Source organism: Mustelus asterias, chromosome 3, assembly GCF_964213995.1.
Source record: "Mustelus asterias chromosome 3, sMusAst1.hap1.1, whole genome shotgun sequence".
NCBI classification, from domain to species: domain Eukaryota; kingdom Metazoa; phylum Chordata; class Chondrichthyes; order Carcharhiniformes; family Triakidae; genus Mustelus; species Mustelus asterias.
The window spans coordinates 61092855-61237033 of NC_135803.1; the positions used below are offsets into that span (position 1 = coordinate 61092855).

At 43.6% G+C, this 144179-nt stretch overlaps 2 protein-coding genes across 2 annotated transcripts; both read right to left on the bottom strand.

Annotated features, from left to right (window-relative positions):
* Positions 1 to 40425: 40425 nt before the first annotated feature.
* zbbx (zinc finger, B-box domain containing) lies at positions 40426 to 77335 on the bottom strand. The gene is made up of 9 exons (XM_078202648.1): positions 77228 to 77335; positions 70347 to 70470; positions 67584 to 67697; positions 60936 to 61032; positions 57996 to 58044; positions 57811 to 57914; positions 52488 to 52583; positions 44515 to 44655; positions 40426 to 40880 (listed from the first exon to the last, which is right to left on the bottom strand). Exons 2-9 carry the CDS (start codon positions 70412 to 70414, stop codon positions 40638 to 40640), a joined length of 912 nt encoding a protein of 303 aa, XP_078058774.1. The 5' UTR covers positions 70415 to 70470; positions 77228 to 77335; the 3' UTR covers positions 40426 to 40637.
* A 2078-nt stretch (positions 77336 to 79413) lies between these two features.
* On the bottom strand, positions 79414 to 106614 carry serpini1 (serpin peptidase inhibitor, clade I (neuroserpin), member 1). The gene is made up of 9 exons (XM_078210111.1): positions 106512 to 106614; positions 101997 to 102257; positions 101592 to 101822; positions 93649 to 93843; positions 90610 to 90802; positions 84174 to 84271; positions 82947 to 83033; positions 82204 to 82287; positions 79414 to 79490 (listed from the first exon to the last, which is right to left on the bottom strand). The coding sequence occupies exons 1-9, from the start codon at positions 106612 to 106614 to the stop codon at positions 79414 to 79416; spliced, it is 1329 nt and encodes a 442-aa protein (XP_078066237.1).
* Between the last annotated feature and the right edge of the window lie 37565 nt (positions 106615 to 144179).

Sequence of the window (144179 nt, forward strand, 5' to 3'; positions counted from 1 at the left end):
AGTACACAAAAAGTAGGACAAATCCAACACAGCCAATCACTGCCCCACCATGCTACTCTCAATCACCAGTAAAGTGATCACTGACAATCAGGATGGGTTCTGCCATTCAGCTCCTGATTTCAATACAGCCTTTGTTCAAACATGGGCAAAAAAACTGAATGCCAGAGGTGAGGCAAGAGTGACTGCCCTTGACATCAAGGCTGCATTTGAGTGAGTGTGGCATCAAGGAGCTCTAATAAAATTGGAGTCAATGGGAATCGGGGACAACAACACTGGTTGGAGTCATACCTAGCACAAAGAAAGATTGTTTTAATTGTTGGAGGTCAGTCATCTCAGCTCCAGGACATCCTAGCAAGAGTTCCTTGGAGGGGGTGGGGGTGGTGCCCTAGGCCCAACCATCTTCAGTTGGTTCATCAATGGCCTTCCTTCCATTATAAGATTAGAAGTGGGGATTGCACAATGTTCAGCACCATTTGTGATTTCTCAGGTACTGAAGCACTCCATGCCCAAATGCAACATGATCTGGATAAAATCCAGGCTTAGGTTAACAAGCGGCAAGTAACATTTGTGCCACACAAGTGCCAGGCAATGACCATCTCCAACAAGAGAGAATCTAACTATCGTCTTTAACATTCAATGGCATTACTATCACTGACTCCTCAACTATCAACATACTGGGGGTTACCATTGACCAGAAAGTCAATACTGTGGCTACAAGAGCAGATCAGAAGCTGTGAATCCTGTAGTGAGTATCCCACTTTCTGACTCTCCAAAGTCTCTCCACCATCTACAAGGCAGACTCTCTGCTTGCCTGGATAGATGCAGCTCCAACAACACTCAAGAAGCTTGACCTCTCCAGGACAAAGCAGCCCACTTGAATGGCACAGTGGCAGCAGTGTGCACCATCTACAAGATTCACTGCAGGAACTAATAAAGGTTCCTTCAACAGCATCTTCCAAACTCATGGCCATATGGAAGAACAAGAGCAGCAGATATATGGAATACCACCATTTGGATGGTATCCTCCAAGCCACTCACCATCCTGACTTATAAATATATTGCCATTCCCTCACTGTCATTGGGTCAAAATCCTGGAGCTCCCTCCTTGTCAGCACTGTAACTGTACTACACCACATGGATTGCAGTGGTTCAAGAAGGCAGCTCACCACCACCTTCTCAAGGTACTTAGGGATGGACAATGAATGCTGGTCTAGCCAGCGAAGCCCACATCCCTTAAATGAATCAAAATAAATAAATAGGTCCTGCTTGACTTGGAAATAAAATGATCAACAGATATTGAAATCAAACGTTGTACTAATTAAAGCATGTTGTCAATTGCATTTACACCCACATTCAATCGAATCAGTACAAAATTGGCATCTTGTTCATCACTATTAATGGATGATACTTATGTTTCAATTGTGTTGAATGGACAACCATTGACAACCTCTTGCTGTGGGAGTTCAACTAGGATTGATGATCGCTTTTCCCTGGAAAAGATTTAAACTGATGGAAGAGTGGAAGGCAAAGGAATGAGGTCGATAAGGGACAGGATTTTGAGGGCTGATATTCCATCAATAGGAAATAAAGATCAGTATGCAGTCACTAAGCTTCTAGTCTTCCTGAGAATGAAAACCTGTAAAAGCAACAAGTTCGAGAACTGAGATCCCATTGCTTTACTTACGGTTCAGCAGTAATCCATTTATAACTGATACTAGGAAGTTCCTCCAAATAAACTTTTTAATTAGGTGGTAATAGTTTGGAACTAAACGGTCAAAATTTAAGATGGGAGCACAATTCTGATATGGTTCATTATTAAATTGTACATTCAACTTGATTGATCAACCGCTTCTCAAAGCAAGAGATGGAAATTCCTCTATATCACCCTAATGTCCAAGAAACTTTTGCAAAGTTGAATTTAGTCTCCTGAAGGAGAGAAAATGTAGTTTGAGTATTCCAAGGGATTACAGCTTGACATCAAGATGTAATAGAAGCCATTAGGTTTCTCAGTACTCTTCCTCTACAACTAATATGAATTGAAAGGTTGAGGCATACATTTTGAATTGCTGTGTAGCATGATTCTTTTTGAATATTATTCATGCAAGGAGGTTTCATCAAAGGCATATTTCTGAATCTGCTGTACAGAGAGATTTCTTCAGGTTTGTTCTAACTTCCTAACTAGAATATTCAATCTATTCAGGAAACCATGGGCAGAATTCTCTGAAAAAAATTCATATGCCATAACAGAGAGAATAATAGAGTGATCTGCGCTGGTCTCCCCGGCGCGCTGCACTGCAATCCTCACGTACTCGGTCACTTTTTTGTAGAGTTCGGAGCTTAGCACCAATACTGGTGGGGGTGGGGGGGTGGCGGGGGGGAGGAGGAGGAGGTAGGAGGATTTCAAGGAGGAGGAGGTAGGGCCGAAACACGCTGGTGAACCCAACTTCTGAGCGCTCGGGTGCCATTTTTGCAAGTGTGCCCCAGTGCACTGGGAGACCCCTCCCTTACCCCACGGACATCGGGATCTGTCCCAACCCGCGCCCTCATCAGCGGCATGTTCCTCCACCTCCTCCATGACTCAGGTTGCCAATATTGGGGTCCTCCTGATGGGTTCTCCCTCCTGACCCTTAACATGTCCCCTGCCCACCCCAGACATGTCACCCCATCAGGACCTCAACTTACCCGTTAAGACAGCCTTCACGATCCAACCCTGAACTACCCCACTTGTCAGATCCCCTGCATAGACGCTGTCATGGCCCCCACCCCCTTGGCACTGCCCTGGCGCACTGCCAGTGCCCAACTGGCACTTCTGGGCTGTCTGGTGGCCACTGACGGGCACTACCTATGTGCTAGGCTGGCCCCACAAGGTGGACACTGCCCAACATGCACCATCCGGGGGCTTCAGCAGCCTCCGAGCCCCCCACATGTCCATCGTGCCAGGTCTCCTCTCGTGGTGACCAGTAGTGATTCTCGCCGTTATTGCGCTGTGCCTGGAAGCCGGTGAACTCTGTGTGCTGGGATTTGAATGGGCTATGCATATTTAAATGCTACTTTAAATATGCTCATTGGATTCGCATAAACTGGTTCATGCAATTAGAAAGGGGGCAGGAAGATTTGACAGCAGGCATGAAACAGATCTTTAGGCTTGCATGCCTCCATGACCAGTGCGATCTACTAACGCTCGGCAGGGTCAAAGAATCACCCCCCTCCCCCCCCCCCATGGGTGTGAAATTCAATGTTGTGGTGACATATCTATGGGTGCAATTGTTCCACTGTGAGAGAGCCATTATAAGACGTTGTTTCACCATCCCAACATGAACCGGGCATTCTTCATTATCACATCTATTTCAGACTCCTCATCACAATGCCCGCTAGGCCAACATCCAACAATAAAAGCCACCAACAAAAACCTTCATATAACATTGTTATCCAATAAATCATCCAGTTGTACACCATGTGCATTATCTTATGGGTGCTTTTGCCTGACCGATTGCTCCAACCAAGAGCTATCCCTCTGGTTGCATCAAGGCTTTTGGAAGACTGCTGGGTTTCAAAAGGTGAATCTGCAGATGGCTTTTCAAGATACTTCAAGCAGCCTAAGGCCTTGAGGACCAAGCTTTGGATTGCTCCATCGTGGCATGTGCAGCGGCAGCCTGGCTAGCTGGCTATGGCACTTGCAGGAGCATGAATGCTTTCATCCTGAAATAGGGCAGTCAATTTGTGCTCAGTGGTGTCACTCTCTCTAGACAGCATCTTTACAATTCCACTAGTCTGTAGAAGGAAAGATGGCTGGGCTGTCTTGAGAGACTGCATGTCCCTTTGAGCATTGAGATTTGTCACCACAATGACAGTAAACTGAGCTGCAAACCTACAAACAAGGGTCCCATGATCTTGATCTGAGTTTTCACTGTAGCACTGAGATGTTGGGTGGCCTCTGGCTGTGCTGCAGCAGAAGCTGAGGCAGTGACCATTAGAAAATCTGTCATAATTGGTCCACCAGTGCTGTCATGAAGCTGCTCACCACTTCCACTCAGGAGTTCTCAGGTCTGCACAATGCCTTCTACCACATGAAGCCAGATTCCAAGCTCCTCGACAGTGACAGGAGGTTATCTGCGAGGTCAGGCAATACACTAAGCATCTCAATATGCATCATCATCATTCTTTCCTGTATATTGTCTTATCAAAGCCTCCATTGGAGTCTCCTACAGTAGGTAGCTGCAACTCACCCTCTGAAGAGCTGGTAAAAGTAATCCTTTCTTTCTATATCCTTCAAGCCTGACCGTTATCCATACATGTCCAGTAACACACTGCATGCAGGTTCCAACTTTATACTGGCCTCTAAAGTTCCAATATCAAGAGCTAGTGGTTGGGAAGCGGCAGAGAAAGAGCAGTGCCTCCTCATCGCTGGTGTGGAGCTGCTCTTCCTCCTGGCCATGTTGAAGCTGCCCTGACACTAGTTCTTAGGTAGATTAAAGCATAAAAACAGAAGGAACGGGTTGGGTGAGAGTTGTGAGGGGATTCTACAGGATGCTGTCACAATGATGTGGCGCACCATCTCCTTGATGGGGCTCAAGGGATGGATTGGTAACCGCCCTCTGACAGTTCTATGGGTCTGGTGTAATGGGCCAGCTTCTCTTGCAAGACTGAGGGAAGAATGTCAGTGATTGGTAACATGCTTTGGTCATTTCCCCAAGACACACACCGAGAGAGAGAGACACACACTGAGAGAGACACACACCGAGAGAGAGAGAGAGAGACACACCGAGAGAGTGAGAGAGAGACACACCGAGAGAGTGAGAGAGAGACACACACCGGGAGAGAGACACACCGAGAGAGAGAGACACACACCGAGAGAGAGAGAGAGAGACACACACACCGAGAGAGAGAGAGAGAGAGAGACCCAAGACACCAAAGCTGCACACAATACTCCAGGTGTGGCCTCATCAATGCCCTATATAATTGCAGCACAACATCCCTATCCTTATACTCAAATCCCCAACTAAATAGCTGGAGAGGTGAGTGTGAGGCTTGTAGCATTGGTAGGCTTGTGTGACTGAAATGGAGTTTCTGAACATTACGCATGAGTTTTGAGAACCAATGAGACATGCTGGGTGAGTGCAGTGCATTGCGTAGTGTGAGAGGGTGGTGTGTAATGAGGATGAGATGCAATGTGAAGATGCATTCACTCACTTTGACCACATATTTGAAGCCTGTAAGCCTTTCTTAGCATTGTTCTCATGTCCTCAGGGCCAGAATCAGGCACTCACCTCTCCGGCAACATGCTCCCGGACTAAAGGCACTTCTAGAGGGACTCCTGCCACTAACCACCCCCACCCACCCCACCTCCACACAGAAACATGGCCTCTTGTCCAGACTCCAGTGTGACAGGTGCCTCCAAAATAGCTCACTGAATCTGGCAGCCCTTTCCCTTGCCTGATGCGGCATATCCCCGCAGCTTCAGTGCTACAAAATAGTACCAACAAATCATTTAACAAGAGCCTTCAGTTTTTTCAAACTGAAAAATCAGAGGACATATGTGAATTTCTGGTTAGTAAAGAGAAACTATAAATGATTTGAAACTTTTGCTGATTTACAACAATAATCTGTTCGTGGCAATGGATGAAAATGAACGCAGCACAATAAGTTGTTAAATGAAATGCATGACTGCTCCATGATTCCATGTTCAAGAACAGCCATAAGATAAAGTGTTCATTTTAACATGGTATTTGTAAGTGATCCATATACTTAGTGGTGGCAGTTGTAGCACTCCTCAGGAACATTGTCGACAGAGTGATCAACTGACTTTATCTGGGAAACATATCAATGACTGGGACCCAATTTTACAGCTTTTAAAAAGTCATTTAAAAAAATGAACATCTAATTGGAACAAATGGATTGGTAGATGGTTTTTTATTAACATTTCAAAAGAGGTTAAGTGGAACCCTGTAAAAGAATAATACTGGCCTTGCTGGACTAATACATACCCAAACTGAACAAGCTATGAGGTAAACTAACAATAAATGGATTAACAAATTAAAAATGAAACAGAGAGGAAACATTAGCTCTAGAAATTCTACAAGGGGAAAGGCACACGAAAGGATGTCTGCAAAATCACAGATACAAGTCAATCAGGGGTATGAGAAGAAACTGAAAATATAAAACCCACTCATTTAAACATTGTTGAAAAATACATTTTGTCAAAGTTTATCATCTTGTTCTCATCAGGATAATATGCCACACTGCGAGCCCAACAGACAATCTAAACTTGGTTGTCAGTGTAATTTTTAGCACACAGGATTACTCAGCAAATGTTGCCTAATTGTGAAATCACATCCAGTATTGAACACTGTGTTTTGCATGCATGAGCTGGTTGGGTATGGTCTGTACTTTCCCAATTGTGAAGAGCAGAAGGGACATGTTGTTTGAAACGATCCACCAGTCTTTGGGATGTTATGGCATACATACCTAGCATCACACTGACACTGAAATTCAAAGACCACATTACTGTTTTATGTGATAGGCAGAACATATTTTGGCTTGATAGCAGCATCCTGTAAGTGGTGAATATCACTTGTGTTGTTACTACATGATAGCAGTGTGAAACAGCTAGCTTCACCTGCTGCTCACATTTTTGAGATATTATGCCCTCCAGGGTAATCTGAGATGGATGGGACGCTTTTCAGGGAAAGTGACAGCGTTAGGCCCATTCGTGAGCATATGTGAAATACAGCACAAAATTATCTGTTAGGGTTGCCGTTATGCCACAGGATGTCTTTGATGCACCCGATTTCAACACCAAGCTTGCATAGTGAGCAAATGGCTTGGGCCCAATTTTTGAAACCTCCCAAATAGGGCCAGAACATTTGCTCAATACGATCACTCAGCTCCTGACCTCATTGCAACTGTAGTTCAACCATGGACAAAAGAGCTGAATTTAAAAGGTGAGGTGAGAGTGACTGCCTCTAACATCAAAGCAGCATTTGACTGAATGTGGCATCTCAAAGCACTGGCAAAATTGGAAATCAGGGGGGAAACCCTTCAGTTGGTTGGAGTCATACCAAACACAAAGGAAGATGGTGTGGTTGTTGAACACCAATAATCTCAGTCCCAGGGCTGAGCTGCAAGAGCTCCTTAGGGTAGTGTTTTAGCCCCGCCCATCTTTCAGCTGCTGTAGCACTGTCCTTCTTCCCATCATACAATCAGAATTGGGGGACATTTGATGTTGATTGCACCATGTTCAGTGGCATTCATAACTCCTCAAATAACGAAGCAGTCCATGCTCCCCTGTAGCAAGACCTGAACAACATTCAGGTTTAGGCTAATAGATGGCAAGCAACATTTGTGCCACACAAGTGCCAGGCAAAGATTATCTCCAACATGAGAGAGATATTAGCCATCTCCCCATGACATTCAAATGCATTACCTTAGCTGAATCCCCCACCATCAACATCCTGGGAGTTACCACTGGCAAGAAATTGAACAGGATTAGCAAAATAAATACTGTGGCTACAAGAGCAAATCAGAGGCTGGGAATTTTGTCGTGAGTAACTCAACTCCTGCCTCCCCAAAACCTATCCACCATCTACAACAGCAATTTCTAGATGTCTGCATTCAAGCAAGGGAAAGTTTCCTCCATGTGATATGTGTAACAAATTATAAAACCATTCATAAAAAATGGGTTTATGACTTAATCATATCTAACATGTAACCTTTTGTTTCCTCCAACTTCACCCACTTGTATGCACCACAGCCTAAATACAAGTCAAAACTCTCTTCATACTGCCGAAACAATATGCTTTCATAATTTCAGAAGGATATCCCTAAATATTGGTGTGATATTCACTTTTATGAACTCCATGGGGTAGATTTTTGTCTTTACTATCTAGATATTAAGGAGCATCTCAGTGGAACACAAAGGAAATCTGAAGGTGGAAGATTTCAAGCTCTTTACAGAACCTGTCAAATTTTCCTCCCATTAATATTAATTGAAAGGAATTCTCGCTGATTTTGTTAATACATAGCATCCCCCTGTTAGATTTTCCTCTCCAGGCAGTAGAGATGAAAATCTACCCGATTAATGGAGTTCAATCCTGATAAATGCGAAGATGGAGTTCAATCCTGATAAATGCGAAGATGGAGTTCAATCCTGATAAATGCGAAGTGATGCATTTTGGTGGGAATAATGTAGGGAGGAGCTACACGATAAATGGAAGAACCATAAAGGGTGTAGAGACGCAGAGGGACCTGGGTGTGCAAGTCCACAGATCTTTGAAGGTGACGTCACAGGTGGAGAAGGTGGTGAAGAAGGCATATGGCATGCTTGCCTTTATAGGACGGGGCATAGAGTATAAAAGTTGGGGTCTGATGTTGCAGATGTATAGAACGTTGGTTCGGCCGCATTTGGAATACTGCGTCCAGTTCTGGTCGCCACACTACCAGAAGGACGTGGAGGCTTTGGAGAGAGTACAGAGGAGGTTTACCAGGATGTTGCCTGGTATGGAGGGGCTTGGTTATGAGGAGAGATTGGGGAAACTGGGGTTGTTCTCCTTGGAAAGACGGAGGATGAGGGGAGACTTAATAGAGGTGTATAAAATTATGAAAGGCATAGATAGGGTGAACGGTGGGAAGCTTTTCCCCGGGTCGGTGGTGACGTTCACGAGGGGTCATAGGTTCAAGGTGAAGGGGGGGAGGTTTAACACAGATATCAGAAGGACATATTTCACACAGAGGGTCGTGGGGGCCTGGAATGTGTTGCCGGGCAAGGTGGTGGAGGCGGACACACTGGGAACGTTTAAGACTTATCTAGACAGCTATATGAACGGAGTGGGAATGGAGGGATACAAAAGAGTGATCTAGTTTGGACCAGGGAGCGGCGCGGGCTAATTGTTCCTGGTTTCTCGTTTCAAGGCTTCATTCTACGATCATCTTGCTGGTGCCAGTACAGAGTGAGACTGCGGATAGTTGGGAACCTGTCTCGGGGGCAGGGGATTCATATGGTGTTCGTGGAAGTGGAAATGACTAGGGTTGGGAAGCATTTTCCGATCGGGGCCATTGTGATCTCCTGGACTCGTTTCGATCGCCTCAGGGGGTCGGAGAGGAATTTCCCAGATTTTTTTTTCCCCATATTGGCCCTGGGGTTTTTCACTCTGGGTTTTCGCCTCTCCCTGGAGATCACATGGTCTGGAATGGGGGGGTGGGGGTAAGTTAATAGGTTGTAATGAACAAAGCATCGTAGCTGTGAGGGACAGCTCGGTGGATAGGATATTGGTATGTAGATAGGCTGGAAAATTGGGCGGGGATCCTGGATTCAGGATTCAATCCTGGACCGGGGAGCGGCGCGGGCTTGGAGGGCCGAAGGGCCTGTTCCTGTGCTGTATTGTTCTTTGTTTGTTTGTTAATCCCTAAATAAAATTGACAATTACTGCTGAATTATTGATAGTTAGATCCAGGCAGCTTTGGATCTAAATTTAGATAATTGAGACACTTCCATGTTGGCATTTAACAATCCCCACTTTCTTTCAATCAAACTTGGCTGAGTTCAAAACCAATTCAAGAAGACAGTATTCTGACCAACTGTGTCACTGTATTTACTGTCCACATTTCCTGAAAGATTTTAACATGCAGTGGAAAAATTGAATTCTATTTTAGTTACAACTGACTTTCAGATACTGTACATTCACTGAAATAACTGGTAATTACAGCCAAGCTGAATCCTGCCTGATTTTATATAAATATAGGATGTCGTACCTATGAGAAGCATTTCTGATGTGTGTTGTACATCATTGATCACTCGTTTTGCAAAGGGTTCTACAGCAATTTGATCAGGATCCATTTGCAAGGTGAAGAAACCTTTCAAACCCAGGTACTGGTTAGGATCAATATCTTGACAATGAGCGATCTCGTGCAATTCCTATAAAGATTGAAACAAATTATTTCAAAAACATTTGCGTTGCCTTATAAAAATGAAGAAGTTACAGAACAAAAATTCACTTGGCCCATCATATCAGTACCAGCGCACGTTCTTTAACTAAAGGAATCTAGTTACCATTTACCTGCAATTATCAACAATTGCTATACATTTCCATTTACTTTTCATCACGCACTGGTTATTTACTCATAATGGTTCTTCATCAGTTTTAAAAAGTTAAATGTACATAAGTCATAAAAAGAATTATTATCTATTGGCAATTATCTGTCTCCACTATAACATAGTAAATTAATATGTTTTAAGAAAGGACTTGCATTTATAGAAGTCTATGGACCACCTACCTGTGGGAAAGTTGTACAGAAACAAACTTGGAAGGAAATTACAGAGAAGTGCAATAATTATAGTGAAGTTATAATGATGCTCTTTAATTATCTGGATATAGATTGGGATAGTAGTAGTGTAAAGATCAGAGAGGGGCAACAATTCCAGGAGAATTCTAGACAGTAGTATGTTTCCAGTCCAAGGAAGTATGTTTGGGAGTGAGTTGGTCCATGTGTCAATGGGGGAACATTTATGGAACACTGATCATTGCAACATAAGGCTTAGGTAAGTTGTGGAAAAGAGGACAGACAATCCAGAGTAAGAATAATTAACTGAGGAAAAACCATCTTCAATGGGTTAAGAATAAATCTGACCCCAGATAAATTAAAATCAAAGGTTGGCCAGTAAAACTAAACAGTGGATTGCCTTTAAATAAATAATTTGAGCAGAGTCAAGGCATATTCCCACTAACGGGAAAAGCACGGCAAATAAATCCAGAGCTCTCTGGAAGACAGGAGAGATAGAGATAATGATAAATCAAGAAAATATATTTATGATGGATGTCAGGTGGATAATACAAACATGAACCAAACTGAATATATAAATATTCATAGTGGAAATGAAAAAGCAAAAAGGGAAGCAAAGAGAAAGCATGCGAAGAAACTGACAGCTAACATAAAAGTGAATTCAAAAGTCTTCTGTAGGTGTATAAGAGTGATAGGAAGAGAAGGGCCATTTAGGGACCAAAAAGAGATTTATGTATGGAGACAGGGGGCATGGAAAAAGATGCTGTCCGAGTCATGGTAAAAGAGATACTTCAGATACTTGAAGGGTTTAAAATTGATAAGGAGGAGATATTTGATATCTGTACTTAACGTTGATAAGACACCAGGACTGGATGAGATTTATCCAAGGAAAGGGAGGAAATGAGAGTGGAAATTGTGGAGGAATTGGCCATAATTTTCCAATCTTCCTTAGAGATGGTAGCAGAGGATTGAAAATTTTCAAATGTTACACCCTTGTACAAAGAAGTGTGTAAAGTCTAAAAATCACAGGAGGTCAGTGGGGAAGCTGCTTTTAGAAATTATAATTTGAGACAAAATCAGTAGTCACCTGCAAATGCTTGTTAAGTAAGGAAAATCAGCAAAGATTTGATATGGGTGAATCATGTTTAACCAATGTGCTTGTGCTTTTTGAAGTGGTAACAGAGAGGGTTGATGTGGGTAATGTTGTTGATGTGGTGTGCTTCCAAATTTCATACAATAGCTGCATAGACGGTTGGAACAAAAGGGACAGTGGCAACACAAACATAAAATGACACAGAGTGGGCTGTTTTCTGAACTGGAAGGTGTTGGTGTTAGGACTCCTGCTCTTCCAGATATATACTAATGACCTAGACAAGGCACAAATTTCAAAATTAGCAGACAATACAAAACTTGGAAGTATTGTGAACCATGTGGAGGATGGTATAAGAACTTAGGCAGGGTAGTTGAATGGGCTGACGAGCGGCAGATGAAATTTAATATAGAGAAGTGTGAAGTGATTCATTTTTGTAAGGACAACACGGAGAAACATTGTAAAATAAAGGGTACAGTTCTAAAGGAAGTGCAGGAACAGAGGAATCTGAGTATATATGTGCATAAATCACTGAGGACAGGGCAGGTTGAGAGATCAGTTAATGAAGTATATAGTGTCCTGGGCATTATCAACAGGGGCATAGAGTGCAAAAGCAAGTAAGTTTATGTTAACCGATATAAAACACTGAGTCAGCCTCAATTGAAGTACTACACCTAGTTCTGGGCACTTTAATTTAGGAAGAATGTGAAGGCATCAGGAAGAGTGCTGAATAGATTCACGACAATAGTTCCAGGGATGAGGAACGTCAGTTACTTAGATTAATTGGAGAAGTTGGTCTATTCTCCTCGAAGCAAAGAGGGTTGAGAGGAGACTTGACAGAAGTATTCAAAACTATAAGGAGTCTGGACAGAATAGATAGGGAGAAATTCCTAAGAATTGAGAACCTGAGGGCAGATTTAAAGTAACTGGTAAAAGACAGAGAAAGAGAGACTATGCATATGAGCACAGGAGACTTATTTGAGAAGGATTCTGATCACTGCTCTGCAGAACCACACACTTTGTCTTTTTCTATTTTGAGCAAGTTATTTGCATAAGTAGGTTGTCATCTTACTTGGTCATAGTGCAGTCTAAGTCGATCACCTGGGTACACAAAAGGACACATCCACCCACCGAATAAAATATATATTTAAAATACAAAGATTGCTTGTATAATAGTTACATAATGAAAGGAATAATTCTTTGAATTTATGGGGACAAGATTAGAAGATAGCAGCATATATTTTTAATCAAATGGAACAGATCAACAAGTTTAGGAAGGAACTAGCACTGCTCTATTTCTAGCTTTAAAAAGTTAGCGAAAGTGATATAACAACACATTTAACCATTGCTCTGGCACGGGTCCTTCAAATGGTGCTATTTCCTCTAGTCCAATTTTTCATACTTCCCTTGATGTTTTGTCACCTTCCTATTCAAAAAATTATTCCGTTTCATTACAAGTTGTTACACGTTCATGTTAATAAACATTGTGGTAAAGTGTACCATGGTCTAATAACACTTTATTCTAACTTCCACTCCCTCATTATTCAAATGATAATCCTGAATATGTGTTCCCTTGTTACTCGTTCACCAACTAACAGGAACAATCTTGCACTATTTTTCCTGATAAATCTTTTGCAAAATTTTTCTTTGTTTTTCTTCTTTGTTTCAGCAAAAAAGCCTCAATTTTTCAACTGTTTATTTCTAACTGTAGCCTCTCATTCCTGGTGTTATTCTAATAATTTGTTTGCATCATATTCATATCTCTAAAATACTTGCTACAAATACGGTGACCAGAAATGCATGCACACTTTTCCAACTTCACATTCTTACTTTTATATTCCTATCACATTTATAAATCCCAGAATTCTATTTTAGTTGTTTCGGGTCTGTGTATAAACTGAGCTTTTAGAATTCTTACATTGTAACTGAGCACTGTGTTCTTTTTCTAAAATATATGTCACATCTGTCTCCATCAAATTATGGTCCACGATCTATCACCCGACTGTGGGAAAAAGTCCCATCATGACCACTAAATCTTATGTAAAAGCCAAAAATGTGCACTGATGAGATCTCAAAATGAGATCTTCCCCATCCCCTGCCAGTGATGTAATCAGGTAGACACCCGAGAAGGGTGCGTGAATCAACGTTACAGCAGCGGGCTTCATGCTACTACTTCCGCCCTCATCATAACCACCTAGCCGGCGAAACTTCAAATTTGCATGAATCACTACAGGCTTTCAAAAATGATAAACAGTCCGGGGGCGGGGGGGCGTGTATAGATAAGTATGGCCTCCAGGCAGTTGCCCTTCTCCATGGGGTGTCTCAATGTCCGAGGAGGGGAGGGGGGGGTTTCCCTGTCAATGTGGGGACGGCCTTTTATTTAAATCGCCCTTTATCTATGGTACCTCAATCTTGGGATTCCTAGCATTGCCGGCTCCAGCTGACGGTGTAAATCTCACCTCCCCTTTGAAATTTCACAGAGGGTTGTTCAATATGGCTGAGAAAAGTCAGCTGTGAGCTTCACACTGGTTTACTGACCTGAGCCAACACTCTCCATTTTGGGAAGATTCCTATTACTATCTGTGTGCACACTCCGCGGAAGCCTGTACATCCTCCTTCAAGGTTTGTCATGTTTCCTAATTTGGTATCAAAGTTTGATACCACTTCCTTTGTGCTTAGTCACAGTTGATGTAAATAAATGGAAATCAAGAGAGGTCTCAGCACAGATCACTGGAACACAGCAATAACATCCTCTCAATCTGAAAAACATCCACTGAGACTTGCTATTACTTTCTGTTATCTTGCAATGCCTTTGTGCAAGTTAATATGCTTTAATATCATGTATCACTTGGCACTTATTATATGCTCTGAATCATTCCTCGAGCTTGCAATAATGGAACAGTAATCTATTTTGAACATCTGAGTAGTATCATAACATTAACCAAATCACTGAGTCTAAAAAATAGGAGACCAGCCTGTCTATATAACATTCCCGAGAGACACAGCACTGTGCGAGTTTAGCTACTTTAACAACAAAATATGGAAAATTGATACTAGGACTTAATTTATTATAAGATCCTCTTTTTCAAATCTTACATTAGATGGTTTGGAAGTGAGGCCAATGTTCTTTCTGTCTTTTGAACTGTCTACCCGCAGCTTATGGTTGAATTCTTCTGAAATTTGCAATGTAGAAGCAGGGTCTTCAAGTGCAACATTTGAAAACACTGAAATCCTCTGAGATGGCAATATAGAAGTAACAGTGTCTGTTCTATCAGGGATTTGGTTTACAAATCCGTGTCTGCTGGATGAACGACTGTCACAATCGGGAAAGACTGTATTCAGCCTTCCACCACATTGGTTTCCTTTCATTTGTTCATTCTGAGGCAGAGAGTTTGAAACTGAAGCATTCCTGTCAGTTGTTGAGGAATCTGTAAAGTTTGGAGAAAAACAATTATATATTGTAGAGATATATAAGAGTTCTAGAACTAATTTAAAAACATAAAGGCATTAAACCAACAATATTATGTACCAATAAGCCACATTTCTAATATTTGAGACAATTAAACAGCACCAAATTAGTACAGCAATAATTATAATAGTCAATTACTGTTAAAACTGGGTTCCAATGAAAGGTCATCAATCTGAAATACTAAATCTGTTCCTCTCTCTGCAGATCCCTGACCTGTGGAGTATTTTCAGCATTTTGTGTTTTTATTTCAGTTTTCCAGCATCTGTAGTATTTTGCTTTTCTTTAAAATAAGCTGTTCGTGCAACATTGTTACACAATTTGATATTAGCTTACTTAAAAAATTAAAACAATTTTGCATAACTTGAGTATGAATTACAAGGTGAATGATCCAGGAAAACTATTACTAAGCCAAGGGTGAAACCAAAATGAGAATCAGGACAGGCATTTGGAAAAAAAATGTTTTAAAGCTGTTTGTGGAATTGGCTACAAACAAGCTGGAAGAAAAGGCCAAGACCAAGCATTAAAAAATATTTTGAGGATTACAATAGGTGTATATTTCACTGACACAAATGAAATACATTATCACTATTTGAAAATAAGGCTGAGGATTTTTTTGTCCGGTCTAGGCAGGAGACATTGTGCACTTAATTTACTTAAATAATGTTTTATATCCTGTTCTTTGCATATGTTCTCATGGCAATACCTGTTGGTAGTAGTTAACTTTCAGTTCAGGTCTGGAATACACAAATCCTTTGGATAGGAAACATTATGATTATTCTATGTTAGCTAACACAAGCAGCTAATATTGAAGATATGTTGGCCTGCATTTTGCAGTTATGATGGTGAAACTGTCAGTGTTCACTATCAGCATTCTGTAAAACTGACACAACATCTGGCAATCACAATGCGGAGTTAAAAGTGGAAATCCAGAAGTTGCGGCCAGTGATTCCGTCTACCAACATAGGATGCGTTGAAGTCCTTGTAGAGGATAGTCCATTAGAAATCACTGAATTGACACGAATCTCCACTTTTTTTTGTTACTATTCTCTCTGCAAAAGCCTTTGAAAAAGTCACATCATGCAGAATAAGCTGAAAATGGGATTTTAAAAGCTTACTAAATTCTTAATTACTGCAGAACAATCTCTCTAACTCTAAAAACTAATACATTTGTAGAATAGGAAATTTCTCCATTCGATGATTAAAAATTGCATACATTTTTAAAATAATAAATTTAAAGTATGTTTACAATTTGCTTCTCCCTATGTATCTATATTTCACTTCCTGTAAAATTATAAAATAGATTGCTGTCAATGAGAATTCTTCAATGGGATCAGCTGCTTTAGTCTGCTGCATTGCATCAATGTTGTTGGATGCCAGAGATCTCCTAAAGCTAGCACCAGAAGGACATAAATATCAGAGCTTGTGAGATCTATGTTGGGCAGTTTTCTTTGAAATCAGCAGTGAGTGCCATCACTTTTTTGATTATAGTAAAACTGTCGGGCATATATAGGGTTAAAGTGGAACTGACACATAATGATTAAGCGAAGACATAAGTTGCACCGAGGGATTGCACTGTTGGGACAGAGTCTTGTGCACAAACTGCTAGCTTGAACCCTTTACTGTATATATTCATAATTCTTGTCGTTAATAAATACATTCAGGTAACCTACTTTAAACTACAAAGACTTCATTAAAACCCATACAACAGTATCCAACACCCAACAACACGATGGTAGCTCTTGGAAAAACCCAGAACCTCTGAAAAGCTGCAGCACAAATTCAAAAGCTGGGAAATTAAAGGAGCAGCCTTGTGATTTGAATGAAAGCATGTGAAGTAAAAACACAGAGGGAGATCGCTGAGAAAAGCTCCATTGCAGAATTGGAAGAAGGGGGCAGAAGATAGAACTCTACTGTGTAGCTGAGGACTCCATTGAGTGTGTGAATATGCACAGATTGCAGTGTCAAAGGGGTAAGCTAAAATTTATAAATTCCAGGATAAAGCAAGTCTTGAATACCTTTTAAATAGATCAGTGGTCAGAAATTGCTGTTTGAAAACTGTCGAAAAACATGAATAACCAATTCCAGCTCGTTCCAAAAAGCAAAATTATAAATAAATGAATTTAAGAGGGAAGACAGTTGTATAGTGGCAGTGTTGCTGGATTAGTAATCCAGAGACCTAGGTGAATGTCTGGGACAGGGGTTCAAACATCACCATGGCAGCTGAATTAAAAATCAGTTAATAAATCTGGAATTGAAAGCTAGTCTCGGTAATATGACAACAACACTTACGCATGACCTACAGCTTCATTGGGAGATAGGGATTACTATCTACATTTTTGATCAGTAGGGCTAGGGAAAAATTTTGATTTTCTATACCTTTATGATTGTGCTGCTTTTCCATTAAATCTCCATTTGTGTCATGAAGAGATAGGTGTTGATTTTCCTTTTCTACTGTGTAGGTGTGTTTGGAGGCTGATGAATCAATTCTATCTGAAGCTTCAAATAAATAAGCATCAATATTTCCTGATGTTGTGATATTTTCTTGTTGCAATGATGAGTTAATTGTGTTGGATAAACTTCCATAAATTCTGGGATAAAACAGAGAAGCAGTGACTGTGATATATATTCATATAAACCATATTAAAAATCTTGAGCATGCATGCTATTCTCACCAACCTTTTCCACTGGCATCAGCAGAGAGGTGTAACTACAGTTTGCAAAATTTACACTGGAAGCTTTAATTATAAATGTGGCACGATAATTTCTAATAGATACATAAAGATAAGCACAAAATGTATGACTTTATAATGGTGACTGAATTACATCTGTCCACTTGCATCCAATTATTCCCCACCCTCTACCTTTACTTAACAGTACACTGCACTTATGACTCCCTCAGCTGAATTTTCAGCTCCGGTGGGGAGTACATAATATCCTTCTCACCATTTATCTGCCTGCCCCTAAGCCATGCCAGAAGCCTGGCAGCACTGGCTGCGTGGGATAGTATCAGGAAAGGGTGAGGGGAGAACATCCTTTGCAAGGCATTGAAAGCATACCCTCTCCCAAAGTTCATCCCCCCCAACCCCCCCATTAACTCTCCCCTAGAACTCTTGACTCTGGCCCTCCATGCCTTTACCAAGAGTCCTGACCCTGAGCGTACTTGGGCTCCTTGGCATGGTGGGACTGCTTGTACTCTCACCAGTTGCCAATTCCCACAGATACTGGTGGGTCCACAGGGCTACTGGCCAATCTGCCTAGCCAGCAAAACACTAAGGCATGACTCTTCCTGTAAAGCGGGATGATGTCCCACCCTAAAGCAATTAATGCTACATCCAGGGTTACATTGCTACAGAGCAGCCATTGATTGTGGGTTACTGAATAATAAAAAAGGCCATTGTTTTATTATTTAAGATTATACAATTGGCTTTGCCCCACACTGATGTTAAGTTTTAGGTGATAATGATGATGATAATAATCTCCAGAATAACAATCACTAAATTGGCATCACATAACCTCTGAATGCGCCCCGAAATAATAATGTAAATGTCGAACAGAGACAGAAAATCTGGATGCAATATCGTGGTAACAGGTGGAAAGAAGACCAAGGAAATTTCACTGGAAAGCAGGGTAACAAAGAAGAAAAAGTACTGTTTGGAATCACAGCTGGAACAGATGACAATTGGGAAAATTAACAGCTGGAAAGTCCGAGAACAAGCAGGATTCAAAGCTTGGGAAAGGGAGAACGGTAAAAAGAAGGAAGATTTGCGGCTACCAGATTGTACAATGGGAATCTAAAATGTGGCAAATAGCCAAGTGGCATTATCCTGATTTTCCCCTCTGTTCCTCTTTCCTTCCTTTTCAACCTCCAAGGCTGTGAGCTCGCGGCCATGCCAGCTTTGGGTGCAAAGAGGGCCAGCGAGATCCTGGTTTGAGATCATCCCGGCTCTCTGCCAGTGACGTGGTCAGGTTCACACCCAGAAATGGCGGGAACCTGATTTCCACATACGCCAACAAATTAACATGTACTTACTGGTCTTGACGTTAGAAGGTCCACCCACACCTTGTCTTCCTACGCAGTTGGCATAATGTGACACCGGTATGAATTACGACTGGTTTTAAAAAACAAAAACCAGTAATGATGACCACTCCAGGGGCATGGAGGTATGTATAGCCACCCAGTGGTGACGGACATGGCTGGGCACCTTGACAGTGCCAACCTGTGCCAGACTGGATCCAATCTCACTTTTCCTTCTAAAATACGCAGAGTTGTTCAATACACCGAGAAAAGCCAGCCGTGCAGCCTGCAAGCTTCATACCAGTTTCCTCAGCTGAGCCAATAGGTAGTTACAAAATGGAGCACAATGATGTCAGCAGGGCGTCTCGATGTCATCATGCCTCTTTGCGATATTTGTGTTGTCTGCATTTCCCAATGATGCCCCCACATTCGTGTCCAAGTTGTTAATATAAAACATTAACACTAAGGGTCCTAACACTGATCCCTGTGGAACACCACTTGAAACAACTTTCCATTTGCAAGGGTATCCATCGGCCCTTTGTTTCCTGTTACTAAACCAACTTCTTATCCAGTTTGCCACATTACCCTGTATCCCATGGACCAATCTGCATGTGGGACATTGTCAAATGCCTTGCTAAAATCCATGTACACAACATCCACTGCACCACCCTCATCAACCCTTCTTGTCACTTCCTCAAATGATTCAATCAAATTTGTGAGGCAAGACCTTCCTTTAACAAATTCATGCTGACCAACATAGAATCCCTACAGTGCAGAAGAGCTCATTCGGCCCCTTGAGTCTGCACCAACTCTACAACGAAGCATCTTACCCAAACTCTCTCTCCTGCCCAATCCCCTTAACACAGATTTCCCATGGTTAATCCAGCTAACACACACATCTTGGGATACTAACTGGTGATTTACCATGGCCAATCCACCTAACCTGCACATCTTTGGACAATGGGCAGAAACCGGAGCACATGAGAGAAACCCACGCAGACCCAAGGAGAAAGTGCAAACTCCATACAGTCATCCTCTGTCGGAATTGAACCCGGGACCCTGGAGCTGTGAGGCAGTACTGCTAACAATTGTGCCACCATGCCACCACCTGGCTAGTCAGTCCATGACTTTCCACGTGACAGTTAATCCGATCTCTCAGGATTGACTCTACGAATTTGTCGTCCACCATCAATGTAAGACTAACTGGCCTATAATTGACATTTCCTTTGATTTCTTTTTAAACAATGAGGCATAATCTTACCAAAAATATGACGGGGACTAATGAAAGCACACTGGTTACAAAGATTGGCTGAATGGTGGATAGCACAGAGGATAGCTATAATCTCCAAAATGATATAGATGGTTTGGTGGAGCGGGTGGTAAAGTGGCAGATGGATTTGAACATAGAGAAGTGTGAGGTAATGCACTGAGGGAGATCAATCAGTTATAGGGAACACACAATAAATGGGAAAATACTGGGCCTGATTTTATCTTCGTGTTGCACCTGCAAAAACTTGGTAAAATCGGGCGTGAGGCGAGTAGCACGATCCGCGCCTGCCTTCGCACCGGTTCCCCTTTCACCAAGGCCCGAAAATGGACGCGATCAGGACCGCACCCAAAACAGGCATGACGGCCATTTAAATGCACTTGAATGCATTTAAATTGAATTAATGGGCTGCACGCCCAACTTTACCAGCACTCCTCCCTCTATCACCGCGTAATCCGGAATCTGTGCGAAACAGACATGCTCCATAAAAGTCCGATTCGGGTGCTCCATCAGTGAGGGTTAGTGAGGAGGTAAGTGCATAGCGTCCAACGGCTCTCTACTGCTCATGGGTGTCCTTTTGTTGCTGCGGCCATTTTCTTTCTCAGGTCGGAGGCGGCTCTGCGAATGTGTAGGGGATGGGGGGGCTGTTGCTCAGCAGGGTCTCTGATGTTCGACTTGCAGCACTGACCCGGGTCTCAGCACTGACCTCGGGTCTTGTGGTGCTGGTGGGTCCTAACGCACTCAGCACACTTCCAGCTGAAGGATGTGCACAAAGCCCTTGTAAATTGCACTGCTGCAGCCTCTCAACTTTTCAAGGAGCTGTGATTGTGGGGAGGATGTGGGTGAGGGAATGGGGGGGGGGGGTCTGTGATTGTGGGGAGCATGTGGCTGAGGGAATTGGGGGGGGGCTGTGATAGTGGGGAGCATGTGGCTAGGGGAATTAGGGGGAGGGGTTGACTGTTGATGTGCTGGGGGCAAGCAGCGTTCCTTAATCTCTACATGTGTTCCTCTCCATCTGCCCCGCGCCTCCCCCCTTCAGAGTGACGAGATGGCTTTTGCGATGCAACCAGTCGATCTTGTTGTTCTTTTGGTTGCTGCTGGAGCTGAGGAGGAGGAGCTGGAGGAAAAATTGTGGGCACAGGGGGCCTGGGCCTTACTACTTGACCACCAGAGGCAGGAGGTGGCTGCCATTTACCCAGAGCGGGGGTGGCGCAGGAGAAGGAGGGAGCAGAGACCCCGGCAGTTCCGTGCACGAGTGTCAATTGAACAGATGTTTGACACTGTGTGCCGTTGACATCTTCGTCTCCGAAAGGAGACAGTGCAACACCTGTGTAACCTGTTGCAGAACCTGGCACCTAGAGGTGGGGGGTGGGGACACCCACTCTCGGTGGCTGTCAAATTGACGGCCGCTCTGAAAATTTATACAACTGACTCCTTCCAGACTCCTAGAGGAGATTCTGTGGCATCTCCCAGTCAGCCGTGCACACCTGTGTCAAGCAGGTCACAGAAGCCCTGTGTGCCCCGGCTGGGCAGTACATCAAATTTAACCTGGACCAGGCCCATCAGGCTGCAGGGTTCACAGCCATTGCGGGGATGCCTAACGTACAGGGGGCCAACGACTGCACACACGTCACCCTCAAGGCCCCCCTACAGAATCCGCAGAGATTCATCAACAGAAAGGGGTTGCACTCCCTGAATGTTCAACTCGTGTGTAACCATAACATGAACATTATTCATGTCTGTACAAGACATCCAGGTAGTGTACACGACAGCTTCATTGTCAGGAGCACGGACATCCTGGAGGCATTTGAGTAGGAGCCCAGGCTGCGTGGGTTACCCACTTCGGACATGGCTGATGATGTCTGTGCAGAGGCCTGTGACTGAGGAGGAGACCGCTATAATGAGGCCCATGTAGTCACCCGCGCGATAGTGGAGAGGTGCATTGCGCTCCTCAAAATGCGATTCCAGTGCCTGGGCCAATCTGGCTGGAACGAAAATACAACCCGGTGATCTTTTCCCTCATAGTAGTCGTGCGCTGTGCCTTGCACAATCTGGCTTCACAGAGAGGTGACGTATTGGAGAAGGAGGAGGATATGGAGACTGACCAGCCGGGCGTCACCGGGGAGGATGACCACCAGGAGGAGGAGGAAGTGGTGGAGGAGGAAGAGGAGGAAGAGCATGCCGAGGAACACCAACCAGGCGCTGGAGGGCTGGCAGCCCAAATGAGGCATGCAAGGGCTGCAAGGGAGGCCCTGATCACCAGGCGGTTCAGTCACTAGGGGTTTGTGTCTGTGGGTCCCACCCGCCCCCCCGCAACCCCAGGGGGAGGCATTATCCATCCTGGGAGCAATACGGTAGGGGAGCCACATTCTATCATTTTTTTTTGCGCATGGGCAGTTGGAGACGCCAATCAGAGTTCAGCCATGTTAAGCCCCACCCATTGGTTTGTTCAGTACAATTTGGACTCGCTGATATTTTTGCAGGCACAGTGTGTTTGGAAGCTCCGGGGAACGAGTCTAAAAGTCGGATCTGAAACACTCCCAGATTCAAGTCCGTCCAGCACTTAGAATCAAAATGGTAAAATAGGGCCCACTAAGAGGGGAAGATGAAATGAGAGATCTTGCCGGACAAGTACACCACAGTGATAGAGAAAATATTTTAAAATGATACTTTTGTCACATATTCACAAATATTGCAATATTGTGTTACCTTGGTATATTGTCTTGTTCATTGCAATCAGCTTCTTCAACCAGGTAATTGGAAGTTTCTTCAAATATTTCATCATCAGTCTGGTGAAAAGACAATTTGATTTACTGCATGTTTTAACAATAATATGGACCCAGTTCATAAGTCTGCCTCTACTGCATTATAATGCGATCCAAAATGTTGCATTTCGCACATTTCTAAAATGATTTGCCTATTTTCTCTGGCCTTCCATAGGTTCTTCACAAATGTTGGCCCTGGCCACGACCAGCAAAGAATCACCACCGTCTCATGCTTTTGGATCAAGTCTGAATAAACTGTGTAATTTTTTTTAACTGCAAATCAACAGAAAGTAAAATTGTACACCAATAACATAAAACCTTTATTACGGAACAAAAGTATTCAATGTGATTTAGGTTATACTGATATCAGTTTGCAACTTCTCAGAATGTGAATTCTCAAATCCTCGCAGCTGCTACAAAAGTAATACAGGGTCTACATTCTTTAGGAGATGTAGATTGTAGTACTCTTCCAACATGAAAGCAAAGCATTGTGATATTTATTGCTCAGTTCAGAAAGATTTAATTTGATGTTAAGAGTTCCACTTGCACAATCTTTGCTGCACAGCTATGGCTGGAGTCCCAAAGCTATTGCATAAGTTCAACGAGATTTCGAACGGCTTAGAAAGACAAATCTGACCTTCACACTTGGAGGTCTTAACACTGGAAAATTCCAAGTTTATTTGCTTCTGTCCTTGCAATCCCAGATATTTAATTTACTTGGTATACACATACTTACCTCTTCTAATTCCATAATTCTCAAAACTGGCTGCACTTTCTCTGTATCCTGAGGGTATTCATCTACTTTAAAAAGAGCAACACAGTTTTCATGGTCCTCAATCTCTTCAGCTGCCAAAAAGAAAGACGGTATGTGTGATGGTGCCTTAAAAATTGCTTTAAAACTTACAATGTTTTAAAAACTTTTCCAAGCCAGCATTGTCAATGTGCCTCTCTCACTGTCACCAAGTTTCCTTCCTTCTCTTTGATATCTTTATCAGACTAACCTGGCTTAAAAGTGGAGGAAGGGGTAGATTACGAACATATAAATTAGGGGCAGGAGCAAGCCATTCAGCCCCTTGAGCCAGTGCTGCCATTTGATAAGATTATGGCTGATATGATTGTGGTCCTTGTGGAGTGAACTTCACTTTCCTGCCCACCCCTGATACCCTTTGACTCTCTTGTTGGCCAAGAATCCATCTACCAATGCCTTAAAAATATTTAATAACTCCGCCTCCACCGCTCTCTGGGGAAGAGAGTTCCACAGACTCAAGGTTTCGGGGAAAAATATTAAATTTAAATGAGAGAGCCCTTATTTTTAAACTGTTTCCCCAGTTCTAGTCTCTCTCAGAAGGGGAAACATCCTTTCTGTGTCCACTCTGACACGTCCCCTCAAGATCTTATACGTCTCATTAAAAATTATCTCTTATTCTTCTGAACTCATCTGGGTAAAGCCCAACCTTTATAAGACAACTATCAGTTATCAGTGGAGTCAACCTTCTCTGAACTGCTTCCAATGCAATTATGTCCTTTATTAAATAAGGAGACCAAAACTATACACAGTACTGTAGATGTGGTCTCACTAATGCCCTATGCAAGTGCAGCAAAACATCCCTACTTTCATTTTCCATTCCCCTTGAAATGGACAACAACAATTCATTTGCCTTTGAAACTGTCTCTTTGAGTCTGTCCAGACTCTGCAGTACTTTAGCCAAGCCCAAATAATTATAGTAAGACTTACATACTCCAACCCCATTGTAATAAAGGATAAGATACTATTTGTTTTTTCAATTGCTTCCTGGACCTGCATGGTAATTTTCTGTGATACATGCACAAGGACACCTCAGTCCTTCCAGATATCAATAGATCCCATTCTCTCACTGTGCGAAAAAAATTCTGCTTTTCTACTTTTCCTAACAGTGTGGATAACTTCACATTTCTCCACATGCTTGTCCATTCATTTACCCTATTTAAGTCTCTTTGTGGCTTCTCCGCATCTTCTTCACTGCTTGCTTTCCCATCTAACTTTGTATTATCAGTCAATTGGGATACATTACACTTAGCTTCCTCATTGATGTCATTGATATAGATTGTAAACAGCTGAAGCACCGATCCTTGACTCCACTAGTTACAGCCTGCCAACTGGAAAATGACCCGTTTGTTCCTACTGACGTTTAACCAATCCTCTATCCATGCTAAGACATTACCCCTAATCCCATGAGTGCTAATTTTGTATAATAACCACTCATGTGCCACATTAATCAATTGCCTTTTGAAAATCGAAACACACTCCATTCACTAGTTAGCCCTTATCTAACCTTACAAACTCAAAACACGATTTCCCTTTTGCAAATCTGCTTTGATGTGGTAGCAAGGCACTTAATTAGGTATAGTCAAAGCCACAGGGAAATTTGTATGAATACATATATTCTCTACAACTACCTCCATTAAAATCTTACATACTTACCAAAAAGATGATCACAAAATTAAATACTGATGCAGGAACCATACATTTATCAAAATCAGCAGAGAAGTGTAAAAATAATACAATAAAATACATAGAATGATCTGCAGTACAAATGGTGCAGGAACCCTGAGGCACTTATAAAATGCAACACAAATGACAGCTGACAGTGCAATGGGGAAACAACAAAGTACATATAACAGACCTCAAGTGTGGGGAAGCCTCAACAATTTTCAGAGAAAAACTGCAAGAATTGACACTTTATGAAACATGACACCAACAAGATCAAGGATAAAACCCATACCCCGAATCAAATGAGAAAATCTCAAAGCAAGACAAACAGTAAATATATATTTCAGATATTTACATGCTTTTGATTTACTATTTAATAAATTTGTTTAAACAGTATTTAGCGTTGTGCCTTCAAGAAGCGGGTAGGTAGTGGTTATGTCATAGGACAAGTAATAAAAATGCCCAGAAGACATGGGTTCAAATCCCACCACAACAGCTGGTGGAATTTAAATTCAATTAATTAACAATAAAAATCTGGAATTGAAAGCTCGTCTCAGTAATAGTGACTGTGAATTTATCATTAATTCATGGTGACCTTTGGAAGAAGATATCCGACAAGATGCACCACATTATGTTTTTCTGGTGGTCCCACAAAACCGCTGCTTGGTCCAGCAGCTTTTGACCAGATTTTCCAAGTTCTTTGCAGGCACAGGCACCTTAGGTATATTCTTCGTGCCAGAAACACTTGCCATCAGCTAAGTCAGCGGACATTTCCCAGCCTCAGTATATGCCCAGGCATTCCATCCAGGTGAAGGCAGGTCTGCAACTGTTGTGAAGGAAGTGGCCCTCCAATGGGGTACTTCTCAGAAGAAAAGTCAAAGCCACCTTCATCTCTCCATCTTCCCACACTCAACCCCTCGATTCACTCCTGTGACACACTCCTTATAATCTACTTCTACAGAGAAACATAGAAGATAGGAGTAGGAGGAGGCCATTTGGCCCTTCGAGCCTGCTCCGCCATTCATTAAAATCATGGCTGATCATCCAACTTAATAGCCTAATCCTGCTTTTTCCCCATACCTTTGATCCCATTTGCTCCAAGCCTCTTGAATGCATTCAATGTTTTGGCATCAACTACTTCCTGTGGTAATGAATTCCACAGGCTCACCACTCTTTGGGTGAAGAAATGTCTCCTCACCTCCGTCCTAAATGATTTACCCTGAATCCTGAGACTGTGGCCCCTGGTTCTGGACTCCCCCACCATCAGGAACATTCTCCCTGCATCTTCTGTTTTCTGTCATATGAGCCCATGTTTATCTGCCTCTACTTTTCACCCATCTTGGGTAGGTAGCTGACTGATGGCATGCAGATGAGGTCCAGAAATAAAAATGTTCTTGGCCTGAAAATTGCAGTCTGCAAAATCATTTTGTTCTCACCCACCTTGTCAAAACTTGGACAAAGTTAAAATTGATCTTCATAACTCACGCTGATAGGTTTGAAATACAAGGAAATTGCAATTCCCTTAGCATGCTGATAAAGTTACCAGTTGTCCACTCTACTCAGGTCAATCAAGTATTTTATGGCTTCTTCATTGTGTAAACCGGCTTATTGACTGCATCCAACTCTCACTTTTGATGTTTCCTTGAGCTCATGAATATGGTCACACTGCAATCCTGTAACTCTGGAGACACCGTGCTTGCATGGTACGTGCCCAGCCTTGGCTCCATGATAGTATTTAGAAGATCGTGGGTTCAACTCCCTTTCTACAGACTTAAGTAGAGACTTCAGTGCCGTAGAGTCATAGTTGCCATCTTTTACATATCGTGGTAAACCAAGTTCTATCTGCCCTATTCGATTTATTTAAAGTTCTTGCAGCATTACTTTAAGGAGAACAGCGTGTACCCTGGTCAATATGGGAGCCTGGTAGCACAGATGGCACGTTCGCAGAATGGTTAGCACTGCTGCCTCACAGCGCCAAGGACCTGGGTTCGATTCCCGGCTTGCGTCACTGTCTGCGGAGTCTGCATCTTCTCCTTGTGTCTGTGTGCGTTTCCTCCGGTGCTCCAGTTTTCTCCCACAGTCTAAAGATGTGCAAGTTAGGTGGATTGGAAAATCTAAACTGCCCTTCAGTGTCATGGGTTCTAACTAGGGTAAATACATGGGATTATGGGGATAGGGTCTGGGTGAGAGTGTGGTCAGTGCTGCCTCGATGGGCCAAATGGCCTCCTTCTATACTGTAAGATTCTATGATTCTGTGGATATTTATCCCTTCATATTTAACCAACATCATTAAAACAGATCACCTTTCCACGTATCTCACAGCTGTTTGTAGGACCTTGCAATATGGAAGTTGACTGCTGTGTTTTCTTATGTTACAAGAGTGTTTATCAGCCAGTGTAAAGTGTTTTATGTCCTGAGAGGCATTAAATAAATGCAACCCTCTCCACTGCTGTGTTCTATATTGGTGGAACATATATTACACAAAAGACTACATCCTTATATCCAAAGAACTGCTGACAAAAATAAACTGTTTAGTTCAATAAAAGTATGCTTTCTTTGCACTTTGATCCCCATTTTTGAACTTTTCAGGCAAAAAAAATTATTCACAGCCAACTGTATAAAATTGTCCTTCCCCACATTTTATACAATGCTGAAAATATTTAGTAAGAAGTCTAACAACACCACGTTAAAGTCCAACAGGTTTATTTGGACTTTAACCTGGTGTTATTAGACTTCTTACTGTGTTTACCCCAGTCCAAAGCCGGCACCTCCACATCATGAAAATATTTAGGCCAGAGTTTGCAAATCCAGATGTTGCCATGTACAAGGTCATTATTAACTTAAGACATTATCTTGCGCAAAAGACTCCAGTCTTCATATTGCACAAGGAACGAAGAACAATTGTAGCTGAACACAATTTAAGACAGAAATAGAAACAGGAATTTCTAGAAAAACTCAGCAGGTCCGGCAGCATTCAGAGCTTTGAAGGGACTCAAAACATTAACTGTATCGCTCTGCAAATGCTGCCAGACCTGCTGCATCTTTCTCACATTTTCTGTTTTTATTTCAGATTTCCAGCATCCAAAGTATTTTGCTTTCATTCTACAATTTAAGACAGTGAAGTTCGGGCCAAATTGCATAACATCTGAAGAGTTTGAGTGTCTTCAGTCATGAAGCACATTGACAAAACTAACCTGTTAGGAGGAGCTCTTCATCTTTTTGGTCAACTTTTTCTTCACAGGGTGAAGGGATAAAGGACCTTAAGTCATTCATACAGAAAACTTGAAAAGATTCAACTGGTGTTCTAAGAGACAAAACCAAAAGGATTGATTTAAATTATGTTAAAATATTTTAAAACCGACTTCACAAATATTTAAATTCAGGGAGGAAATTGGGTGAGCAAAGTAGGAAGCTACCAAGATAAGATGAGTATGAAGCCATTATTTAAATATGATAAAAGCAAATTACTACAGACGCTAGAATCTCGAAACAAAAACAGAAAATACTTGAAAATGTCAGCAGGTCTGACAGTATCTGTGGAGAGCCAGACATTTGAATTTGGATAACTCGACGTCAGAGCTCTGGACTACCCACCTGATTGATCAGGAAGCAAGCAGCATACCCGCATGATGTGCACAATTTCATGTGAACTCAAAGCTTATTTAAATCAGCAATGAATCTCTTAAAATGAAATTGTGTTCCCTCCCGAAGTTAAATGTAAAATACTCTTCAGTTTCACGTTTACCTACATTTTGTGAACAAATGTCTTCACAGTGTTTATGCTTTATGTGTAAAATTAACAAAGGAACTGGGATAAATGTAATTAAAATGAGCTGGGAGTCTATTATCCTTAAAAGGTTGGGCTCATGTTTGATCTGCTGGGAGGCAGGGCTATTTTACATACTATTTAAATGCCGTTAGCAGGCCCAGGACTGAATTCTCCGGGTCCGCTAGCATCTCCCACCCCGCCAGAATGTTTCACTCCAGCGGGGATTACTATAGCTCCCCATTTCCGGGGAATGGGTGGGACGACCCTGCTGGAGCGAAGGGATGCAATTGGGGCCCTCCAGGAGGTTGGGCAGTTGGTGGGGGGGGGGGAATCATGCCCCCTGGCATGAGCACCCTGGTAGTGCCAGCCTGTGCCCCGGCACTGCCCAAGGGGAAAAGTGCCATGCCGGGGGTACCTTGGCACTATCCACTGGGAATGGGGCACTGCCAAGAGGGTGGGGCGATCCTGCTGCCACTCTGCATTAGGATCCGATCAGGGCAGCCGGGAGGCCAGCAATCAGGGTGGCCTGGGGGGAGGGGGGGTTCAGTCACTGCCTGGGGAGGGGGGCTGAGATCAGATGGGCTGGGCAGGGGGTGGGGGGTTCGGGGCTGGCCCGCGAATGGACACAGGGCCATGATCGAGCCATGGTGGGGTGTGGGGGGTAAAGTACTGCGGGGGTCCCAGGCTGGCCAGCGATCGAGCTGCCAGGAAACGAGAGACTAACACTTCGGGGCCACTGTGTATGCGCAGAAGCCCGTTGATTTCAGCCTCTCCAGCGTGAATAGGCCCTGCCCCTGAAATTAATGATATTCACGCTGGTGGCCTCTGCAGTGCACAGAGTGTGGGAGATTCTAGTGTGAACTCCCACTGAAAATCAACATTGTGAATTACTCCAGTTCTCCAGTTTTCCCATGAAACCGACACTTAGAATTTTTTGGGGAGATTCGCCCCCATGATGTCTATGATCCTTGCAAAGAACAGTGGTCTGAGGGATATTTGGGAGTTAAAGCTGAATTAGTTTACAAGCAAACACTGAACTCTGGAAGATTGTAAAACTCATTTACTTCATCAGATTAAAGGAAAAGTTGTAAATGGGGGATAATTAATCTAAAGAGTGGTTTAAGGACATCTCAGAGCAGGCTACATCATTATGGAGATGGATTGGGTTTAGGAAATTTCTCTGTTTTCAATTTATCTGGGTGTTTGCTGAGAGAGTTAGTTGAAGTTTGGATCTCATGTGGTTTGCAGTACACAGATAAGACAGCCAAAGTAAATGACAGTTAGCTAGACCAATACTGGAAACAGAGTAAAATATTTAACCTCATCATTAACCATGTGATATATCTGTAAGCCTTAATTTTGTGTGAGGGAACTGAAGCTGGAAGATTGCCTAGTTTGAAAGTGGAAGAATCTGGAGTAGAACTCTACAGAGTCTTGTTTAGAAGAAAGCATCAAGCAGATTAGCTTGTTAGTATTGGCAAAGTAAGCAGAACAAGGGACTGAGGCATCCAATCAAGAGATGAAAGTTTTACCTTTGAGAATAGCTGGAACTGACCAGAGTTCCCCAGAGCTCTGTGACAAACTGATGAGTACTCCTTACAGAAGTAAATAACTTTTAAGATTGATGTGCCTTATAACAGAATTCATGCAGCAAGAAAGAAATTGGAGTATGTGACATACCTAGATATAAGTCATTTTGTAGCTTAAGTCTGTTATATACAATAAAGTTTGTTTTGTTTAAAAAAAGTGAAATCTTGTGGTGTAGTTCTACAGGTTAAAATGAAGTTTTCGGATTTCCATTTAAATGTTAACAGTCCATAACCGGACTGCAACAACACAACATCTTGAGTTATCATTTCGGCCTGAATATTACTTGCTTTAATCATAAAATGGGAATGCAATCTGACATGCTGTTCAATAAATAATTCAAACTTCTATCTATTGGAAGCAGACTAGAGCAGAGAAACATTCTGTCATTTTTGCAGTCACTCTGGATGTTTGAAAGCAGGTAACTGACTGCTTTGTTGCAGTTCCAAATTAATCAATATTCACTAAGTAAAACTATGATGAAGAAATAATTGTCATGTGATTTATGTTCTCTTTAAAGGTTCATTTTCACTTCGAGACAACAAACTACTGAATTAGGGACAAGAACACTCGGTCACATGACCCCAATAAACAATATTACTGGCTAAGATATCCATATCTCTTCTACTTTATGTAATATCTGAAATTGGCTAATAAAGTATCTACCCTTCTCCCTAACGTCTGTCCAGTGTAGGAAAGTGAAAAAAAACACCTGAAATGTCAAGGCAATCAAACTGAAGTTACCTCCTGTACTTTTTGAGCAGCAGCTTATCCAAGTAGCTTATGTTGGGTTCCTTGAACTGAATTTCAATTGGATTTTTTGGACCTTGCAGGTTGTCTTGAACATGTGATGTCCCTGTGGAAACTGACAAGATAATGCAAATCAGTCATTATTCTTCTGGAAAAGTTTACATCTATAATGCAGTATGAGCTGCCCCGATGGCTGAGCGAATTCGAACAGTGAAAACGGCCATGCAACCCTTGAAGATTACAGCTTTCAACGTATCTGCGGAATGTGACACATTTGCAGATAATGTGTTAGAGGCACCAGAAGAGATATCTCCATGCCCCATAGTTAAATAAGAGCTAGAATCAACTGGAATCCCCATTTTGGTTGCTATTGAGCAATAGCAGCTAAAATCAAATTGAGTTTCAGGTGAAAATTCCTCCACAATCATTCAGCTTGCTGGAACTTACGGAATAAAGATCATTTGGATGAGACAAGGGGCCAGGAAGAACAGGAGTTCAGAATCAAATTACTTAATCATATGACTTATTCTAAAGGGTCCTGAATCTTAAAGGAAACTATGATGACTTGAGGAACGAGCCGAATATGATGGGTTGGTAAACATTACTTAAAGGGACGATGGTGGATAGACAATGGCAAACATTCAAAAAGATCATGTGTGAACTGCAACAATTAGTCATTCCTCCTGGTGCAATAATAAAACGGGAAAAGCGGCCAAACCCTGGCTTACGAGGGAAACTAGAGATAGTATTAGATCCAAGGAGGAGGCATACAAATTGGCCAGAAAAAAACAACAGACCTGAAGATTGGGGGCAGTTTAGAATTCAGGAAAGGAAGACTAGGATTGATTAAGAAGGGGAGAATAGAGTATGAGAGTTAGCTTGTGGGCAACATAAAAACTGACTGTAAAAGTTTCAGGTATGTGAAGAGAAAAAGATTGGTGAGGACAAATGTCTTACAGTCGGAAATAGGGGAATTTATAATGGGAAACAAAGAAATGGCTGACCAACTAAATACATACTTTGGTTTTGTCTTCAGAAAACAGTTCACAAATAACATATCAGCAATGTTGGGGAACACAAGGTTTAATGAGAGGAAGGGACTGAAGGAAATCAATATTAGACAAAATGTGTTGGTGAAATTGATGGGATTGAGGGCCAATAAGTCCCCAGGCCTGATAATCTAGATCCCAGAGTACTTGATTTGATTTATTATTGTTACATGTATCAGTATACAGTGAAAAGTATTGTTTCTTGCAAGCTATACAGACAAACCATTCCGTACATAGAGAAGGGAAGAAGAGGGTGCAGAATGTAGTGTTATGATCATAACTAGGGTGTAGAGAAAGATCAACTTAATATGAGGTAAGTCCATTCAAAAGTCTGATGACAGCAGAGAAGCTGTTCTTGACTCAGTTGGTACGTGACCTCAGACTTTTGTATCTTTTTCCTGATGGCAGAAGGTGGAAGAGAGCATGTCCGGGGCGTGTGGGATCCTTGATTATGCTGGCTGCTTCTCCGAGGCAGCGGGAAGTGTAGGCAGAGTCAATGAATAGGAGGCTGGGTTGTGTGATGGACTGGACTTCTTTCATGACCTTTTGTATTTTTTTGCCGTCTTGGACAGAGCAGGAGCCATACCAAGCTGTAATACAACCAGAAAGAATGCTTTCTATGATACATCTGTAAAAGGTGGTGAGAGTCGTAGCAAACATGCCAAATTTCCTTAGCCTCCTGAGAAAGTAGAGGCATTAACTATAGCATTGGCGTGGACCAGGACATGTTGTTGGTGCTATAGAAACCTAGAAGCTCTCGACAATTTCCACTTCATCCCCATTGTAGACAGGGGCATGCCCCGCACTATGCTTCCTGAAGTCAATGATTATCTCCTTCATTTTGTTGACATTGAGAGATTATTGTTGTCGCACCAGCTCACCAGACTCTCTATCCCTTTCCTCTCTATCCCTTTGAGATCCGACCCACTATGGTGGTGTCATCAGCAAACTTGAAAATTGAGTTGGAGGAGAATTTGGCCCCACAGTTTTAAATGTATAAGGAGTATAGTAAGGGACTGAAGACACACCCTTGTGGACCATTGGTGTTGAGGAGGTGTTGTTGTCTATCCTTACTAATTGCAGTCTGTGGGTTAGGAAGTCTAGAATCCAGTCACAGAGGGAGGAGCTGAGCCCCAGGCCATGGAATTTGGAGATGCGTTTTGTAGGAATAATGGTGTTGAAGGCTGAGCTGTAGTCAATAAATAGGAGTCTGACATAGGTGTCCTTGTTAACCAGGTGTTCCAGGGTTGAGTGTAAGGCCAGAAAGATGATGTTTGCTGTGGACCTGTTGTGGCAATAGGTGAACTGTAGTGGATCCAGGCAATCTGGGAGGCTGGAATTGATTTGTGCCATGACTAACCTTTCGAAGTACTTCATAATGATGGATGTCAGAGCCACCAGAGAGTAAGCATTAAGGTACGCTGCCTGGCTTTTCTTTGGTACAGCGATGATGGTCATATTCTTGAAGCAGATAAGGACCTCAGATTGATGTAAAGAGATGTCTGCGAATACCCCTGATAGCTGGACCACACATGATCAGAGTTCTCATCCGGGTATCCCATCCGGGCCAGTCGCTTTTCGTGGGTTGACTTTCGAGAAGACGGATCTGACATTTGTGATGGTAACCTCGGTTACAGGTTTGGCCGAGGCTTCCAAGGTGGAGGGTATGCTCTCATCGACCTATTGCTCAGAACGGGCAGAGAATGCCTTGAGCTCATAGAGCATTGGTGCCGACAATTCAATATGCTTTCATCTTGTAGCAAGTTATCTCTTGCAAACCTTGCCATTGTCGGTGGGAATCCGCGTGGCTAGCCTGGGACTTTAGCTTGGTCCGGTACTGTGTTTTGGCACCTTTGATGGATCTCCATAGGTCATATCTGGATTTCCTGTATAGGTCAGAGTCACCTGACTTGAACGCCTCAGACCTGGACTTCAGCAAGCAGTGGATATTCCTGTGCATCCATGGTTTCCAGTTGAGGAACATATGGCTTTGCTTCTTTGGAACAGGAAGTGGCCTGAGAAATAGTGGATGTATTCGTGGTCACCTTCCAAGATTCCATAGACCCTAGAACAGTTCCAACAGATTGGAGGATAGCTAATGTAACCCCACTATTTAAGAAGCGAGGTAGAGAGAAAAAAGGGAATTATAGATCAGTAAGCCTGACATTGGTAGTGGGGAAAATTCTAGAATCCATTATCAAAGATGTTATAGCAAAACACTTGGAAAGGATTGCGTACAGGAGCAGGGATGTTTTGCTGCAATTATACAGGGCTTTGGTGAGACCACACCTGGAATATTCTGTGCAATTTTGGTCTTCTTATCTGGGGAAGGATGCTCTTGTTATGGGGGGAGTGCAGCAAAGGTTTACCAACCTGATTCTTTGGATGGCGGGACTGACATATGAGGAGAGATTGAGTCGGTTAGGATTATATTAGTTGAAATTCAGAAGAATGAGAGCGGATCTCATAGAAGTCGATAAAATTCTAACAGGACTAGATAGGGTAGATACAGGAAGGTTGTTCCTGATAGTGGGGGGTCGTAGTCTAAGGAAAAAAAAGTTTCCTTCGACTACAGTAAACCTTTTAGGATTGAGATGCGGAGAAATATCTTCAGCCAGAGAGTGGTAAGTCTGTGGAATTCACTACCAGAGAAAGCAGTTGAGGCCAAAACATCATGGCCGGGTTGCTCCCAGCCCCATGTGCTGCTCGAGTAGTGCAGTAGACTGGGAGACACAGAGGGAAGCCTTTTGCGAAGTTCGCAAATGGCGTCTGGCCGATCACAGGTGCTTTTTTTAAGCATAATCAGCTTTGTGCCGGAAATTGGCACGGAGCTGATCATCATATGGAAATCACAATTTCCATATGATTTGCGGGCCTGGGGACAGTATTCTTCGGACCCGCTAGCATCGCCCCCCCCCCCCTTTTGGAGCCCCTCAAGCTCCTTCTTCAGGTGAGTGAGGACTTGTGTTTACAAACAGGGCATATAAAGACACAAACTCAATTTACAAGATAATGGTTGGAATGCGAGTCTTTACAGGTAATCAAGTCTTAAAGTACAGACAATGTGAGTGGTCCAACGCCGGCATATCCACACCCTGGCACTGCCCACCGGGCAGTACCAAGGGGGCAGGGAAGATCAGGGCAGGCCCAGGGGGGGTCCGATAGGCCAGCAATCGGGTGTGAGGGTCGGGGAGGGGGGTCAGGAAGGCCAGCGATCGGGCAGTTCCAGGAAAGCCAGCAATCGGGAGGCCAGTAATGGGGGGCCAGTACATATGCGCCAATCTCTGCACTGACAGACGGGTGCATGCGCAGTGGCCCACTGAGCAGTGTGTTACCGGCCTCTCAGGTGGGAATAGGCCCGCCCACCACTTTTCAGTGTGAAACACTCTATGGTACTCTGCATTGCACAGAGTTTCAGAAATTCATTCAGGTAAGTACGCCCAAAAGACGGGTGGGAAAACGGGTAAAATTCTTAGTTTTGTTTTGTTTTCAAGGAGTTAGATATAGCTCCTGGGGCAATGGATATGGGGGATGGCAGGATCAGGCTATTGAGTTGGATGATCAGCCACGATCATGATGAATGGCAGAGCAGTATCGAAGGGCTGAATGGACTACTTCTGCCCCCATTTTTTATGTCTCGATGCGATAATGAAATTCATTGCTGAAGGAAGAAATGCCCAGTAAATTGTGAATCAACATAACTAATTGGTCAATATGCACTATTCAGCCATTAACTTCATGTAATCAGCATCTCTCCCCTGATCTGTGATTTTCAAAGAAATTCTGTATTTGCACATTTTAATTGCCTGTTAAACACATCACAAGGTCAAATTTAGTGATAAATTGTATCAGTACCCAACCAACAATGTGATCATTGTTAATCACTAGCAACTAATTTCTTACCTAGGAAGTGAATAATTATAAAAATTGAGTTTCCTTTGTGATTTTCTTCATTTTGAAGCAGTCTCGCTTTAAGAGGCTGCCCTTTTAATTTGTTCATTTGTTTTAATTGGTTTTCTCGAAGCAGTATGTTTCATTTCTTTAGGTTGTGAATTGTTGTTTGAGATTTCATAAATGCCAATTTTCACATCTTATTTTTCCTTTTTTTGTCAATCTTTCTTTCCTTTATTTTCTTTTTGTATTTGTTTTGACTGCAATTCATCCCCTTTTTAGTCCTGCTGCTTCTTGCTCAGTCATCAAATCTCCTTGGTTAAGGAGATTCCATGTTGGTCCTTTGACATGTCATTACCGGTTCACACTGTCAGCAACAAACATTTTTAGCTGAAAGGTGCAGGAAGAAGTCGAACTACATGAGACGCTTGCTCAAGCAAGTTCTTGGTCATTATATTTGTTCTTTACAGCTCCATTAAAATTTAAAGACAATGTTGGAGACAAATTTCAAATTCTTGTGAATTTCATCATGATAAGTGGGAGTAATTGGATAATTCTGTCAAAGAACTGGCGCAAGCATAAAGGGCTGAATGGCTGTCTTCTGTGCTGAATCATTTCATATTTAAAATTCAGTAGCTTCAATTATTTAAAAAAAGATAAGTTTGCATCATTTTAATTCAAATAGTGAATGTCTAAATGGTGGGCAATAAATTTTTTTCTTACTTTTATATAGCTTAGACAACAGCATCGATGTATATGACAGCTGACAGCTTCCAAATACCACTGGCAGCTCAGAAAAATACTGTGCAGCTTTAATCATGTAACATTTCCTTAATCCTTGCTCATGGGCATTTCATGATAACATCTGTCACTTCAAGGACGAAAGCATGCTTCTGCAATCGGGAATATTTTAAATTGTTGGTCTTTTATAGAGAATTATTAATGCCAGGTTCCATATAGGTGCATTCTAAAATATCAACAAATTACTGAGAGGTAGATCACCCATAAAAGAAACGAGGCATCCATCTTGCTACAGTTTCTGCTCTCATTATATTGACATGTTTAAGCCAATACTTAAAAATCTTCCTTTATGTATCACTTATGTATCAATAATTTACAAGAATTTCTATGGCTTAGTTTGGTTTTCCAAAACTGGTGCTCAGTTTTAAATGTGTCTGGCTGCACATAATATGATTACATTCAAGAACGAAATGTATTGAACAGTTTTATTGTGGCCATTTAAATATAATAAATGTGTTGGTCTGTCCTGACAGTTTCTGCTGTAAACTGTTCCTTGAATACCTGTGATCATGCGTAAAGCAAATCACAGATCCCATCATAACCGTATTCAGTGTAGTTCACAAATAAGGAGAGGCATATGATCTATTTCAAATCAGCAGTCAACATTATATGCCCCATCAGTAAAGCTGATGCCTAGAATGAAAACGTTCAGAGCTGTCAATGAACAACTTAACGGCCTATGAACAGAGTCAACAAGATATTGCCACTGCTCCTTAACTAATCTATTTCCTGGGTTCCACTGTGTGTGTATGTTGGTTTGGCGGGGGGGGAGGTGGGAAATAAGGTAAGTGTTGAAAACCTCCAACTTACCCACAGCTGGGATTCTCCGGTGCATCTGTAGTGAATGGAGTTTCAGATGGAACACCTAATTCTCCATTCTCACTTGCAGCGGAGTGGGCATGAACAAGATCAGAGAATCCCAAAAGGATTATTTGTTTGAAGGGAGGATCTTTTACTGAGCACTGCTGTAAGCATCGAGGAGAAGCATCACACTGGCACAATTATGCAGAGGAAACTCTGGGGCATGAAGCAGAGAGAATACGAATGTATTACCCACTATTAACTCTCGGGGCCCTATTTTACCATTTTGATTCTAAGTGCTGAGTGGACTTGAAACTGGGAGTGTTTCGGATCCGGCTTTTTGACCCATTCTCAGGCGCCTCCATACGCACTCTGCCTGCAAAAAATATCAGCAATTCCAAAACGCGCTGCACAATCCTGTGGGCGGGGTTTAACGCGCCCGAAACCCTGCAGCTCCGATCAGAGCCTCCAACAGCGTAGCCACAGAAAAAATATATAGAATGCCTATTCTATCCTGTCACATCGTTTCTGGGCCAGACAGTGCCTCCCTCTGGCCCCCACAGACATTTCCCCACTCCCACATTACTGACCCCCTTATCTCCCCCACCCCCTCTGCCAAACAGACCAATCGTGGGCCCCTCCCCCTTCCCCCCACCGATTTCAGGCAGAGTGGCAACAGACACCCCCTTCCCCGTCACTGATCACAGGCAGAGTGGCAGCGGATCCCCCCCCCCCTTCCCCATCACTGATCACAGGCAGAGTGGCAGCGGACACCCCCCTTCCCCATCACTGATCACAGGCAGAGTGGCAGTGGACATCCCCCTTCCCCATCACAGGCAGAGTGGCAGCGGATCCCCTCCCCTTCCCCATCACTGATCACAGGCAGAGTGGCAGCGGACACCCCCCTTCCCCATCACTGATCACAGGCAGAGTGGCAGTGGACATCCCCCTTCCCCATCACCGATCACAGGCAGAGTGGCAGTGGACCCCCCCCCTTCCCTCTCACTGATCACAGGCAGAGTGGCAGCAGACCCCCCCTTCCCTCTCACTAATCACAGGCAGAGTGGCAGCGGACCCCCCTTCCCCCCTCACTCACCACAGAGTGGCAGCGGACCTCCCCCACCAATCTCAAGCAGAGAGCTGTCGGATGTTAGACACCTACCTCCTCACAAACTGGAGCGCCCAAATCGGATTTTTGTGGAGCATGTCTGTTTCATGCCGAATCTGGATGGGCGAACACGGTGGTAAAAAGGGAAGTGCCGGTAAGGTTGGGCGTGCAGCCCATTAAGTCAATTTAAATGCATGCAAATGCATTTAAATAGCCATTGCGCCTGTTTCAGGCGCGGTCCCGATCACAGCCATTTTTGGGCCTTGGTAAAGGGGGAACCGGCATGAAGGTGGGCGCAGATTCCACTACTCGCCTCACACCCAACTTTACCAAGTTTTCGTGCCCGAAAATGAGTGCAACTTGATGGTAATATCGGGCCTAGGGGTAGGAGTACACATCATACTTAGTGTCCACAGTCTTGTAATTATCTTTTAAATGGTTTTCACAGGGATAAACATTACAGAAACAGGCCATTTAGCCCACTACTTCATACTGGTGATTATGCTCCACTCCGGTTTGACATTTTACGTTCCTCCATCTTTGGGGATGGGAAGGTTTTTGGTGCCTCCTCCTCCTCCAGTTAGTTGTTTAATTGACTGCACCATTCATGGCTGGATATGGCAGGACTGCAGAGTTTTGATCCATTGGTTTTGGAATCACTTTGCTCTGTTTGTCACATGCTACTTCTGATGTTTAGCATGCATGTATTCCTGTGTTATGGCTGCACCAAATTGGCACCTCATTCTTAGGTGTGCCTGGCACTGTTCCCAGTATTTTTTTTCTCTACATCCTAGGCTTCTTAACAGGGAACTTCTCTAGTTTGCATCTACTGACTTTCAGGGTCTGAGGCACTGGTGTGCCAGAGGCAGGATCCACGTTTTCACCAGAGTTACGCCTGAAAAAGAAGCCAAACTTCTGAAAAATAAACCATTTTCTTGCACAAGATTTGTCCAGTTGCTGTTGAGTTATCAGAACAGCCTGTCTTGGACACCACTGGAATTGATACTGAAAGGCCCTCTTCATCTCTTTCTGAATGTTGGTGCGAGACTGAAGTAGGCTCCCTGAGTCAGGCAAATGGCAGAAAATACACTTAGACATGTATCTACATTTGCAGGGGGATTTGTGTTGGACTAGACTGTGGAACATATTTCTGGCACCATTTATCCCAGGTTTACTGAAAAATTGATCGGACACAACTGGAGACTGAGAGGGTGCGGGTGATACGATGGACTGTATGTTGGAGAAGCAAATGTGACAGTATGTGAAAGAGATATTGAAAGAACTGAAGAGACTGGAGAAATACATCACAGAGACTAAGAAGGGTGTTAGCTGTAATTTATAGAGCGTGAATACAAATCATTTGGCAGTGGTTTATGACAGCTCCTAATTTAATTGAAATGCTGTTCTCCTTTCCTTATTTATGATTAGTATCATGACACTGTTCAAATTTATCAGTGTTTTCACTTTCAATAATTTACACAAAATAATGTTTTATTTAAGTTGCTAATTCACATTTTAAGATGTTTTTCCTTAAATTGTTTGAGTTTTCAAAATAGAAGTGCCACAATCATTTCTACCTGAAAATATTTCGGGAGCCCATTCTGTTTCACCAGGTTTGCTGTCTCTCCATTCTTTTAGTGCTTCTTGGAAAGTCTTTGACGACTGTTCCTCATCAAAGTCACCATTTAATAATGAACTACTGTTCAAATCATCTGCACTATTGCTTTGCATACATATAGCTGATTCATCATCCTCTTCTTCCATGTTAAGAACCTACAATTGTACAGGAAATTATAAAATGTTATCATGTTTTGATATTTCTTTTATTCCAAGTTCTCCAACATGAAAGTTGCTTTCATTTATTTATGCAGCAGACCATGTATTGCTGCAGTAAACTTTCACAATTTAGAAAACCGATAGATAACAGGCATTGCAGTAAAACTTTGTTAGATTAAACTTCCTACTGTAAACATAGCTTAGGTATAGAAGATGAGAACGAAGTAGCTGGACAAGTCCCACCCAGATGAAAATCACATGGGGTTTACAGCATTTCATAGTTATAGAATCATTGAAATCATGGAAACCCTACAGTGCAGAAGGAGGCCATTCGGCCCATCGAATCTGCACCGACCACAATCCCACCCAGGCCCTACCCCCATATCCCTATATATTTTACCCGTTAATCCCTCTAAGCTACACATCTCAGGACACTAAGGGGCAATTTTAGCATGGCCAATCGACCTAACCCGCACATTTTTGGACTGTGAAGAGACACAACAGATCCATCCATTTGACTTCCTTTTTGTATGTACTGTATTGCTTATGTAGGGTGGGTTAAAATCTTCTAAATTATATGACATGACAGAAATTGGACAATTGGATGGGAGGTGCCTCAAGTTCATGGAGATTGTAATCGGTCTTTTTTAATTAATGACCCATTGCTGCACAATTGTAAGAGTAGTTGGCAATCAGGGACTTTATCTACCTGCGTTCACAACAACTACCTCAGAGTAAGCCTCTTCTCTTGGGGACTTCGAACTTCTGGACCATCTTACGCTTACACTTTGCTGGTTGTTAAATTATGAAGTATGTGACATCTGGCAATGATCTTGCTCATGTTGACTGGTCTATACAACAATGTTACTTAATTGGTTAGAATGTTCAGAGATGCTGCATCAGCAAGCATGGGGTCTGCAGATCAACAATGCTGGTGGAGCCTTTTTGCATTTACTGTCATTCTACTGCTATATGTGTTTCTGGATTGGAGTCATGAAGCAAGGGCTTCAAAGCGCAGCACAGGTGGATTGCTGCAAAATACAAGAATTATATCAACACCAAGGAAATGACCAATAATGTGCAGAATTTTGCATGTAATCCACCCGATCACAAGTAGTTCCATGCTATAGTATTCTGGAATTATACTTTTATATTAACTGCAGTAACTAATTTATCTGCAGTTCTCAAGTGAAGCACTCATGGCCTCATAAGTTCCACCAAAGGCACCCTGCACTAGAGGAAACCGTGTGAATCAGTAGTTCTGTGCTCTCTCAAACTGCTGGAAGCTTTCTTTTTGAAAAGTTATGAAGATATTGCCAAGAGCAAGCATGGCATTTTTCATTGGACTTTAAGCCCACCTAAAGCTGACTGGCTGATGCCTTTCGTAATAGTCTGGAAGGACTCCATGGCATAAAAAATTAAGATGACCATCAATCCATAGCTACAAAGAGTCCTCGAGGCTGTCTGAAGATTAGCTTGCAGAAGATGGCAATTCCTAAACTGTTCTTTCAGCTCAACGCAAACTTTATAAAGTGTGAATTGTGTCCAATAGAGCTACAGAACAATGCTCAGGCAAAATAAATAATTCTGAAATGGCTATTGAAATATGATCAGAAGGCCAGCTTTAAGAGAAATTCCAAAAGGAGATCAAATGTATTTACCATTATAGTTGAAAAATCAGATATGGACTTATTTGTACAATTAAAATACTAAAACAATTGTTGGGCTGTTCAATAGTGGGGCAAAAAAAACAGCGACAGAATAACTGTAATGTGAGAAGTTGAAGGTCTACCTTTCTGACTCATGGCTAGGGCTCACCTCTTCCCTCTGCAACTAGATTCTAGACTTCCTAACCCACAGACCGCAATTAGTAAGGATAGGCAACAACACATCCTTCATGATCATCCTCAACACTGAGGTCCCCACAAGGCTATGTCTTCAGCTCCTTACTATACTCCTTATACACCTATGACTGTGTGGCCAAATTCTGCTCCAACTCCATTTGCAAGTTTGCTGATGACACCACCAGCAGTGGGTCCACTTAAAAGTCTGATGACAGTAGAGAAGAAGCTGTTCTTGAATCAGTTGGTACATGATCTCAGACTTTTGTATCTTTTTCCTGATGGAAGAAGGTGAAAGAGAGTATATGCTGGGTGCGTGGGGTCCTTGATTATGCTGGCTGCTTTTCTGAGGCAGCAGGAAGTGTAGACAGAGTCAGTGGGTGGGAGGCTGGTTTGCATGGTGACTGGGCTATGTTCACAACGCTTCGTAGTTTCTTGCAGTCTTGGTCAGAGCAGAAGCCATATCAAACTGTGATACATCCGGAAAGGATGCTTTCTATGGTGCAAGTGTAAAAATTGGTGACAATCGTAGTGGACTTGCCAAATTTCCTTAGCCTCCTGAGAAAGTGGAGGCGTTGGTGGGCTTTCTTAACTATGGACAATAGTTTTGAAAGGTGATTACGGCTTCTGTGATTATGGGGGGATAGAACCTCTGAGACCTTTGAGGTCTTGTTGTTCTACTGATAACCTAAAGCTTTATCTTTCCTTTTAATTAGACCCATAAAGTATTTAGAATTAACATCAATGCATCAACACAAAGTAAAACATCAACATTTTCTGGGACACCATGTCCCCCTACAGTGGTTAGAATTTATAAATGTGCTACCTTAAACTCCAAGATCGAGTTCAAATACCCTACTCAGGTAATGGACTGAAACATTTCTCAGCAAAAGATGCTGCTACTGGGCAACAGAAGTTTTGAAATATAAAAGATCATTAACTCCCAAATGTCAGGAGTTATTCTCAAGAAAATTTTACAGAAGCCCCTTCTTAAATGAAACTTTAGCAATGCCCATGCAAATTCTAAAACACTAAATAAACCAAATAAATTGTCAAAAATTATAACTGCTGGAGGTTAATTGTTCCTCCCCTCCCATCCCACACTCCCACAGAAAATAAACCTTGGACCTTCTCACCATTTGGCTGGTAACACCCTTCAATATTCTTAAAAAGAAAATGAAAGAATGTTACAGATGAAAATAGTTCAATGTCCCATTTACACTTTCACTGTAAGTCGCTGTAAGGGGCAACACGGTGGCACAGTGGTTAGCACTGCTGCCTCACAGCACCAGGGACCCAGGTTTGATTCCTGGCTTGGTTCACGGTCTGTGTGGAGTTTGCTCATTCTCCCCGTGTCTGTGTGGGTTTCCTTCGGGTGCTCCGGTTTCCTCCCACAGTCCAAAGATGTGCAGGTTAGATGAACTGGCCAGGCTAAAATTCTCCCTCAGCGTACCCGAACAGGCGCCAGAGTGTGGCGACGAGGGGATTTTCACAGTAACTTAATTTCAGTGTGAAAGTAAGTCTACTTGTGACTAATAAATAAACTTTACTTGTTTTCAAATGTCATTGGCTTGCATTCTGATTTGCTTTAGGAGTTAGACTTTTTGAAACTATTGAACAGTTTTGCTAGCTTTCTCGGTTGATGTGATTCCTGTTGGTAATTGGTACCAGTTATAAAATTTGATGCTTCCTATTTAAAACTGGGTTCTAATTAACAAATGCAAATATGCACCAATTTAAATTGTAGCCCTTTCTCAGATAAAATCTTAATTTCAGATAATAAAACTTACCTCAGCATGTTGTTTTCCCCTTTGAGATGAAAACTGTTTCTTCAGAAACTGCTTAGTATTCACAGGTGGGTCATCAGATTCAATTTGTTTTTTAAATTGGGTGACTAAATGCAACGAATTGCTTGATGTATGTTCCTCAGCCTGTCAATATTATAAAAATGGATGACAATTTTAAATAGGATTTTTTTTAAAGAGGCAGCTTAATAAGGACTGTGTTAGATTACCATTCCCGCCTAGATTTTTAAGTCATTTATTATTCAGTTATTCCTCATGAATATTCAACAGTTCTCCAAAGAACATTTGCAAACATAATGGAACAAAATGACCCAAAACCAGTACAACACAATAGATCTTGCGACTGAAAATCTCTACACGAAGTTAATGTTGCTCTTTGCACCAAAAGACATCTTGAAGTAATACCAGATAAATAACCATATTGCATCCTTCAACGTTTGCTTCATTCCACATGCTCAAGGCAAGATTAACAAAACATCACTAAAGGTAAACACATTTTCAGCTCCATTATCAAGGCAGAAAAGGCAAAGGTGAACAGAAAATTTAAGTTCAGTGTGTATAAAATTATTCACTAGCTAAAATATGTTGGCCACAAAACATAGAAGTCCAGGAACTTTGATGTAACAACTATTTTACTAATCTACCCGATCAAATATCATTACCACAGTGCCCTCTTTATACCACTTCAAAAGATAGCATGAATGATTTCTGTTATTAATACACTGTCATGTACAGAGTACAAAATGATACAGGGTATAAACGTGACAGTAATGTTCTTTTCCATATGATCTACCTCTGCACCTTTTCAAACTCTGCTGCATTTCCTTCCCTCTCCAAAAGAAAAGGAAAATAGGACTTAAGAACATTTGACCCTTGAGCCTGCTCCGCCAACATATTTTAGCTGATGAATACTTTTATACACACTGAACTTAAATTTTCTGTTCACTTTTGCCTTTTCTGCCTTGATAATGGAGCTGAAAATGTGTTTACCTTTAGTGATGTTTTGTTAATCTTGCCTTGAGCATGTGGAATGAAGCAAACGTTGAAGGATGCAATGTGGTTATTTATCTGGTACTACTTCAAGATGTCTTTTGGTGCAAAGAGACCATGGCTTATCTGAATGTGATCTCATCGCTACTTTCATGTTTGCCCCCCAACCCTTCACTCGCTTGTCGATAGAAACAAAAGCAGAAAGATAGTTATTCTCAATTTTTATTTTTACTTTCTCATTATGTAGTGAACAGAATTTCTTAAAGGCACAAACCTATTGAATCAGTGTAAAAATTCTAATCCCCTTTATACCACAAGGTGGCACAGGCAACCTTCTGCACCATTATTTTGGCAGTGCATCTAAATTCTAATGGCGTGCTCATGGCCTTTTTGGAGCATTCTCTCAAAAATAATTAAGCCACAAAGTTTAATCCTGGACTACGTGTGTTATTTTGGCCTAGTGGTGGAAATTAATGCCATTTGGAATTAAAGTTGCATTTTCAATGGAGTTAATGGACTAAATTTTCATCTGGGTGCAAAGGCATGTTTTGCTGTACAAATATCCACTGATTTTCTCGGAGAAAATCAAATTTCCCTCTGCATTCTTAACCTTGCATTATTTTCCTCTGGCCTTTTCGCAGGTAGGTAATGCCTGGTGGCAAAACGCACATCCAACCCTGCAAAGGTCAAATTCCCCATTTTAAACGGGAGACAAAAATCGGATTTCCTCCCGCACATCATTTTCATCTGGTGGCGTGGGGTTTTGCAGGTTTGAGAATTTGTGAAGAAAATGGAAAACATGCTGAGGTTTCTGGAACAAATTAAAAGTTAAGTGTAAAGTGTTTTTACACCTTCAAGTAAATTTATCTTTACATTGACCATCTTGTATATTTGTTCAAAGCAATACAGTGCTTTTCCAATGGAGAATGGTCCATAAATCAATGAAACATATTACAAGATTTTCTGTCAACTTGTGTAATCATCTTTTTTACTGTGATTTAAATGGCTCTGACTAGTTTTTTTTTAATGGTTTTGACACCACCTGTTCCCTTACACTGATTGACAGACACTCTGCTTTGAAATTGAAATTAGGACCTGCTGTTCTTTCCTTCCCAGAGAGAAGTGCATTGTTTGGACAGCTGTGGCCATTATCAATGCTCCAAATGCTCATGGGTTCCAGCATAGAAGATGTTCCATTCGTCTAAGAATGAATGACAGTTTCAACAGCTTGCAATTGTAAATGATTTTGGATCAAAACCCTGGAACTCCTTTTCTAACAGCACTGTGGGTGTACCTACACCACATGGACTGCAGGATTTCAAGCAGACAGCTCACCACCACCTTTGGGGCACAGAGGTGGCATAGGAGACCCGAGGGGGTACAGAGAATACATGGGGTGGCATGGGTGATCTGAGGGTGCCTGGGAGGATACATGGGGGTGTGATAATGGCATGGGTGATTAGATGGAAATGAGCTGACAAGAGGATGGAGGTAGTGAGGAGTGAGGTTCAGGGGGTTTTAAATGTTGGGGGAGCTGGGATACTGTGTTGTAGAACAGGAGTTGCCAAAGGGAATTAATTGGCCTGCCTCTGCACTCTCACTCCTCAGGCACTCCAGAGCAGCTCGCAGACCACATTGCAAGGCCACCTCTTGGGTGAAAAGTCAAAAATGGCATGTGAAGGCACACATGGGTTGGGTGTGCAGTTTGAATGCCATGAAACTGTGCAGGTCAGGTTTCCCAAACCCCAGAGGAAGATTTAGCCCAATTAGTCAAGCTGTTCTATTTGTAGTCGGTGCATAATTAAAAGACTGAGTGGAACACAGAGCAGGAGAATGAGTAACAGAAGATTTAAGATTAGCAAATTAATTTCACTGATTTCTCTGATGTTCACCAATACTGCTATAATAAAACAGAAGCAGTGTGTTAGTATGAAAAATAAAATATTTGATAAGCTACATACCAACGAATTATACCCTGCAGTAAAGTGGTCTGTTGTATTTGTATTATAGGTCATTTCTGCATAATTTAAATCTGTACATGTATAACAGTTGCTGCACTTTAATTAAATATGACATACACAGGGCACACGAATATTAGCAGCCATATGAAGACTTAAATACTCTTTCTTGATTTGAAAATACTTGATGCTTCCACTTCTGCCTGAAATAGGCAGTTGCTTCTTCCTCAAACCTTATTTATGCATGAAAGTCATAGATAAAAAGAACTCAGACATTTTATTCTCGCCACAAAAGATGTGCCCACATTTTATGCTGGAATTGAGGTCTTTTATTTATGGCACAATTGAGTTAGAAGTAATACAAACAGTAGTGGTATACAAGAAAAACATGAAATTTCATTAGTAATTAATATCTGACAAATCTCTACAGGTGAGAGTTGATTAGAGCACAAGTCTGAGGCCACTGAAAGCAGAATAAAATCCGCATAAATATTCTCTATAATCATTAATAGATTAAATATATTTTAAATTAATTCCCTCTAGTAACTCTTACAATTCACTGCCAGTACTTCAAAAAATGGAAACCTCATATATAATTATGTCCTTCCAACTGGCCAAATGCTGTCTGAATTTACCTAAATATTTTAACTGTATGGCCAACTATTTTAACTGTAATTTATCTGCAAAAAAGAGTTTTGGTGCTAGTGTCATAGCATTTCTGAGGTGTCCTTCTTCTAAGTACGAGTACACAAAATGTAACACATTTGTACTCATCATTCTTTAAAAAGTGAGGTTTGTTGGACTAATACTCCTGTTTCAATAAGACTCAAAAGGTAGCCTTCACCTATCTCCCACTAGCCAAAGCTGAAAATAACCCGACAGATCCTCAGACCTACAACATGCCCAAATCACGAATGGCCTTCATGTCCACGAGGTCTATACTAAGAACAAACCTCTTCCCTCCCTTCAAGCCCTACACCCACCATACAGCCGTCCAGTTTCCTTTCCTAGCAGAATTGAACAAAACATAAACACACAAAATTAGCAACAGAAAACGCAGATACAACAACATATATTTAAATATGAACAGATGAACTAGGAGCTGGAATAGGCCATTTAGCCCCTTGCATATGCTCCACCATTCAATTTGATTAATCGAAGGTTGATTTTCTACCTCAATACAATTTTCCCGCATTATCTCCATATCCCTTATAAGTTTAACCTAATTTCAGTTGGAGTTTAAGGCAGCACATTTATAAATTCTAAATGTAGGGGGACATGCTATCCCAGAAAATGTTGATGTTTTACTTCGTGTTGGTGCATTCATGTTAATTTTAAATACTTTATGGGTCTAATTAAAAGGAAAGATAAAGCTTTAGGTTCTCAACAGAACAACAAGACCTCAAAGGTCTCATAGTTTTTATCCCCCCATAATCATAGAAGCAGTATACACTTCCAAAACTATCGGCTATAGTTAAGAAACCCCGCCAACACTTCTACTTTCTCAGAGGGCTAAGGAAATTCAGCATGTCCACTACGATTCTTACCAATAAAATTTTCCAGCACTATCCCCATATCCTATGATATCTTTAGTATCCAGAAATCTATCGAACTCTGTCTTGAACATACTCAATGACTAAACCTCCACAGCTCTCTGTGTAAAAAATTACAAAGATTCACCACCCTTTGACTGAAGAAGTTTCCCCTCATTTCAGTCCTAAATGGCCTACCTGTTACTCTGAGACTGTGCCCGCTGGTTATAGACCGCCAACCAGGGGAAACATCTTTCACCAGGGGAAACATCTTCCTGCATCTACCCTGTCGAGTCATACAAGCATTTTGAATCTTTTTACAGTCTGTTTTTATGTTTTTTGCTGGTTTACTTTCATATTCTATTTTCTCTTTCTTGGTCCTCCTTTGCTGAATGCTAAATAGTGCCCAAGTCCTCAGCTTACTACTTCTTGACAAGTTTACAGTCTCTTACTTTGATCCAATACAATCTTAAGTTCTGTTGTTCACCACAGTCAGACACTTTTCCTGTTGGGCTTTTTGCCTCAGTGAAATGTATATTTGTTGTAAACCTATTTATAATTCTTTAAATGCTAGCCATTGCCTATCTACCGTCATACTTTTTAATGTAGTTTCCCAATCTACCACAGACAACTTGCCCCTCATACCCTCACAGTTTCTGTTGTTTTTCCGTAGAGTTAAGATGAAATCAAAGTTGAGAATTTTAAAGTCAAGTTAATGAGCACAGGAGTGATAGGGCAACAGGACTTGCTGCAAATTAAGACATGGACAGCTAAGTTTTGAATGATCTCAAGGTTTACTTCAAGGATGGTAGAATGTGGGAGACTGGCCAGGAGTGCACTGTAATAGTCAAGTCCAGAGGCTACAAAGATATGAATGAGGGGTTGAGACAGGGATAACGTCGAGCAATGTTACCAAGGTAGGAATACATAGTGTTAGTGATGGCATGAATATGAAGTCGGAAGTTCATCACAGGATCAAATGTGACACTAAAGTAATGTTGTCAACAGACTGGCTTAATATCAGACTGTTGCCAGGGAGAGGAATGGAATCAGTAGCTAGGGAATTAAGTTTGGAGCACTACAAGGAAAGCATAATTTAAATCCTCCAATTTCCTTTAAGACAAGCCTAAAGGTATTGATTAGTTAGAAAATAAAATTGGAGTGCGTATTTAGAACTGTTACTGTGAACTCAGTTGGGCCTTTGCTCACAGCAAAAATGTTGAGGGTAGATTTTTTTTACCAGCACCTGTTCACGTTGCCAGGAAAGTGGAACAGATTGTTCTGTCGAAAAAAGATGCAGCAGGGGAAAACCATGGTAGCAAAAACAGTAAATGCTGGAGGCAGCATTAGTCATGGTAAATGCACAGGGTCACAGGGATGGGGGAGCGGGGAGGAGTGGGCCTGGGTAAGATGCTCTTTCGAAGAGCCAGTGCTGACGTGATGGGCAGAATGGCCTCCTTCTGCAATGTAGGGGTACTATGATTCCATGATTGTTCTCCCCATCCCACAGAGGCCTCATAAGAATTTGCTTTAAAGTGGTCCTATTTATTTCAATATCATTTTGTGTTTCCATGGCAGCAAAAAAAGTAAATGCTGGAGATAGCCAGCAGACCAGGTACTATCTATTAAGAGAATACAAATCAGTTAACATTTCAGGTATAGACCCATCACAACCCACTTCTCCCATGCTTCATTTCATTTTGGATTCTCAGCAATGCAGTGTATACTTTTTGTTTTGAACAAGTGCAAAATGGAACTGAAACAAATGGAATCACCTTGAAGCAAATTCTACTGAAGCCTCTGTAGGCTTGGGGAGAACATTGCAGAAGGAGGCCATTCTGCCCATCAAGTCTGCACTGACTCTTCGAAAGAGCAACTTCCCAGGTTCACTCTCCCCCCCGACCCCCAACCCCCTCCCGTCCTATCCCCATAATAACATGCATTTACCGTGACTAATCCACCTAACCTGCCCATCTTTGGACACCAAGGGGCAATTTAGCATGGCCAATTCACCTAACCTGCACACTTTTGAACAAAGAGGACGGACATAATTGCTTCTCTTAACATCAATCCTTTTCAAAAGCGATGATTAGTAGGTCTTGTTCATCAGTGGTATATTGTCTTTGATCAGTGTGAGTGTGTGTGCGTTTGTGTGTGTATACCGCTGTCTTCAAGTATGAAGTTAAGTATATATTCAAATGTGAGCTAAAGCAGTGGGCATGATTGTTGGCCATTCATTTATTATCAGTAAACGCTAGAATTTCCAATGTGCAATGATAAACACAATTTGTGAATTTCTGTTGGAAGGCAGAAAATCAAAAATAACATATTGAAATGCCATCGGGGGCGATTTCCCAGAGTTTCTAAGTGTCGCAACAGCATGAAAACGGGAGTCTTCCACGCTGGTGAGTTCGGGACTGCAATCTTCCAATTGACTGCCAATTTGTTTTGACAGTTGGGAGCCTTGTGTCGGTGGGGGGAGTGGGGGCCTAAATATGTTGGTGAATCCAGAGTCAGATCAGGGCACCACAGTGCTGCGCCCTGATCTGACAGTGAGCTGGGAGACCTCCTCTCACCGCCTCCCACCCCATCCCACGGACATCAGACCTCCCCTCCATCATCAGTGGCATTGCTACCCACCCACATCAACACAGGCTGCCGACATCGGGGCATCAGGACCCTCCCAATGAATCTCCTGGCGGAACTCCATCATTCCTCTCCCCCCTCCGCCACGACACCTTCTGCGGCCCGCCCCTGCATGGCACTCTGTCCCTTGCAGGGCTCCACCCTAGCATGACCAACCCCCACCCCCCCCCCCCCCCTTGAAAAGCTCCACCCTTGTGTCGATCCCCCTTGCATTTCCCTCGTCATTGTGCATGGCATTCCCCCCACGTCACAACCTCACCCCCAATCAGGCCCCACCCCACTCAGGCTCCACCCCTTAGCACTGCCCTTGGAACAATTATGGTGCCCAATTGGTCAGGGTGCCATGTGGGCAATGCCAGGCTGGCACTGCCCGGTGAGCACTGCCCTCCATACCCCTGACCACCCGGGGGCTTCAATGGCCTCCAATCCCCCCGGAATGGCCATGGCACCTCGTCCCTGCTACCTCGGAGCTTCGTGATTTTCATCAGTGTGACCTCTTGCCGGCGAGGGGAGAAGTATTTGGGAAGGGGTGAAGCAGCCATGCCGAACCCGGTAACTGGATAGCAATGTCGGCAATCCTATGTTAATTCGCGCCAGTAAAGAGGGACCAGGAGGATAGCCAGAAATTAGACTTTCGACCACTCACGCTATCTTCTTGGCTCACCACACTGACTGACCGGCGTGGCGAACTGGTAAGATCGCGCCCATCAACTTTGGAATGCTGCCTTAAAATCAGATAAAATTTACAATCTAAAAAATTAGTAGAAAGTTAAAACATATGTAACTAACATCACCATGTTACAAAAGTATGTTACAGAAGATTTGTCTGTACCTGAAAAGGAAAAAATCTGTGGAGCTTCAGTGCCCCCTTTTGATGGAATTTAGCAAAGCAACTCGAACAGTAATCCTCTCCGCACTCCACACAAACCTTTGGAAAGCATAGAAACAGGTTAAGATGAGACTAGCTGAAATGCACATTGATTTAAAAGAGAGAAACATTTCCCTGTCTCCAAACATGTGTACAGTTATCTTCAAAGCACAGATGCAGTTGACAATCAAATGGAACTTAACTGCTTTAGGGCTGGTTTTACAAAATCAAGCTCCCTGTGGGGACCCTTAAATCACTGGAAGCACATGTTGAGAATGGTGAGCATGCTCAGGATTTTCCACACATTATACTGTATGGATAGAAAATTATGCTAAATATATGTGATTTTATGGTATTCAGACAAGCTTTCTCTCTAACTTCCATAACGTTAGCCTTTGTACACAATGATTTTTGAAAAGCATCAAGCTAAAGTAACTGCACGGAGAAAATAAAATAAACATAGAATCCCTACAGTACAGAAAGAGGCCATTCGGCCCATCAAGTCTGCACCGACCACAATCCCACCCAGGCCCTACCCCCACATTCTTTACCCACTAATCCACACATCTCAGGACAATTTTTTTAGCATGGCCAATCAACCTAACCTTCACATCTTTGGACTGTGGGAGGAAACCGGAGCACCTGGAGGAAACCCACGCAGACACAAAGAGAATGTGCAAACTCCACACAGACAGTGACCCAAGCCAGGAATCGAACCCAGGTCCCTGGAGCTGTGAAGTAGCAGTGCTAACCACTGTGCTACCGTGCCGCCCTACAAGTAGCACAGGACACAAAACTATCAGTAATCAATAGAATGTGTTGCAGAATTATTGTATAAGTAAAGAAGCGGCTGTTTAAATACCATTGCGTTATAACAAGATACGAACCACGATGAATCAGATGAAATGTTAAGGAGCTCTACCTTAAATACTTCACATTCAAAGTTAGACAGCTATCAAAATTCTGAAACATGATAATAGGCAAGTTGTATGGAAAATTTTGCCCCTCCCCGCGCATTGCAGATTAACATCAATATTTCCTACAAACCATATTACCATATTCTTAAACATAAAATCAAGTATAAAACAAATAAATTCATGACCCAAGGAATGCGGCAAACTAATGTTCCTCCTTGTGCATGAAAATTAAAGTTTGAAGCAAACCGAACCACCACCATGTGTATACATTAGCCACAGCACATTTAAAAAAGCACAAATAAGTTTTTAAACGTCAGTGCAAATCGTTCTGATGCCATAAGTACACTTTCAGAGATAAGCCTAAAAATGTGGCTGTAAAATGACAGCCTGCATAAATTCTGGAAAATTGAATGAGCTACATTTTTGCTTATGAGTAGCAAAGGCTATTGCGGAGATGACCAAATTGGACATATACAAAATTGGGGCCATTCTGACATGCTCAAGTCATTCGTCAAAAATTCATTAATTTTTATGCCAAAAAATATCCACATAATGTTGCACTTACATCAACATTTCAGCACAAGTTTTCATTAAATTCTGGGCAATCGCTGATAAGAACTTCTCAGTCTGCTATCAGCTGGACAGGTAGATGATGCATGCCAAAACATTATAAAGACTGACATAATATGTAGTCGTATGATATTTTAAACAAGAAACTCCCACTGGGATGCAAAATAGCGTACATTAGGATATAAAGGCTTAAAGCAGTTTAAACGGACTTTCTGAATCATAATGTCAGATTTGGCTCTTGCCTGAGTAGAAGGGTGTGTGTTTAAGTCCCATATCATGATTCAAACACATAATCCAGGCTGACACTTCTTTGTAGCACTGAAAGAGAGCTTTGCATAATTGGAGGTGCTGTCTTTCAGAGGCGATATTACCCAGTCCTCTCAAATGGGGGTAAAAATCACATAGCACTATTCAAAGGGTGGAAAAGTGCTCCTGCTGTTCTGGACAATATTTATCACTTAATCAACATGACTAAACTACATGGTCAAATCTGATTGCAGATTATGTGGAATCTGCCTGTGCAGAAACTGATGTGGAGATGCCGGCGTTGGACTGGGGTAAACACAGTAAGAAGTTTAACAACCTGGTGTTGTTAAACTTCTTACTGTGCAGAAACTGACAGGCATATTTTCCAATAGTGGTTTCATTTCAAAAATATCAGGTGAATGTTGACACAGGCGCTGCCTGCAAAAACTGGATTACAAGGGAATGAAACTTGTGACAGTGCCAAACACAACACCAGTGTGATAGCTGCATTGACAGTGGGCTACAGGTCCTGGGGCACCATTTGTCATACACAGAAACAGCTTCCTTCACAAAGTAAAGCCATTGCAAGCATTCTTCTCCAACAACTGCTAAAGGAGAATCTTTGTCTGTATTGTGTGAATTTAGAGAGGAAGTGATTTGCCAATTCTGTGGGTCCCACTATTTATGTTTTCAGAATTAGTTGGACAGGATTTCTTAGATTAAACCAAAAAAGCAAGATAGGTTTATTGAAACTATTTCCTGAACTTTAAAAAAAACTAAGAAAATAACAACTACCACTCGTATCACAGAATCACAGAACTGTTATGGTGCAAGAGGAGGCCAATTGGCCCATTGTGTCTGCACCAGCTCTCCAAATGTGCATTATGACTTGGTGCTATTCTCCTGCCATTTCCCCATACCCCTACACATTGTTTCAATTCAGATAATCATCTAATGTCCTCCTGAATGCCTTGATTGAACCTGCCTTCAGTACACCTCACAGGCAGCGCATTCCAGACCTGACACAATTTGTGAAGAAGTTTTTTCTCGCATCACATTTGCTTCTTTTGCAAATCACTTTAAATCCATGCCTACTCTTTCTCAATCCTTTTTTTGACAGGAACAGTTTCTCCCTATCTACTCTGTCGACCCCCATCATGATTTTGAACGCCTCTATCAAATCTCATCCTCGCCTTCTTCTCTCCAAGGAGAACAGTCCCAACCTTCCCAATCTATCCTCATAACTGAAGTTTCTCATCCCTGGAAACATTCCTGAAAATCTCTTCTGAACTTTCTCCAATACATTCAAATCCTTCCTATAATATGCACCAAGAACTATACACAATACACTATCCGAAATCTAACTAGAGTTTTGCATAAATTCAGCATAATGTCACTGGACTAGTAATGATGTGGAGATGCCGGTGTTGGACTGGGGTAAACACAGTAAGAAGTCTCACAACACCAGGTTAAAGTCCAACAGGTTTATTTGGTAGCAAAAGCCACTAGCTTTCAGAGCGCTGCTCCTTCGTCAGGTAAGTGGGAGTTTGTGAACAGAACTCCCCTTACCTGACGAAGGAGCAGCGCTCCGAAAGCTAGTGGCTTTTGCTACCAAATAAACCTGTTGGACTTTAACCTGGTGTTGTGAGACTTCTTACTGGACTAGTAACCCAGAGACCGAGGCCAATGCCCTGGGGACACGGGCGCAAATCCCACCACGCCAGTTGGCGAAATTTAATTTCAGTTAATAAAATCTGGAATTGAAAGTTAGTCAGGAGTGACCAATTTCAGAATAAGGATGAACATTTAAAATTGAGATGAGAAATTTCTTCTTAGATAATCCTTAGCCTTTGGATACTCCAGACAGCAGTGGAGTATGGGTAATTGAATACATTTAAGGCCGCGTTAGACAGATTTTTGATCGTTAAGGGAGTCAAACGTTAAGGGGGACAGGTAGAAAAGTGGAGTTAAGGCCACAATCAGATCAGCCATGATCTTCTTGAATGGTGGAGGAGGCTTAAGGGGATGCATGGCCTACTCTTGCTACTTTTTTTTTGTTTATATAACCAATTCAATCTAATCAAAGTCCAATTCAGAGTCTCATCAAGTGAGACGTTCCCGATCCAAGCTGACAAGATAGGGCTCTCACCGCCTGTCTTGGACTTGATCTACATGATCCAAACTGATTGGCGTAGGCATTGGACCTCCTCCAAGGCTTGATCTCATTTGCATCTTAGCCAAAAGGCCGAGATGCCGCTTTATAAAATTGCTTCAAATGAAGCGACAATGTAACCTTATGACTTCAACCAAGTACAGCATGGCCTACTCTTGCTACTATTTCTTATGATCTTATCGAAGGCTGGTTAAATTTGAACGATACAAAAGAACTGCTTGCCTAACTCTTTGTTAACATTAAAAAGGATACATTTACAGTCTATTTTGCACAATCAGCAATATACTTGGGTATCTGTAGTCTCAAAAGACTTAACTAAATTTAATATGTGCAATTTCATGGGAAGATTATAGCACAAATTTCTCATTAATGGGAAACATCAGAAATCAGTTCATATTTTATTGCCCTTTCCAATTTCCTGATATTCCCATTCTGACTATAAACCAGGTTAGTTTATATATAAAACAAAAAATTAAATTCACTAATTAAAATAATATTTAAATATTAAATGTTATGCCAGAAAACTATTATTAAGCACAGGTTCTAGGAATTGCAGATTCCACATAATGTACAGGAATAGGCTTTCAACAGGATAATAGTCACATTTTTAAAGCAAAATTGCTGATTTAAAGAGGTAGCTTTGGGAGCAAAAACAAGAAGACAGTATTATCTCAATGGTGATAAATTAAGAGAGGGGAATGTGAAAAGAGACTTGGCTGTTCTCTTACACCAGTCACTGAAGGTAAGCATGCAGGTTGCTGAGGCCACACCTGAAATAGTGTGTGCAGTTTTGGTCTCCTTATCTGAGGAGGGATGTTCCTGCTACAGAGGGAGTGCAGAGAAAGTTTACTAGACTGATCCTGGGATGGCAGGATGTACAAGGAGAGATTGAGTCGGTTAGGATTATATTCGCTGGAGTTTAGATGAGAGGGGACCTCATAGAAACCTATAAAATTCTAACAGGACTGTATAGGGTAGATGCAGGAAGGATGTTCCCGATGGTGGGGATGTCTAGAACCAGGGATCATAGTCTAAGGATATGGAGTAAACCTTTTCAGACTGAGTTAAGGAGAAATTTCTTCACCCAGAGAATGGTGAATCTGTGGAATTCGCTACCACAGAAAGCAGTTGAGGCAAAAACATTGTATGTTCTCAAGAATGAGTCAGATATAATTTTGGGGGCTAAGGGGAACAACGGATAAATGGAGAAGGCAGGATCAAACTATTGAGTTGGATGATCAGCCATGATCACAATGAATGGTGGAGCAGGCTCGAAGGGCTGAATGGCATACTCCTGCTCCTATTTTCTATGTTTTCTATGTTGTGTCAAAAAGATTAAAGTGCAGGCTTTATTTCACAATGTAACTCTTGGCTTACTTACCAGCACAGGACTTCTGATCTCACACTGCCCACATAATTTCCCCTTAATCTTTGCCCTTTCAGATTTACAAACTGGTGCACTAGTGAATACACGTTTTGGAGGCTCTGAAAAAAGTATAATGAGAAACCATGTCATATGCTTGTAAACTGCATAAATGCAAGTCAAATAAAAAATAATAGCCATACCTTCACGTTGGTCTTTCAGTATTCTGATTTTTGTCTTTCCAGAAGTTACCTGTGACAGAATAAGTGTGATGACAGAATAAGTGTGATTTTAAAAGGGTTATACCTTGCAGAAGAGTAGAAACTGACATCAGTGCAAATATATATCTATATACATTTATGTACAACTATCTGGTGATATGAATATAAAAAAAGAGTACAAAGAATACAAATACCTGGAAGAAAAAGCTGGTGAGTGCAAAGATCTACTTGTATGCTGGTCAAATAAATTAACTGGAGAATGCTCACAAACATTTTCTCAAATCTGCTTGGCTTTCATTTTTTTAAATGAATAGACCTACACTGAGTAGTGAATACGTTACAGAGGCTCTGAGATAAGCATAATGAGACCCACCCAAAGATTATCCCCTTTTTCACCAAAGTCACCAGTTTTGCTGCAATCTTTCTGCACTGCCTCCTACAATAGTAGGCATGAAATTCAATGTATATCTTGTTCCAATGAACTGTTACTCAGCTCTCTCACCATCAAGAAGACATCCCAATGCTGAAATTATCAAAAGCTACTGTTGCAAGCCTTGGACATCACAATGCAAATATCATATCATGAAAATCTCTGGCAGATGTTTGAGACTAGTCTTTGGAGATTACCAGTAGTCAGGAAGAAATTTGATGCACTTTCAACCACATAGCATATTTCTCTCAAAGCTTCTCAACAAAAACTGGATATAATTCAAAATGTTTGGACAGTGAACCCAGTTCTGCATGAGTACAAGTTAAGTTATTGTATGTTATAGTACCTTGTCTTCATTTTAACTTATGTGTGTTGTTTTATCTTTGGAAATCTGCAAAATATAGGGTCAAATTTAATCTCAAACAAGGAAGTCCTGCCTCCAAGATTGAAAGCGTCTCCCAAGTCCGCAGAGGTAGATGGTGGGACAACGTAGGTGATTTCACCAGCAGAGGCTGCCTCTCTAAGTCTGTCATTCAATTCAGGATGACAGCCTCAGCAGCCTCACCACACTGCCAATATAAATGGCTGCAGCTGAAGCTGCAGGGAGTAGGAAAGGGCGCCTCAACGTGGAGATGCCCTGGATGGACAGGTAAGAAATATTTTAAATGTGCCAGGATCAGACAATCAGAAGAGTGAATCCTTTAGCAGCAGAGTCAATACTGCAATGGCAGCCATGAGGGCAAGGAGGACTCTCTGTAGGCTATGGAAATGGCCCGAAAGAAAGGTCACCCCCAGAATGCTGCTGGGAGGCTGCCTCAATGTATCCAGCAGTATTCCCACATAGCTGGGGGCTATGTGCATGCCTGTAAAATACTGGCAGGGGGATGAATCGGCTGTAGTTGAATTAATTGGCAGCCCGCTTCTAGTCAGGGGATGACCAAGCCCTTTGTGCTTCTGGGAGTATCATGTGGTAGCAGAAGTCATTAGGCTTCCCTTCCAATGCCTTTCAGACACCATTGTAAAAGTCCTTCCACCTACTTGTCAGTCTCAAGAGAATTAATAAAATTCCGCCATAGTTTTAGCTGGTAGATGGTGATGTTTTCCAACAGCAGAGAAGAGAAATTGTGCCTGTTTTTGCTAAGAAAAGATTCAACGCAGACTTGATGATTGTGTAGGTTTTAAAATAAGTTCTGAAGTAAAAGCTATTCAATTTATTTTTGCCTTCAGAAAGCGAGAGAAATTGTTCATTTCATCTCGTCTGTTTGTTTACACTGTTGCTTTGAGAAACGTGGCACCTTTTTCTTGCCACCCCCCCCCCCCCCACTCCCATACCCACCTCCCACAACTGTTGAGAAGAAAATACTAGAGGTAACATAAACAATTGATTTTGTAATATTAATCTAGAAACATATCTGAACCATATTCTACTGATATCTTGTCCAGAGGTTACATCAGAGCAATGAAGCATTTCTGGAAGGGTGCATAATCATTAGGATTGGCAACTTATATGGAATGTTGGTTAGTCTCCATCTTTCCAAAAGGCTAAACAGCAGCAACATCTCTCCAGGAAACTGTGCACCCCAGTCTGCACCCCTCTCTCTGCTTGTTTCTTTTGTTGCTGATAAGTATATTCGAAAGCATATTTACCCACAATGTTTCCTTCACTTATGCTTCCCGCAATGTCTCCCCTGATGTTTCCTGATGTCTCCCCTTCCAAACAGGCCAACTCCCAGGAGCATTCTCCAACTGCCTTCTAACCTCCTTCTCTAACTGATCTTCAATATTACCTTATTCCCCACGCTCATCTGTCCTTACAAATAAGGCTTGGTATATCGAATTATTTATTCTTTTTCCTTACTGGCTCACATACACACCTGCCTTATTCCCAAGTTCTCCTTAAGTTTCAAGCTACCCACCTCACCATCCGATCTCTCTCATTTCTGCTTCCCCAGGAATAATGAACCAACAGTACTGTTAAAACACAACATAAGCAAATAAAGTAATTCACAGAAATAGTAAAAGCTCACTTTCCAACTCAGTTCTGGGAAAGATAACTTAATTTTCCCTTTTGAACATTAGGGCAGGAGAGGAAAGACTATGAGGTGGATGGGAGAAGCAATATGGAGGAGTTGATAAGGATGTTGCATTTTGGCAATAGCAACGATGGAAAAGGTTATGGGGAAGGGATTGGAGCAAGTGTAAATACAGCACAAGTGCTGTAGCTACCTCAAGTTATCAGGGAAACAAAACAGAAAACTGTGCTCGCACTGGTATTGAAATATTCGGTTGAAAGGCCACCTTGACGCTATATTTATATGACATTTACAAACATGTCCATCTCAGTACCAGTTGCTGCAAGTCCTCAACTGAATTTCAAATGTTGCATCAAATGTTAAAGAAACAGGTGAAGATACTAACGCACAACAGCTTCAAACGATAGAAATGCTTCCCAAATGATTTTATTTCACTTTTAATCTGAAATCTCTCCTTACCTTTTGATTAAAATTTTCTTTATTTCTCAGCACATCCTGTGCATGATTTACAAGACTCCCCATCTGTCCAGATTTCCAGTGGTATGGTCCTGATCGCCTATAATAACCAAAATGGAAAATAAAATCATAGTACACTGATAAAAAACTATACTGATTTGGAGATTTTTTATCATGCAGATTATTAGGCTATCTGCAGTGAGGGAGCAAATCCCTACTACTGGGTAATACTGAAAAAGGAACAAAAGGGTAAATGCTCAGTTCTGTACACTGACATCTGCAGCAAGAAACATCTGTATAACAGTTGATTACCATTTATTAAGGCCAGGCTTCGCACTGCTCAGAAATGACTAGAAATAAAAATCAAACTTTATAAGTTCAAGAAGCAAAAAAGAAAATGCAGCAAATTGTAATGCAATTTTAAAAAGAGTTGTATTCGGATCAGTTTCCAATGTATGTTAATTCCATACCAACAATGCCAAGGGGCTGTGCTGGGGGCGAGTTCCTCTGGGAAACTCCATGGGAGGAGTTCCCGTGTCCGTGAGGGCAGGGGGCTGGTTCCCTGTGTACATGGAGGGTGGGGTTTATAACCGGAGATCAAGGCGCCCTTTAAAAAAGGCACGCGGATCTCTGGAAAACCGATATTGCCAGTTCTTTCAGACTCCGCCCCGCCATCATGATGGTGTGGGACATCAGGACTTGATTCTTCTAAGCGCTGAACAATTTGGAGCACAAAGCCGGCATGATGCCCATCAGGAATCCCGATTTTTGCCCGAAGCTCCATTCTGCGGGGCATCAGGTTTCCTGTGGGTTGTCTGATGAGGCTGGAGAATCCCATCCATTGTTTATTCTCATTGGCCATCCCTTTGCAACATTTTCTGAAGTAGAATATTCTGTTAAATCCAGTACTTTAGGGGTTTCTTCCCCACAGTCCCTGAAATACAATTGTACCCTGAACATGTTACATATAACGATGGGTTCTTACTGCTGCAGAAAATGGTACCGTACTAGATGGTACCAGTTGCCTGAGTAGGGGATCTGAGGGGGGAGGGTGATGAGTGGGGTTCTGAGGGAGTAAGAGAGTTGTGGGGTGGGTCTGAAGGGGAGGGGGACTGACTAATAGGTCTGAGGGGGAAGGGTGCTGAATGGGGTTCTGAGGGAGTAAGGGAGTTGTGGGGTGGGTCTGAAGGCGAGGGGGACTGACTAACGGGTCTCATTGCTTCTTGGAAGTACAGCAGAGAGGGAGAGATTCGCGAGAGGAGTGCTGCGGGTAAGCGCTTTTATTTTTTAACTTACTTTTTCGCGGGTTTTTAAAAAAATATCTAAACCCGGAAGTGGTCGCGCAGGGAGGTCTGGGAGGGAGAGATTTTTTAAAAGTTACTCACCTCAGTGAATCGGCCTCATTGCTTCTTGGAAGTACAGCAGAGAGGGAGAGATTCGCGAGAGGAGTGCTGCGGGTAAGCGCTTTTATTTTTTAACTTACTTTTTCGCGGGTTTTTTTTTAAATATCTAAACCCGGAAGTGGTCGCGCAGGGAGGTCTGGGAGAGAGAGATTTTTTTTTTCCCCAATAAATTGGAACAGAGAGGAATCCCGATACTCTACACTTGTAGAGTATCCCACCCTCCCTCCTCCTCTAACCTAAAAAAAAGACCCAGTGAGAGCAGGGCTTTGGAGAAAACAGGAGGAGGAAAGGTAAGTTTAAAATTTTCATTCACTTTTTTTTTCCCTGTGTGTTTAAAAGGGCAATTATGAGTGTGAGGCCAGTATGTTGTTCCCAATGTAGGATGTGGGAGGTCCTGGAGGCTCCTAGCCTCCCGGACGACCATATCTGTGCTGGGTGTGTTGAGCTGCGGTTCCTAAGGGACCATGTTAGGGAACTGGAATTGCAGCTCGAGGACCTTCGCCGGGTTAGGGATAGTGAGGAGGTCATTGACAGGAGCTCTCGGCAGGTGGTCACACCGGGACCACGGGAGGAGGGTAACTGGGTAACAGTGAGGAAGGAGAAAGCTCAGTTGATGGTGAGCACCCCGGTGGATGTGCCCCTTAATAATAAGTACTCCTGTCTGAGTACTACTGGGGAGGACAGCCCACCTGGGGGAAGCAGCGGTGGCAGTGTCTCTGGAGCTGAGCCTGGCCCAGTAGTGCAAAAGGGTAAGGAAAGGAGGGTAGTGCTAATTGGGGACTCTACGGTGAGGGGGTCAGATAGGCGTTTTTGCAGACACAGACGGGACTCTCGGATGGTGGTTTGCCTCCCTGGTGCAGGGGTCCGGGATGTCTCTGGTCGAGTCCCAGAAATCCTGAAGGGGGAGGGAGAGGAGCCGAAGGTCGTGATGCATATAGGTACTGCTGACATAGGTAGGAAGAGGGAAGGGGTCATGAAAAGAGAATATAGGGAGTTAGGTAGACAGCTGAGAAAGAGGAATGCAAAGGTAGTAATCTCGGGATTGCTGCCTGTGTCGCGGGAGAGTGAGAACAGGAATTGGTGGAGAATGAATGCGTGGCTGAGGGACTGGAGCAAGGGACAAGGATTTGGGTACTTGGATCATTGGGACCTCTTTAGGGGCAGGTGTGACCTGTTTAAAAAAGACGGGTGGCACTTGAATCCCAGGGGGACCAATATCCTGGCGGGAAGGTTGGCTAAGGCTACTGGAGAGACTTTAAACTAGAAAGGTTGGGGGGAGGGAATCGAAATGAGGGGACTGAGAGCGAGGAGGTTAGCTCGCAAATAGATAAGGAATGTAGACAGGGTAAGAGGGAGGTTAGACGAGTGATGGAGAAGGGAAGTGCTCAGGCTGAAGGTCTGAGATGTGTCTATTTTAATGCCAGGAGTGTAGTGAATAAAGTGGATGAGCTTAGAGCGTGGATTGCTGCTTCGAATTGTGATGTGGTGGCCATTACGGAGACTTGGATGTCTCAGGGACAGGACTGGGTGCTTCAGGTGCCGGGTTTTAGATGTTTCAGGAAGGACAGGGAGGGAGGCAAGAGAGGGGGGGGAGTGGCACTGTTGATCAGGGATAGTGTCACGGCTGTAGAGAAGGTGGACGCCGTGGAGGGATTGACTACGGAGTCTCTGTGGGTGGAGGTTAGGAACAGGAAGGGGTCGGTAACTTTGCTGGGTGTTTTCTATAGGCCGCCCAATAGTAACAGAGATGTTGAGGAGCAGATGGGGAAACAGATCCTGGAGAGATGTAGGAATAACAGAGTTGTCGTGATGGGAGATTTTAATTTCCCAAACATAGATTGGAATATCCCTCGGGCTAGGGGTTTGGATGGAGAGGAGTTTGTTAGGTGTGTCCAGGAGAGTTTCCTGACACAGTATGTGGATAAGCCTACTAGAGGAGAGGCTGTACTTGATCTGGTGCTGGCTAATGAACCTGGACAGGTGGAGGATCTCTCGGTGGGTGAGCATCTTGGGGATAGCGATCATAATTCTATCTCCTTCACGATAGCATTGGAAAGAGATAGGATCAGGCAGGCTAGGAAAGTGTTTCTCTGGAGTAAAGGGAAATACAGTGTCATCAGGGAGGAAATTAGACGGGTAAATTGGAAGGAGGCATTCTTGGGGAAAAGTACCGAAGGAAAGTGGAGGATTTTCAAGGAATGTTTGTCTGGAGCTCTGCATGACAACGTTCCGATGAGACAGGGGGGTGTTGGTAGGGTACGGGAACCGTGGTGCACGAAGGTTGTGATGAACCTGGTGAATAAGAAAAGAGAGGCATACAGAAGGTTCAGAGAGCTAGGAGGTGTTAAGGATTTAGAGGAGTATACGGGATGTAGGAAGGAGCTTAAGAAGGAAATTAGGAGAGCGAGAAGGGGTCATGAGAAGACCTTGGCGGGTAAGATTAAGGAGAATCCCAAGGCTTTCTACAAATATGTCAAGAGTAAAAGGATGAGATGTGAAGGGGGAAAAGTTTGTGCGGAACCGTTAGAAATGGCGGAGCTGCTTAATGAATACTTTACCTCGGTATTCACGGTGGAAAGGGATCTGGGTGGTTGTACTGCTGGTTTGCGGTGGACAGAAAGGATCGAGCATGTGGACATAAAGAAAGAGGATGTGTTGGAACTATTGAATGGCATCAAGGTTGGTAAGTCGCCGGGACCGGATGGGATGTACCCCAGGTTACTGTGGGAGGCGAGGGAGGAGATTGCGGAGCCTTTGGCGATGATCTTTGCATCGTCGATGGAGACGGGAGAGGTTCCGGAGGATTGGAGGATTGCAGATGTGGTCCCTATATTCAAGAAAGGGAACAGGGACAGCCCGGGAAATTACCGACCGGTGAGTCTAACCTCAGTGGTTGGTAAGTTGATGGAGAGGATCCTGAGAGACAGGATTTATGATCATCTAGAGAAGTTTAGTATGATCAAAAGTAGTCAGCACGGCTTTGTCAAGGGCAGGTCGTGCCTTACGAGCCTGGTTGAGTTCTTTGAAAATGTGACCAAACACATTGACGAAGGAAGAGCGGTGGATGTGGTCTATATGGACTTCAGCAAGGCGTTCGATAAGGTCCCCCATGCAAGACTTCTTGAGAAAGTGAGAGGGCATGGGATCCAAGGGGCTGTTGCCTTGTGGATCCAGAACTGGCTTGCCTGCAGAAGGCAGAGAGTGGCTGTGGAGGGGTCTTTCTCTGCATGGAGGTCAGTGACCAGTGGAGTGCCCCAGGGATCTGTTCTGGGACCCTTGCTGTTTGTCATTTTCATAAATGACCTGGATGAGGAAGTGGAGGGATGGGTTGGTAAGTTTGCTGACGACACCAAGGTAGGTGGTGTTGTGGATAGTTTGGAGGGATGTCAGAAGTTGCAGCGAGACATAGATAGAATGCAAGACTGGGCGGAGAAGTGGCAGATGGACTTCAACCCGGATAAGTGTGTAGTGATCCATTTTGGCAGATCCAATGGGATGAAGCAGCAGTATAATATGAAGGGTACCATTCTTAGCAGTGTAGAGGATCAGAAGGACCTTGGGGTCCGGGTCCATAGGACTCTTAAATCGGCCTCGCAGGTGGAGGATGCGGTCAAGAAGGCGTACGGCGTACTAGCCTTCATTAATCGAGGGATTGAGTTTAGGAGTCGGGAGATAATGCTGCAGCTTTATAGGACCCTGGTTAGACCCCACTTGGAGTACTGCGCGCAGTTCTGGTCACCTCATTACAGGAAAGATGTTGAAGCCATTGAAAGGGTGCAGAGGAGATTTACAAGGATGTTGCCTGGATTGGGGAGCATGCCTTATGAGGATAGGTTGAGGGAGCTTGGTCTCTTCTCCCTGGAGAGACGAAGGATGAGAGGTGACCTGATAGAGGTTTACAAGATGTTGAGAGGTCTGGATAGGGTAGACTCTCAGAGGCTATTTCCAAGGGCTGAAATGGTTGCTACGAGAGGACACAGGTTTAAGGTGCTGGGGGGTAGGTACAGAGGAGATGTCAGGGGTAAGTTTTTCACTCAGAGGGTGGTGGGTGAGTGGAATCGGCTGACGTCGGCGGTGGTGGAGGCAAACTCGTTGGGGTCTTTTAAGAGACTTCTGGATGAGTACATGGGATTTAATGGGATTGAGGGCTATAGATAGGCCTAGAGGTAGGGATATGATCAGCGCAACTTGTGGGCCGAAGGGCCTGTTTGTGCTGTGGCTTTCTATGTTCTATGTTCTATGAGAGGGAAGGGAGGCTAAGTGGAGGTAGGTCGGGTCACTCTCATGCTTGCGTGGTGGGGGGGATTTAACCCATTATTTGTGGGTAAAGGGGAGAGGATGCCTTTCTTTGGTGAGTGGTGGTGCTCCCCTGGTTAGTGTGGGGTGGGGGGACATCGTTTCATTTTGTAGAGGGAGGGGCCTTGTCTCTGAGTGAGGAGATTGACGTGCCTCGATCTCTGAACAGTGAGGCTGGCTGGCGAGTTGCTCGAAATGAGCGTATTAGCATCTCTCAGGTAGGTAAATCTCACCTGACAGATGCTCCCAGCGCCAGCAGGAAAGCCTCTCATTTTCCCAACGGCGTGGACACTTAGCCTGAAAATGGGAGAATTCAGCACAATATCTGAAATGTCCTGAATCTTAGAGTGGGATTTTCTGGCTGGTTCTGCTGGTGGGATTTTCCGATCCCACTAGCAGTGACCCCTGCATCACCATCACTGTGGGTTCCCTGGCAGCAGAGGATGTGAATAAGGGGAAACTCTGCTGACAGTGGCGGGACCAGAGATCCTGTCGCTGCTCACCATTGGCAGGCTGCATCCACCACCATAAAACACACCGCATTGGGTGTGGAAAATCCCTCCCTTAATCTTTTTAAAAAGTGCCCCAATGCATATGTCAAGATCAGTTTTATTTTGAGACTTTCATTTTGAAGCAAAATTTCTGCACTCCTCCAATTCCACCCTTTCTAGCATCCCTGATTTCTAGTTTTTCAGCTACCTAGGCCTCAAGCTCCAAAATTCATTCCTCCACTCCATCCTCTTAAGCCATTCCTTAAAACCCATTCTAAGATTTTGTTCACCTGTTCTAATACATCTTTTTGTGGCTCACACCCAATTCTGTCTGATATCGGATGTTGTTATTCCATTGAAGATGCTTTATAAATACAAATTGCTGCAATCATCATTGAAACTCTGACCATGTAGCTCAGTTTTAAAACAGATGAAGCAAAGTAGTAACTTATAACACTTACCCTCTTTCCTCCTTTTCCTTACTCATCGCTTGTCGAAGCTGCTGCAATCTCTGTTCCATTACATCACTATCTAGCTCGAGTTGCACAGTTTCTAGTCGTAGTTCCCGAAGATTTCTAGAGGAAAGAAAATCAAGACTTTCATATTATATGATATATTGGGAAGCTCAGTAACCTGGCAAAGATAACCAAATAGTAATAGGTATCTTTCCAGTCCTGTTTCTTATCGAACTTTTCGAATCAGTCCAATAATCAATACAATGAAGCATCATAAAGTGACAGATGTCAAACTTTCAAATACCGAATATTTTAGAAGTTTCGAGCCTCAAAACACTATTTCCACCAATCAATAGGTGCAATTCTTCAGAAAAAGATTTGCAAAAATATATATTCCAATGGCTTACTGACAAATCAAATATTCAATGTATTTCTGAATATCCTCCTGCCTCTCTGTATGGTTTCTTCATCCCACATATACAAAACAACCAAAATGCAATCCTGCTAACATTTGATTGGAATGATATGCACTTCTAATTTGACATGTTTCACCTTTTTCAAAGAATAAATTTCAGTTTTTCAAATTAGTATTCATGTACAATTTGGTCAATGCTTGTAAATGTCCTTTGCCATTGCTTTTATCATGGAAAAATGTGCGAGGAGGAGCCAGAGATAAGTCACACTGCTAAAAATGTTGCAGTGTAACAAGACCCATACTTGTAGGAATCGCTGGCAATAAATCAACAAAATATAACATTATATCAAGTAAAATGATTCTGCCTGGTGTAAAAATGCTCAATTAACGTCGATACCTGTCCAATAGCTTTTTTTGATACATGAACGCCTAAATCTCTTTGCTCTTCCACAGCTCCTAGTTTCTCAGCAAAAAGAAAACATTTCAATTTGTCTTCTGTGGAACCACTGGTGATCTCACACTTTTCCCACACTGAATTGCATTTTTCAAGCTTAGCCCACTCCTTTAATCGATATCCCACAGACAAATGCTAAATAATACTAATTAACCTTCATGGCCCAAATCTCCAATAAAAAGCATGCATTCAAGCTAAGCATTTTATAATATTAACCAACCTTAAGAAAAACTTAAGAGTTTACCTGCTTGTAAAATAGTACTGTATAGTATCTATACTATACATCGTTACAAAATTTTGAGTAGGAACAAGCATTGATTTCTATTTTCTATGCCTTCACTACATGCTCCATCTGCAAACATATCAAGTAGCTATGTAGTGGATAACAAATCAAGCTAAACAAAAAAGCCTAGTTGTCAAACTTCCATGATCTATATGTCAGCATGTATTTTGAAACAAATTCTTCACAAACACTAAATTAGCTTGTCCAAATAAATCATAACTTAACATGTCTGTTTCTCACCTCATATTTTAACATTTCTAAAATCAATCCTATCAATTTCTTTATGGCTCTGCATAAATATTGAGTGTTTAAAAACACAAAGTGTGTGTCAAAAAACGTTGAAAGCTTGGGTGGATGCCCAAAATGGATCAGACATAAAGATATTTCACACAATGTGATATAAAATCTAACATTGCAAACTTCCATCTGTTTTTCAATAAAAGTGAAAAACAGTGATTATTTACCATGATATTAGTTTGGAATAGATCATCTTCTGAATGCCACTCCAATCAAGGATTTGCACCAGGCTTAATTGCCGCCACAGATTGAAAGCACCACATAAGTTAGGTTTGCAATAGTACTAGGTTCAGATATTAAACTATAGGTACAGTATCTCAAATTTGGCTATTCCAAAACCGGCAATGTCTGGAAATCTGACATATTTTCCAGCGAACCATGTAAAAATACTCCATGAAAACAAGTGCATAAATTTAAAAAGTAATAATTTAAGCATTCACCTCCCAAATATTTGTCAATTAATCATAAACCCACAATCGGAGGCAAAATTCTAAATGTTCCCTCTGGCCAGTAGTAGAATGAAGAACTAAATGAAGGTTTCAATGCAGTATTGCGTGCCTACTGTTTCCCATGATCTGAGAGGTCATAGCAACCCTAGACCCCATCCAACCCAGCTTGGCTCAACCCAACCTGAACCTTAATCACAACAAGATGCCAGTCTCACCATCAGTACTCAGCTGTCAATATCACTGGTAAATAAACAACTGGTTAGGTGCATTGACCCAAACAGGCGTCGGACTGTGGCGACTAGGGGAATTTCACAGTAACTTCATTGCAGCATTAACGTAAGCCTTACTTGTGACTAATAAATAAACTTTAAAAACTTTAAATAAAAGTATTGTGTGGCAGTTTCTCCTATTACTGACAGCAACCCACATCTATAACCCCCTATAGCCTACATGGCCTTTAGAATGAAAAGCAACAAGGCAGAGGGAAATAGCCAAACTCAAGGGCCAAACGCGATTCATAAGGGAGGGATAAGCACACAGGAGCAGACAAGTTTCAATACACATGAGCCGGAAGCCACCTATCACCCTGCCTCCAAAAACTGGCAAGATCCAAAAATGGTACAGAGTCGGTCCTGAGGTTGCCAATTTTGAGACACTGTCCATGTATTAAATGCATTTAGTTCACATCATGATCTAAAATGGAGAAGTGAACAAGCACTCTTAACATTGTTAACAATACAAGGGAAGATCAGAATCTGTTGTTTCAAAGTTTTATTCTTCCATAAACATTCTACTTCATAATTTCATATCCATAAACAATTTACAATAGCAAAAATGTTATGTTTGCCCAAGCTGCTTTTATCGAATTCACCTTGCTTTTAACTTAACGGATGTGCCTGGTTTGTTGCCTGGGAGCACGACAAAATCATTGGGATTCATAATTCAGTGATTGTGACAACTCAAAGCCAAGCGATGTCAGCTGTGAACGGAGATCTCTGGAAAAACAAAGAATTAATCTATTACATTTTAAAATGTAAAAAGAATTTAAACCACTGGATAATAATCAATTCATTCAGTATGATTAAACAATACAGCGATACCAGTGAGAGCTAAATGCAACATCATGGAGGTAGTACAGCACTGTGATTTATACTGGTTTCCTAAGAGATGAAGAAAGGAGTTTATATCCACAATTTCTCAGATGAACTTTGATCTTATCGAGACAGCTTGCAAATTTACCCACTAATGCAGTGATGGGTGTTACAGAGATTAATGAGAATTTATAGAAGTTGATAGCAAACAAAACAATATTGACAATGATGGTTTAATTTTTTTTATTGTTTAGGGAATTTCTAAGTCATTACAGTTACTAGCGTAGAGATCAATATTTGCAGCAAATGTTATTCTATACCAAGTCTAAAGGCCACCACAACATAAAATGTACAATGAATGGGTCCAATTATTCACTAAATTAATAGCAGAAAGGCAGAGTTGAGTTAAAGAGCAGAGGATTATGTGTTCAGATTGACAAATTTTAAAGTTGGAAGACACTTTATTAAAGCTAAGAATAATCTCAATTTTTGGATGTTCTATTGTAGGAAGGATGGTGAAGCTTTGCCGCACATAGAAAGGATTAGTAAAATGATGCCGGGGTGAAGAGAAATTGGGATTTGTTCACAGAACAAAGAAAGTGAGAAGAGATTTAATAAAAATGCTCAAAATTCTAAAAGGGTTTTGAGAAGGTTAAACGGATAAAGCATTATCTTCACTAGTCAGCAGACATGAGCATGAGCACTCTAATAATGGGCATGATCCAAGAAGTGTCATTTTAGTAAACGTTAACTAAATAAATAGACCTTTTGTCAAAATATAATTGAAGAATTTCCATATTTTAAATTTATTCATTTTAGGGGAATTTCATAGTAACTTCATTAATGTAAGCCTTACTTGTGACTAATAAATAAATAACCTTTTTAAACTTTTTGATAGCTCACAGGAAAGATTGAAGGAAAAATATTTGATAGAAAGAACAAACATGAATAAAAGCAAAAATGAAACAAAACTTGTGCTTCATCACCAATTAAATGCTTCGGAAGCGATGACAAATATTTTTGGTAAATGTGGTGATCAATATGTGCAGGACAAGGTCCCAAAAATAGTAACTAGAAAAATACTTTGCTAATCAATTTTGATGATGCAAGTTGAGGGATAAACGTAGACTACAATACTTGGAGAACTCTTCGCCCTCTGGATAGCATCTTCGACATTCGAATAGACAGACTGGGCCTTGGTTTAACATCCCATCTAAAAGACAGTACCTCCAGCAATTTAGATCACCCTCAGTACTACACTTAGGCATTAACCTATGTTATATGCTCAATGTTAGCCTTGCTAGCAATGCCCACATTCCATGAAAGAATGAAAAAGGCCATAGTTAAACTTAAATCCAAATCCTTCTGATTCACACACAAGAACACTACCAAATATTTAAATCGTATAGTTCCAATCAAGATTCAATTTCCTGGCAGATACATCGCAAGATATCCAAGGTGGTTTGTTTCAAAGTTATACCCTAAATTACAGAGCTTTGAGGTGAATTATAGCTCTCAAAGAAATCATTCTGTTTCAATACTGAATTGACTAATTAACTACTGCCTTCAACAAACTCCCAAGATTCCCTTATTCTAGAAAGCAACAGATTCCCCAGTGTCTTGGGATCAAATAGGTAAGTGAAAGAGAGAAAACCTGCAGCACCCACCCCGCTATCCCACCCCCATTTACAACATCCAACTTACTTTAGAATAACTATTATTTTGTTTCCCAAGTATTGGTTATTCTTTATAAAATAAATTATTCATTTCATTTTTTTTCTCAGAATCAGCTTCATGCTGATGGGGCCACATTTATTGCTATCACCCAAAGAAGGCAACTGCAGCCCGAGTTCCACAACTGCTGTAGCCCTTATGGTGATGGTGCTCCTGACCAGCAATAATGAAGTAATCTGAATCTCAGTCAGATGGTCTTCCAGATCCTGTCGTTCTTATTCTTCTTGGTGACAACAGTCACAGAAGAAGGGAAGTGCTGTCAAACTTTGTAAAATTGCTGCAGTGCAGTTTGTATATCATATGTACTGTGTCTATAGTGCTCTAATGATAGGGGAATGGACAAAGAATTGAATGACAAAATTATTAATCAAGCAGTGATTACAGTCAGGCCTTGAGTGCTGCTGCCATCCAGACGAGCAGGGAACATTCATCCAAACTCCTGGTGAAAGAAGTGATCCATACATCACAAGATTACACAGCTTTACCTCCTACACTTTTTTCCACAGTGATGATATGGTTGGCTCAATTGTGCTTCTGACCAATGGTAACCCACAGGATGGTGGTGGCCAAAGACTCATTGACGGTACCATCTTGTTGAAGGTATTAATTGCTTGACATTTCATACATGTGAATGTCAACTTGCAATTTGTCAGATCATGCCTGCACATTGTTCAAGTCCAGGAGTAGACAGACATGGATTGCTCAATTATCAGAGGAACTGTGAAATGAATTGAACACTGAAATGTTCAATGGACAGCACCATTCTAGGGGCTGTCTAGTTTCCCAATTATCTAATAGTTATATCATAACTACATTGTTACAGTTTAGGTAGTAGCGTGTGGGGGACAACTACATCTAGTACACAGGACTTCAGTCCTGACAGATGTCATCAGGTCTCATCGTATTTACTGTGTTCAGTGCATTCTACAAACTCTTGTAACTGTGGACTAAATTCAAGTATCTGGATAGCTGCATCCATGATGGTGGGCACCTCAAAAGAAAGAAGAATTGATCATCCACTCAGCACTTTGGTTAAAGATACTTATAAGCCCGAATTTTACCACCCCACCTACCATGGGAATCAGAGCAGGCGAGGGGAGGGACATGGAAAGGTCCGTTGACCTCGGGCGGGATTTTACAGTTTCGGGGCAAACAAGGCTGTAAAATTCTGCCCATAATCTCTCAAATCTTGTACTAACATATTGGGCTACACTTCTGTTAAGGAAGGAAATGTTCATAAAACTTCCTACTCCCATTAATTACCAGATTTTGCAACACTCAGCTGGATGGAGAGAAAATGGAAAGCTTTTATCTCATCCATCGACAGCTGGACACGTACTTCGGTGATCAGAACACAGGCAGATTTATGATGCTGGTACCTTCATTTTATTATTTGTGCTGCTGCTGATATGCCCTTCTGTGCTTCCTATTGAACCAGGGTTAGTTTCCCAGATTAATGGGGATGGTGGGATGAGTCAACTGAAGTTACAGATTCAAGTAGCATACAAGTCTGCTGCTAATAACTTACAACAGCACCTCATGGACCTTACATGCAGGCTGCCGATAAGTTCCTTTTCTTCTCCTACAGGTTCAATTGCAGGGAAGCTTGGTGATCACTGAGCTGCAATAGGAAAATGTCACAGGCCAGCGGATACATTATTTGTTGTGGGGGGTCAGATGTGATCAGAGCATGAATGGTCATGTATGTCAATGCTTTATAAACACTGGCACACAAGACAGCAAAATCCTCACTCTCACCAAGGAAGAAGAGCACTTTCAAAGGTGGCCTTCCACAAGCACTGTTTTTTCTTAGATTGCATTCATTGTAGATATCCATCTGTTTTAACGTCCCATCTCTCACTACGATAAGTGTCGCTGTTATCTCAACTGTAACCACAGTCATTACTTTAACAGTTTCAATGAGTTGATGCTCGTGTTTTTCCCTCCCCAGCTGCAGCATGCTTCACCCATCAATTGAAGACAAAGAGGTTGAATGAGGATATCTCAAAACAGTTACAGTGGCTAGACAATTACATCACGGAGAAGGTCATGATCTTTATAGAAAATCAAAATCAGCCTGAAATCAATCAGCAGTGTGGTGTGGTGACAATGGTGTTTGTGTTTACTCCCTTTTTCCAGCAATAAAATTGGTGCAGCTTTTACTGAAACTTTTATTCTGAGTTTTGTTTCTCTGGGGTCAATTCTGTATTTTAATTACATTTTTTCCCAATGAAATTTGGAGCCTTTATACAAGCTTTTGTGGTGTGTGTTTGTCAGGCGATAGCCTTCAAATCTGCAGAATCAGATGTATTCATCTTAAGTTTCTTCATCCACACAAATACACATTGGGAGGGGACTGAGTACTTCCAGTTTTTTTACATCTGTTGATGAGCACTTGAAGTACATTGGAAATAAAAGCCACTGAATAAACTGGAAAAATAGTCAGTTTGGACCAGTACTCGTAATATCACCACCATCACCAGTAATACTGAAACCCCAGTTCTGAACAGTCGGACTCCAAATATTAACTGTTTTTTTCTCTCCACAGATGCTGCCAGACTTGCTGAGGTTTTCCAGCACTTTCTGTTTGTATTTCAGATTTCCAGCACCCGCAGTATCTTGCTTCTATTTATTATCAAATTGGTTCTTATTTTCCAATTCAGAACTGGATCTAACTGGTACCAGTATTACTGGAACTTACTTTCAGGAAAGGACTTCCCTGGAAGCCAACAAGCAAACTTAATAGGATTTGCCTTTCATTTTCCCCGCATTGGGACTGTCCCACCCACGACTAGCTGAATACCAATGTCAATGGGATAAGTGCCTTAAGTGGACATTAACTCAAGGGCCTCAACTGGCATCAGGGTAGATCAGCTATCCATGAGCCTCCTGCCCCAGATTAAATCAGGACAGGAACAGAAAGGTGACAAGGTTGCCGCAGGGCATGGAATCTAATCTGATTCTATGCTCTGTGCCTCCAAACTCGTCTCCAGGGAAGGCATTAAACTTCCATTCTGTGTGTGTGTGCCTGCTTCTGTCAGTGCTCCTTCCAAATATTGTTCAAATAAGGCATACTTATTCACCAGCTCAGAAAGGTGGAGGCAGTAAATTAACAGCAGATTTCCTTTATCTGTCTTGAGCTCAACATATAAAGTATTCTGTGGGGCCAAGAGTCAATGTTGAAAACACAATGGAGTGTTCTCACCAAACTGTATTTTGGTGGAACTACTCAGATATGAGACATTACTATCACAAACAGCTCCCTCCTGTTACAAATCTCCCCATTAAAAATTCCAACCATCTTTCACAGCTCAACTGTCCCATGCTCCACTTATTTTATAAAGTTCAACTTCCTTGTTAACTTTTGCTTCGTAAAACCCCTGGTCATGGTCACAAAACTCAGCCGGTAACCATCGCCACCTCACCCTGCCTTCCTCCCCTCCTCAGCCAGGCATCCATTCCTCCCCACCCCGCTCCACCTCTCCCAGACTTCCTCCTTCATCTGGACCTTCCACCCCTCACCTAGATCTACCCCCACCCACTTCCCCACCAGACCTACTAACTATCCCACCCTACACCATCCTCCCGAACGCTGGACCTACCTATGCCCCCCACCTCTCTCCTAGACCTACCCTATACTTCCCCTTTATCCACAGAGTTACTTCCCCCACATACCCCAGCCTTACCCCCATTGCATGCAACAGCCTCCATACCCCAGGGCCTACTTGGACCGCCCCACCCCTCCTCATCTGGGCCGAATCCACCCCCACCCTCCCATTAACCACTGGACTTTGCCCTTCCTCTGTCTCCCACCCTGCAGACTCCGCCCCTCACCCCCGACTCATTCTCTCACCCACCCTGTACTCTCTGTCACACCCTCTTGTAATCACGCTCTCTCAATGACCACCTTATTCTCTCTTTCCCCAGCCTACGTATTCATTCTATCTCTCCTCTTATTCTCTCGCTCTTTCTCCCCCCTTCTTGTCTTTCTTTCTCCTGTTCTTGTCTCTCTCACCCGCTTCCTGTCTCCCCTCTTAATCTCTTTCTCTCCCCCTCTTTCTCTCTCTCCCCCATCCTTTCTCTCTCCCCCACTCTCTCTTTCCACTCTTTCTCTCTCTCTCTCCCCCTTACTCTCTCATTCTCCCATTTCCGATCCCCCCTCTGATCTCCCCCTCCCCCGATCTCCCCCGATCTCCCCCTCCCCCCCGATCTCCCCCTCCCTGATCTCCCCCCTCCCCTGATCTCCCCCTCCCCTGATCTCCCCCTCCCCGATCTTCCCCTCCCCCCCGATCTTCCCCTCCCACGATCTCCCCCTGATCTCCCCCTCCCCCGATCTCCCCCCTCCCCCCAAATTCCCCCTCCCCCCGATCTTCCCCTCCCCCAATCTCCCCCTCCCCCCAATCTCCCCCTCCCCCCAATCTCCCCCTCCCCCCAATCTCCCCCTCCCCCGATCTCCCCCTCCCCCTGATCTCCCCCTCCCCCCAATCTCCCCCTCCCCCGATCTCCCTCTCCCAATGATCTCCCCCTCCCCCCCGATCTCCCCCTCCCCCTCATCTCCCACCACCCCCCCCCCATCTTCCTCTCCCCCAATCTCCCCCTCCCCCCAATCTCCCCCTCCCCTGATTTCCCTCTCTCCCCAATCTCCCCCCTCCCCCTGATCTCCCCCCAATCTCCCCCCCCCATCTCCCCTCCCCCTGATCTCCCCCTCCTCTCCGATCTCCCCCCCCCCCATCTCCCCCCGATCTCCCTCTCCCCCCAATCTCCCCCCTCCCCCTGATCTCCCCCCAATCTCGCCCCTCTCCCCTGATCTCCCCCTGATCTGCCCCTCCTCTCCGATCTCCCCCCTCCCCTCACTGCAGCCGCAAGGACAGTTTTCCCTCGCTCCCCGCTGCCCCTCCCCGGGTCGGGGCTGTGTTCCGGGACCTACCCCCGCTCTCTCTGTCTCCGCTCCGCTCGGTCTGTGGCTCCGCTCGTTGCCCCGGTAACGGCTTCTCGCGATGGCCTCCCGGCCCGGCCTGTCAATCACACTGAGCCCGACTCTCTGATTGGCTGAGACAGCTGCTGTGCTATTGGTTTATTCTTCCACGGCGGCTCCCATTGGTTCCCTGAATGATTAGAGCGCAGGGAGGCCACTCGGCCCGTCCTGCCTCTGCTGCCCCTTCAAAGCAGCAATTCAGCTCTGACCACTCCGCTCTGCCACTGTGCTGCACATTCTTCCTATTCAGATAACAATCCAATTCACTCTACAATGCCTCCATTGACTGTGCCTCCACCGCACTCTCCAGTGGCACATTCAGATCCTAACCACCCGCTTTGTGCTTTCACCACTACCTCTTTAGCCAATTACCCTTAATCAGCATCCCCTGGCTCTCAATCCTTCCGCCAATGGGCAGAGTTTTCCCCTATCTACTCTGTCCTGACCGCTTATGATGTGGAATATCTCTGCCAAATTTCCTCGCAACCTCCTCTTCTCCAAGGGAAACAGTCCCAACTTTTCCAATCTATCCCCATTATGCAGCCTTGGAACTATTCTCGTTCCAATCATTCCTAACATTATGAGAGGTATGGAGAGGGTGAGCAGGGGGCAGCTGTTCCCCTTGGTTGAGGGGTCAACCACGAGAGGGCATAGTTTTAGGGTAAGGGATAGGTAGATTAAGAGGGATTTGAGAAAACATTTCTTCACTCAGAGTGTGGTAGCAATCTGGAATGCACTGCCTGGGAAGGTAGTGGAGGCCGGACACCTTACAACCTTTATAAATTATTTGGATGAGCACTTGGAACATCATGACATTCAAGGATATGGGACAAGTGCAGGACAATGGGATTAGCACACCTTTAGTGGTAGTTATTGTTGACTCAATGGACCAAAGGGCCTTTTCTGCACTGAATGACTAGAACAAGGAAGGAAGCATCTGGTAGTCCTGGTTCTGGGAAATGATGTTAGGGAAGTGTTACAGTGGAAGATCTTCTAGCTAACTGATCAAGAAAAAAATAACTCAGTTCAGAGTAATTATGGAAAGAGACCAGAAAATGTCAAAAGTCGAAATGCTCGACTGGAGAAGAGATGTTTTCAGTGATTTAAGAAGAGACAGAGCACAGATGGATCGCAAAGGCAATTGCAGAGTAAAGCATTAACAGGACAATGGAAGGAATTCAGGGAAGAGATAGTTAAGTGCAAATTAGGCATGTACATTTGTAGGTTAAAGTTAGATTATTCACAGCTAATTCACCCTGGTGACAAAGAAAATAAAAAATAAACAGAAAAAGGTGGCTTATGCAAATATGGGGAGGAAGATTCAGTTAATAACCAGAAAGATTATGGAAAGCACAGAAGGGAATTGAAATAATTAATTTGAGAGGCAAAGAGAGTATGCAGGAAGAGATTAGCTGTCAATATTTAATTTAATCTAAAAATATTGGATAAATGTACGAAGGGAGTCAATAACCAAAGGCAATAGATTTAAAATCATTAGCAAAACAATCTAGATGGATAATAGAGAATTGGTTTCACTTAGAGATTGTCAGTATCTGGAATGTTCAACCTCAAAAGTGGTGGCAGCTGATTCCATAATCATTTTAAAATGGAGTTAACTATAGAATCCCTACAGTGCAGAAGGAGGCCATTTGACCCACTGAGTCTGCACAGCCATACCACCCCCTGCCCCATCCCTGCAACCCTGTGAATTCACCCAACCTACACTTCTTAGGACACTAAGGGGCAATTTACCATGGCCAATCCACCTGATCTGCACATTTTTGGACTGTGGGAGGAAAAGTTGTACTGGTATCAGTAGATTAGGAATTTACAGAGTTATAGACAAAAAGCAGGAGAGTGGGATATTTTTGTTAGTATGCTAAGGAGCACACCTTCGTGTCCCCAGAAGTCAAAAACAATATAATCTGCTCTTTTTAAAATGGTTGTTAATGTGCTTTGGATTCCTGGATTACTCTTGTTCCTGGAATTGCTCTTGGAAAGTTTGTCAATTTTAATACAGTTCCACATTGTTTATGGTTAGGGTGAGTCAATATAATCAGATTTTATTTTGTTTGACTATTGAACAACATACAAACAACAAATTCAATGATATTAGTTTACACAATATTGTTTATATTTTACAATGCATCCTTATCTCTCCCATAGGAGTTCATCATGTCTGGGTCCATTACTCTTCCCATAAATAAGACTGAACCTGAAAATCAAAAATATTTATATTAAGGCCAAGAAAATGGTGGAATACCTATTACCATAGATTCTACACAATTTATATCTATTAGAGTAAATGGTGGCTTGGTGAGTGGTATATGCTATTCTGCATTTATGTACTTAAACTTCTTTTGAAATCCTCAAAAATGCACCTGAGAAAGCAACTCTTAGGAAGTATTGTTAATGGTGTTACTTGTAATCATTCTTGAAATACTGATGTGTTCATCAATACCAAGGTAATTTCAACAAGTTTTGCCTTCTCAAAACAAAATAAAAAGTATCACCAGTGTACAATATATGTTAATTCAGGATCAACTTGTTTGTCCAGATTGTTATGAATTTTTTAAAAGGTAAGAGAGAGGCAAAAATAGACATTGGACCTCTGGAAAATGAGGCTGTAGAAGTAATAATAGGAAAGAAAGAAATGGCAGAGGAACTGAATAGTTACTTTGCATCAGTCTTCACGGTGCAAGACACCAGTGGGATGCCAGAGCTCCAGGAGAATCAGAGGGCACAGGTGACTGTCGTGGCCATTACTAAGGAGAAGGTTCTGGGGAAACTGAAAGGTCTGAAGTTGGATAAATCACCTGGATCGGATGGACTACACCCCAGGGTTATAAAAGAGATAGCTGAGGAAATTGTGGATGAATTGGTGGTGATCTCTCAGGAATCACTGGAGGCAGGGAGGGTACCAGAGGACTGGAAAGTAGCTAATGTAACATCGTTGTTTAAGAAGGGAGGGAGGCAGCAGACGGGAAATTATAGACCAGTTAGCCTGACTTCGGTCATTAGCAAGATTTTAGAGTCCATTATTAAAGATGAAATCACGGAGTACTTGGAAGTGCATGATAAAATAGGACTGAGTCAGCACCGCTTCGTCAAGGGAAGGTCATGTCTGACAAATCTGTTAGAGTTCTTTGAGGAGGTAACAAGAAAGATAGATAAAGGAGAATCAGTGGACGTGATTTATTTAGATTTCCAGAAGGCCTTTGACAAGGTGCCGCATAGGAGACTGTTAAATAAGTTAAGAGCCCAAGGTGTTAGGGATAAGATCCTGGCATGGATAGAGGATTGGCTGACTGGCAGAAGGCAGAGAGTGGGGATAAAGGGGTCTTTTTCAGGATGGCAGCTGCTGACTGGTCGTGTGCCTCGGGTCGGTGCTGGGACCACAACCTTTTTTAATATACATTAACAATTTGGAAGAAGGAATTGAAGGCACTGTTGCCAAGTTTGAAGATAATATAAAGAAATTAGAGGGACAGGGTAGTATTGAGGAAGCAGAGGAGCTGCAGAAGGACATGGGCAGTCTAGGAGAGTGGGCAAAGAAGTGGTAGATGGAATACAATGTGGAAAAGAGTGAGGTTATGCACTTTGGAAGGAGAAATGGAGGCATAGACTATTTTCTAAATGAGGAAATGTTTCGGAAAGTAAGTAAATAAGTGTATTTATTAGTCACAAGTTGGTTTACATTAACACAGAAATGAAGTTACTGCGCACAAAGGGACTTGGAAGTCCTTGTTCAAGATTCTCTTAAGGTTAACGTGCAGGTTCAGCTGGCAGCTAGGGAGGCAAATGCAATGTTCGCATTCATGTCAAGAGAGCTAGAATACAAGAGCAGGAATGTACTTCTGAGGCTGTACAAGGCTCTGGTTAGACTCCATTTGGAATATTGTGAGTAGTTTTGGACCCCATATCTAAGGAAGGATGTGCTGACCTTGGGAAAGGGTCCAGAGGAGGTTCACAAGAATGATCCCTGGAATGAGGAATGAAAAGCTTGTCGTATGAAGAATGGTTGAGAACTCTGGGTATGTACTCATTGGAGTTTAGAAGGATGAGGGGGATCTTATTGAAACTTACAGGATACTGCGGGGCCTGGATAGAGTGGACGTGGAGAGGATGTTTCCACTAGTAGGAAAAACTAGAACCAGAGGACACAACCTCAGACTAAAGGGACGACTCTTTAAAACAGAAATGAGGAGGAATTTCTTTAGCCAGAGAGTGGTGAATCTGTGGAACTCTTTGCTGCAGAAGGCTGTGGAGGCCAGGTCATTGAGTGTCTTTAAGACAGAGATAGATAGGTTCTTGATTATCATAGAAATCATAGAAACCCTACAGTGCAGAAGGAGGCCATTCGGCCCATCGAGTCTGCACCGACTACAATCCCACCCAGGCCCTACCCCCACATATTTACCCGCTAATCCCACTAACCTATGCATCTCAGGACTCTAAGGGGCAATTTTTAACCTGGCCAATCAACCTAACCCGCACATCTTTGGACTGTGGGAGGAAACCGGAGCACCCGGAGGAAACCCACGCAGACACGAGGAGAATGTGCAAACTCCACACAGACAGTGACCCGAGCCGGGAATCGAACCCAGGACCCTGGAGCTGTGAAGCAGCAGTGCCAACCACTGTGCTACCGTGCCGCCAATAATAAGGGGATTAATAAGGGGATCAGGGGTTATGAGGAAAAGGCAGGAGAATGGGGATGAGAAAAGTATCAGCCACGATTGAATGTCAGAGTAGATTCAATGGGCTGAGTGGCCTAATTCTGCTCCTATGTCTTATGGTCTTATGGTGTAAAATCTAATTTCACGATTTTGAGTTTGGTTAAGACCATAAAGCAATTTGCATTATTTAGCTCGCAAAACAGTCCAACAAATCGCATGAATAAACAAATTAAATCAGTGAAACATTACCTGTCAAGTTGCTCCGTATAAGAAACACAAATGGACGATTAGCCATAAATTGTCTAGGAAGGCTCATGATTGCTGCTGTCATACCTACATGGAAAGATCCAATATCAAGAATATTACTTCAATACTACCAATCTTTTCACATAGTTTTAGAAACGAAACAACATATTTCAAATTTATTTTATTTTGTACTTAAAATGCAATAGTTGTATTTCCCTCCCTTCTTATTAATAATAACAGTAGGTGTCAGCCTTGGCTTAGTGATAAGATTTTTGTTTCAGCCTGTGTGCTATAGACCACTAATAATGCAAAGGAAATGGAGTAGTCAACTTGAAGCAACTTGCAGAAAGCTGCAAGAACTGTAGAGCAATGATAATGGGGGCGATTTCAGTAATCCCACTATAGACTGGGATAGTATCCATGGACAAGGTAAAAAGAGGAAGGAATTTTTGAAGTGTGTTCAAGGGGACTTTCCTGATCACTATGTTTCCAGCACAATAAGGCAGGATGCTGGACCTGGTTCTAGTGAAGAATGTTTCAATGGGACATCATAAGGTTTTGAATAGTTATGGAGAAGGGGGTAAAAAATACTTCACTGAAGGAGAGCTAATTTTAGTCTTAGTTCTATTTGTTAAATTACTGTCTATTGGCAAGTTTTCCTTTTATTAAAATGCAGAGATGAAAAGCAACTGAGGTACACATATTAAATACAAAACTGACGTGGATTTGATGAAGTGATGAAATACCTGTTGAAGCTGCTGCTTCACTCCCTTCTTCATTTATTTCAATAACTGCTTGATGGACTGCTTGAGAAATGTGCAGGTCAGGTGAATCTATTGAAATGAGCAATTATAACACTTAGCAATGAATTTACATATAATATTTACTATTTTTGAGCATTTTTGGTGATCATTTTATTGTTCATGCCCATACTTAGCTAATTATCAGTTTTCCGATATTCATAATCTCTTATTAATTAATATTCATTTATTCTCCAACAAGCCATCATTTTAATAAGATTATTCTTATTAAATGTCAAAAATTAGGACAGCTGTTCGTGTGCTAATACAATGTTCTGTGACACAAAGTATAGGTACAGTTTAGGTTCTCACTCATAATGCTCCATTGTGGTAGATATTACCCCACACAAAGACACGGGCACAATGGCAAATGAACCATGATATGCCTTTGTCTCCCAATTACTGGTTACATCATGGATAGAGAGGCCTACAAACATATTATGTGGCTGAGGAAATTACATTGTTTAGTACAGAGGGTCCCTAAAAGTTCAAAAAATAATTACTTAAAATCCTGAGTACAATTAGCAATGCAGAATTCAGTTAGTTTCTGTGCAGATTTGCTCCAAAAGTATTTACTTTCCCAAAAAAGGGTCATTGTAACATAGGACAGAGTCATGTGTAGAAGCAAGCATGGAGACACTCCTAGCTTGGACCTTTACTGCACCTGTGTATACAGTTTCTAATAGTTAATAAAAGCTTACTGTTGAATTACTTAAAACTACAAATAACTTAGTAAGATTTACTGAACTATGCCCAACACCTTATAGCACTAGTCAGAGCCGCAAATATATCAGGAAGCTACACACATATTCCCTACAATTTTCAGCCAATTCATTTTAATAGGTGAAAAGTATTAGGGGCTATGCACATAGTTTCCGAACATGCATTCCTGATAGGCATGACTCCTTTGAAATGACACCAACATGGTAATCCACATAAATTCCTCTTTAAATGGCTGTATCAGTTTTTTAAGCCATACTCTTTAAAGGGTTACTTATTCATTTCATTTTGCATTGTTACATAAATGACAAGTGATGCACTGAGATTTATTGAATGATTATATATGCCTGGGCTTCCATATAGTTCCCCATCATTCCAATATGTACATTAACCTCAGAGTCCAGTCCAATGACATTTTAGCAAGGATTGCAAAAGGAACCCTAATGTTCATACCTGTGATCCCAGAAAGGTCACTTCCATTTTCAAATATTTCTGTGATGTTGAGGAATTCAAATGGTTCTTTCAAATCTAACTTTTGTTGGATTTTAAACCTAGAAATGTTACATTGGGAAAGCAGACGATTAGTACCTTAGTCTAAAGCAAACTACACAACATGCCACTGCAGTTGAACAATCAAGAATGGGTGGTGGCTTTCTCTTTATGTCTGGATTTATTCCATGAAGGCGGAATTCTCTGGCCGCACCGGTCTAAAAGCCGGAAATTCCCACCCGACTGTCAATGAGGTTTCACATTGTCCGCCTGCTAAAATTCCAGTGGCGGGGAGTCGGGATCTCTCAGCAGAGAACCATACTCACAAAATAAGAGCCATAACTTTGTACTCCTATCCTTGTACACACTCTCCCTTTCAGAGCGGTGACCTGTTTGGTTGCAAACTCACTTCTCTGTTAATTTTTGTGTGCGCCAGGTAAAATCAGTTTTGCGGCACGCCCTATTTTGCAGCTTGAAATTCTAGCAGGTAAGCTGAACTATTACAGAGATAACAGCTGTTGAGTTTTGATTTGAAACAGGTCATTCTAAATGCCAAAGCAAGTTGCATGTTGCTTTTACTTCCATTTCTGGATATAAATGCACTGGCTATAGCAGTTTGAAATGCAGTATTAGTGCAGCTATTACTGCCAGATCAATAGCTGCTGTAACCATAAGTGGCCAGTGATGACTTGTTTATACTAATTGGCTAAGATTTAAAGGCCGGAGCTCTACCACCTCACCTGCCCAGAATCGGAGCGGGCGAGGGTCCGACAATGGATATCTCCATTGACCTCGGACAGGAATTTCCAGTCTCGCCCGAACGAAAATTCCACTCTTATTTATTTTACTTTTTTATTAAAAAAGAGCTAAAGTTTATTTATTTACTAGTCACAAATAGTCTTACATTAACGCTGCAATGAAGTTACTGTGAAATCCCCTAGCCGCCACACTCCAATGCCTGTTTGGATACACTGAGGGAGAATTTGGCATGGCCAATTCACCTAACCTGTGGACTGTGGGAGGAAACCAGGAGCACCCAGAGAAAACCAGGCTGACACGGGGAGAATGTGCAAACTCCACATGGGCAGTGACCCAGGCCGGGAATCGAACCGGGTCCTTGGCGTTGTGAGGCAGCAGTGCTGACCACTGTGCCACTGTGCCATCCCATTAGTGTCCCAACATTGGAATGTGTTGATGTCCAAGCCATTATATTACATATATTATCTGATGAAAGTATTTAGCCACCCAATACATTTAACTAAATCTTGGGTAAATTTAGAAAAGCCCATGAACAGTTTCCAAACTGGGTTTGACATTGCACTTTAGTTAGCTTAGTGTTTAGTGCTATGCTATTCCAGTGGCATTTGTGCAAAATGGAAATCTGCTTTGCAATGGTATTCAAGTCTCAGTAGAAAGTCAACACAATATTTATAGATTGGATGTACTTTATTATTGTTTTCCTTCTCAGTTGGCCCAAACACCATTGTGGGCTTACCTTCATCACATGGGCTGCAATGATTCAAGAAGATGGTTCATCACCACTTTCTCAAGAATGGGCAATAAATGCTGGTCTCACCAGTGACACTCACACCCCAAGGACAAACAAAACAAAATTGTATTAATTTCATTTTTGGGACCTTCAATTCCGTACATCAATTTCCATGATAAAAGACTATTTCCCCAAATTCTTAAAATTCTGCTTTGGAGTCTGCTGTTCTGTGTCGAATAAGAGCAGTCCAGATTAACTCATGGCATAACCATTGCATTTTCCTTATGGAAAAGCATCCTCGTGCCCCAATATCAAACCTGTAGGAATTTCCAAGTACAAGATTATCACTCCACAAGATGATATTGGAATAATCCCGTTTATTTTAAAATTTAAGCAGAAGCATATTTAAGCAATAGGGAATAAAGAAACTGACCTGAATGGAACAACCGGACACCCTGAGATACATTTTACTCAATGATATAAATGTGGAACATACATGAGAATATCAGCATTTTCATTACGCAAAATACTAATCAATTTCTTGTGTTATTGCAATAAGATTGTCATGACCAATTTAATTTTTGTTTAGATCAAACAGGAATTTGTATAGTGTATCTCCACACACACACTTTATTTCCTTTTGGAGAAGAGCAAGAAAGTGGTGGAAGGATTCCCAAGCAGATTATCAGCTTGTTGAACTGTGTTGTGAACACTCCTTCCACTGCCAACAAGTCCTGGCTCTGGACCTGGAGCTCCTGGTCTAGAGATAGGAATGCTACCACTGTACCACAAGATCTCCTAAATAGGAATGTGGGGGAGGGGGGAGGGGGATTGTGGGGGGGGGAGTGGAAATGTTCTTGGGTAGAACATTTTTCATTCATTTTCTGTTTGCAGTTGTTCATATGTGACTGGTTCATATTTTTAGAAATCATAGAATCATAGAAAACCCTACAGTGCAGAAACAAGCCATTCGGCCCATCGAGTCTGCACTGACCACAGTCCCACCCAGGCCCTACCCCCATATCCCTACACATTTACCCGCTAATCCCTCTAACCTACACATCTCAGGGCACTAAAGGGCAATTTTAGCATGGCCAATCAACCTAACCCGCACATCTTTGGACTGTGGGAGGAAACCGGAGCACCCGGAGAAAACCCACACAGACACGAGGAGAATGTGCAAACTCCACACAGACAGTGACCCAAGCCGGGAATTGAACCCAGGTCCCTGGAGCTGTGAAGCAGCAGTGCTAGCCACTGTGCTACCGTGCCGAAACTTTAGGCTATAACTTTCTCTTTACAATGGGTCCTGTAAATTTAACTCACTTCAACTCATTTAAATTATTACCTGTTTTTCATACTGAGGAATCATTTGAATTATTACAACTCCCTTGTTAAAAGCACAAAGTTTTGAATTGGATCAAGGCTTACTGCTAGGTGATGGTGCACTGGCCCAGATTTGGTGTATAAAGGCATCTAAGAGTGGTTGTTTTTAGTTAAACTTGTCCTTTCATGCTGAGGTTTTTAAATGTTTTGCATGGCAAATTGCTGAAAGTGTAAGCTGGAGATATTGCAATGAGGGAATGGGACAACGGAAACTTGAGTGAGCTGGGCAAGCAACTATTCATCTTCTTAACCAATCAGATTGGAGGATTGAAAAATAGGCAGCAGAAGGACTGAGAAGGCTGAGTGAGTGAGAATAGTGAAATTCAGTGAAAAAGCAGGTACAGAAAGAGAAGGAAAGAGAGACTGGATTAAGAGAGAAAGAAAGGAGACAGAAAGGAAAAAGTTAAAACAAAACTTCTTAAAATCTCCAATAACAAGTAAAACCTAAAAGAATGAGATGCCAGATTATCAATTTTCATTGTTGTGGAAGTTATTTGGTTGTAAATAAAACACATCATGTTATTAAAGGAGTACTTGAATTAGGTTGGACAAGACTTAACTTTCTGGCACAAGTTAGTTTATACGATTTACACAGTGGTTAACACTGCTGCCTCATGGTGCCAGGAACCCAGGTTTGATTCCAGCCTTGGGTGACTGTCTGTGTGGAGTCTGCACATTCTCCCTGTGTCTGCGTGGGTCTCCTTCGGGTTATCCGGTTTTCTCGCAAAGTCTGAAGTTGTGCAGATTAGTTTGATTGGCCATGCCAAAATTGACCCTTCATGTCCAAGATATATACGTTAGGGGGTTAGTGGAGTAAATACGTGGGATTATGGGGTAAACCTGGATAAATGTTGGTACAGACTCGATGGGCCGAATGGCCTCCTTCTGTAGAGATTCTATAATTCTATGGGCCCTATTTTACCATTTTGATTCTAAGTGCTGGGCGGACTTGAAACTGGGAGTGCTTCAGATCCGACTTTTAGACCCATTCTGAGGCGCCCCCATATGCACACTGCCTGCAAAAATATTAGCGAGTCCAAGCCCGTGGATGGGGCTTAACATGCCCGAAACCCTGCAGCTCCGATCGGTGCCTCTAACTGCGCATGCGCAGAAAACAAATGATAGAATGCCACTCCATTGCGCTACTTGCCGCATGCTTGACTTTACCAAGTTTTCACGCCCAGAAATGGGCGCAACGCGATAGTAAAATCGGGCCCTATGTATCTGTTGTGAAAGTACAGAAACTCATTGTGACATGAGTTCATCAAGCCAAGTGGCCTCCTTCTCTGCTGCAGCCAGCATTTATGCTTCATTTCAAAGGTGAGTCAAAGGTGAGACAGCTTTTTCGCAAAGCTTTCAGCAGAGCAGCACAACTCAGACAGCAACTCAAGGATTTTAGGGTTTAATTGCAAATTCTGTCTTGCCCTGAAATTGCTGCACCATTTGTGCTGTGAGCCTCGCTGTTATTTTGATGGGAAAATCTGGGCCATTGCTTTTGTCATACAGTATGTTGACGGTGGTGCTGACTCCTGAGGTCACTGATAATGGAACTAACTAAACCCACAACAGTTCTGAATTGTGAGAGTAAGTAATTTTAAAAAAACTAAAGGATACCAACATGAAGCAGAACAACTACCCATCATGTCAATCAGCAACTGAAAGAAAAAGGCCATTAAGATTTCAGATTTTCAGTGGTATTTCCAGCTTTTTCTATTTTGGTTTTCTAATAACATTTCAGAAAAGGTGACAACATATTTTTAACAAATGCATTTTTGGCTGTTGCCCACAGGATCCCGGAGAACCAATCAGAAAATGTTTGTATAATCTGAAGGCTGTACTTGCAACTTGAACTGCTACCTTTGTGTCAAAGAATTAGGTGCTTGATGCCATAAACTGAGATGGATTTTGTAATAAATACAGATAACCAAGAAGTGATTTGCATTTTTATTTTAAAACAAATGCATACACCGCTCATAAGATTTACTTCCACCTAATGCTTAAAAATAGCTTTTACTCCTAAGTACTGTCAATTCTGAGAATTTATTTAGTGGGATACGTATCTCCCCCAAGCTTGATGCTGTCCTTTTTCCATCCTCAGACAGGTATATTAATCACCATTGATTGGATTGAAATCAAGTGCAAGAACCCTGACTGATGTTTGCTTCATTCTTCCATAGGCACGGTGGCACAGTGGTTAGCACTGCTGCCTCACAGCGCCAGGGACCAAGGTTCGATTCCCAGCTTGGGTCACTGTCTGTGTGGAGTTTGCACGTTCTCCCCGTGTCTGTGTGGATTTCCTCCGGGTGCTCTGGTTTCCTCCCACAGTCTGAAAGACGTGCTGGTTAGGTGCATTAACCCGAACAGGAGTGTGGTGACTAGGGGAATTTCACAGTAACTTCATTGTTAATGTAAGCCTTACTTGTGACTAATAAGTATGCTTTAATATGCTTTACTTTACTGTGATCATCTACTGCCCTGACTTGAACCATACTCAGTGCAGATCGTTCAATCAAACCTGGTGACTTAACCTGGTGACCACTTGGAGGATTGCATAAAGATTGCATGTTAAGTCTGAGACTATTGGGGAGGTATCTCCAAAGAAGTCACGTGGAAAGGCAAGCCACAGGAACAGTAGCGTTTATGGTAAACTGTTCTGCTCGAACTCCAGCCCTTGAGTGGTTGTAAGGGGCAGTTTCCTGGGCCAATCACCCAGTTTACCTGACACATCCTCTTAAAGAGGCTATGCCCCGCATACATAACACCTAAGCTTATCATCTTTCTTTGGGGAGGAAATTCATTTATTCAGATGTTTAATAATGCCTGATTTGAATATTACTGTGCTTTAGGTATTTAGTGGCAATCTGAATCGCATTAACATACTTAATGTGATTCAGAATTAACATGGGGGCAGCACGGTGTCACAGTGGTTAGCACTGCTGCCTCACAGCGTCAGGGACCTGTGTTCAATTCCGACCTCAGTTCATGTCTGTGTGGAGTTTGCACACTCTCCCAATTCCGGTGTGGGTTTCCTCCAGGTGCTCCGGTTTCCTCCCACAGTCTACAGATGTGTGGGTTAGGTGGATTGGCCATGCTAAATTGACGCTAGTGTCAGAGGGATTAGCAAGATGAATGTGTGGGATTATTGGAATAGGGCCTAGGTGGGTTTGTGCAGACTTGATAGGCCGACTGGCCTCCTTCTGCACTGCAGGGATTCTATGATTAAATCACTTTTACATTATGATAGCAGTTCCAGTTGCAAACTCACTAGAATAGTTTCCAAGATCTTGTCTGCTTGTGCAAACATTTTCTGATTGATTTTCATGGCAACAATCAAATAGCTCCCAAAAAAATGTATTCATACTTATATTTAAGAGACTGTGCATACTTTTTATTGCAAATTTCACCTCTTAAAATCAGCTTACTTTCTACAAACAGAAACAGTCCTCAGAGTTCACAAACCATAAAGAGCTGTTACTGTTCTACCAATGCTAACAGAAAAAGGAATGGTACGTTTTGCTAACCAACCTTGGAAGATTAATCTCAATGTCTTCTTCTGCCATTGTGGAAAGCCAATGTTGGATCATCTGTGGTGTGATAAGCTTTTCCAACTCTGTTAAATCAATTCCTTCTGCTGGTAGAACCAGGATTATGCTGGCCTCATTTCCACTGTAGGGTAGTTCTAAAACCTGATAACTGATGTTACCAGCTACAAAGTAGCCTGTAGAAAGATAATTTAATTCCCAATGATTGGAATCAGACTGTCAAAATCTAAATTGGCTTTATAGTAGCTTTTTATTTAGATGGTTCATTAATCAGGGATTCTCAAATAACAAAGAAATGAAGATAGTTGTGAAATAAGGAATCCTGTATATAGACTGAGTGGTCACATGGGTACTGAGATGATGCAGGTGCAAAAGGGATGACATGTGGAGAGTGCGGGAGGTCTCCCCGGGGCATGGGCATGTAGTTAAAACACACATGGCGGGAGAAAGCTAGTGACTCAGAGTTGCAGTGGTGCATATAATGCTCATGATGTGGAGATGCCGGCTTTGGACTGGGGTAAGCCCCTTCAGGGGCTTAGAGCTCCGAAAGCTTGTGTGGCTTTTGCTACCAAATAAACCTGTTGGACTTTAACCTGGTGTTGTTAAACTTCTTACTGCATATAATGCTAACAGTAATCAACAGTGATAAAAGACGAATAGAATCTTCCTACAAGGCATTCTCTATTTCAGATGGTCAATTTTTATAAAATAGGTTAACAGTCATAAATTAGTAACTATTTTTTAGACTAGCAAGTCCAAACACTATCAGCTGCCATCTAAAGGCATTGGTTAAAAGGTGATTAATTGAAACATTTATTTCCTAATGGGGAGCTAGGTGTACTGATGGATAATCATAGATTGCACTCCCGCACACCTTCATAACAATAGAAAAACAATCCTTAGGATGGTATACAATATATTGTTGTTATATACAATAAGCAATTGCTATATTGCTTCATTAAAATGCTGCATTAGAAATATAGAAAACATAAATAAAATAATTATACGAGAGAGATATAAACAATTCTTACTGTAACACTACACAGAATTTGTTTACTGCCTGACAGTGTTGATGAAAGAACTGTTGGGGATATTATGTGCAAGTTCACAGATGACACAAAGCTCTGTGCCAGTGATAGAACACTTTAGGGGAAACAGCTAATAATTGTACCTAGGTGTGATGGGGAAATTTGGCTGCGGCAGCCAAATGGCTTTCAATTTAGATAACTGTAGCATTAGTTATGTTGCTAGGGCTAATGGTTTGATTGGAAGAATTAAAATGCCGAGGAGACCAGGTTGTGCCCATGTGGATAGATTATTTGAATTAGATTTGAAGGAGAGGACATAATTATGAGTTACATAAGCAAAGAACTCGATTAGACCTCAGGTGATTTTTCTTTTTGCAATCGTAGATCTTTTGAATCAGTTTCTTGCCCGTGCAGTGAATGCAGATTCACTGCAAACTTTCAAAAACTGGGCAAGTGCCGAGGGGAGACTGGCATTTCTGTATTAAAAAGTAGGCGTGATAATAAGGAAAGTACCTTGTCGTTACTGTTTTTTCATTTATTAAAGGGATGCGAGGTCAGCATTCATTGCTCATCCCTAATTGCCCTTAAAAAGGTGGCAATAAGCTGCCTTCTTTAACCACTGAAACCCTTGTGGTGTAGCTTACACATAGTGCTGTTAGTAAATGAGTTCCAGGATTTTGACCCAGCGACAGGATAGTGAGTGACTTGTAGTGGAATTCCCAGGTGATGGTGTTCCCATGTATTTGATGCCCTTGTCCTTCTCGATCAGCTTGTCTTGGGGGCCAGATGCAGCCTACCAAGCCCTCTTACAAGGCAGTTTTCAACATACCTGTCAACCATTTGAGCTCCAATGCAAGATTCTACTTAGAACTGCTCCTCCAATCACAAGCTGTTTATCTGTGGCTCACTGGTCAGCCTATCAGCACCAAATGAGGGAGAGAAGCCAGCTCTGATTGGTGCAGCAGCGAACAATGTGCTGAAGGCTGGATGGAGGTGGTGATGAAGGGGGTTTGTGGGGTTGCCGTAATGCCTGTGTATATGTGTGTGTGTTTATGCCGTGTGTGTATGTCATGGGGGGGGGGGGGGGGGGTGTTGTCCCATTGCTTGAGTGGAGGGGGTTGTCCCAATGTTTGTGGGGGGCACATGTATGGCGTAAATGTTGCTTGCCGCATGTCAGCCCAGTCCTGGATATTGTCCAGGTTTTGTTGCATTTGGATATGGACTGCTTCAGTATCCGAGAAGTCACAAATGGTGCTGAATATTGTGCAATCATCAGCAAATATCCCCACTTCTGACTTTATGATGGAAGGAAGGTCATTGATGTAGCAGCTGAAGATGGTTGGGAGTAAGACATTCCCCTGAGGAACTCCTGCAGTGATGTACTGGACTTGCGGTGACTGACGTCCAACAACCACAGCCATCTTCCTTTGTGTTAGGTATGACTCCAACCAATGGACAGTTTTCCCCCTGATTCCACTGACTCCAGTTTTGCTCGGGCTCCTTGATGCCTCACTTGATCAAATGTGGCCTTGATATAACGGGCAGTCACTCTCACTTTATCATTGGATTTCAGCTTTATTGCCCATGTTTGAACCAAGGCTGTAATGAGGTCAGGATCTGAATGGCCCTGCTGGAACCCAAGCTGAGCATCACTGAGCAACTCATTGCAAAGCAAATGCCACTGGATAACTCTGTTGATAACCCTTCCATCACTTTACTGTTACCTCCTGGAATACATTTTCATGATTATTAGGAATCAGAAAATAATTTCTCAGAACTTCTTTTCTCTGAAAACTGGTCTAGGGTTTTCTCGAGTCTGATTTTTCCCTGTCCTGTATGTGAGGCTCATGATGGTCACATGCAACATGACTGAATGGGATTGGTTTGATGGATCAGCTGGTATTTTCCATCTGTCTTTTATACTCTCTTCACAAAGTTTACTTTATTCTGAATTACTGATTTTGATCAAATGTGTATTTTTTGATTGCACTTACCAAATCTGCTCACCACTTGCTGGTGCATCATTGGTAGCTGAACCACCGAGCCATCGTGTTTGGTAAACTCCATGAGTCTGGTGTTCGCTGAATTGAATTTATGTTTCCATGTCCCCTTGAAGTAAATGGCATTAACTAAAACTAGCTTTGTCAAAGAGTTGAAAGATTGACTTGTAACCAAGTTCTTAACTTTACCTGAAAGCAAACAATTGATTTAGACAAGGTGTTTTTAAAACAACTTTAACCACATTTTATAACAAACCTGTATTTTAACGACTACCCAGTAGAAAAATCAGCCCTCACGAGCCTCGGCACAAAGTCTGTCTCCCTTCCTGGATCCTGAACCAAACTATTTGCAACCTCCATGTCCTAGTGGTCCTGAACTGACCTTCTGACCCCATATCCACTCAATCACAAAGAGCATCTATTTTTATCTCCATCTGTGCTTCAGCTTACTGCTGAAACCTCCAGTCATGTCCTTGTCACCTTTAGACTTGACTATTCCACCCCTACCAGTCTCCAATTATCAATCCCCTGTGTGTCTCAGCTCATCCAAAGTCTGTTGCCAAACTATCACATGCCAAGTTACATTAAGTTATCAGCCCTGCCCTCTCTAATCTATATTGGCCACTGGTGTTTCCAATTTAAAATTCTCATCTATGTCTTTAGGGGTGAATAACAAATGCTGGCCTTGTCAGCAATGCCCACATCCCATGAAAGGATTTAAGAAAGTCCATTCATGGGCGGCATGATGACGCAGTGGTTAGCGCTGCTGACTCACAGCGCCAGGGTCCTGAGTTCAAATTCCGGCTTAGGTCACTGCCTGTGTGGAGTTTGCACATTCTCTCAGTGTCTGCATGAGTTTCCCCCGGGTGCTCCGGTTTGCTCCCACAGTCCAAAGATGTGCAGGTTAGGTGGATTGGCCATGCTAAATTTCCCCTTTGTGTCAGGAGGGCTAGCTAGGGTAAATGCATGAAGTTATGGGGATAGGGCCTGGGTGGGATTGTGGTCATTGCAGACTCGGTGAGCCGAATGGCCTCCTTCTGTTCTGTAGGATTCTATGATCTTGTCCTTCTCCAGCTCTGTAATCCTATCCAGCCCTACAATCTCATCTGCCTCTCTGTTCCTACGGTCCATCCTGTCATGTATACACCCACTCTTCTATGCACCATTGGAGCTGTGACTTCAGCCACTTCGACCCATGTTCCATCAATTCCTCCCTAAACCTTTCCACCTTGCCATCTCCCTCTCCTCCTTAAAGCCCTGCTCTTTGACAAAACCTTTGGTTATCATTCTTAATAGTTCCTCATTTAGCTTGACATCTATTTTGATGGTTATGCCTCTGCAAGGCATTTTGGGATGTTTTTAATAAACATTTGAGACCCCCAGGAAATCACACCAACATTTTTTCCTTATATATCACTTGGTTTAATAAGCACTCTGTGTCTGATATGTAACAGCATACATTCTGTTAATTTTCTTTCTTAACAGTTACCTCATAACCAACACCCCCTCCCCCACAGAGACAATGGACCAGTCTGCCCAGGAGAGGGACATGCTGTGCCCTGAAGTAGCAACCTTACAACACTCTTATGTTACTTCTAACGGAACATGTTGCCTCCAGCCAAGGCAGCGCGATCTGGACTGCAAATTTTAGGCATTTCGAAAAAGAAATTCCCAATGTGAAAATCGCTGCTCCTGAGGCATGAAGCATCAGATTCGCCTACCCTGGGATTAACCAAACACTTTAATCAAGGGTGCACTGCATTTAAACAGCTCCACAACACCTGCGCTCATTCACTCCAGAAGGATGGCAGTAAGGAAGCCTGCTCCTCAGTTCAGAGGGTGGGAGGAAACCGGTGCACCCAAAGGAAAATCATGCAGATACAGTGAGCACTGTGTGCTAACTCCACACAGACAATCATCCGAGGCCAGAATTGAACCCAGATCCTTGACGCTATGATGCAGCAGGGCTAACCACTGCGCCACTGTGTCGCCAAACTAATTGGTATAGATTGGCTGCTATCGTTGTTCAGCAACTCCATTATTATTGTCATGTGATTGCCAGGATGGGAAAAGGAGAATTAGATAGACTGTGGTTTTTATTATATAGCAATTCCTAATTGCAAATTTATTGCCATTGGTATTGATCATTTTTAATGAAAATGTGAACTTAAATAACTGTTGCTTTCAAAATTCCTGCAATATCAAACTGTGTTTGTTGTTGCAAATGTTGTTCATAATGGGTTTACAAATCCAAGGTTATAATTTACAGTTTAAAATAATAAATTTGCCAAATGATCTTCCAATCAGTTAAATAAACTGCTGGATGTAATAATTCTCACAGGCTTATCTTTAAGCATATTTTAAATTGTTAATTTCTGTGACTTCAGATTGCTTTCTTCAAATCATTCACTGGGGATTGGGATGATGTCAAAAGGTGAATTAGAGGACCTGCTCACCCTGACACAGCCATGTTACAAAAAGAAAAAATATATCCAGAATTGAATGGAGGACACTGAAGCTTAAAGAAAAGCATTTTTATAACCAGATATTTTGTAGCATTTCTGGTCATTAAAAAAAAGTAATCATATTTTAGTCCATACAGCATGAAACAGCGCGCTGCCAGCATATCTTCCTGGGTTGTTAAAATGCGAAGCTAAATTACCTAACTTCCTACAGAGCGGGGAAATTCCATTATGATAAATTATTATTCCAAGTTCTCTGTTCCCAGATTCTGACTATTAACATTTCATAATGCTGGCTGCCCCCTACTGTTCTTTTTTTAAAATTCAGATGTACAGTTTAGGTTAACTGGGAAACAGGCGTTCTTCTGCATTGTGGAACAAAAGAGTTATTTGTTGTTTGAGTTGTATTTATTTCAGCTTTCCAGCATTCACAGCATTTTTCTTATTGTTTTACAGCTGGTATGCATTGATAGAACAGTAGGCTAGTAAAGTATCACAAAGTTTGAACTGATATTTAAAAGAGCATCCCCCGCTCACCCCACATTGGCGTTTTTTCCAGTGGTGGAGGCGGTTTGCCATTGGCCGCTGGCAGGATTTTCTGATTCCGCCAAGGTCGACAAGGTTTAGCGAGGCTCGTTTGCCCCGTTGCTGGGAAACCATCATGGGGGCAGGGGGGAGGGGGGCAGTGGGGGGGGGTGGAGTGGGGAAGGTCCAGGAGTTGCCTTTAGCGGGACTGGAAGATCCCGCTGGCAGGAAGGGCAGGAAAATCCCACCCAACATTCATTACCTGTAGACTAAATATATGCAAAATAGATCAGCAGATTAGAAAAAGCTCTGAAATAATGGCTGCGATTCTCCCTAAAGTGCTGAATTGATGGGAAAACTGTTCTAAATCCCGACTGTTTTGTCAGTTCAGCTTCTCACCTGAATCTCCACACTCTGTGCACTGCAGAGGTCACAATCGTGAATCTCGTTAAAAACCCAGGGGGGCGGGGCCTATTCATGCCAGAGTATGACAGTTCTGGACCTCTGCACATGCGCAGTGGCCCAGATCTATCAGACTCCCTGTTTGCTGGCCAACTCGATCACTGGCCAGCCCAGGAACGCCGCAGTTCTGTCCCTCCAGCCATCAGCCCACTCCCACGGCCCGATCGTGGCCCCCACAGCAATTCCCGGGCCAGCCCTGATCCCCTGTGTTCCGGAGCACCCCAATGTCCAGACCACCCCCCTCACCCCGGCAGACCCCTGCTTCTCCCCCCCGTCGGGGTCAGATGCCCCCCTTTCCCCAGAGCCAGACCACCCGCACCTCCCGCCTGCCACAATCGCTGCCCTCCTTCCATCCCAGACCGATCCTGTCTGCAGAGAGCAAGCGGGATTCCCCACTCCACCAATCACCCCTAGGCCTCACCCACAGTAGGCCCTGCCCCCCCTTGGCACTGCCAATGCCTGATGGGCAGTGCCAAACTGCCCTCTGGGCATGGGCACTTTGCCCCTTGGGCAGTGCCAGGGGCACAGGTTGGCACTGCCAGGGTGCCCATGCCCAGGGGACACCACCCCCAAGTCGCCCAACCCCCTGGGGAGCCCTGATTGCCCCCTCCTTCATTCCGGCATGGTCTCCCGCTAGTTCCCCAAATGTGGGGAGATAGTGTAAACCCCATTGGAATGACATTTAATCGGGATCTGAAAGTTCCTGATAATAAACTGCTAAACATATTTAAAATACATTTTAAAAGGGAAAGACTCTTAGTACTGTAGAGGATCAGAAGGACCTTGGGGTCCGGGTCCATAGGACTCTAAAATCGGCCCCGCAGGTGGAGGAGGTGGTTAAGAAGGCGTATGGTGTGCTGGCCTTTATCAATCGAGGGATTGAGTTTAGGAGTCCGGGGATAATGATGCAGCTATATAAGACCCTTGTCAGACCCCACTTGTTGTACTGTGCTCAGTTCTGGTCGCCTCAATACAGGAAGGATGTGGAAAAGATTGAAAGGGTGCAGAGGCGATTTACAAGGATGTTGCCTGGATTGAGTGGCATGCCTTATGAGGATAGGCTGAGGGAGCTCGGTCTTTTCTCCTTGGAGAGACGTAGGATGAGAGGAGACCTAATAGAGGTATATAAGATGTTGAGAGGCATAGATCGGGTGGACTCTCAGAGGCTTTTTCCCAGGGTGGAAATGGCTGCTACGACAGGATACAGGTTTAGGGTGCTGGGGGGTAGGTACAGGGGAAATGTTAGGGGGAAGTTTTTCACACAGAGGGTGGTGGGCGAGTGGAATCGGCTGCCGTCAGTGGTGGTGGAGGCAAACTCAATAGGGTCTTTTAAGAGACTCCTGGATGAGTACATGGGACTTAATAGGGTGGAGGGTTATAGGTAAGCCTAAAAGGTAGGGATATGTTCGGCACAACTTGTGGGGCCGAAGGGCCTGTTTTGTGCTGTAGTTTTCTCTGTTTCTATGTTTCTAAATGGCTTACCTGCCTTCCTGTCGGTTTCCAGCATGGTCTGACCGGCGATTGTTCGCCGGCTCTGGGAGATGCGCATGTGTTCCCGGCGCATGCACAAATCCCGGTACAAGGCCGGCGACGCGCATCTCTCACCGCGACCCGCCAGAAACGTTGTGGGTCACGATGGGAGAATCGCGGCCAATGATTCTTGACTGGATTACTCAATATAACCACAGGACAACGAAATTTACTTTTTTATTACAGGTTAATTTTGACATGATTCATATTGAAAGGATTTTTCAACATGTATTATGACTTTTCAGTTGGTGCAGTTCGTTACCAAACATGTTGCAGACTTTGAGAATAGGATAATTGTTTTTGAGATACTTATATTTACATAATTCATGATTACTCATTTAATCTGTGGGAAACACACAGATGTTCCTGGGTCCTTAAAATTTCCATTTTCATTTTTGCCAACGACATTTCTATGCAGAGATAATTAGTTTGAAAGCATGGGGGTAGCTTTTAAGGTTGAGGTTCTGTTTGCCTGAAGTGAGCATTTACATTAAACCCGCAGACATTTTAAGAATAAAATTTTTTTTAAAAACAAAACAGGATTGAATTTAATGCAGCCCGTCAGGAAGGGAACCATGGGCAACTTAATCATGGCGAGAAGTCCAGTACCAGCCTTCTAGCCACAGCGAAACTTCCCCAAGTGTCAGAGGACAGAAGCAGCTGAGATGGAATTCCCAGCTGGCAGTACCTGCATGGCTTTTGCATGCCTCCCAGGGTTGCCTGCCATTCCGGTCAATGCCTGATTAAGGGCTCTGGCATTGGGAAGGGAGCATGAGGCACAAACCCCACAAATTATAAGTATAGTCCAACCCCCTTGTCCCCCCTCTGCCACAAACCCCATCCTGCGGTTCCCATCCCACTGTCTCTCACTCAGATTTGGCCTGAGGTCCCTTGGCAATCCAGGGCCTCTGGTGGATACACTTCTGCCAGCTGCCACCCATTCATATGGCATGAAGAGCTGCTAGCCTTTAATTGGCTGGCAGCTCTCATCGGGTGGGACTTCCTCCACCAGGGATCCGAATCGCAGTGAAGACCTGATTGTGGCCACTTAAGTGGCTGAAGGGCACCTGATTTATAGAGTCATAGAGGTTTACAGCATGGAAACAGGCCCTTCGGCCCAACTTGTCCATGCCGCCTTTTTTTTTAAAACCCCTAAGCTAATCCTAATTGCCCCGCATTTGGCCCATATCCCTCTATACCCATCATACCCATGTAACTATCTAAATGGTTTCTAAAGGACAAAATTGTACCTGCCTCTACTACTACCTCTGGCAGCTTGTTCCAGACACTCACTGCCCTCTGTGTGAAAAAATTGCCCTTCTGGACACTTTTGTATCTCTCCCCTCTCACTTAAACCTATGCCCTCTAGTTTTAGACTTTAGATTTCATTGCAACTCTCCCATAGAACTGATGGTGGTTCCCTGCCAGTTTTCTAACCACCAAAAATGATGTATCTGCATTCCCGTCCAAAAACCTCACTACTCCCTTTAACATCTGCCAGAATTTCAAATCACCACATAGATGTGGTCCAAATGTATATTTACTTTAATATTGTGAAGAGGAGGATGAAGAAATGGAAGAGGCGAGACTGGAAGCTCTTGGAATCAATTATCCCCAAAGATACATTTCACCTGTACCTAAACATATGGGCAGATTTTTAACTGGCAAGAGGAGGTAGGCTTGGGCGAAGGGCACCAGGTTGGGAATCTGATGTGATCCTGCCCATTTTTAGGCTCTGACCTGAGCAGGTTTATAGGTGAGAAAGAACCCCCACCCACCATACAGCTGCTAGCTCAGTCAATTTAACAAAGAAGCAGGTAATAACTTCACCCTGCCCTTAACAACCAATCCATGGGTTTCCTGAGCTGACTGCATGGCACCAATGTCAACAAGGTGAGTTCACAGCGGGGAGAACTTCTGTAAAACTGACAGGCTGGGAAACCTTCAAAAATGAAACTAAAGTCACAAAACTTCTTCTGAGATTGTGCTATATTACTCGCCAGAGCATTTCCTACTTTTTGGAGATCAGTTTACCTGTCTTGCATTTTAGGCACCTTGATCCACACTTCCCTGCTCTCAGTCTTCATCACAACATGGAAGCAACTTATGCAGCTCTACCCTGCATCTCTGGTGAGGAACAAGAGGAGCAAAAGTGCCAACAGCACCAGAAATAGCTGCCTTCTACTCAGCCATATGCTGCTCCACAGGACATAGCTGATGGATATAGAGGGCCAGCTTCAAGGAAGCACAGCACCCCCCCTCCAATACAGGGTACACAGGCAGAGGTTCATCTGAGCACCAGTAATTCAGGCTTTCATGTTGCTGACAACTGCAGTCTACAGGGACAAACTTCCTTTCCATTGTAGCAGGAGGGCACATATTGCTATTGGCTGTCAAGTTGGAGATTATTGGAAAACCCCTTTTCAATTACAAATGGGGTGTCGACCTGTTTCCATATCTGTCGCTCACTTACAGAAAGCAACCGGAGAGGACTTCAAAGAAGCAGGATTATTGCCACTCTCCAGAGAAACAGCAACATCCATGCCTACTACTTGCAGCCCAATGATGTTGTCTTTATTGGCCGGTATCATCAAAAGTCGAATGAGATCTTAGAAGACATATAACAATGTTCAGGGCTGACTGATTCTGTGCCAAACAAACCTGATGCTCATTCTGTCAGCTCCAAATTCAGGGTTAAAATTTGGATTTTCCACTTTCTCACTGTTTATTTTTAGACATTTATTTCAGTCAATTACCTTCTTGATGTTCTCACAGATTTGAAAGATGATTTTCAAATTCTGTTTCATGCTGTTGTATGAATTACTCAGAATGAGACACGTTTTCTTCTGTGCAGAGGGATTGCAACATCTTAACTTACTTAGAATGGTCCACCTACAACTCAGTTACTTTGTAGACTAAATAACGCTATTAGCCATAAATGAGTGTACTAAAACTTACCACTGGTCTGATTAGCGATCCATGTATTGATAACATTGGCAGCAGATACAGAATCTTGAAAATTCACATTTCTTACAGTATTACCAAAGAATTGCTGGTTGCTGTGGAGATATTGTTCAGTCAAGCGGAATCCATCCTGAACGTAAATTGCATTGCCAAGTTTTAGCTTGTATAGCCTACTACCAGCAGACATGATTTTGGATTGTTTTTTCAACATAGAAAATTCCTCTCCTAAAATCAGAATAACAACACTTTAGCATTCAGCAGACATAGTTTTAAAATTAGCCTATTTATTAATAAGCTAAATGTAGGCGAACAAGAAAGCGATTTTTTTTCGACAATTGGAAATCCAATCTTTATGTCGATCACTTTAAGCATTAAGTACACAGAGAGAGTTTTATCTACCTTCCTGGGCTTTATCAAAATGTAGACCTTTTCTTAACTGTTGCAAAGTGGTTCCTCTGGCACCCAGTTCTATCATTGCTAGGCCCAGACTGATAGACATTGGTGAACAAATAAGATTTTGGTTCTTCTGCACTGAACGAATGGCATGGTAAAGATCAACTGCAAATTCTGTAGGAACATTACTAGGAAGAGAATCAGAGGTGGAAACCATCAACCCTTCACAGAGCAACAGTAGACTGCAAAACTGCAGCATTCTCATCGCTGTGGAAGAAATAGAAATAGACTTTAAAATGTATTGTAAACAGAATTTTAAACAGAATTAGCCCCCTTTACAATAATGAACAGAATTCAAAATCATTTTTTCATCAAACAGTTATATTGCTTAATTGATCTCAGAGACTGTGCGAAACATTATTTACGTAATGAATCTTTTGAATGTCAGACAATAACTATTTGGGAATCATGATGGTATATTTTAGATTTACACGGCCAGATCAATTCTTCTACTATGAGATAAAATTTAGAAGATAATTTTGGAGAAAGTAGTGTTTTGAGAAATACAGTACAGCTTCTGATGAAGTCTAGACAGCAGAAGTGACATAAGCTCTCATTTCTTTACACAGCAGTTGACTATATGGCATTTTTCAGTTCAGGCAATTTGTAGGTTCACTTCATATTGAGCAGTAGTAGAACTGAACCTGCTTCAGAAATTTGTTACACACTAAATTCACAGTAATCTGTTTGAATTTTATTAAACTGTAAACTACCTAGCCATTAACGTTATAGTAGTGCACTACATACATGTTACAAAATTATTTTGTGCAGAATTATTTCATACATACGTGTGTGCAAATGCAATTGTTGTGTTCTGGAAAAATGCTCTGCCAAAGTTATCCAGAAAACTTTCAGCAAAATGAATGGCAAGACTTGTTTTGATATTAATTTACCAGGTGATCATTGGCAATGTTGCTGTTAGTAATGTATTAAAACCCTGAGAACTGATGTTTAATGATTTCAAGGACATGAACACCTGATAACACCTGAATTACTTTAGTCAACAACAGGTAACTTGCAAAGCAGAAACTGTGATAAAATGTGGATATTTTGCTGTAGACTTTAATGTGCCAAAGTTAATTAGTGTACATTTTACATATACACCTACACATAATGCAAAATGGTAATGTTCACGAAACGTTCAAATCAATTTTATAAATGCTTTGGAAACTATTTTGGTCCAAAATGATTAAGTTGTTCAGTAAAGCTATCAAGCTATTGTTACATTAGTTTGGTAACATTATTGTGTGCCCCTGAATAATACCATCCATTTTGGTGGGTAAAGAATACTCTGCCTGTACCATCCCTTATGAAATTATCTTCCTCATCTAAATTCTATAGTTTAATTTGAAACACAACGGCTATTCCCAACCAGAAAACTTAGTTTGCAGCAACTGATATTGCAGGCGTAAACTATTTAATATATGGAAAAGGATGGCGACTGGAAGAATGAAGTGCAAAAGCAATGCTCTGCACAGCAATGAGAATCCATTGTTGTGAAAGCTGTGCTACAGAAGAAGAGACAGCTTCCCTTTACTGACAAATGTTACATTTAATATATTGGGTCAGATGTGGCACAGTGGTTAAAGTCCCTGCCTTTGAGGCAGAAACTCTGGGAATTGGTGGCCAAGGAAGTTGTGTTCATAATGCAACCAACGGGTTGTGTATCAACCTATAAGATCCTTCCAAAACACCAATGTCAGGTGGTAGAAGTGGAAGAGACTCCTGCTCAGCCATGCTTGATGCAGAATGGCACCCATCAAGCCGTAAGTGACCTGTTCCAGGAAAAATCTTGCTATGGGAAAAGAAGAAAGTCTGTCTTGTGCACCACTAGGTATGGGAAGAGAAATAACACTACACTGGGTGGACAGGCAATTATGTTTTAAATTGGGAAGTCCTAAAAGGAAAATAATTCTGATCTAAAAATGATTGTCAGCAATGATTCTTAACAAAATTTATTCTAAAGCAGGATATAATCTGCCCCACAAATATAGATGTAAATAATTGTAACTGCAAAAACAGAACAGCAAATGTATAGATGTGACTGGGCAGGATTTTACAGCCTCGCTCGAGTGAGACTGGAAATTCTTGCCCGTGGTCAACGGAGATTTCTGTTGTCAGACCTTCACCTGCTTTAATTCTGTGGCAGGCAGGGTGGTAGAGTTCCAGCCACAGTGTCTACAATATACAAGTAGGATGCTGACCTGCTTGCTCCATGGCCTCCACCCAAAATACTGTGTGATGATGCTGTGCCTTTAAGTAGTGTGCTTGAATTATGTTCCCTTGCAGGATGGTCCTTGCAGGCCCTGGAAGTAATCAACACCAGGATGTCTGTGACCAGTGTCCTTTATTGCTGCTGAGGCAATTTAATTGATATCATGTTGATTTTAATCTGGGCTAATGCAGTGTTCTGGGGTTTTATGGTTCTTTGGAGATTATTGAGTGGAGCTTGATTTGGGGATGATAGACAGGTTAGCTGATGTGCCTGGGGACAGTTTTTATACACAAAAAAGTCCAGGTTTTTGTTTGATTTTCTCAGTTGTTGTTAGAAGCTTGTGGAAGAAGGCAGTCTCTCTCTCTCTCTCTTTCCAGGACTGGGAAGCTTCAGACATTTGATCCAACATTCAAAGGACCAATTCACAGCAGGTGAAAGCCCAGCATCATGTGAGTATACTTATTCCTGTACCAAGTCTGAAGAAGGGTGTGTCTGTGGGGTGGTGTTTGACTCGGAACAACATAGATAGCTAGCTGTTAAGGTTTATACTGTGACATGTTAAGTTTTGTAATTGGTAAAAGCTATGCTAATTCCTTTTGGTTATATTTTAACTGTGTTCTTAAATAAACTTTGTTTGCTAAAAGCTTTCTAGTGGGTCACTTCAATCATACCTAGACTGAATCACCTTATGCTCATGAATGCCAAAATCAAATATAAAAATTCAGGACCGAGACTATCTTCATAAAACAATTTGGTTTCAGGCCTGTGTCATAATAACTGTAACCTTAGCCATTAAGGGTCCCGTACAAACTTCTCATGAAAACAATGGACCAGTAGCAAACCCCATGAAATACAGGATCAAAAGGGAATATCTGGCTTTCATTATTATTATTTACTGCAAAACAATTTCAAACAATATTCTGTAAACAAATTGTAACAGTCTATTTCATGTTTCATCTGATTGCTGTGGGAAATTCTTCCAAGGCGGCCTAATTAATTTAAAGACTAAATCTTTTTATTAACATTTTACTTTCACAAAGGCAATAAAATGTTTTATTCAATTCAAGGAAATTCTTTAATTGGACTAGCTTTATTAAAACATTGAAATGTTTGAATAAAACAACATTACAACTTAATATTAAGAAAAGAAGTTCAAGCATACAATTAGAACACGACAAATCTCATTTTGGCCAAAACAGGAGATCCATGGTTCCACTTACACAGCTAATGCACTATAAGGCTTTCTCAAAAGATCTCAGATTTCATACAAAAAAGTATAATGGTTTTGTTATCAGATTCATCAGCCCAGCACTAAATGAAAAGCAACTTCATTCCTTCACTGTTCTGTCAATCTAACAATGGCATGTCCTTCAATCAATTATAGTTTGACACCTTCAAATATAAATCTGTCATTTGTCTGTCCGTTTTATGGAAGTTCTCTCCCAAAAATGGCTTCTTATGATACAGCATTTCTCGAACCAATTTAAACTGCTCTAACACCAAATGAAGGCACCTTTATCTTTTGATATTATCCCCAGCCTAGATATGCATTGGTAATGTACTTTGTTGCATTATTTGTGCCTGACTTGTGCTTGTATCATTCAATTTTTCATTTTACTGGCATATTGCAAATTAATTTCTTCGTAACATTACTAATATGTTACTTAAATATTTTGTATATTCTCAAACCACATATTAAAACATTAGCTGCTAATTATCCACAAGTTGGTATTAAGAATAAATCAGAATTCTCAATTACAAATTATAATGTGTTAGCAATTTTCCTAGCTGGTTTTCTTATATTTGATATTGAACTGCTGTCTGGCTTTTGTCCCAGAATATTTCTTACTTTATGTTTCAGTTTCTTCATTAAAAAGTCCATTGTGTTCCTTAGCCTGTTTACTAATTTGCTACATCTTTCATTTGAGTTCGAATTTATTTTGCACATTGGCCTTGAATGAATATTCAACATTAATTTTTTTCACATAAAGAAACCCTTTTTATTCAATCTTATATAAAAATTGTTAATACAATTCAGTTACTAATATAAAACAGTTGTTTATCTGATGTTAAGTTGATTCCTATAAATAATTCTAAATCTACCTAGTCCCTTCTCCTGTTAAATCCCATCTACAGTTCCAGATGACAATAGGCTGCTCTCCCCTTGACAGGAAGAGCTGACCGGTGGTGATTTAACCTGAGGATCACCAAACCTCAGGCAAGGTGCAAGGTTGAGAAAGCAGGACCTTCATGAATAACCTTTGATGTAGGGTCAATGATTGCCTGCTGAGTACCAGTGCTTGGTTTGATTGTTCTGGCTTTCTTGACCAAACTTCTGGTAAAAGCCATCTCTTCAAGCACACTCCTTCCCCAGCTCCTGCTCCCACTCCCCACCCCCAGCCCAGAATCTGGTAAGGTTAGTGTCCTGCAGCCCAGTGATTGATTAGAATTGGGTTCTCCTATGCTAATCGGAATGACCTCTTGTGTCACAGAGCCTGGTCACTGTTTACGTTCAGCCAATTCTTTATTCACCTCAGGTTTCTCCTTCTTAAGCTGTACTGGCTGCTACTAATAGGTTATTTTTATACAGGCAATCTCCCTAACCATCAGTTCCATTCTTTTGCCAATGCCAGTACTGTCACTGAGGGTAAGTCACTCATCAGAACATGTGACGGCATTCAAGATGATGACATCATCTAGTTTGACTTTGGGAAAACCTTTCTATTCTGTAATTGAATTAACATCTGGGGAAAAATAGTCTACATGCTTCTCAGTTTTTTTAAAGAAAGTTTCCTCCATTCATGAGTGGAGGAATAATTTTTGCAAGCCCATCCTGCGCATAGAGAGCCTTACCAGCTAACAATGGTTGTTATGTCTTCTAGTTCCCACAAGTTTAAAATAATCACATTATTAACCATATCCCAGAGTTGACATCAATCGTGTATTTTTCAGATCTCACCATGTGCTGTGGAATGATACATTGTTAGGTCAGAACAAATGTAGTTCAGTCATGAGTGATGTGGCCACTGAATACTTAGGTATACAACACTGAACAATATAGTTCCTAACTCTGTTTGAATAACATGATAATGTAACATCCCTCTTTCTTTAAAGAAGATAATGGTTGCAATTCTCCTGGCCTGCTGCACTACTCGAGTAGCCCAGCGGGCTGGGAGATATCAGCAGGGGGCCTGTAGTGGGACTTGCGACCAGCGTCCATCCAATTGCGACTCTCCCAGATCATTTTTTTAAAAAGTAATCAGCCTCGCACCGGAAATTAGTGTGAGGCTGATTACCACACTGAAGTTCACATTTCCATATCATCAGCGAGCCCGGGACAGTATCCTCCAGGCTAGCTAATGTCTCCAACCCTAACGGGGGAGGTTCCCACCAGCGGGGATTAAAGCTGGTCTCCATAAACGGGGACCAGGAGTGATCACCCTGTTGGTGGGAACAGAGGTCTTTGAGGCCCACCTGGGAAGTCAGGGACATGTAGGTGACCCTTGGGCACTGATATGCTGGCACTGCCAGCCTGACAACCTGGCAGTGTCGGCCTGGCACCCTGGCACTGGGCACCGGGCAGTGCAAGGGTGTGGGGCCTACTGGGGGGCAGGACTGATCGGTAGTGGTTGCAGGGTGACCCGCTGTGCACTCTGCATTAGGGATCAATGGGGTTGGAAGGTAGAAGGTAATCGGGGATGGCCATGGGGGGAGGGGGGGTGGTCAGGCTGGCCATGGGGGGGTTCATAGAAGGCAACGATTGGGAGGGGGGACCCGAGGAAGCAATTGGAAGGCCAGCGATGTGGGGGGGACAATGCGCATGCACCAATCTCCCCACTGATGGATCGGCGCATGTGCACTGGCCCGCTCAACGCATTGATGCCGGCCTCTCGGATGGGTTCAGGCTCCACCCTACCCTTACCAGCATGAATCTCTCGACGGACTCTGTGAGATTCATTCCATTCAGTTTGCGCTTAGGGCCTTATTTTACCATTTTGATTCTAAGTGCTGGGTGGACTTGAAACTGGGAGTGTTTCAGATCCGACTTTTAGACCCGTTCTCCGGCACCCCCATGCGCACTCTGCCTGCAAAAAAATCAGCGATTCCAAATCGCGCTGCACAAGCCTGTGGGCGGGGCTTAACACGCCCAAAATCCTGCAGCTCCGATCAGTGCCTCCAACTGCACATGCGCAAAAAAAAGATAGAAAAACATTCCCCTGCCACATCACTCCTGGGTTGGATGATGCCTCCCCCTGGTGCCCACAGACATTGCCTTATCCCCCCACTCGCCCATCACCCAGACCGATCATGGGCCCCTCCCTCTTCCCTCCACCGATCCCAGGTAGAGTGGTAGTGGACCCCCCCTTCCCTTCCCCCCCCCCACTGATCTCAGGAAGGGTGGCAGCAGACCTCCCTTTCCCCCCCCCCGCAACTGATCACAGGCAGAATGGCAGCGGACCCCCCCTTTCCCTCCACTGAGCTCAGGCAGAGAGATCCACCCTCCCCCCTCCACCCTACAGGTATCAGGCAGAGTGATCCCCCTCACCCCTACCCTGGCCCTCCTGCACAAGGCCCCCATCTCCTCTGGACACCTCCGTCTCTCTCCCCTGTCACCAATCATTGAGGCACTGATCCACCACCCGCCTCCCTCCCCATCAGCACACCTATAACTGCTCACTTGCCTTCCTCTCAATGCTAACAAGCAAACTGCATGGAACTTGCTGGAATGCTCTGTCAAACTGCCTGCAGCTGATCTGCCCTAACGAGGGACAGCGCCATTAAAAACACAAGAATGGACAGGCAGGCAGTACAGGACAAAGTGCACATGACCAGCCCCCCATTTTTCTGAGGGCAATTTGAACAGGCAATGCAGCAGAGGTGAGGCGGGACACCCTGTTCCCCCCAGGGGGACGCAGACCCAGGGGTTCTGATGGAAATGCAGCCTGGGAGGAAGTCGTCACCTCGGTCAGTGCCAGGGCACTGGCCCCCTGAACCAGGAAGCAGTGCTGGAAAAAAATTAATGACCTCATCCGTGCAGCAAGGGTGAGTGCGGAACCCCATCTTGCATCTGCCCCAAATCTCCCTCAGATCCTCCCGCCCCCAGCACCCTGCATGCTTCCAGCTCCTGACTCCCAGGCTGCTCCTTCCTATCCTCCCAAGAGCCCCACTATGCTTGCATCTCTCACCACCTGATACTCTGCAGGAGTCACGCCATCATTACTTTCATGGCTCCTTCTGTCTCCACAGGGGAAGACTGACCATAATACCTGTGAGAAGGCGATGACAGGGGGTGGTGAGCCAGACCTCCGGGTCCTCACCCACTTTGCGGAGCAGGCGCTGGAACTCTGAAGAGAAGGGGGGATGCAGGCTGTCAGCGACAGCATGGTTGTGCTGTTGTCAAGACGTGAGCACCTGTCATTCCTCCACTCACTTTGGGGCAACTTCTCGGGGGCACGAGTTTCGGGTGCGAGGGGCAAGGTTTTAAGGAGATGTACGAGGCATGTTAATTTGCACAGAGAGGGTAGTAGGTGCCTGAGGTCAGGGAGGCAATTACGATAGTGACCTCTAAGGGGCGTCTTTACAGTTATGTGAATGGGAAGGGAAGAGAGGCATATGGTTCCCGGAATTGTCGGGGGTTACAAATCAGATGGACAGCCTGGTCACTACAGGCTTGGAGGGTCGAAGGGCCTGTTCCTGTGATGTAATTTTCTTGGTGCTTTGTTCTATGTTCAATGGAGAAATGTGAATCACGTGTTTGGCATCCCGGATTCCTCTCCTTCCCTTGCACTTAACCTTGTGTCCTGTGTTGCAGGGACACATCCGGACACCTCGGGGCCTTCTGGACTCCAGGCCCCGACTGTAGCTCCCGCTCACCCTGGTCCAGACAGCCCGGATGAGTCCTCGGAGGATATGGGTGAAGGGACCTCTGAGGGTGGCACAGTTTTAGCATCAGCTTCCACCTCACAACTCACCGTCCCAGATACTGACACATCAGTATTTCCAGTTAGTGGTGAGGCTTCTGGGTCACTCTCTGGTGAGCACAACACATCTGATAATGTACATCGGGTGGAGGAGGGAACGTCCGAGCCTCTGGCATGCGGGGGCCTGTCGGAGGCGAGGACTCAGCTAGCCCCAGACTACATGCTGGTCCTCTGAGATCACTTCTCCCTCAGCTGCTGGAGATGCAACAACAGGGCCAGGGAATGCAGGAGGGGCTGACGGCCACACTGGACCAACTGCAAGGCTATTGGGAGAAGTCCCAAAGCTTTCAAGCGGACCAGCTATTGCCTGTCTTGCGTGGTTACCAGGCCAACACTGCAAGGATGGTGTCTGCAGTGGAAAGCCTGGGGCAGGGGATCCTCACCATGAGTGGCAGGCTCCAAGCGATGGCAGAGTCACAGCAGGCCACAGCAGAGTCCCAGAGGGCCGCGGCTGAATCACAGCGGGCCACAGCTGAGGGACTGAACAGGATTCTTGAGGTTCTGCAGACCATGGCTGAGAGGCTCGAGAGCTTGCAGGAGACCCAGCAGGGCAGTGCTGAGACACAGCGGGCTATGGCAGCAGCCCTTGAGAACGTGGCCCAATCTCAGAGGGCCACAGCTGAGGGGTTGCAGAGCATGGCCGAGTCTCAGAGGGCACTTGCTGCGGCCATTGACAGTGCCCCCTGACTTAAATGGCCATCGTGGAGGGCTCGACCACCATGGGTAGGACGCAAGTGATCCTCCAGGACTGGCCTGGTGACGCTGGAACTTCTGGGGCTCACTGCTGAAGCATTGCCATCCCATGGAGTGATCCAGGGGCCCACAGGAACCCCAAGAGAGGAGGAAGGGCTTGAGCCCATGCCAGGATCTTCCAGACAGGAGACTGTGGCTGCAGCTATACCTTCTGACTCCCCACTTCCTGATACCGGGGCGTCTCAGGGGCAGCGGAATGAAGAGGGTGTCAAGGAAACATCCCAGACACCTGGAAGCCGGCCAGGGCCCTCAAAGTCAACGACCTTATCCGGGTAACAAAGGTGATTGCTGAACCACATCTTGCACCTGCCCCCAAATCTCCCCAAGGGCCTCCAGAGGACGCCCGCCACGCACATCACAGACTATGGGGCATGGTAGGCACTGGCCCCCTCCACCTCCAATGTACATTCTGGGGAGTCACTGAGATGTAGTGGGAGGCCACGCAAGGTTAGGAAGTTGTAGTTGCACTGGGATGGCACAGGTGGAGGGCTGCACTCGTTAGAAAGATATTTAAGCACCTTAACGTTTTCTTTCACAAGTTTTTATGTTAGAATGTCTTATTCAAACACCTTTATTGAAATTAATGTTTTTTCACCACCCACCTGTGACTAATTTGTCTCAGATTTATCTTGAATAGGAATCCTCTTCCATTGATGATCGTCGAAGCGTTGCTTCATGTTGATGTCAGTTGGGGAGGCTCCTCAATGCTGTGTCACTGAGAAAAAGAAGGCATTGGTTCTCCAAACCCCATGAGCAATTCCCCCCGTCCCCCACCCCACCCGCTCCAGGGCCCTGTTTGGGGGTTTCAGATCCCTTACCCACTACACAGACGTGGGCCCAGGTGCCAGCGTGCATGCAGAGCTCAGGTAGGAGTCAGACTAGTTTGCACCAGGGCATCGTCATAATGGTGCTTTGCGAGTTGTCATCACCCTCCTGCCTGCCAAAAAACTCACTAACACAGAGTACCCAGACCCACCACTCTGGTGTGACAATGTTGCAGGAGATAGAAGGAATTTTGGGGGGTGATGGAATCCACAGACACAAGTCCCTAGCGACTGAACTGCCTGGTGAAAAGGGCCTCCCTAGCTGCTCTCGCACGCCTCATTCGAGCTGCCAGCTCTCCAGCGCCTGGTTGGTGTTCCTCGTCAAGCTCTTCCTCTTCCTCCTCCTCTGCTGGTCATCCTCCCCAGCGACCCCCGGCTGGTCAGCCTCCACGTCCTCCTCCTCCTCCAATATGTCACATGTCTGTAGAGCCAGATTGTGCAAGGCACAGCACACGACCACTATGCAGGAAGAGATCACTAGGTTGTATTGGAGGGCCCCGTCAGATTGGTCTAGGCACCGGAATCGCATTTTGAGGAGCTCAGTGCATCTCTCCACTATCGCGCGGGTGGCTACATGGGCCTCATTATAGCGGGTCTCTGCCTCAGTCACAGGCCTCCGCACAGGCCTCATCAGCCATGTCTGAAGTGGGTAACCCATATCACCCACAAGCCATCCCCACAGCCTGGGCTCCTCCTCAAATGCCTCCGGGATGTCTGAGCTCCTGACAATGAAGCTGTCGTGCACGCGGTCTGGGTGTCTCACACAGATGCACATAATGTTCATGTTTAGGTCACACACGAGTTGAACATTCGGAGTGGAACCCTTTCTTTTGATAAATCTCCACGGATTCTGTAGGGGGGCCTCGAGGGTGACGTGTGTGCTGTCGATGGCCCCCTGTATGTTAGGCATCCCCACAATGGCTGCAAACCCTGCAACCCGGGCTTCCTGCTGGGCCTGGTCCAGGTTAAATTTGATGTACTGCCCAGCCCGGGCACACAGGGCTTCAGTGACCTGCTTGACACAGGTGTGCACAGCTGATTGGGAGATGTCACAGACATCTCTGCTCGGGGTCTGGAAGGAGCCAGTCACATAAAAGTTCAGAGCGGCCGTCAATTTGACAGCCACCGAGAGTGGGTGCCCTCACCCCCACCCCCGCCTCTAGGTTTCAGGTCCTGTAACAGGTGGCACTGGTGTTGCACTGTCTCCTTTCGGAGTCGGAGACGACGACGGCACGCGGTGTCCGACATCTGTTCAAATGACACTCGTGCACAGAACTGCCGGGGTCTCTGCTCCCTCCTTCTCCTGCGCCCACCCTCTGGGTGAATGGCAGCCACCTCCTCCCTGTGGTGGTCATCTCCTTCTACTTCTGCAAGTGGTAAGGCCCGGGCCTCCTGTGCCTGCAATTCATCCTCCAGCTCCTCCTCCTCAGCTCCAGCAGCAACCAAAAGAACAGCAAGATCGATTGGTTGCATCGCAAAAGCCATCTCGTCACTCTGAAGAGGGGGGGCGGGGGAAATGGAGAGGAACATGTCTAGAGGTTAAGGAATGTTGCTTTTCCCAGCACATCAACAGTCACAGTCTCCCCCCCAATTCCCCCAGCCACATGCTCCTCACAATCACAGCTCCTTGCAAAGTTGAGAGGCTGCAGCAGTGCAACTTGCAAGGGCTTTGTGCACATCCTTCAGCTGGAAGTGAGCTGAGTGCACTAGGACCCAGCAGCACCGCAAGACCTGAGATCAGTGCTGAGACCCGGGGTCCGTGCTGAAAGTCGGACATCGGAGACCCTGCTGAGCAACAGCCTCCCACCCCCCAAAACACTCACAGAACCACTACCGACTCAAGAAGGAAAATGGCCACCGCGATAGGACACCCGTGAGCAGCAGAGAGCCGTCGGATGCTCGGCACTTACCTCCTCACTAACCCTCACAGATGGAGCGCCCGAATCCGACTTCTATGGAGCATGTCTGTTTCATGCCGATTCCAGATTGGCGAACACGGTGGTAAAGGGGGAAGTGCTGGTAAAGTTGGGCGTGCAGACCATTAATTTCATTTAAATGCATTCAAATGCATCTAAATGGCCATCGCGCCTGTTTCAGGTGCAGTCCTGATCACGTCCATTTTCGGGCCTTGATAAAGGGGAAACCGGCGTGAAGGCGGTTGTGGATTGCACTACTTGCCTCACGCCCGACTTTACCAAGTTTTTACGCCTGAAAACGGGCGCAACATGATGGTAAAATCAGGCCCTTAGTTTTTTTTTGGGAAAATCAACCTCAATTTCTCTATATATCCATATAACTATCCCAATCATTAGTATTTTATGTAATATCTAGAATAAAGAAGATTGGCAATCAACTTTTATAATAAACTGAAGATTCCTTTATAGCTTGTTCTTTTTCTCAGAAACAAGACACTGCTTAGCTGGGAGAATGTTGTGCCTCCATCGTGGAATCTCGTGGATTCATCGCTCTCAGTGTTGAGTTGCTACACTTTGTGGCGATGGCTTGGATGTTGCTCCTGGTGTTGTTAGAGCAGTGTTTGGTGCTGCTAACATTGTGTTGCTTGTTATTAATGTTGACATTGTGCCTCTTGTTGATGATATTGTTGATGTAGTTTTGCTTGTTAGTAACACTGCTGGTGTTGCTGATGCCTTTTCTTCTTTACCAGCTGGGATGTAGGTCAAAAATCGACTCTGTTTCTTCTCATCTGCTTATGTGTTTCATTATTGGTGATGTAAATGTCTGCTTCACCAACAACTTTTGCTGGGTTCTAGGCTCTCAGGATTGGACCCTGTACATGTCCAATTTGTCCTCTTGAGAAAGGAAAGGATTGTTGAAATGTTGACTATTTTTTACCCATGCATCAGTGAACTGTTATCATACTTCCTCGTGGTCATTTGGTGGATGCATTGTGCTTGACAAAGCTGTCTTCTACTTCACAGGATCATAGAATTGTTACAGTGCAGAAGGGGGCCTTTTGATCCATCGTGCCTGCACTGGCTCTCCAAATGAGCATCATTGCTTAGTGCCATTCCCTTGCCTTTTCCCCGTACCCTTGCACATTGTTTCTATTCAAGTAATCAGCTATTGCTCTCTTGAGTGTCTCCATTAAACCTGCATTCACCATACTCCCCTCAACAGTGCATTCCAGACCTGAACTACTCGTGGTGTGAAAATGTTTTTTCACAGAACACATTTGCTTCTGTTGCAAATCATTTAAATCTGTATCATCTCATTCTCAATCCTTTTACAGATGGGAACAACTTCTCCCTATCTGCTCTGTCCAGCCTTCTCATGATTTTGAACATCTCTATCAAAACTTTTCTTGGCTTTCTTCACTGCAAGGAGAGTGTGGTAAACCATTGTTAGCTTATTGCCTGTGTGTGTGACATGCCTGGACACATCCCTGCCGGCCCTGCCCAGGACTCCTCCCCCCCCTGGTCCAGGTGTGGGGGCGGCTGCTCCCCACCCCTTGCCTCGGCCTGGACCGGTTCATCGGCATGAGTGTGCTCCAGGTCTTTTGCTAGTGGGAGCCTATTTGTTCTTGCATACAAACTAGCATTTGCTTGATTGATGGTGCATCAATTTTATTAGCAAAAGTTTTGGGATGGAGCAGATACTAAAACCCGATAAACTCGAACTGGACCCTCAAGCTGTAGGAGCCTCTAACAGCTTCGATCACTGGCTGCGCTGTTTCAGAACTTTCCTCACCTCCTCCTCCGTCGTCCGGACCGAAACCGACAAGCGACACGTGCTCCACGCCCGGGTAAGCGATCAAGTATTCTCGATGATTAGAGACGCTGAAACTTACAAGGATGCGATCGAACTTTTAAAAGGCCAGTACAACAAACAGTCTAATGAAATCTACGCCAGACATCTTCTGGCTACTCGCAGACAACAGCCAGGAGAATCGGGTGATCAATTCCTGCGTGCGTTGCGAGCACTTGGCAGGGCCTGCAACTGCAAGACCGTAACAGCCGCCCAAAACACTGAGGACTTAATCAGAGATAACAATGTCACGGGTATCAGGTCAAACTATATCCGACAACGACTGCTGGAACAGGGTGGGCTGGACCTACAAAAGACTGTGGCGCTTGCCGACTCGTTAGAGGTGGCCTTCCGTAATCTCGAGGCCTACACCCCCGACCACGGGGACGCATCGTGGACACCGTGGCCGCCGCCAACTCTGTAATCGGGAGGGCTGCAGGCCAACTCCACGCCACGTCCCACCAATGACCCGACCACTGCGCCAGTCTCCGGAGGCCTGAAGTGCTACTTCTGCAGCCTGGGGAAGCACCCCCGACAACGCTGCCCGGCGAAGGATGCGATCTGCTCCGGGTGTGGAAAGAAGGGCCATTATGTGAAGGTATGCAGAGCAAAATCGACCTCCAAGCCCAGTAGCGCCGCGTGCGACCCGTGGGGGCCGCCATCTTGGGCGTCGGTAGCCGCATGTGAGCCATGCGGGCTGCCATCTTGGACGCCATCAGTCACGTGTGGGCTGTGCGGTCCGCCATCCTGGACGCCATCAGCCGCGTGCGGGCCGCCATCTTGGACGCCATCAGCCGTGTGTGGGCCGTGCGGGCCGCCATCTTGGATACCGTCAGCCGCATGCGACTACTCACAAAATCCAACGGTGGCTTCGATTACGCTCGACCAATCCAGGCCTCACCAACTCGCCAGGTTCATGATGGACATCGAGGTAAACGGTCGCATTACAAACTGTTTATTTGACTGTGGGAGTACGGAGAGCTTTATTCACCCGAACACAGTGAGTCGCTACGCCCTTTCAGTACTGCCAGTGAAGCAAACGATCTCCATGGCTTCAAAGTCCCACTCGGTGGATGTCCTCGGGTACTGCGTGGCGACCCTGACTGTACGGGGCACAGTGTACAAATGTTTCAGGCTCCTCGTGCTGCCACAACTCTGTGCTGCTGTACTCCTGGGGCTAGATTTCCTGAGTCACCTTAAGAGCGTCACCATGGAGTATAATGGGCCTTTTCCCCCGCTCTCCATTTGCAATCAGCAGTTCTTAGATCACCCACCACGCACCATCTGCAGCCTCTCGACCCTTAAAGTCGCCCCTCCCTCACTTTTGAAAATCTCACCCCCTACTGCAAGCCCATCGCCACCAAGAGCAGACGGTACAGTGCTTTTATCAGGTCCGAAGTACAACGGCTCCTAGGGGAGGGGATCATTGAGGCCAGTACCAGCCCCTGGAGAGCCCAAGTAGTAGTTGTTAAAACTGGGGAGAAACATCGCATGGTCATTGATTACAGTCAGACCATTAACCGTTACACGCAGCTGGACGCGTACCCCCTTCCCCGCATATCTGACATGGTTAATCAGATTGTGCAATTCGGGTGTTCTCCACCATCGACTTAAAATCTGCATACCACCAGCTCCCTATCTGCCCGGAGGACCGCCAATATACTGCCTTCGAGGCGGATGGCCACCCCTATCACTTCCTTAGGGTCCCCTTCGGCGTCACCAACGGGGTCTCGGTTTTCCAGCGTGAGATGGACCGAATGGTAGACCAGAACGGGCTGCGGGCCACCTTCCCGTACCTGGATAACATCACCATCTGCGGCCATGATCAGCAGGACCACGACGCCAACCTCCACAAATTCCTCCACACAGCCACACTCCTAAATCTGACCTATAATAAGGAGAAGTGCGTATTCCGCACACACCGCCTCGCCATCCTGGGTCATCGGTCCCAATCCCGACCGCATGCGTCCCCTCCTGGAACTCCCCCTCCCCACCAGCCTCAAAGCACTGAGGAGATGCCTGGGCTTCTTCTCGTATTAGGCCCAGTGGGTCCCCAATTATGCGGATAAAGCCCGTCCGCTCATCAAGTCCACCTCTTTTCCCCTGACGGCAGAGGCCTGCCTGGCCTTCGACCGCATCAAAGCAGACATCGCGAAGCCTGGCACGAGATTTTCGAATAGGGAAGGTGGGGTAATTTTGAGTGTTGAGAGGCCGCATGTGGAGCGCGCTGGACAATTTGGAGGCTGCTGTTCTCCCACTGAAAGTGGAGGGAGTGGCCCATCGTACTGCAGGGTCACACTCTTCAGGTGGACCATAAAGTCTAGCCCCAGGAGTACCGGAGCGCAAAGGTGCGGTAACACGAGGAGCCTGAAGTTCTCGTAGACTGTGCCCCGCACCGTTAAGGTTACCACACAGCTCCCAAGAACGAGGACAGATCGGGACCTCGACGCCATGGAGATTGTCTGCCTGACAGTTTGCACACGGAGAGCGCACCGTTTTACTGTATCCAGATGGATGAAGCTCTCCGTGCTCCCGCTGTCAAACAGGCAATGCGCCAGGTGCCCGTTTACCTCTATGTCCATCATGGACTTGTCGAGTCTGTGAGGCTTGGCCTGGTCCAGGATGATTGACGCCACTGTTGGATCCCGAGTGTAACTGCAGGCAGCTGAGATAGCCGACGACGAGGACCCCTGCTGGTCTTCTGCGGCCAGTGTCGACCAAAGTGGCTGCGCCCATGAATCGCACGTGGTCGATGATGTTGAAAATGGCGGTACCCGCAGGTCGCACGTGGCTTGCGTCGTCATCATAGGAAATGGCGGTGCTTGTGAATCACACGTGGCTGAAGACATCGACGAGGCCGGAGACGAGGAGATGGATCCTGGGGAGTCGCACGTAGCACTGCTGGGCTTGGAAGTGGTCTTTGCTCGGCACACTTTTGCATAGTGCCCTTTCTTTCCACAGGCGGAGCAAAACACCGTCCTGGCCGGACATCTCTGGCAAGGATGCTTCGCCAATCCGCAGAAATAGCACCGTGGGCCTCCAGGAGCTGCCGCAGCCGTCAGGTCTGAAGTTGGGAGCATTATCGCGCAGTTCCGAGGAGCCGCCGAGTACAGTTGAGGCGGTGGCTGTGCTTGCCACGCTGTTCGCACATGGTTGGTGGGGTAGGTTTCGAGACTTCTGGAGGCCGTTTCCATTGCATCAGCCAATTCTACCATCTTAGCCAGGTCCAGGTTACCCTGCTCTAGCAGCTGCAGGCGAATATAGGATGAGCCAATTCCCGCCACGAATGCGTCGCGAATAAGGTCGTTGGTGTATTGAGTAGCCGACACCTCCTTGCAGTTGCAGGCTCTGGCTAGCTGTTGAAGTTCGCGCAGGTACTGTCACGTAGTTTCGCCGGGCTGCCGCCGTCGAGTGGCTAATAGGTGACGAGCATGAATTTCGTTCGGCTGTTTATTATACAGCTTCTTGAGTAATTCGATAGCATCTTTGTAATTTTGGGAATCGCGAATTGTTGCATACACAGTGTCGCTCACCCTGGCGTGGAGGACCCGCAATCTGTCGGCGTCGGACTGGACTGCTGTCGAGGCCTCAACGTAATCCTTGAAGCACTTCAACCAATGGTCGAAAGTATTCGACGCCCCAGGGGCACGCGGATCCAAGGTTAGCCGATCGGGCTTTAGCATCTGCTCCATTTTTTTTTTCGAACAAAATTTTCAGTATTTTGTTGTGAATAAAATTGATGCGCGATTGATTCACACGGGAGGCTAGGACGTACCCGGGAATAAAGGCTTTTATTCACAACAAGATTGGAGCACACTACTTAACAATATTATCCCAGACTAAGGGCTACTAGGAAGTGGCAGTGACCTTTATACTCCTGTAAGAAGGCGGAGCCGAACGGAGTGTACCACATTAACAATAATAACAGGTGGAACACCCCAACCCTAACCCCAACAGTAACAAGAGTAACATATGTACAAGTACCCATAGTGGTAACCATCTATGGTTCACCACAAGCTGCTAATTTTTGATCTGAGATAGATACTTTTTAAGCAAGAATATTGAGGGATATGTGCCAAAGACAGGTATATGGAGTTAGACTACAGATCAGCCATGATCTCATTGAATGGTGGAGCAGGCTTGGTGTGCACCAACTCTCTGACAGAGTAATTTACCCAGGCCCTCTTCCCCACCCTATTCCTATAACTCCACACATTGACCATGACTAATCCATCTAATTTATATATCTTGGACACTAACGGGGAATTTACCATGGCCAATCCACCAAATCTGCACATCTTTGGACTGTGGGAGGAAACCGGAGCACCCAAGGAAACCCACACAGAGACGGGGAGAATGTGCAGACTCCGCACAGAGAGTCACCCAAGGCCAGGATTAAACCTGAGTCCCTGGAGCTGTGAGGCAGCTGCGCTAATTGCTGTGCCACCCTGCTGCCCTATGTTCCTGTGGCTGCAGGAGGGAAAGATGGGTGCAGCCAGGATGGTACAGCTCGCTGGTTTTTGAACACCAATGTCATTCCTAAGCCAAGCATGCCTCCAAATTACTCACACTGCTCCCGTTATTCCGGTCTTCCTGTTGGGTCGTGCGGGTTTGTACAATCTCTGCTGTCTCAGAGAAAGATGATCGATTTTATGATATTGCATGGCACTGTCAGCAGGTGGCACTATTTCACTGTTAAGAGCCAGAAAATGTGCATCACTCAATTTCCTGTGGTATTTATTCAGAATGCTTATGCATCTATGACGAATGCTATATCTTAAAGAAATCAAATAGAGGAGACAGTAATTTGTTGTGGTTGATGTGTAACAGCAGTTTGTGATATATTTAACTCTGAAAACAACCAATTTCATCTCATCTGCGAAACTGAATTGTCAAGCCTGGTATTACTCATACAAGAGACTGCTTGGCTTCTGTACTGTCGTGATTAATATGCTCGCCTTACATGTGAACGGGGCGGCACGGTGGCTGAGTGGTTAGCACTGCTGTCTCACAGCGCCAGGGACCTGGGTTCAATTCCAGGCTTGGGTGACTGTGTGGATTTCCTCCGGGTGCTCCGGTTTCCTCCCACCGTCCAAAAATGTGCAGGCTAGGTTGTTTGGCCATGCTAAATTAACCCTTCGTGTTAGGGGGATGTCCGGAGGATCAGTGGGACAAATATGTGGGGTTATAGGGATAGAGCCTGGGTGGGATTGTTGTCGGTGCAGACTCAATGGGCCAAATAGCCTCCTTCTGTACTATAGGTATTCTATGATTCTATGATAGAACATTTATTTACAATAGGCACATGCAGAAAATGAAAGTGAAAGATTCAACCAGTACCTAACCTGGAGGCCAGAAGAGAAAATGCTGGAAAATCTCAGCAGGTCAAAGCTTTGACAAAGGGTCATCTGGACTCGAAACGTCAGCTCTTTTCTCTCCTTACAGATGCTGCGTGACCTGCTGAGATTTTCCAGCATTTTCTCTTTTTGTTTCAGATTCCAGCATCTGCAGTAATTTGCTTTTCCCTAATTGGGAAGATTTTCCACACTGAGTCCAGCTCGTAAAAAAGCCATCACAGCATTATTAAGATTGAAAATGTCGATGACAAGCTTGTTTGCAAGGAAAGGACTGGACAATGTTTGATTGTTAATGACTAATTTAAGTATTAGGATTGCCTGAAACAGTTCAGGGCTTCCATGAGATGTACATGTCTGCGTAAACATGGGGTGGCACGGTAGCACAGTGGTTAGCACAGCTGCTTCACAGCTCCAGGGACCTGGGTTCGATTCCCGGCTCGGGTCACTGTCTGTGTGGAGTTTGCACATTCTCCTCGTGTCTGCGTGGGTTTCCTCCGGGTGCTCCGGTTTCCTCCCACAGTCCAAAGATGTGCGGGTTAGGTTGATTGGCTATGCTGAAAAATTGCCCCTTAGTGTCCTGAGATGTGTAGGTTAGAGGGATTAGTGGGTAAAATATGTAGGGATATGGGGATAGGGCCTGGGTGGGATTGTGGTCGGCACAGACTCGATGGGCCGAATGGCCTCTTTCTGTACTGTAGGGTTTCTATGATTCTATAAACGTTGTTACCGAGTAAATGAAAATCACCTATAGAAGATAAAGACTAAGCTCAACATAATGTCGTATATATCCAATTAGGGAATATTAGATGGAGAGCCGACTAGAAACCTCCTGGGGCCTGCTTTATCTTCCCTGGTGTGAACTATGTAAATCGTTATTGAATTGAGTGACTTGCATCCGAAGTCAGTGAAATCACTCCGTTAAGAATAATTTCAAATGGACTCCTCTCATCTTCCCGATTGAAATTCATGGGAAATCCGGGCACTGGTAAAGGAACAAGGGATTGGAACTAACTGGAAAACTCTTTCAAAGAACCAGCACTGGCACAATGGGCTGAATGTCCTCCGTATGAGCTGAATGGATGATTTGAAAAGATCTGTTGATGTGATAATGTCATACACCAAGCCCAGTTTCCTGTTTCTCATGTACAGTTTGTTGTTCAACTGTAAACTGTTAAACTGCATACTGTTAAAGGTTTAGACGGGGTAGAGTTTGTAAAATGTGTTCAGGAGAATTTTCTACATCAGTATATAGAGGTGCCTAGAGAGGATGCGATATTGGATCTCCGATTGGGAAATGAGTTGGGGCAGGTGATGGATGTGAGTGTGAGGGAACACTTTGGATCCAGTGATCATAATGCCATTAGTTTCAACCTGATCATGGATAACGATAGATCTGGTCCTCGGGTTGAAGTTCTGAACTGGAAAAAGGCCAAATTTGATGAAATGAGAAGGGATCTGGAAAGCGTGGATTGGCACAGGCTGTTCTCTGGTAAGGATGTAAATGGGAAGTGGGAGGCCTTCAAAGGAGAAATTTTGAGAGTGCAGAGTTTGTATGTTCCTGTCAGGATTAAAGGCAAAGTAAATAGGAATAAGGAACCTTGGTTCTCGAGGGAGATTGTAACACTGATTAAGAGGAAGAGAGAGTTGTATGAAATGTACAGGCAGCAAGGAACAGATCAGATGCTCGAAGAGTATAAAAAGTGCAAGAAGCTACTTAAGAGGGAAATCAGGAGGGCTAAAAGAAGACATGAGGTTGCTTTGGCAGACAGAGTGAAGGAAAATCCAAAGAGCTTCCAGAGGTATGTTAGGAGCAAAAGGATAGTGAGGGATAAAATTGGTCCTCTTGAAGACCAGAGTGGTAGACTGTGTATGGAACCAAAAGAGATGGGGGAGATACTAAATGGTTTTTTTGCATCCGTATTTACTGAGGAAATGGGCATGGAGTCTACGGAAATAGGGCAAACAGGTAGGGAGGTCATGGAACCTTTACAGATTAAATGGGAGGAGGTGCTTGCTGTCTTGAGGCAAATCAGAGTGGATAAATCCCCAGGGCCGGACAGAGTATTCCCACGGACCTTGAGGGAAGCTAGTGATGAACTTGCAGGGGCCCTGGCAGACATATTTAAAATGTCAGTATTCACGGGGGAGGTGCCAGGTGATTTGAGGGTGGCTCATGTTGTTCCGTTGTTTAAAAAAGGTTCCAAAAGAAATCCGGGAAATTATAGGCCAGTAAGTTTGACGTCGGTGGTGGGCAAGTTATTGGAAGGTATGATAAGGGATAGGATCTACAAATATTTGGATAGACAGGGACTTATTAGGGAGAGTCAACATGGCTTTGTGCGTGGTAGGTCATGTTTGACCAATCCATTAGAGTTTTTTGAGGAGGTTACCAGGAAAGTGGATGAAGGAAAGGCGGTGGATGTTGTCTACCTGGATTTCAGCAAGGCCTTTGATAAGGTCCCTCAAGGGAGGTTAGTTAGGAAGGTTCAGTCGCTAGGTAGACATGGGGAGGTAGTAAATTGGATTGGACACTGGCTCAATGGAAGAACAGTAAGAAGTCTCACAACACCAGGTTAAAGTCCAACAGGTTTATTTGGTAGCAAATACCATAAGCTTTCGGAGCAATGCTCCTTCATCAGATGGAGTGGTCTCTGTTCTCAAACAGGGCACAGACACAGAAATCAAATTACAGAATACTGATTAGAATGCAAATCTCTACAGCCAGCCAGGTCTTAAATGCACAGACAATGTGGGTGGAGGGAGCATTCAACACAGGTTAAAGAGATGTGTATTGTCTCCAGACAGTACAGCTTGTGAAATTGTGCAAGTCCAGGAGTCAAGCTGTGGGGGTTACTGATAATGTGACATAAATCCAACATCCCGGTTTAGACCGTCCTCATGTGTGTGGAACTTGGCTATCAGTTTCTGCTCAGTGACTCTGCGCTGTCGTGTGTCGTGAAGGCCGCCTTGGAGAACGCTTACCTGAAGATCCAAGGCTGAATGCCCGTGACTGCTGAAGTGCTCCCCCACAGGAAGAGAACAGTCTTGCCTGGTGATTGTCGAGCGGTGTTCATTCATCCGTTGTCGTAGCGTCTGCATGGTTTCCCCAATGTACCATGCCTCGGGACATCCTTTCTTGCAGCGTATCAGGTAGACAACGTTGGCCGAGTTGCAAGAGTAGGTACCATGTACCTGGTAGATGGTGTTCTCACGTGAGATGATAGCATCCGTGTTGATGATCCGGCATGTCTTGCAGAGGTTGCTGTGGCAGGGTTGTGTGGTGTCGTGGTCACTGTGGCCTTCAAACAACCACGCAACCTCAAACAGACCATTGTCTGCAGCAAACTACCCAGCCTTCAAGAGAACAGTGACCACGACACCACACAACCCTGCCACAGCAACCTCTGCAAGACGTGCCGGATCATCAACACGGATGCCATCATCTCATGTGAGAACACCATCTACCAGGTACATGGTACCTACTCTTGCAACTCGGCCAACATTGTCTACCTGATACGCTGCAAGAAAGGATGTCCCGAGGCATGGTACATTGGGGAAACCATGCAGACGCTACGACAACGGGTGAATGAACACCGCTCGACAATCACCAGGCAAGACTGTTCTCTTCCTGTGGGGGAGCACTTCAGCAGTCACGGGCATTCAGCCTTGGATCTTCAGGTAAGCGTTCTCCAAGGCGGCCTTCACGACACACGACAGCGCAGAGTCACTGAGCAGAAACTGATAGCCAAGTTCCGCACACATGAGGACGGTCTAAACCGGGATGTTGGATTTATGTCACATTATCAGTAACCCCCACAGCTTGACTCCTGGACTTGCACAATTTCACAAGCTGTACTGTCTGGAGACAATACACATCTCTTTAACCTGTGTTGAATGCTCCCTCCACCCACATTGTCTGTGCATTTAAGACCTGGCTGGCTGTAGAGATTTGCATTCTAATCAGTATTCTGTAATTTGATTTCTGTGTCTGTGCCCTGTTTGAGAACAGAGACCACTCCATCTGACGAAGGAGCATTGCTCCGAAAGCTTATGGTATTTGCTACCAAATAAACCTGTTGGACTTTAACCTGGTGTTGTGAGACTTCTTACTGTGCTTACCCCAGTCCAACGCCGGCATCTCCACATCAATGGAAGAAGTCAGAGAGTGGTTGTGGAGGATTGCTTCTCTGAGTGGAGGCCTGTGACTACTGGTGTGCCGCAGGGATCGGTGTTGGGTCCATTGTTGTTTGTCACCTATATCAATGGTCTGGATGATAATGTGGTAAATTGGATCAGCAAATTTGCTGATGATACAAAGATTGGAGGTGTAGTGGACAGTGAGGAAGGTTTTCAAAGCTTGCAGAAGGATTTGGACCAACTAGAAAAATAGGCTGAAAAATGGCAAATGGAATTTAACGCAGACAAGTGTGAGATATTGCACTTTGGAAGGACAAACCAAAGTAGAACATACAGGGTAAATGGTAGGACTCTGAAAAGTGCAGTTGAACTGAGGGATCTGGGAATACCGGTACAGAATTCCCTAAAAGTGACGTCACAGGTGGATAGGGTCGTAAAGAGTGCCTTTGGTACATTGGCCTTTATAAATCGGAGTATCGAGTATAAAAGTTGGAGTGTTATGGTAAGGTTATATAAGGCATTGGTGAGGCCGAATTTGGAGTATTGTGTACAGTTTTGGTCACCTAGTTACAAGAAGGATGTAAATAAGGTTGAAAGAGTGCAGAGAAGGTTCACAAGGATGTTGCTGGGACTTGAGAAGCTGAGTTACAGAGGGAGATTGAACAGGTTGGGCCTTTATTCCCTGGAGCGTAGAAGAATGAGGGGAGATTTGATAGAGGTGTATAAGATTTTGATGGGTATGGATAGAGTGAATGCAAGCAGGCTTTTTCCGCTGAGGCTAGGGGAGAAAAAAACCAGAGGGCATGGGTTAAGGGTGAAAGGAGAAAAGTTTAAAGGGAATATTAGGGGGGGGCTTCTTCACGCAGAGAGTGGTGAGAGTGTGGAATGAGCTGCCGGATAAAGTAGTAAAGTAGTAAACACTTTTAACATTTAAGAAAAACTTGGATGGGTTCATGGATGAGAGGGGTGTGGAGGGATATGGTCCAAGTGCAGGTCAGTGGGACTAGGCAAAAAATGGTTCGGCACAGACAAGAAGGGCCAAAAGGCCTGTTTCTGAGCTGTAATTTTCTATGGTTCTATGCAAAAACATCAGAACACAGCGAGGTACATCTACCAGTTTATTTGTTAAATTACATAACTGAAGAAGATTGTGTTGATTCTCATTCTAATGTCAAGTTCATTCCTGGATCCAATCAGCAAATAGTTTGTTTTTAAAATATTCTGACACCAGCTCTAGTGCTTATTGTTTGGACAAGGGTTTGATTGCTCAGTCTCACGCATTCACTGACATTCAGTTCTCCCAACAAACTCTATCTCCTGGCCAAAAATTATATCTCCCTTCCCAACCACTACACCAAGTTGAACCATACTGTTCGCAGCCACGGCATCCTATTTGACCCTGAGATAAACACCTTACTCTGAACATCTCCATCCCAAAGATTGGCTGCTTTTAACTCTGTTGCATCGCCCTCTCCACCTCTGACTCAGCCCATCCCTTGCTGAAACTCTCCTCCAAACCTCTCCTCCAGAGTTGACTATTGCAATATTTTCCTGGGCGGTGCCCATTCTCCACCCTCGATAGCCTTCAGTTCATTCAAAATTTTACTGTCGGCATCCTATTTCACAACAAGCACCTATCCCCTTCACCCAACTGATCTACATCGACCCCCAACAATCCAAAACCTCTCGGTTAAAACTCTAATCCTCATGTTTCAATCTCTAAAGGATTTGTAACCACTCTGACCTGCTGTCCCCATCCATTACCTCCTCCTGCTCTACAACCATTGCCAGTAATTCCCAAAGTGTTGTGTGCACAATTCTCACCTCTCTCTGATTTAATTGCCATTGAGATTTAAATGTAAAATTATGTGCAGTTTAAACCTTGAGAACCTAAATATTAATGATTACTGAGGAGCTAGTTTAAAGTTCTCGATCCTTTATTGTTTGGATTTGATTATTTCTTACCACAGTGATCTTTTGGGATGTACAACAGTATATTTGTAAATTCTTGTGCTCGGATGTGGTCGGCAAGCAGGTCAAATTCATTTTCCGTTTTGATCATTCAGTATCAACATTGAGCACTCTCAGCTCAGCTTTAGAATAGCTCTGAATAAAGATCTGTATGTTTAATTCAATAATATGGTTTGACTTCAGCCTCAGAAACAAGCTCACGACAGTTTTAGTGCGATTTTGTTTTCCCCATTTTACTGAACACATCATTCATTGACAATTTAATACTCAATTAGGGATGGACCATAAACACTGGCCTAGCCAGCGACACCCACACGCTGCGAAAGGATTTTTAAAAATGCTGCTGTCTTTTACCGAGGAGGAACTGGACGGAAATTTTCTAAACCTCTTTTGCACAGGTTCCTTCAAGATAGCACACAGTGGAAACTTTTTACACTCTATGCAGTTTGTAAACTCAGGTCTCAGAGATCAAAGTCTAACCACTGCAGCGATCAGTTCTGTGATTATTGACAAGGATTTAAAGGAGCCTTTCTGCCCGTTTGCTCGTGGAAGTTTCAAAGGCAGGCTCTGCTGTTTAAAATACCTCAATAACTGTCAATTCTATGGAAATTTACAAGGGACAATTTTACAAATTTGCAGATTGTAAATTAGTCCAAAATTACACAAATTAGTACATGTTAATCAGACAAATTAGTACATATTTGCCATCATTTGCTGTCAAAACAACATTGAGGCTAATGGTCCTCGCATTTAGATCTGCACAAATGCTGCAGCAACTGTGAGTGAAGGCAGATGCCTGGTTAAACATGGGAATATAAACGTTACTGTCTGAGATGTGTGTTGTTCTACCATTAGTTTGGTGAAAACACCATCTTGCTGTTGATCTCGCCATTAAAAAAAGGAGCTGAAGCTCCTGTATTTGTGTGATAGACACGAATGAAATCACAGCAAGTATTGTCCATTTCAGCCTCAGTACTCTTTCAATGATGTGAGGTGGCAATTTGATTATTTCTTACCGCAGTTTCTTACCAACAAGCTCCCTGGTAATGAGAATTATTAGTTACAAGTATGAAGTCTCACTTCTTAAAAAATATATTCATCCTTGGGATGAGGAGGGTCACTGGCTAGGCCAGCATTTATTGACTAATTGGCCTTGAGAAGGGGTGGTGATCTGCCTTCTTGAACCACTGCAGTTTGTACGGTGTAGGTACACCCATGGTGCCATTAGGGAAGGAGTTCCATGTTCGAGGTTGCAATTGTAGATTTTTAAAAGTAAATAATCTTTTCTTTTATTTTACCTTCCTGTCTTCTTTTTCTTACAATCTAATGTTTCTTTGCCCCCGCCCCCCCACTTTTTAATTTAGACTTCCTTTTCAGTCCTTGCGCTGTTAATTTCACAATCCAAAAATCTGATAGGTTAGGGAGATACATAGTTGTTTACCCAGTTTCTCTTCCTAAAATGCTATCAGCCCTCACTATCAGCAACTTAGCACACAAACTATTTTAAAAAGCTAAACATGAAATGGAAGATCTAATGGCAACTCTTCCTACGGTAGATCATATCATCATATTTTCTGAGTATAAGACAAAGCCCTTCTGAAGACTGAATGAAGTTTGAAATTGTGCTTCGCCCCAAATGCAGGAATAAGTGATATAAATTAAATACTGAGAAAAATTATTGATCTTTATATTTCATGAGTAATATGGGCAGCACGGTAGCACAGTGGTTAGCACTGCTACTTCACAGCTCCAGGGACCTGGGTTCAATTCCCGGCTTGGGTCGCTGTCTGTGTGGAGTTTGCACATTCTCCTCGTGTGTGTGTGGGTTTCCTCCGGGTGCTCCGGTTTCCTCCCACAGACTAAAGATGTGCGGGTTAGGTTGATTGGCCATGCTAAAATTGCCCCTTAGTGTCCTGACATGCATACGTTAGAGGGATTAGTGGGTAAAATATGTAGGGCTGGGGGTAGGGCCTGGGTGGGATTGTGGTCGGTGCAGACTCGATGGGCCGAATGGCCTCTTTCTGTACTGTAGGGTTTCTATGATTCTATGATTCTATAATAAACTACTCGAATACCTAACAGTTCGCCTGATGTAGTTGTGGCATTGAAGAGATTATTAGGGGAGAATTTCCTTCTGTAGCTTCATTACAAAGTGGTCTGCAAAGCTGTTACTATCTGATTACAAATACTCATTACAATGATAATCAAATTAGTATACATTACATGTTCCTTGTGGGGAATATCATTGTCAAAATGTTGCATGTTTCTGTTGCTCGACTTCCCTAAAAGGGTATAAAATATGGCTGTACAGTTTCCCGTAAAGACAGTGCTTCTTGAAGTCACCATCATTGTGGCGATGGTTTAAGACATTTTATCAGCTGGAACTGCGATTTTCCTCAAGACAAATTCCTTTGGGAGCACCACGCAGGAGGGAAGAAAATAACCTGTCTGAATGGTCTTGCTCGAATCTTGCCTCTCACTGACCGATTACAGAGCAGTTTTGACATGTGCATGGCCCAGGCCAACAAGGTGACATGGAATGAAACAAGTTGCAACATGATAATGGAAAGAAAATGGAATAAAAATGCCAGGACTGATCAAAGAATAAGTACAATAATGCTCAAAGTAAGTCCAGCAGCTTTTTCAAGACTAGAGTGGTCAAGAAGGCATTCGGCATGCTCGGTTTCATTCATTAGAACATTGAATACAGGAGTTGGGACATCTTGTTGAATTTGTACAAGACATTGGTGAGGCCACACTTGGAATACTGTGTGCAATTCTGGTCACCCTATTATAGAATGATATTATTAAACTAGAAAGAGTGCAGAAGAGATTTACTAGGATGCTACCAGGACTTGATGGTTTGAGTTATAAGGAGAGGCTGGATAGACTGGGACTTTTTTCTCTGGAGCGTAGAAGGCTGAGGGGTGATCTTATAGAGGTCTATGAAATAATAAGGGGCATAGATCAGCTAGATAGTCAATATCTTTTCCCAAAGGTAGGGGAGTCCAAAACTAGAGGACATAGGTTTAAGGTGAGAGGGGAGAGATACAAAAGCGTCCAGAGGGGCAATTTTTTTACACAGAGGGTGTGAGTGTCTGGAACAAGCTGCCAGAGGTAGTAGTAGAGGCGGGTACAATTTTGTCTTTTAAAAAGCGTTTAGACAGTTACATGGATAAGGTGGATGTATGGGGATATTGGCCAAATGTGGGCAATTGGGAGTAGCTTTGGGGATTAAAAAAAGGGCGGCATGGACAAGTTGGGCCGAAGGGCCTGTTTCCATGCTGTAAACCTCTATGACTCTATTATTGTGCTGTGGCTTTCTATGTTCTATGCTTGTTCGTGTTTGCTGCGCACAAATTGGATGCCACATCATAGAACCCCTGCAGTGCAGAAGGAGGTCATTCGGCCCATCCAGCCTGCACCAACATTGCAACAGTGACTAAATTTTGAAAGAAGTCCATTGTCTGTAAAGCACTGGGGATGTCCTGGGAGTGGAAGCGGCGCTATATAAATACATGCTCCTTCTTTTGGGCTGATGCATTGATTTTTGTTTTGCAGGATCACTAGGACATGGAGCAATATCTGCCATCGTAATTGCTGCGATTCTTGGAGTGTCCGCATTATTTAGCCTGGTCATGATCACCGTGAAAAAGTTATCGACATCTTAGACATAATAAACCATTATACAGAGACATTGCTTTACTCACTGGCCTTTAATTCTCATTTTATTAACTGAAATACCCAATTATTTTCAGAATATATTGCTTATTAATGATATTTACACAGATAGTAATGATCAGAAAGATGCAGGCATTGTGAGACTTTGGTACACAAACAATCATCAGGTATGGAGGAAGCACAGTGTGTTACAGAGTGCACATTTTTGTGTTTGTTGTTAGATTAATGTTTGATTTGTTTTCAGGCTTGTTAATTATTTCATAGTAATTTCCTTTACTGGCAGAGCCTTTGTTGCACAATAACAGCTCCAGAGAATTGAGGATTTTACAATTGTTTTCAGCATGTTAGTCTCACTTCCACAGACTTGTGATGAGCTCACCAAGAATCTATCCACTTCTGGCTTAAAAATATTGAAAGTGTTCAGAATCACATTCTGCCTCTCTGGTAGCGATGTATACACCATGCACATAAGTTATGTCTACAACATACACATAAAGGTATGTATACAACATATCGCAAAAATATTAACCGTGAACTCATAGTAATTCACCTGAATGAACTCAAAAGTATCCCAGAAATTAATAACAAGGAAATAAAGAAATGGTATCAGACCATATATCACACACAACAATGACAATCAAATCTTAATTGAAGATAAATGTCCTGAGATGAATTAATATGGAAGTTGTGATACATAAGAACTAACACAAGTATGATATTTGCGAACAATCATAAAATGATTATTTTTAACTGCAGCTTAGATTCATTAGTGTTGAGGTACTCTTGGATATCACAGCACTTTACAGTAACCTTAAGCACGCACGGCCACAAGATACTGACAGATGAACTTTCACTTTGAAACTTTTGCAGCCTTTGTTCAATGTGGATCCATGATTATCCTGTGTAAGATGTTACTTCAACTGAAACATTTCACATTAATTACATCAAATCCTCTTTTAGTCTGTACTTTAAGAAAAAATTAAGAAATTGTGGATCAACAAATAAGAATGAAATCTTCCTAACAATCCAAACAATCTTCAATTCAAGTGACCCACTGGGAAGCTTTTATCAAAACAAACTTTATTTAAGAACATAGTTAGAATGTAACAAAAATAATTAGCATAACTTTTACCAGTTAAAATATTTAAACGTGATAAAATATAGTTCTTAACTGTTAGCTATCTCTATTGTTCCAATTTAGCAATATCCTCAACCAGACATAATTTTTTTTGAACCAATAGGCACCGAAATCAAAGATGCTTATGTAGGTCCCAGATTTCTGGCCTTTTAACACCTCTGGAAAGTGATCCAGACAGATTCTTGCCTTCTAATTCACATGCAGCAACTTCCAGAGAAAGCTCCACCACCAAACAGTAGAATCTCAGAGAAAAATACTTATTTCTTGGCAGATTCCAGTCTCCACTTCAGACAGAGCAAGAGGTGCAGAGAAAGCAACCTCTTTTTAAAGATCCCAAAAAACATATTGCCTTGAGTTCTCTGTGAAAGTCTAGCCCCATCCTGTCATATGACCTGACTTGTCAATCAACCTAATCAAGTCTCACACTGAAATATCCCAGGGGAAAACACAAAATAACAAAACTCTGCATTAATTCCGATTAAAACAAACATTGCCGCCATTAAGATCAATTATGCTGCTGCAGAAACAATAGAGTGCTGCTGGATCCAGACAAAATGACTCTGATAAATTGAAAGGGTCTTGTAAACACATTGAGCACAGAAACGTGACTAAAATACATTTCTTAAAGGCACAGTATCATTACACATATGCTTTCTCCTGCAGGCCAAGCATCGGAACAGGCTGGACCATCCTCGTGCCACCTAGAACAACCAGGCTCCAGCAGTTCAAAGGGGGACTTCTCCAACACCACCATGGAAGATGTATCATGGCTGTCACCCACATCCGGCACCAGCACAGATACTCACACCTCAGTGGGTTCAATAGGTAGGCAAGCTTCAGGGTCACTCACTGTTGAGCACCTCATAGCTCCAGATCCACAGCAGGTGGAGGCAGGGATGTCCCAGTGAACTGTCCAACCAGGGGATCCTGGGTGTCACTAGCCCATCTGACACCCCCTCCCTATAAGCGACATGCTTCCAGTATTTGGCACTGAGGTGGGTAGCAGTCAAATGTCCGTGCTGCCTGAAAGCAGGCCTGGATCCTCAAGGTCCCAGCCCTCCAGGGGACACCTGCCAAAGTAATCTCAGGCAAAAGGAAGTGGTAGTCAGCATGCCGCCTCCACCTCAACTGTGGATCCTGGGAAGACATCTAGATGTAGTGGGAGGGTGGGGAAGATTAAGAAACTGTAGGCACTTAGTTGGGCATGGGTGAATATGGACATTGTTACAGTAAGGTCACCATTCTGTTCTGATTGTTTGTTATTAAATTTCACTTTGTTCACCCACAAAGCCTCCACACTGTGTGTTCATGCCAGCGAGCTTGGGGGGAACCACCTCGCTCACCCAGCACCTCATCCCTGTGGAGTGTGAGAATGGCAGTGCTGTGTCCCTCCCACACTCTTACCAGCCCCCACTATGGAAGTGCACTCCCTCAGCTGCAGCATGGACAGGAATCCAGCAAGGAGGACACCAGAAGTGCTTCCTGCCCAACCACCCTTCACAACACCTTTAAAGTAAGGGGTGCCCCAATATGAAGGGTGGAGAAGGCCTGCATGCGACCCCTCAACAACCCCTCTTCCCAAAATGGTGATGCTGGGACCTCCACCCTTGGCCCTAAGTTGAACTATCCAGGCTCTCTGAGTCCTCTCCGTTGACCCCTGAGCAGTGCATACCACGGAAGGTTCTGGCTGTCTGAGCGCTCACCTCCAAAATCCTCCTCAGAGATGAAGGCGCCAGGTTCATGCTTCTGTAGAGCTGTTGCAAATGGCACTGTTGTGTTGTCATGCCGGCACCTGCTGAAAATTCTGTGTGGGCTCAATATCCGGAGAGAGTGCTCGCGCGAATGACATGCTAATATATTAAAATGAGCTTCCGATGGTTCTGTGGCGTGCTTTAGGTCATTCCCCTGATGAGGTGCCGGGAAGATCGGAACCACTAAACTCGCTGGCATGAATCACACCCTCCATATTTTCAGACCAGTCTCCATTCCCACAGACAGAGAGCTCAGGCTCAAAATCATCCCCCACCCCCTGGATGTGAATGGCAGGAACAAGACTGCCAAACCACTTGCAAGATTGAGACTTGGAGAGCCAGTCAGCGTACAAACCATCAATGCCCTCGAAAGGAGTCAGCCCATGTGTCAACTTGAGACATGCATAAAGTAATTGTCACCTCAATTGTACATGGTGGATGTGAATGACCAGATATACCGGTGTATCTATGGCATATACAAACAAAAGAAGCTTTTGCTTCACTGTAGGCTGCCAATCAGGAAGAGATACCATTACTAGACCCTAACAATGGAAATGGAACAACAGCAACAGGTTCCAGGGCAATAACAAATGCTACTTGAATGAGATTCTCCAAAGTGGCAGCATCACCCAGACAAACAGCCAATGGCAATGGGCATGCATATCAAGAGACTGGCACACTTTAATGAATATGTATGCAATGCATTTGCAGAGACCGACGAGAAAAACACTTTGTTAATGCGTGACAACAGTTGCTGAGTAATGGGTTACTTGGGTAACTTACGGTTACACATTATAGTGCATGCAAAGTTGTCAGTTGTTCGTTAAGGAAAGGAAGATTTTTTGGTTTTAAAATGCAATCATTACTACATCTCCTACCTGGTTTCCCGTAGTCATGTGACCTCTATCATGAGGGAATGTATGGGGACAACAGTGTTATAATTCAGTTCAATAAGCCAACGCATTAGGAAGATTGTAGTTTTTGAGCTCTCTTAACAGCTAGTACAGAGTGTAAAATCTTCCACATTCAACAAGAAGCAATGCTGCAACATGCCCTTTAAGTCATAAGTTCAGCAGAGACAATGAATCTGACAGTAAAGCACCTTGCTCAGTTCAAGTAAACTCTCCAAGCACAGAAAGCAGTGATGAAAGGGTGGCCTGAAACCAGAGAGTAGGAGATTATTGGGCATACAGAGGTGAAGTGATTCCCCAAGATGGAATCTTGTACAAAGGAACAAGAGTCATCATTTCTAAGGAGATGAGTAAAGAAATTCTAAAGTGCATGAATGCAAGCCAGCGAGGAATCGAGTTTAGTCTGAGGAAGGTAAGAGAAGTGCTTTACTGGCCAACCATGAGCAATGAGATTAAGGACCACATCAGCTAGTGCAATGCTTGTAATGAACATCAAGCTAACCAAGTTAAAGATCCGCTCGTGACTAATGAAGTTTGGACTAGACCTCTTTAATCTCTTTGGAACAGAATATCTTTGTCGCCATTGACTACTATTCAGACTATTGGAGTTAGAAAAGATAACTTCAATGGTTGCCAGTGAGATTGTGGAATGTTTGCATGCACACTTCAGTTGCCACGGCATTCTTGAAATTGTGACGAGCTACAATGGCCCTCAGTTCACCAGTGAAGAATTCAGGTATTTCATGAATGATTGGGAAATTCAGAACTACACATCATCGCCACACTATTCCCTGGCCAAACTGAAGGGCTGAAGCAGTGGCAAAAATTGCCAAAGGGATCATCAAAAAATTGAATGGATCCAGCACAGCCACGTACAAGCTGGCCTAAGAGTGGAGAACCACATCTACTGAAGGCATGGATGATAGCCCAATCATTAATATTATGTGCACCACAATTCCTCTTCCAATAAAATTATAAAAAAGCTAACAAAAATCTACTGAAGCCAGAAGTAGTAACAAGAGTGAGTGACAAAGTTAAATTGAAATGACAGAATACAAAATTTCACTTTGATAAAGTGGCCAAATCATTGCCAGAGTTGAGAGTTGGAGAGCTGGTCAGACTGTAGACATTCAATAAAAGTCAATGGGACAATTTGGCAACTGTGTAAAGCAGTTATCACCTCAATCATAGACAGGAAAAGTGAACTATCAATATATCATCGCAACTCAAGACACATTCGACCAGAGAAGCTGTTCCATCATAGCGGACAACTGATAAGAGTTATTTCACCAACTGAACAAGAAACAGAATGACCTGTAACTGGACACTTAGAAAATTATGGTAGGATTGGGCAGAGTCAACACTTAAATGATGAAAGGGAAATCATGTTTGACAAACTTGTTAGAGATTTGTTTTGAGTGTGTGACTAGCAGAATACAGAGAGGAGAACCATTATTTCCAGAGGTCAACTATTCCCCAACAAATCAACTGGTCAGCAGCAACACTCAGCATGGCAATAACATTCCATAGCGAGGCAATGTAATCCCAGGAACCAGCAGACAACCGATGAACAACCAACTGTGAATTGCATGCATGCCATTGGAAGACCTGAAGGGTTTAAAGTTTAGCTACGTTTGCTGCCAATGGCGTGCATGTGCAGTAAATGTGTTACTCCATGGCATCACTATGAATGGCAGAGTGGACAGTGACCAGGAACAAAGCTGGCACTGCCCAAATCATCACAGCTCTGTTTTAGTCATTGGTGTCTTTTATCCATCCTTAACATGCGCTTAATGGCTCCATAAAGTTAACACAAGCGTACCAAGTCCTCTATACAGAGAGATGACCTAAACTTAATTTTTGAATGTGTATGTGGCTGAGCACTTGAAATGTCATAACATAAGTTCTGGAAAGTGGAATTAGTGGAGATTTAGTATGGTTTTGTCTGTGCAGACTTGTTGGGGTAAAGGGCCTGTTCTGCACTGTATGACAGAATTCAACCAAAACCAATGTGCAGAGGAAACAACAAAGAGGGTGGAAGTTATCTGAATGTGGTGATCCACCCAAACAGCTCAGTGGTCATCTTCAAATGGGAGGAGTGCTCTGCACAAAATGTGTCACCCGCTCATGTAGATAAAGTTGTTGCAGTGTATGCAGTTTACAATTAGCCCCAGCAACTGGTGAAAAGACAAATGGAAATCTCATTATACACCAGCTCCTTGATGTAGCGGGATCCCCTTTTTAACTCCACCCAACGGGCTCACTTTGGGCTTGGCACACCGATTGTCCAAACCCCACCACTGCCCGGGTGATCTTCTGCCTCTTACCGGTGGACTCACAGCCACCTTGCTCCTACTCCGCTAGAGTAGCACCCCCGAGAGAGCGAGAGAGAGGAAAGGAAAGCCTCTGCCCACCTTTACCTGGCAGCCTTTCCTGAGTGGGCGGTTTCGAAGTGCCCAGAGTACCCTCAGTTCTAGACTCCGGAATTATGGTAAGGGATATTTAATATTGTGACTTGGTCAGAGATCGTTGGTGAGAAATTGAAAAGATCAAAACGGACTCCAGTAGAAGTCAAAGATATATATATTTATTAAAACATCAAGGTCAAGATCACCAAACACCAGGAAAACAACACACAATGTCTTATGCTCTATAAGACTATGGCTACGGAAGGAATACTAAAACGGGCACAACGAGAATGCTTACTTTACACAAGTTTACCAGTGTATGAAAGGTGTATGCAAAAGCCCCCCCCTTTCCCCAAAGCCTCATCCACTATGATGATCTCGGGAACTTCGCGAATTACCAGAGGATACTCACAATCCTAGTTTAAATTGCTCAGTGGACTTCGGGCTGCGTGCTGGAGACAAACGAGAGGCAGGCAGGAACAGGAGAAGAGACAGGAGAGAGAGAGATGGCCGGCCGGACCACCCTTTTTATATTGCAAAACTTGAATTTTTTTTCCTGCCAACTCCGCCCCCTTCCAACCAGCAGTTCCACAGACAAAGGCTTGTTAGTGTTATCTGTAGCTGATCTTACAGTCCATAGAGACCAGATGATCCCATCCCAGGTAATAGGTATCTTGCTGTCCTTTATTGTTCCATCGGAGATCATTTAATCGTTTTCCCATTATGGAAATGGGCTTCTCCTCGCTCTGGGACAAGGCCATTATCACCTGCATTGAGTCCAGACCAGGTGTATTGTCTTGCTGCCGGCCTAGTGGAATGTGATCAGGTGGGAAATCTTGCCTCCTCCGATTTAGTCTGGGATGAGGACAACCTTCCAGCTTTAAGACCAACTGAGACCCATAAATGGCAACTTAAGGGTCTCACCCTTGTTTGTGGCCTGGTATGTGGGAAGTCCATTACCAATGGTGAGTTCTGCCGAAGGCAAGGGCTGTCCATGGGTGAAGACCCCTGCTATCCATGCACTAACCCTTCCCTCCTCCCTCTCTCTGGGGTTTCCTGCCTGGCCCCAGCAAACTGGCCCCACTTACTTTATTCCTCGGACTCCATTGTTGATCCCCTGACTTGGCTCCACTGTAGTAGCAGCAGTGGCCTCTGCTCCTGGTGGTGTTTCCAGTACTGGAGAGATTCTGGCCTTTGGGTCTGTTCTAAAATTTCTGGGGGAAATTTCTCTCACAGGAGCCCAGAACATGTTGACAGGAAGTGCCTGATCGGGATTTATGGCCGCAGCGAGGTTGCTACGTTTTACAGTCGGTGGATAGCTCCCACCAGGGCCAGAGATTCTGCCCATGGTCTAAAGCAGCACTTCCTCAAATACGGCTGCTGTAAGTGCACAGTTCCCATATACAAGTATAGCCTGCTATATTTGCAAGAAAGAAATGCTCGTGGATTTACCATTTATATCTTGGGATAATATGTTTCACACAGTTTAACTGTTGAGAAAAGCATGGATGTTAGGGAACTTGAGGAAATAAATAGTGATGTCTTGAGGAGTGTACATATTACAGAGAGGGAGGTGCTGGAAGTCTTAAAATGCATCAAGGTAAATAAATCCCCGGGACCTGATGAAATGTATCCCAGGACATTGTGGGAGGCTAGGGAGGAAATTGCGGGTCCCCTAGCCAAGATATTTGAATCATCGATAGTCACGAGTGAGGTGCCTGAAGATTGGAGAGTGGCAAATGTTGTGCCTTTGTTTAAAAAGGGCTGCAGAGAAAAGCCTGGGAACTACAGGCCAGTGAGCCACACATCTGTGGTGGGTAAATTGTTGGATGGTATTTTGAGAGACAGGATCTACAGGCATTTAGAGGTGCAAAGGCTGATTAGAGACAGTCAGCATGGCTTTGTGAGTGGAAAATCATGTCTCACAAATTTGATTGAGTTTTTTGAAGGGGTAACCAAGAAGGTAGATGACGGCAGTGCAGTTGATGTTGTCTACATGGACTTTAGCAAGGCCTTTGACAAGGTACCACATGGGAGGTTGTTGCATAAGATTACATCTCACGGGATCCAGGGTGAGGTATCTAAATGGATACAAAATTGGCTTCTTGGCAAAAGCCAGAGGGTGGTTGTCGAGAATTGTTTTTCAAACTGGAGGCCTGTGACCAGTGGTGTGCCTCAGGAATCAGTGCTGGGTCCACTGTTATTTGTCATTTATATGAATGATTTGGATGAGAATATAGGAGGCATGGTTAGTAAGTTTGCAGATGACACTAAGATTGGTGGCACAGTGGACAGTGAAAAAAGTTCTCTCCAATTGCAATGGGATCTTGATCAATTGGGCTAGTGGGCTGACGAATGGCAGATGGAGTTTAATTTAAACAAATGCGAGGTAATGCGTTTTGGTAGATTGAACCAGGGCAGGACTTACTCAGTTAATGGTAGGGCATTGGGGAGAGTTACAGAACAACAAGATCTAGGGGTACATGTTCATAGTTCTTTGAAAGTGGAGTCACAGGTGGACAGAGTGGTGAAGAAGGCATTTGGCATGCTTGGTTTCATCGGTCAGAACATTGAATACAGGAGTTGGAATGTCTTGTTGAAGTTGTACAAGACATTGGTAAGGCCACACTTGGAATACTGTGTGCAATTTTGGTCACCCTATTATAAAAAGGATATTATTAAACTGGAAAGAGTGCGGAAAAGATTTACTAGGATGCTACCAGTACTTGATGGATTGAGTTATAAGGAGAGGCTGGATAGACTGGGACATTGTTCTCTGGAGCGTAGGTGGCTGAGGGGTGATCTTATAGAGGTCTATAAAATAATGAGGGGCACAGATCAGCTAGATAGTCAATATCTTTTCCCAAAGGTAGGGGAGTCTAAAACTAGAGGGCATAGTTTAAGGTGAGAGGGGAGAGATACAAAAGTGTCCAGAGGGGCAATTTTTTCACACAGAGGGTGGTGAATGTCTGGAACAAGCTGCCAGAGGTAGTCGTAGAGGCGGGTACAATTTTGTCTTTTAAAAAGCATTTAGATAATAACATGAATATGATGGGTATAGAGGGATATGGGCCAAATGCGGGCAATTGGGATTAGCTTAGGGGTTTTTTTAAAAAAAGGGCGGCATGGACAAGTTGGACCGAAGGGCCTGTTTTCATGCTGTAAACCTCTATGACTCTATGACTCTATGACAGTTAGCTTGGGGAGTTGTTCTATTAAACCTGCTTCAAGTTAAAAAGTACAAGGCTTTGGTGAGACTACAGCTGGAGTACTGTGAGTAATTTTGGTCTCCATACCTCGGGAAGGATATATTTGTCTAAGAAGAGAAAATGAAGGTTCACTAAATGGATTCCTTGAGAAGGTAGTCCCATGAGGAGAAATTGAGTTGAATAGGCCGATAATCTCTGGGTTTTAGGAGAATGAGAAGTGATCTCATTTAAACATAAGATGCTGAGAGGACTTGAAAGGGTAGATGCTGAGAGTATTTTTCCCCTGGCTGGAGAGTCTAGAACTACTGGTAATAGTCCCAGTGGTTTGTGAATCTTTCGAATTCTCTATCTGAGAATGGAGCGGCATAGTGGCACATAGGTTAACACTGCTGTCTCACAGTGCCAGGGACCCGGGTTCAATTCCAACCTCGGATGACTGTCTGTGTGGCATTTGCATACTCTCCATGTGCCTGCGTGGGTTTCCTCCTGGTGGTCCGGTTTCCTCCCAGAGTCCAAAGATGTGTTGATTGGCCACCGGCTAAATTGACCCCAGTGTCAGGGGGATTAAGAACATAAGAACATAAGAAATAGGAGCAGGAGTAGGCCATCTAGCCCCTCGAGCCTGCCCCGCCATTCAATAAGATCATGGCTGATCTGACGTGGATCAGTACCACTTACCCGCCTGATCCCCATAACCCTTAATTCCCTTACCGATCAGGAATCCATCCATCCGCGCTTTAAACATATTCAGCGAGGTAGCCTCCACCACCTCAGTGGGCAGAGAATTCCAGAGATTCACCACCCTCTGGGAGAAGAAGTTCCTCCTCAACTCTGTCTTAAACCGACCCCCCTTTATTTTGAGGCTGTGTCCTCTAGTTTTAACTTCCTTACTAAGTGGAAAGAATCTCTCCGCCTCCACCCTATCCAGCCCCCGCATTATCTTATAAGTCTCCATAAGATCCCCCCTCATCCTTCTAAACTCCAACGAGTACAAACCCAATCTCCTCAGCCTCTCCTCATAATCCAAACCCCTCATCTCCGGTATCAACCTGGTGAACCTTCTCTGCACTCCCTCCAATGCCAATATATCCTTCCTCATATAAGGGGACCAATACTGCACACAGTATTCCAGCTGCGGCCTCACCAATGCCCTGTACAGGTGCATCAAGACATCCCTGCTTTTATATTCTATCCCCTTCGCAATATAGGCCAACATCCCATTTGCCTTCTTGATCACCTGTTGTACCTGCAGACTGGGCTTTTGCGTCTCATGCACAAGGACCCCCAGGTCCCTTTGCACGGTAGCATGTTTTAATTTGTTTCCATTGAGATAGTAATCCCATTTGTTATTATTTCCTCCAAAGTGTATAACCTCGCATTTCTCAACGTTATACTCCATTTGCCATATCCTCGCCCACTCACTCAGCCTGTCCAAATCTCTCTGCAGATCTTCTCCGTCCTCCACACGATTCACTTTTCCACTTATCTTTGTGTCGTCTGCAAACTTCGTTACCCTACACTCCGTCCCCTCCTCCAGATCATCTATATAAATGGTAAATAGTTGCGGCCCAAGTACCGATCCCTGCGGCACGCCACTAGTTACCTTCCTCCAACCGGAAAAACACCCATTTATTCCGACTCTTTGCTTCCTGTCGGATAGCCAGTCCCCAATCCACTTTAACACACTACCCCCAACTCCGTGTGCCCTAATCTTCTTCAGTAGCCTTTTATGGGGCACCTTATCAAACGCTTTTTGGAAATCCAAAAACACCGCATCCACCGGTTCTCCTCCATCAACCGCCCTAGTCACATCTTCATAAAAATCCAACATGTTCGTCAAGCACGACTTTCCCCTCATGAATCCATGCTGCGTCTGATTGATCGAACCATTTCTATCCAGATGCCCTGCTATCTCCTCTTTAATAATGGATTCCAGCATTTTCCCTACTACAGACGTTAAGCTGACCGGCCTATAGTTACCCGCCTTTTGTCTCCTTCCTTTTTTAAACAGCGGCGTAACATTAGCCGTTTTCCAATCAACCGGCACTACCCCAGAATGCAACGAGTTTTGATAAATAATCACTAACGCATCCACTATTACCTCTGACATTTCTTTCAATACCCTGGGATGCATTCCATCCGGACCCGGGGACTTATCCACCTTCAGTCCCATTAGTCTACCCAGCACTGCCTCTCTGGTAACATTAATTGTATTAAGTATTTCTCCTGCTGCCAACCCTCTATCGTTAATATTTGGCAAACTATTTGTGTCCTCCACCGTGAAGACCGACACAAAAAAACTTATTTAAAGACTCAGCCATATCCTCATTTCCCACTATTAACTCCCCCCTCTCGTCCTCCAAGGGTCCAACATTCACTCTAGCCACTCTATTCCTTTTTATATATTTATAAAAACTTTTACTATCATTTTTTATATTAATTGCTAGCCTAGCTTCATAGTCTATCCTTCCTTTCTTTATCGCTTTCTTAGTCTCTCTTTGTTGTTTCTTAAATTTTTCCCAATCACTTGTTTCTCCACTATTTTTGGCCACTCTGTACGCAGCTGTTTTTATTTTAATACTCTCCTTTATTTCCTTCGTTATCCACGGCTGGTTCTCCCTTTTCTTACAATCCTTGTTTTTTGCTGGAATATATTTTTGCTGAGAACTGAAAAGGATCTCCTTAAAAATCCTCCACTGTTCCTCAGCTATCCTACCTGCCAGCCTGCTCTCCCAGTCTACCTTAGCCAATTCATCCCTCATCCTATCATATTTCCCTCTGTTCAAACAGAGGACACTGGTTTGGGACCAAACTTTCTCCTCTTCCATCTGAATCAGAAATTCGACCATATTGTGGTCACTAGACCCAAGAGGGTCCTTCACAATAAGATCCTTAATTCTACCTACCTCGTTACACAATACCAGATCCAAAATAGCTCGTTCCCTCGTCGGTTCCGTAACATGCTGTTCAAGGAAACTATCCCGACAGCATTCTAAGAACTCTTCCTCCATTCCACCCTTACCGACTTGAGTCTGCCAGTCAATGTGCATGTTGAAGTCCCCCATGATTATTGCCGTTCCGTTTTTACACGCATCCCTTATCTGCTTGTTTATAGCCCTCCCTACCTCAACATTATTATTTGGGGGCCTATATACCACACCTACTAGTGTCTTTCTCCCTCTACTATTCCTCATCTCTACCCATAATGATTCCACGTTTTGTTCCTCAGAGCCTATGTCATCCCTCAGTACTACCCTGATATTATCTCTTATTAATAGCGCGACCCCACCACCTTTTCCTTCCTGTCTATTCTTCCTAAACGCCTGATACCCCTGGATATTCATCTCCCAGTCCTGGTCACCTTTCAGCCACGTTTCTGTAATGGCCACTAGATCGTACCCACTTGTGCTGATTTGCACCATCAACTCATTTACCTTGTTCCGAATGCTTCGTGCATTCAGGCAAAGTGTCCTTATTCCAGCTTTTATCTGGACCCGCTTTGATGAGTCGCGAACACCCTCTCCCTCTACTCCCTTATCTAAATTACCGCCTTCATTCACTTGCACTCTCTCCTCTACCATTAATTTTGTAATTCCCCTTACCCCTGCATCCTCCACCCCATCAATTAGTTCCTTGATCCTAGACAACTCTTCTAGCTCCCCTCCCCCCAACCTATCTAGTTTAAATTCTCCCCAGTAACCTTAGCCAACCTACCGGCCAGGATATTGGTCCCCGTGTGATTCAAGTTCCACCCGTTTTTTGTATACAGATCACCCCTGCCCCTAAAGAGGTCCCAATGGTCCAGGAACCTGAATCCCTGCCCCCTGCACCAGTCCCTCAGCCACACATTCATCTTCCACCTCACTCCATTCCTGCCCTCACCTTCCCGTGGCACAGGCAGTAATCCTGAGATTACTACCTTTGCTTTCCTCTTTCTCAGCTGTCTCCCTAATTCCCTGTACTCCCTTTTCATGACCCCTTCTCCCTTCCTACCCACATCAGCGGTACCAATATGTACCGCTACCTCA

Bases quoted from the DNA above. Each gene is read 5' to 3' on its own strand.
- zbbx (XM_078202648.1), bottom strand. From the start codon at position 70,414: ATGAATCCCAATGATTTTGTCGTGCTCCCAGGCAACAAACCAGGCACA. The intron at 44,656-52,487 runs GTACAGACAAAT...TAATATTGACAG, and splicing joins ACAGATTTTTTCCTTTTCAG to GCTGAGGAACATACATCAAG. The intron at 40,881-44,514 runs GTAAGTTTTATT...GTACAATTGTAG, and splicing joins GGGGAAAACAACATGCTGAG to GTTCTTAACATGGAAGAAGA.
- serpini1 (XM_078210111.1), bottom strand. From the start codon at position 106,614: ATGGCTTTTACCAGAAGTTTGGTCAAGAAAGCCAGAACAATCAAACCA. The intron at 84,272-90,609 runs GTTGGTTAGCAA...TAACATTTCTAG, and splicing joins ATTGAGATTAATCTTCCAAG to GTTTAAAATCCAACAAAAGT. The intron at 83,034-84,173 runs GTATGAACATTA...TCATTTCAATAG, and splicing joins TGACCTTTCTGGGATCACAG to ATTCACCTGACCTGCACATT.